This window comes from Salvia hispanica, chromosome 4 (genome assembly GCF_029641045.1).
Source record: "Salvia hispanica isolate PSC_SH4W2 chromosome 4, Shi_PSC_v1, whole genome shotgun sequence".
NCBI lineage: Eukaryota > Viridiplantae > Streptophyta > Magnoliopsida > Lamiales > Lamiaceae > Salvia > Salvia hispanica.
The window spans coordinates 53,545,736-53,685,842 of NC_142695.1; the positions used below are offsets into that span (position 1 = coordinate 53,545,736).

A 140,107-nucleotide genomic window follows, 5' to 3' on the forward strand; every position below is an offset into this window, starting at 1 on the left:
TTATCGCACTCGCTTGACTGCTTCACTTGATTGCATCCGATTTCTTTTATCTCAAGGTCTTGCATTCCGTGGCGATGATGAATCAGAAGAGTCTGAAAATCATGGAAACTTTCTTGAGCTTCTATACTTTCTTGGTGATCACAATGAGTATATAAAGAAGGTTATCTTGAGTAATGCACCGGGAAACCATAAAATGATAGCTCCTAGTATCCAGAAAGATCTTGTTCGTGCTTGTGCTATGGAGACTACTAGTGATATTCTTCGTGAGGTAGGTGATGAATTCTTTGCGATATTGCTTGATGAATCTCGTGATATTTCAGTGAAGGAACAGATGGCAGTTGCTCTTAGATTTGTCAATTCCCAAGGATGCGTTGTTGAAAGATTTCTTGGTATTGTTCACGTAGGAGACACCACAGCTTCCTCATTAAAAGTGGCTTTAGAAGGTTTGTTCTTGAAGCATAATTTGAGTTTGTCTAAAGTACGAGGCAAGGCTATGATGGGGTTAATGGGCTAAAGACACTAATATTGCAAGAGAACTCTTCTGCTTATTATGTTCACTGTTTTGCTCACCAGCTCCAATTAGCTCTCGTTGCCGTGGCTAAGAAAAAACCACAAGTTGCTGCTTTTTTTAATGTAGTGAATAATATCACTACTGTTGTTGGAGCTTCGTGCAAACGCAGAGATCTACTCATGGAGAAACAACTTGAAAAACTTCAAGAAGCACTTGAAAGTGGTGAACTCTTAGTTGGAAAGGGTTCCAATCAAGAGAGAAGTCTTCAAAGAGCAGGTGATACACGATGGGGTTCTCATTATAGGTCATTGACAAATTTGTCGATTATGTTCTCTTCGGTTATTGAGGTTCTCCAAATTATTCAAGAGGATGGTGTTAAAGCTAGTCAGAGAGGTGAAGCATTTTCCATCTTAAGTGTTATGCCTACTTATGAATTTGCATTTATTTTGCACTTGATGATGACTATCTTGGGAATCACTAATCAGTTATCTTTAGCATTGCAAAGGAAAGATCAAGATATTGTGAATGCCATGGATTTAGTTAGGGTGGCAAAACAACATTTACAAGATATGCGGGAAGAAGGATGAGAGTCTCTCTTGTGCGAAATATCTGTATTTTCCATGAAAAATGATATTGATATCATAAATATGGATGACAAATATGTGACTCCAGGACGACCTCAAAGGAAAGGAGAAGTTTTGATAAATTTGAATTACTTCCGGTTTGAGCTTTTCAATAGTGTTATCGATTGGCAAATTCAAGAGCTCAACAATCGCTTCAATGAGGTAAATACACATTTGCTTCTATGTGTGGCTTGTTTAAGCCCAAAGGATTCTTTTGCTGCTCTTGATAAGTCCAAATTGATAGAGCTTGCCCGCTGTTATCCATCGGAGTTCACAGAGTTTGATCTTCGGTCGCTTGATAAACAACTTGAGACTTACATTCGTGATTTAAGTTCACATAAAGAGTTCTCAAGTCTCAAAAGTATCGGAGATCTTTCTCAGAAGTTGGTTTCTACAAGAAAACATATTGTATATCCATTTGTTTATTTGCTCGTGAAGTTGGCGTTGGTATTACCGGTTGCAACGGCATCAGTGGAGAGAATTTTTTCAACTATGAAAATTGTGAAAACTCGCCTTCGCAATAAGATGGGAGACTCTTGGATGAATGATTGTTTGATTACATACATTGAGAAAGACATATTTTGTAAGGTTGATCGTAAAAGAATTTTGATTAGTTTTCAGGTTATGAGACCCCGTCGAGAACAGTTGTAATTCTTAGGTAACCTTAGTTAAGGGTCGATAAAATTTTGTCCTATATATTATAATATATTATATTTTTATTATATTTTTATATTTATTTATTTATATATTAATATTTTTGCCCCTCATACTATAATTTCCTGGATCCGTCCCTGCTTTGGAAGACTTCGCAGAAGAGCTCACTATGAGCACAGATTTGACCTTAGCAGTGGAAGACTCATAAGTCTTAAGCATGTTGTGCAACTCTGGCAGCCCAACCTTCATGTTGTTCATGTTGAAATTCACAATGAAATTCTCAAAACTACTAGGAAGAGACTGCAGAATTAGGTTTGTTGAGACATTTGCGGGGAGCATCGTTCTAATCGATGCTAACCTCTCAATCAAACCAATCATTTTCAGCACATGCTCAGAAACCTTGCCTCCATCATGAAGCTTGCACTTGAAGAGATCGCGAAGTATCTCATACTCCATAGTTTGAGCTTGTGAAGCATACAAACTCTCCAAGTGTTTAAGCATCTCATAGGGAAGCATGTGCTCATGTTGTCTTTGAAGTTCCAAACTCATGGATGACAGCATGATGCACTGAGCATCATTTGCATTTTCAACATATTTCTCATGAGCAGCAAAATCAAACGTAGCAAACTCAAAGGATTCCTTACTGGGAACGACACCAATTGGTTTGTCCAAGACATAATCAATTTTGTCATGCCTTAGCACCAAGCGCAAACAACGGAGCCAATCCGTGAAATTTGACCCAGTCAACTTGTGTGTTTCCATCAAACACTTGTAAGTCAAGTTTGACATTTTATCTGAACAGAAAAATACAATAAAAAGTAAATTAGAAAAGCATACAAAGATCACATTCGTATCACTAACCAAACAAGGGTTTATTGTATTGATTAGCTCCCACTAATTTTTAACATATATTATGTCCCCCAAACATAAAAAAACGAATTTATATCAAATATAAATTTTAGTGGTTCAAGATCAAAGTCCATATTATCGCAGCCCCTACTTTGGCTGATCACTACAATAATATTACAAGGTAGGCCTCCAAGCCAATTGCAACAACTATTTTGCAATTCTTGGTTTATTAATCCAATTAATATGCATCCATAAACTATTTAGGTCGCTTTAGCTTCACTAAACAATTTAAGTAAGTCAACCCCATCACACGATGTCAACCATGCATCTATGAATGAGCCTAGGCCTTGTGGATTTAGAGTAAACGCTTTGGCGTAAAACTCGTGGTCGAAAAGGCTAGGAACATCAAACAATTATGATGGACGATGCATTTATTTCAAAAACAAGACTTATATTTTATGGGAAAGAGTGCGATACTAGTTATGTGAGCATAATATCCAATATTAAATTTTAAACAATTACTGAGCGCCGCCTACCCAGACATAGTATAACACGGACTACAAATACTGGGCGCCCCCTACCCAGACATAGTATACACGGACTACACATACTGGGCGCTGCCTACCCAGACAATAAAATGGTCTCTAACTACTATAGTTAAAATAAATAAGCATAAAAAAAATAGCATGCTTATCACATAGGATATCAAATAATGCCCAATAAATAAAATCAAATTTTATTTTCTAATTAAATGTGGATTTAAAATTATATTAATTCTAAATTAATATAATATTGTTGTTTCCAAATTAACAGCGATTGCAAATTACTATTTGCAAATCAGTAACAAGTTTGTCTGTGTAATTGAAGTTTGTATTATTAATTCCAAATTAACATTAAATCATTAGCCTAGCTTTTAATATTTCTCAATTCTACTGAAAAATAGTAGCCAAGCTGCAATTCTGGAATCTGCTCCTTTTAAGGAAGCCCAACAAATCTACAAAACCCAACAATCCACAACCCCTAACCCAGCCCGAAGACAAGGCCCAAAACCCGTTAGGGTCAGGTTGTGATGCCGCTGTCTGGTTTCTTCCACTGTGCTTCCGGTGACTGAAACACAATTCCAAAGGTTTCCAGTACTGTAAAACTTTAATTTTCGGAAGATAGCAAGTCCTTTTGATTTCAAATATATATGTTGGTTTCATATTTAAAATAGAAAAAGATTCAATATGACCTTTCAAAATATTTTAATGAAAACTGGTCTCAAAACTTGCGAGTTGTTTTCGAATTTTTTTAAAGCATCACAATATGTTCAAAATACTATTGGACGAATTTTAAAACCAAAACTTCATAGTCTAACTTTAGTTTTGCAACAAGATTTTCACAAACCTTTAATTCGATTATTCTAAATTCACGAATTAAACAACAATTTCAAAATATGAAATCTAATTTTATTCCACAGATCAAGTCATAGTTTTAATTTCAAAAATCACTCCACAAATTATTAGACTACAAAAACAATTATGAATCGGGCCCTGGGCTCTGATACCACTGTTGGGAATTCTTGTAATCATCTAATGAGCGCAGCGAAAATTTGCATACAAGAATAACAGATCTAGATTCATAATGATATTGCACGTTGAGCATGTAAAACACAACGGAACTAAATCTTATTTGTTGTGTTGTTTTCTTCTGCGATTGAATCCTGCAAGTTGAATTCACTACTATCGAGGTCCACGTGCAATCCAATCCGATGCAGGAACTATCCCGGTACAATTGCTCCGTACAAGAATGCTAGGAATTCTCTTTACAAAGCTTTACGTATTTTCTCTCTAATGTTACGCTATTTCTCATGTCCCACAATGGAGAATAAATAACCATTATATAAATGAAGAGTCACTAGGGTTTCATGATTGTTGGGCATATGGACTATTATAATTATAGCCCAACTGTAATTACTTAATCCATATTAATCTAATTCTAGCCCATTTCCTTTCAACCTCCAAACTGGTCCATATATCTTTGGCTGTTGGATATTGGGTCAGACGGCTGACTAGTTTCTGCTCTACATTCTGGATTAACCACGTAAATACGCAGTGGTCGGCTTGCTGCCATCTCTCGAAAGCTTGGTCGGTCCTTGCCGGAGGGGTTGGGACTCCCGTGATGTGAGATATCAATCCCCTCCCGCTGATTGCCGCTTTCATGAGAACCCCAAGTAGTGTAATTCTCACCATTTAATTTTTCTCCAATAATTAATGGTGAAGACTCGAAACTGTAAGATTCAGACTTTTGGTTTGGTGGAGAGTCTGTGGGGATCATTGCTTTCTTGCTATGCGCAATACTTGTGCGCATAAATTCGGCAAACATTTGAGCAAATTGTTCTGGTTTCGTTGGTTTTTCATCGTTTTCTGACATGGTTTTCTGGTTTTGACAGGATCTGCCGGGTTTTGGTTAAGAAGTTTGAGATTGGTCCGAGACAGTGATGAGACTACTCTGAGTCTCACCCATGCTCTAACACCATCTTGAATTGTGTATCAGCCATGGCTAGGAAGAATAGAGGAGAACATGAGTGTTTATTGTATATAGCTTGATAACTTCTATTCACATTCTGTCACCTTTTATAGGTGTTACACGGCTATATACAAGGAATGATATCAATGGTATCAATCTACCTTTAATGCTATCAATTACTTCCCCTAATTGTATCAATTTATTTTTGGAGTATCAATGTGATTGACATCCCATATTCCTTGTTTAACACTCTCCCTCAAGTTGAGTGGTGGGATCCCCAAAACTCAACTTGCTTAGTACACTCGTGAAGCTCTTCGAGTTTACCGCTTTGGTGAGAATATCTGCCAATCGATCCTCAGACCGAACAAAGGGTAGTTCCACAGCACCACTCTCGATATTTTCTTTGACGAAGTGCCTATCAACTTCAACATGTTTGGTTCTATCGTGTTGTACTGGATTCTCATATATGCTGATCGCTGCTTTATTGTCACAAAAAAGTTGGCTCATATTTGGGGCAAGTCCAATTTCTCTCATCAATCTTCGTAGCCACAAGATCTCCATTAGCCCACTTTTGATTCCTCTGAATTCTGCTTCAGCACTGGATAATGCGACCACCTTTTGTTTCTTGCTCCTCCAGGTGACTAGATTACCTTCGACAAAGGTAAAATAGTCTGTTGTTAATAGGGGTGAGCATTCGGGTTTCGGTTCGGTTTTTTGCCTAAACCGAACTGAACCCGAAAAACCAAAATTTGGTCAAAACTGAAACTGAACCGAAACCGAACCGAAACTGAAAACCCGAAAAACCGAAAACCAAACTTTAAAAACCGAATAAAACCGAAAAACCAAAATTTTTTGAAATTTCAAAAACCCAAAACCTAAAACCGAAAAACAGAATTAAATTGAAATGAGCATGAATTTGAGTTTGAAACAGGGACCACTGCCCAGTATATTTCACCTGATTATACACACTATCAATTGAAATTCTCTATAACAAAACAGTGTATCAATAGAAACGAAGCATACTCTTTTGTGAATTTTAATGAATTATTTGGTAGTAAGTGTAGCACCAATGCCCAACGCTCTGAATCCACACTTCTATTTGGCATCTACCTTTGGCTTTCACCAATTGATGCTACGGCACAAAGCTATGACGATTTGGAGGTAAGCATGAAATACATAGAGGAGGGAACTGGAGGCGTCGGCGTGGGTGGCTGGAGGGCGTGGGTGGCCGGCTGGAGCTTTGGAGGTGGAGAGATGGAGGCTAGGGTAAGAAGGATTGGACTTTGGAGTTTGGAGGCGGTAGTCAGAACTCAAAGTGTTAGGCGTTCTTTTCTATTAGGGTTTAGAATTAGTTTTAAAATAATAAAATATATATAAACATATATTTATATATATAATATTAAAATATAATTCGGTTATTCGGTTTTATTTTTCATCCGAACCGAACCGAACCGAAAAACCGATTTTTTTGTATTTTCAAAATCGAACCGAACCGAAAAACCGAAAAAACCGAACCAAATTTTAAAATTTCGGTTTGGTTCGGTTCGGATATTTGATTTTTGGATTTTTTGCTCACCCCTAGCTGTTGATTTCCTATTGCACCGGTGGCGGGTTGTTCTTGACTTTTCTCTCTTGCCACCATTCGGGGTAGCCGTGTAGTTCAAAGCATGTCTCTCGCGTGTGCTTTTTCTTTCCAGAGTGGCTGCACACCAGTTTCGACTTGTCTTCCTCCGGTAGTCAGCTCCAGTTTCCACCATTTCCGCCGCTGCCTCGTTGGATAGGATTGCGGTGTGCTGCTTGATTTTGCCACGGTTGGGTCACTGCCGATCCAACCCTGATTCCTTGTGTGACAGAGTCTCTTGTTTGTAAGACGGCTGATCTGGCGTCTTCTCGCCGAAGGATGGCATATGCGGCCTCCACCGAGGGAAGCGGTTCCTGTCTTAGTATCTTCTTTTTTATGCTCTCGTATTTTCCGTTTAGGGCTACGAGTAACTGGAACAATCTCTGTTGTTGTTTCTAGGTGTTGTATATTTCAATATCCTCGACATACTTCATCCGATTTGGTTGTCTCCGATCTATAGAGATCCATAGATCGTTCAAAGTCGTCCATATGTCCTCCAAGGTTTCATCTTTCTGTTTTAATGTTATTGCTCTTGCATACAGGTCGTATACCTGAATCTTGTCGCCTCCGCTTGCGTAGGTGACCTCCAGACTGATCCATATATCTTTGGCTGTTGGATATTGGGTCAGACGACCGACTAGTTTCTGCTCCACATTCTGGATTAACCACGTAAATACGCAGTGGTCGACTTGGTGCCATCTCTCGAAAGCTTGGTCGATCCTTGCCGGAGGGGTTGGGACTCCCGTGATGTGAGATATCAATCCCCTCCCGCTGATTGCAGCTTTCATGAGAACAACCCAAGTAGTGTAATTCTCACCATTTAATTTTTCTCCAATAATTAATGGTGAAGACTCGAAACTGTAAGATTCAGACTTTTGGTTTGGTGGAGAGTCTGTGGGGATCATTGCTTTCTTGCTATGCGCAATACTTGTGCGCATAAATTCGGCAAACATTTGAGCAAATTGTTCTGGTTTCGTTGGTTTTTCATGGTTTTCTGACATGGTTTTCTGGTTTTGACAGGATCTGCCGGGTTTTGGTTAAGAAGTTTGAGATTGGTCCGAGACAGTGATGAGACTACTCTGAGTCTCACCCATGCTCTAACACCATCTTGAATTGTGTATCAGCCATGGCTAGGAAGAATAGAGGAGAACATGAGTGTTTATTGTATATAGCTTGATAACTTCTATTCACATTCTGTCACTTTTTATAGGTGTTACACGGCTACATAGAAGGAATGATATCAATGGTATCAATCTACCTTCAATGCTATCAATTACTTCCCCTAATTGTATCAACTTATTTTTGGAGTATCAATGTGATTGGCATCCCATAATCTTTCCTTGTTTAACAAAAGATGCATCTCACTCACATCCACACTTGATAGTTCAATTCCGATCTACGTTACAAACAATATTTTAATTAATGTAAACATAAACAACAACAAGAAATTATACGTAACTTATATAATTAAGGTGTTTAGGGAGCCAACAGTAGTAACTGAAATTGTATGAGAGATCATTTGGCTTTCTTTCAACGATAAAACGCATTCGAATTATCGATACAAGTTAATCTTAAGTAATCGAATAGACCTAAAGAAAGCCCCTTATGATTTTGAGCCCAAAAAGGTATAGGCCCATTTGGATCGAGCCCAATTGATAGGCCCATTTGGATTTTGAGCCCAAAATGTAAAAACTATTTCGTCTTCTTCTATTTGGGCGGAGAGTTCGAGTTTCGAGCCCAGTAATTACAGCAGAGCTCTCATCGTTTTCAATTTTCATAGCAAAAGGCTATGACGTCTCTTTTGATTGGTGGAGGAATCACTGTGAAGCCCCCAATTCCATTTTCCTCATCAAGTTTAGCTTCCTTCAATTTCGCAATCCCCTCTTTTCCACATATTAAATCGATTACTATTTCACGGAATCTGAAACTGGTAGCTGCTGCTTCTCCCATGGCGAGTCAGCAGAGCTCAGTCGAAGCGCCTACTTCTGTCCCCGATTCTTCCATCAAGCTCCTATTTGTCGAAATGGGCGTCGGTTACGATCAGCACGGGTGCCTCCTCCTCTCTCTCCCTCGCTCGATTTTATGATTATGCCGCGAATTTTCTGATTCTAGTTTTTATGTAAATGAAAAACAGACAGGATATTACATCAGCGGCAATGCGGGCTTGTAGAGATGCCATTTCCTCCAATTCAATTCCTGCTTTCAGAAGAGGTAAATGATGCTAAAGTTATTTTCTTTCTTCCTTTTGTTTTCTGTTGATTTTGAATTGGATTGATCCCCTTTATGACGAGTTCTGAGTTGAACCCTAGATTATTGTTATTTTGTGAACTAATTGATTTTCAATTTCAAATGGGATGTTTGAACTTTTTTGTAGCTTGTTGTAGGCACATGGAATCAAATGGGGTGTTTGAACTCTATAATTTTTTGTAGACATATGGAACTCTATTAGTTGATTTTCAAATGGGATGTTTGAACTCTATTTGTAGCTTGTTTATGGCCTTTGTTCACATAAACTATAAGATTAAACGTGTGTATGATGTATCACTATGAAACTGTCACTATCTTAGCTGTATTTGCTTACTAGCAGATAGGGAGTGCTTTTCTTTTCATTCTTTATGACTGTTTTGGTTGTGCTTGCGCGTGGTGGTTAGGTTCGATACCCGGTGTTTCATTTGCCGAGATGAAACTGCAGATTAAATTGGGAGTCCCTCGACCTCTTCAGCATTTGTTGGATATCAGTAAGGTCAAGTCAGTTTTTCCTTAGTAAGTAACTGCACCTTTTCGACTTATCCACCTGTTTCTGCACGTGTGTTTTGATTGTTTATACTTCAACAGTGGAGCGATAATGAATGTTGAAGTTGCGGATGGTGGACTGATATGCTCAAGTGGTGTGGAAGTTGAGGAAATGGGAGACAAGAATGACAATTGCTACATTGTCAATGCGGCTGTCTATGTTGGCTACTAATTAAGTTGATGTGTACAAGGTTTGTTTCTCCTTTCCTTCAAGCATGCTGATAAACATGTTCAATCGAACCAATTCTAAATCAGTTGCCTCGTGTTGAAGAAAATCATTACCCCGTCTAATTGCAGATGTACTAATCAATCAAGATCAAAGTAATACGGAGTAGTTTTTTTCATTTGCTGCTATGCTAATTCAGTTCTTGCTATATCTTATAGCTCATGTGTAACGGACTATCGAAAAGTGGTGCTGCTGCACAGACAAGTTGGCTGCAAGTCTCAGGCAACATAAGGGGGCTCCATTTTTCGTTCCACCTTGTCTTCATTGTATTTAGATGGACAGCATATACTCTGTTTTTAGTTGTTGCACTGTCTGATTTCAATCAGTTTTCGCTGTAATAAAACGGTTGATGGTTGTTTTGATGGAACATCACATTCAGTTATATGCTACTATGTTGTTTCCACCATATCAACATCAACAGAAATTAAAAACCATTTCCTATTCATGCAATCAGTGAATATTTTTACACTTTGAATATATTGTATTTCCCACTTATTGCTTCAATCAAACTAATGACAAATTCACATTTGGTTGTTTCTCAGTCACCCTAAAGCAGAGGGAAAATGCAACTAATTATAGACAGACAAGCTCACATAACTAGAGCTGCATAGAGCAGCTGGTTCCACGTATCCGGCAACCCAGGGAGGCACCAATGGCTGCAATCGACCCCTGCATGATCGCCACTATAAGCAGACGGATGGGCATCCTTCCTCAGCTGAGACAGAAACGTAATATCCAGCAAATACACGGGCTTCTGCATCCTGCTCAACACTCTGTTAACAACCTCCACCTCCGCTGGCGTCCCCCCTGGATATGTCGACCCCTCCAGAGGCTGCTGCTCGCCGTTACAGTTCTTTGACGCCGCCTTCCAGTCCCTACCTCTGCCAAAACAAAACCGGCCCACTTTTAGCCATAATTTCGACTACCCTGAGACAGATCATGCACTATCTGAGTATTAACTTACTGATAATGAGTGGGAGAGATCCCCTGGAAGAACACTCTCGTCTTGGTGGGATCGACGTTGAGATCAACCCAGCGTCCCCACGTTGTCAACCCTTTGTAAAAGGCCACCAGGCGGTTCATGTCCTTGGACACGGTGGAGCCATCTTGTATGTAGTCCCATCTGCAACCACAACCATACATCACACTTCCGTACGAGCTCATTCACAAAACTTAATCATACATGAGTGTAATCAAATTACATACGCTTGATCATCGCCTTTGTGAGTCCACCAATGCCATGTGTTGAACACAAGCATGTCCATCCCTCTCCACGCATTCCCTTGCTGAATCGAATCCAGCTTCAGCACCCTCCCGATATTCTCCCTCGTTATGTCAACCAGGTACGGTGATCGGTACAACAGTATTGTAACTCCATAATCCTGAAAACATCAATAAAAACAGTTAAACCTGTCAAAATCTACAAGTACAAACACCAACTTGCTCATTCTGCTTTTTTGAATATTCTTCAATGGCGGCCAGTAAAGAACTCAATAAACCAAAAAGGTTGTATTAAATGGTGTTGAGCTTAGGCTGGCAAAGGAGAAATATTTATTGTTACAGAGGTGGAGATTAGGCCATTGTGGCCCCTTTGACAGACCATCCATTTAATTTCTCCTACAAATCTAGTTTATTCAGTTAATGATTTCCTTTTTTATCACCAATTTCTCCAAATCTTGAGCATCAGATTCTCCTAACTTCCTAATGATGACAAAGTTTCCAACTTTATCAGATTATACTCAACCTCACTAAAGAAAGATGCTAATCATGGTCAAACATGAGAAAAAAAACATTAAAAATCTTATCTTGAAAAACAAAAGAACAAAAAATCATTACACTAACTAAAAAAAGATGAGATTTTTAACTGACCAAGAATGTCACAGAAGAAAGGGTGCCTTGTCTAACATAGTTGTATTTGGAATTTGGAGCAGCTGCATAAATCATACAAGCCAAAGACTGCCATTGATTCAAACTCAGTGAATCACCCACAAACATAATCTTCTTCCCACTCCATCTCTTGAGAAAATCCAACCCATCAAACCTGAAAAAAGTTAAAAAATTGGGTTAAAAATGTGTTCTTGAAAAACACAGAAACAAACATGGATGTGTGTGTGAACCTGGGAGGGTTGCAGGAGTCGGGCTGCCAGGAGAATTTGAGGAACTGCTTATCGGGTCGGCCGTATTTGATGCAGTCGAATTCCGGGTCGATGAACGGGCAGCCCGAGGACTGGTAGAGAGGGTAGGAGGGATCCGGGACCCATTTTCCTTGGAAGAGGTTGCAGGAAGTGAGCAATGCTTTGTTTCTGGTTGTTGTGTTTGTGCTTGAGAGCTTTGCTGAAGCAGAAGGGAGTGGCAGTAGCAAAAGTGGCAGCAGCACTAAAAACAAGGCTTCAAGAATGAGGAGGGGTTGTCGGTGATTGAAAGAAGAGAAGGGCATTGTGTGAAAGTGTTTTTGGGAGTGGGGGAAAGAAAACAAAAGATGTGAAGAAAAAGCTGGCTATTTCAAAATCATGTCTTGATAGTTCATAATATATGTAGAGGGAGGGGGGTGGGGTGGGTTCACATGGTGTATTTAGCGTAATGCCGAGGAGGAAATGGAGATTGAAGAGTTGGAAATTGTTGGAAGTATTTGAGTGGGAAAAGGTGGGGTGTGTGGGATCACTGGGATGTGTCTTTTTTTGTACATTTGGTAGCACAGACTGTTAAAGGTTTTTGGAGGCTAATTTGTTGCTTTTTTTCATGAAAAGAAAAATGGGTTTGTTTTGTTTTGTTTTGTATTTTGGTTGGCGCGCATGTCACGGGATTTTCAATAAACATTCTATTTCTCGTTTGTTTTCTTGGAATTCAACTGAGGTGAATATAAATATAGGCACCGATTTCATTCCTGAATAATGCAACTTCTTGTTTTTGGGATGTTTTTCTACTACTTTAGTGAATTTATGCATTTGCTTTTAGTCCACATGTGGTGAGTAATTATGAGGCCTGATGAAGATAGTTACTACTACTACTACTTGAGAGCACTGAGCTATAGGGTATTTTTTTTGAGAAAGTTTCCAATATAGTAAGTTGAGAAAGTAGGATAACAAAGAGAGAAGAGAAGAGTAAAACTTAGCCACGCAGAGACAGTTTTTGAGGTGGGGTTGGAGGCAGCTGCGACGATGGGGCTCACAACACGCACTCGTACTTGTCCCGTGCCCACTCACCCAAGAGCCGCAACTGAGGCACGCACGATGCTTTTTAATTTTAGCATAATTAAATGATTATTGTTGGATCAAATATAACTAAAAACATTGAGATACATAATTTATATGGAAGTATATAAGTAGTCAATTAGATATAATTAAAAAATAAAATTATGACAGTAAAATCTACTACTGAATAGTTACAATAAAGAATGACCTTTGGAAATAATTATATTTAAAAAACTTACTAATATATGACACTATTGTGAAGAAGCCCCCAAATCTAAACTTTGAGAAAGAAGTCACTCCAAAATTGAAGTTTGAGGAGGAAAATTATGCTATTTTTATTCTAATTTTGAAAGAGTGTATTCAATTTGTCATTTTTTAAACAACAAAAAGTTGAAACTATTTCTCCCCTTACCCGTATATTTTGTCCAAACGAAACAACTTTTATGAGAGTGGGACAAGTCTATAATACTCTGTAGACTTGTATTTGACTTTAACCAAAAGATTTTACCCCAATTAAATTAACCTTTCCACTACCTAGTTTATATGCATACCGACATGCAAGTTGTACGTGTACAAGTTTCATTTTTCTCTTGTGTACTATTGATTTTTTTTTAACATGACAAAGTTTTTTTTGTTGAGGCATTAATGTTACCAAGGTAAATATTGTGCAATAGTCATATTATCATTTCATCAAATGAAAACAGTAATACAATAAAAGTGCACATACAAATTTCGTTTTATCGATAAATAGTATACAAACCGGGACTCTTAATCACGGACAAAAAGAATAAGTATTATTTTCATATAGTACGTCACAATGTATGCAGTAGTACTATTATAATTTGATGTATAATTTACTACTTATATTTATTATTTATACTTTCCTTACATAATTGTAGTTCAACAAACACATGATGCACAAATTTAGTTCCTTGAATATCTCTGTGTCAAGTGTCAAGCAATCAAAGATTAGAAAAATAGGGATAACAAACTGGCTGTTAAACAAGTAATGATTGCAAATTGACAATTTCGGTAGCATGGCCCAACTCACCAAGAATTTGCCACCAATCATAGCACACACATTTTAATTTATTTAGATATATTAAACAAATGTGACAAGTTGCAGAGGGAGCTGTAAGCCATTGCATAGTGATTTTGAGAAGAGGAAACAAACTAGATTGTTTAACTAATTGATTTCCCACTTGTAGCTTCAATTCTTTAATGGAATGTGTTCTGTTCCATTCAAACATCATAAGCTGGGCTCCATTTTTTCATAATTATTTTCTTAGTTGACACTTTCTAATTTGCGTGCATCATTGGCAATATCTTGATAATTACTTCGTTATTCTAGATAAAGAAATGGAAAGAAAATCTGAGATTAAGATTCTATAGTTTACCAATCATAAAATAAATCATACCACTAATAACTAATTAGTTCTTAAATAGATGTTTTGGATTCAATCCCCTATGGGTGTGGTGTAATATACATTTCTTATTTTGTATGGTAGTGTAGTGGTTCTATTTGCAGGTAGTAAACTTCTCACTTTGTGTAGTTTCGCATAAGTGTGGTGTGCATTATAGTTGTCTTGCCGTGTAGTATTATTCTCACTCTCCGAATTAGTGTTATGCTTGTAAAAATAAGTGTTGCATAAAGTTTGTATTTTCTAGGATTTTTAGAGATTGGAATGGAAATTTAAAAAGTGACATGTATGCCGCTTGGTGAAGATCAAAGATGTGCTTTTCTTCTTTTTCTGTTCTTGAATGATTTCTTGAGGTGCTTTGCTGCTTGGGTACTTTTGGTGTTGTTTGAGTGGTTTCTTAGGTCTTCGTCTTGATAGGTTTTGTGCAACTTTTAGTTCACGTTTTTCTTGGTTGTTGGCTTAGTCTTTTCGCTAGTCGGTTGTTGTCTTTGTTAGCCCTTTGAACCTCGATTTGTATATTGGCCGTTTGCTCACTTTTTTTTAGTTTGAACTTTTCTAAATGCATAAAAAAAGTTTGTATTTTCATCAGTATTTCTATTGAACTGCCATCGAAATAAGCACACAACTCGCAACAAGCATAGTGCTTTAACTTCAATCAATTAGCTATCATTAATACTGACTAAGTTTTAACTTGGTAAGTTAAAGATAAGCACCACATCCCTTAAACGACACTATACATATATACGCTCAATTAATAAGTGCTCTTAATTATAAGTATATTAGCTAAGAGCATCTCCAGCGGCGGCTGTCCGACCAGCGTGCCGGTCGTCCGCGCGGGACTTTCGCCATTAGGCGCGGGAGCGAAGGAAGCGGACGTCCGCTGCGGACACCGCATGTTCGCGGCTTTCCGGCGACGTCCGCCATTGCGTCGCCGACGCAGACGTCCCGATTTTCTTTTTTTTTTTTAATAAAAAACTCTATATATACGGCTCGTTGCAAGGCATAACATGTACTTTTTTTGAATCGTTTTTTTTGGTTTGGGATGGTTTTTTTTTTTGGTGAACCATGTACTTTTTTTAGTTTAAATATGTAAGCTTTTTATTTTTAAATTCTGTATTCGTATCAAAATTTTAATTCAGTAACGTAAATTGCATATTTGTGAATTTGTGAATTTTTTTTATTGCGGGAAGTCCGTGCGAGAAGTCCTTGGGGATGTCCGCCATTGTGCAGTGGAAAGTCCTTATAACGTGACATGAAGTGTTTTGGGAAGTTCGATGGAAAGTCCAATGGGACATCCACGGCATTACGGATGCTCTAACTATCACTCACTCTTCATAAGTCAATTTATTTGGATCATTATAAGAATGATGTCTTAGCTTGCACTTTGTAACGACATAAAAACAATTGCGCTTGACTTATAAAATAGATGCACTTTAGTAGTTGTTGGTCCAAATCTTATTAGAGGATGAAATTTATTACTACTCCATCCGTTCCATAGTAATAGAGACGTTTCTTTTCAGCACAGAGATTAAGAAAAATTGTGTTAGGTGAGTTAAGTAAATGGAGAATAAAGTGGAAGATGAAAAAGGTAGAGAGATGAAGAGAGAAAAAAGTAAGAGTGAGTAAAGTAGGTGTGAAAAAATGTGTTGACTTTTACTAAAAAATGAAATGACTCTATTACTATGGAACGTACCTAAATGGCAAAATGACTCTATTACTATGGAATGGAGGGAGTACAATTTACATGACCATGAAAGTGCAGAAGATTTATACGTTGAGTGCAATTATTCTACAAATTATATGCAATTCACAATTTTTAACAAAAATAAGGGGTTTTGTAAAAACTCAGCCTAAATAGAAATATACTCAATATTACATTTTTTTTTAATTAAAGCTCAAACCGGAAAATGGCAAGCAAAGGTTTGTGACAAGCGGTCAAAAGCCAAACCACAAAAACTAAAAAAACACAAACCCACGCCAACATTCCAACCAAACAAAAAAGACAATCCAACACCAACAGTTTACAAAGTCTAAGAAGCACGCACAACAACAACAACAACAACAACAAAACACGAGAAAAACCTGGTATCAATTTTCACTTCAAAATCTAATATTGTTTACTCGATCAATCAACAACTCTAAGAGTTAATTGGTAAAATCCTATTTGCTTCCAATATATTTTGTACTTCGTATTACAAAAGTATAGTAAATTGCACTCTTTAGTTTAATAAATAATACTAGTAGTATATATATACTCTTTTTTTTTCGAGAAATAAGTATGGAATTTAATTTTGATTCAAATTAGTAGTGTCAAAAGTCGGATTCCCAACGACATTTGACTTATCGACACACGTTACTATGACTGTTTTAGATACTACAGTATACCAATCTATTTGATTGATCATAATTGTTGTATTTGTGTGCATAATAGTGGTAGCTGCTTAAAATTAAACAATCATACAGTGACTTAAATCCTAATTATTGGGCTTCTACCTCATTAATACTAGTAGTAACTAATTAAGCATCATTTATAATGACGATTTCAGATAACAGGATTCGAAATAAAGATTTTATTTTAAATTTTTTATTTTCCGTTACTTTTAGTATCGAAATCATTAGTAGTCTAATCAATCTCCAATATAATTTTAACTTTTTTTACAAGACAAGGAGTACATTTTTGGAGATCTTTTTTTTTGTCACATGCATCAAAATTACTTGAATTCATTGTAGTACAGTAGTATTCAATTGTGTTGGAAATTTTTCTTGTTGTCCATGATTGTGTAAAAAAAATAAAAAATCAATTAAGAGCATCTCCAATAGCGGCTAGCCCATCGGCTAGCCGATTCGCGTCGCTAGTCCGTCGGCTAGCCGGACCATTGGAACCGGCCAGCGGCATTTCGGCTAGCCGATCGGCGAGCTCTAGCCGATTTGCGGGCGCTAGCCGACCGCTGGCCGATCCCGCTAGCCACCATTGTAGGCTCAATTTCAGGTAGCTGGTTGATTTTTTTTAATGTATTTTTTTATGCATTTGTTGCATTTTTTTAATGTATTTTTTAATGCATTTTTTTTAATTATGTAATTTTTTTTAGGATGTACCTTTTTTAATTTATATAAAATTATTGCATTTTATTGCATTTTTTAATATATTTTTTTAATAAATTAGTGAGGAGTAGAGTGGGGCGGTGGCTCGTGTTTGGAAGCCCGAATTTTTTTTATTATGTACTCCCTCCGTTTCGTTATAGTTGAGTCATTTTACCATTTCGGGAAGTTTCTTTATAGTTGAGTCATTTCCATATTTGGTAACTTTTTTCTCTTTCTTACTTTACTCTCACTTACTTTATTCTCTCTACTTTATTCACTCTTACTTTATTCTCTCTACTCTATTCACTTTATACTTAATTTTCTCTACCTTTTCTTCTCTCTTACTTTTTTATCTATTTATTTAACACACACAACATTCATATCTAAAACTCCGTGCCCAAAAGTTCCGCCTCAACTATAGCGAAACGGAGGGAGTAATTTTTTTAATTTTTAGTTAATGTACTTTTTTTTATTTAAATAAAATTAATGAATTTTTCCTGTATATGTGTCGTAAATTTAATTCCGTATTTTGTGTTTAATTCCGCAAATGTAGTTGTTTTTGAATTATTTTTATTGCGGCTAGCCTATTTGATTAAAATGATGATGTGACAGGTGGATTTTTAGTGTTGATGACGTGGCAGGGAGAGAGAGTGGCTAGCCTGTGGCTGGCCTATGGCTGACCTATTGCCATTGGAGATGCTCGGATAAATATTTCGATCTCACAATTACCAAATATGGAATGGTTGAATATTATTTCTAAATAGATGGGAATGGAGTTTTATTGTTCACCTAATTTTGATTTCACTTCAATGTAGTTCTCTTAGATTAAGAAGATGGAGCAGTTTGCACGCAATGAAACTTTATGCGTGGTGTATTTTCTTTAATGTTTAATTTATCAATCAACTCCGTATATTGCATTGACTTTAAAAATATGTTTACGTGCTCAACAACACATTCTTTTTGAAAAAAAATAATTAAAAATATTGTTCCTAACACGTTTAAATTTTGTAATTATATTATATATGATCGACTTTACATCATGCAAAAGTTGTTTTAACAGTAATTTTCTTATTTTATTGGTAATGTTACTCGAAACTCCATAAGGCAGCTAAATAAATCCTCAACAGTTAAGAAATTAATTTGATTTAATCCATCTAGGCTCTAGCTGTTAATTACAGTTATAACTTATGACAATTAATAAAGTTTAAATAAGCTAAGGTTGTGATTTTGCATCCACGCCGCCTTCTACAATTCAATCCAAACTAATGTGTCTTTAACGATTTCATAAATTATTTTAGTTATTTTAAGACTATGCTATAAAACCATATAACATGTATCATGATGAAACTTCCATGCAAATATACGTACAATTATATAATGTCAAGAGTAGGTATAGGCTTTTCTTTATTCTTTTTAGTTGTCAACGATTTTTATCCATTGGCGGCTACCCACAATACTTTCAATAGAAAAGTAGAACATATTAAATTGAAAATAGGACTTCTTAGATAATAACATATCTATATGGAATGGCTATTCAAAATGATATTGGCTATAGGTAGGTCAAGTTTTGGTCCCAATTTGAATACTAAGACACTCACACTGCATACCATAAAACCTATTACTATTACATGTCATATTATATTTTCTAGCTATCCCTCAAATACTCATAACTCACATGCCACAAATAAAATGCGAGAAAAGAAATCCCAAATCATAAAAACAGTTAAAATAAAAGAAAATGAGGAAAATCAAAATTTTCCAAATGACCGTCACTTCCAGATCGACCGATTCCACACGACTTGGACCGCTCTACAATCTGCACAAGTGGTTCAATCTTCACTCCCGTGCAAATGAGAGTTTGTGCCCGCACCTCAAATCAGACCAAATTCGTCCGGTCCTCACTCGCATGCAATGGAGTGTTTGTGCCCATGCCTCAGATCATGCCAAATGTTGTCAGCGATCGTGAGTGCTTTAACACACACACACCCTCAAAACATTTTATTTTTTTAACTCTTATTTCTTAAAAAGTTAGGAGGAATATCATAATTTTTTTAGGAACATCAAGTTATTGTTTCTAAAATCTTTATATACATGCAATTTTAATTTTTGAAATCGTTCTAAATTATTATTTTTTATATTTCTGTATGTAATTATTATATTATTTAAATAATATGTGTGTATTTATTAATTCTAAATTAGAGTATAACACTTTCTTTTCTGGGTTGAGGTTTGGGGCGAAATAATTATGATTTTTAATACCACTAATTAAATATCATATTAATTATTTGTACTCAACCTATTGAATTTTAGGCTCGAGTCACTCGATCATTACCAACATTAATGACATTTTAAGTGACAAATGAAAGTGGATTAGTTAAACCATCTAAAAAATATAAATTTCATGAATTGACGTATGATACAAGTCAACCTACTCTTTGAGTTGTATGGAAACAAGTAACTTTCTTAATAAAAGTGGTAGTCACATTCAAAATTTTGTTATTGAGTTTGATTGCAACTAGTTGAAAATTATGGTCCAACTTTCTAGTTAAATGAGTTTGATATTTGTGAAAGTGGATGGAACTTGTGATTCCTCAATTACGTGATAACAATTGCTAGGCGGAGGCTGTGACAAGAATATTTCGGAATTATTTGATGATTATTGGTATGTCGTGACAAAGTAGTAATAGTCAACCAATAATGGAAGTGACAAACGAAATTTATTGCCATGCAGAAATAATTTGAGTCAGCACATTGGTCTGTGCTGATTAATTAATCTTTCTACTTTCTAGTGAAATCTATTATTATCGGAATATAATTATTTTAAAAGACTATTGATTAAAGTTTTGGGCTGCTGATGTGCGTGGCCACCTCATTTTTATTCTTTTTTCATAAAGCATTGTTGGATGGGGTAATAATTGCTTCTAAAATTAAAAAATTAAGTGAAGTTTGATTTTTGGTCTTATATTTTAGTTGGTCAGTTTAAGCCATCTGAGAATGATATGACATGATTTGGTGTACTTATAGACATCGACATAATTTATAGCTTTTAAGACTCAAAATCAATTTGAGTTACACTCAAAAGTTTTATTGAATCACAATTGAGTTGATAAAATAATTTCTCTCAATTGTGGAAATTATCAACAATTATGGAACAAGATTTGGAATAATTCTTTTCTTTTCTTGCACTTTATAAACTGTGGAAATTATGATCAATTATGTTCAACAAATTGTTGCCTAGTAAATTATTGAAACATTAAAGTTCCTACAATTATTTTTTTTCTGCGTCCACTATAATGAACTCTTTAAAACACACAAAAAGAAGTTAGATTTGGGCAAACTTTTGGCCCAATTCAATGATAATGCAATCATAGTAATAGGTCCATGATCTTAAAGCAGGCCCAACATTTTTTAAAAGTTAGGCCCAATTAGTTGATGGTGGAGCCCATATAAATGGGCCATGGTGTCAATGTAAGGCCCAACAGACAAAGCCCACGACAAATTTGTAACGTTTGGTTGAATGAAATTGAAGATAAGGCAGCAGAAACAAACCCCTGAATTTGGATAACAGTATCGAAGGGAGTGAGAAATCAAGCTAAAAAAATGGCGTCCTGCTTTTCAGTGGGAACAACTCTGTGTTACAGAGGGAGCACACCTTCAGCTTCACTTTCGCTAGCTTCAAGAACTGCTACTTCTCTTTCACTCAACGCCAGACCTAAGGCGCAGATTTCTTCTGGCCCTCTCCATTCCGCCTTCACGCCATCATCTCTTTCCCTCTCTTCCGCTTCTTCCTTCTCAGGTTTTGTTTTAGGATTGTGGCTTCTCTGTTCAAATTTGGCAATTCTTGATTTATTGGTATTGCAATTGAATTCTGCCATTGTGTATTGTTTCAATTTCAGTTTCTTACTTACTTGATTTTGTTATGTTGTGTGATTGAGATGTGTGAACTTCATAGATGAGACTAGGGTGTGGAGTGGGTTGTTTTTATCACAATTGCACATATGCTGTGTGTTTTAGACGAATGTAAGTAGTGCTTGTCTCTTTTAGTTCAATGTTGCCATGTAACTTGGTCATGGTTATAGTAAATTTGATCTTTTGGATTCACGATTTGAAGAATATAAGCAGGGCTTGTTCCTTTTAGTTCAATGCTGTCATAAACTTGGTTATGGTTATAAATTTATGATAAAATTTGATCTTTTGGGTTCGAGAATTGAAAAATATAAGTAGTGCTTGTCCCTTTTAGTTCAATGCTGTCTTGAAACTTGGTTATGGATGCATTAAAAATTTGATCTTCTGAAAGAATTGAAGAATTTAAAGTAGTCCTTATTCCTTTTAGATGGATGCTGTCTTGAAACTTGGTTATGGTGATAATGAAATCTGATCTTTTGGATTCAAGAATTGAAGAATATAAGTAGTCTTTGTCCATTTAGTTCAATGCAGTCATAAAGCTTGGTCATGATTATAATAAAATTTGATCTTTAGGATTCAAGAATTGAAGAATGTAAGTAGTGCTTGTTCCTTTTAGTTTAGTGCTGTCATAAAACTTGGTTATGGTTATTGGATTCAAGAATTGAAGAATGTACTTAGTGCTTGTCTCTTTTAGTTCACCTGTCATGAAACTGGGTTATGGTTATAATAAAAAATTGATCTTTAGGATTCAAGAATTGGAGCATGTTGATACCCCTTTTCATTAGTTGAAAAATTGTTTGTGTTGTTAATCCTAGGATTGTCATTGGGGCTATGTCTGAGTGCCAGCATTGGCAAGGCAAGTGAGAAGAGGCGCGGGCTAGTTGTGCGCGCATCCAAATACTTGCTGTGCCAAACCAAGAGGAACAGATCACGAAAATCGCTGGCTCGAACGCATGGCTTCCGCAAGCGTATGAGCACCACCAGTGGGAGAGCACTCATCAAGCGCAGACGCGCCAAAGGCCGCTGGAAGCTCTGCACAAAAACAAACCCCAGCAGCGGCAAACGAGCCTGATCTCATCACTAGTTTGTTCCTTTCTCTCAAATCCACCTATAGCTAATTCCACTATTTTGGTGTATCCTCTGAGTTGTTTGTTGTGGGGCTATTTCTAGATTCTATTCTAGTTTACTCTAAATTGTGCCTCAACAAGCCAGCTTGATGATCTTGCAACCTAGCTGGTTTTGGACTTGATATTTGATCATTTCTATTCATTGCCATTCAGTTATTTTAATTGTTCTTGAAAATTTAAAAGCAGTTGGATGAAGCTGTAATTGTTTGTTCAACACTCAAAATTTTGAAGTTCTTATCAATTTGGAATCAAAATAGTCACACAACTAATATCCTTACTTTTTTATATGAACTATTGAGATCATAATTGAAGTGCTTTCAATTTTGAAATGCTAATCAACAAGCTTAATGACAACAAATGGAATTCAAAGTATTGAAGAGCTTACTTATAGATCATTCCTAGATTACAGAATGCATATGGGCTTATGTAGTGGGCCTTAGGGGCCCATGAGACAACGGATATCCATGCCTCAATTACATCTAGATCATCAGATTCACGATTTTGTATCCTACCATCACCATTAAATGATTGATAACAATTAATATAGAAATAAGAAGTAGACATAAAACAATAGCTCTCAATTTACATTTCACGGTTAATTAATAACACCAAAAGTTAGAGCATCCACGGCAGTGTGGACTGGCAATGAGCCCAGCCTAAAACTCCTCCTGTCACACTATCATGGACTAGCAAACCAATATCTTAGCCAAACAACAGTTTAACCAATGCCCTAGTCCAGCAAATTAAATAACAAATACGAAATCAAATTGAAAAAAAAAATGGAAAAAGTTCAAACATAATTCGATAAAATAAAACAAAAAAAAACATACTACAATATAAAAAAAAAAAAAAAACAAACTACTACTCCAATTTTAAAAAAAAAAGAAACTTCCATGGACGACCTCTAGGGCTTTTTTCGTCCGTCCTGTAATTAGCCGCACGCAATGGTAGACTAGCCGGATGCCTAGCTGCTCACCGGCGGCTAGGGCACCGGCTAGTCCACCAGTGTGGATGCTCTTAAACAACTCTTTACTCATCAACTATGACACTTCACTCCATTGGTAGTACCCAATATCTGGGGTTTAATATTTATTTTCTTGTGTTCCATGGAAGAGGAAGGAAACATTCATACAATACATATTAATAATTCTATAATCCATCTAAGCAACTGGATAAGATGCTTTCATGGCAATGCCACAAAGCCCTCCCATGTTCCCACTCTCCCTCTGAATCATCCCATACCCATTCTCACCCCAACTCTCCCCCCACGAATTCTTCACCAACCAATACTTCATTCCGTCGCCACTCTCGCCGTAGCCCACGATCGTCACCGCGTGGTTCAGATTCGTCCCGCAATCTCCCGAGAAAACGCCGCTGCGGTGGAACTTGAACTCCTCCCCGCTGGCGTCGATGCCCACGGTGACGGGCTGGTTCGCCACCGCGTTCATCAGTGCCGCCTCGTCGTTGGCCGGAACACTCTCGTACCCGCTGATCTTGCCGGCGCGGGTGGCCGCCCGCTCGGGGCTGCAGCTGCCGTCCGCCCCCTCGAAGGGGTAGTCCGACTCGGCCGAGAGGCCGCCGTTGCTGGCGATGTACTCGAAAGCCGCGTCAGGGTATCCCCCGAAGCATCCGCTGCTCCGGGTCTCGCAATCAACGAGCTCTTGTTCGGACAGAGAAACAAGTTTGCCGGTGCTTAGCTGGTTTATACCTTCTGTTGCTGCAACGGCCGCGAATGCCCAACAACATCCTGCGATAATATCATATGTGTTGACAATTGAAACTAAGAATAAAATATAATTATCCCACAATCGTGTAAAGAAAGAACTGAAACCACATTTTTTAGGATGAAACTCATTGATTTTTATCTATGATAAAAAATGGCAAATTGAAGAAGTTTGATTAATTTTTAGTATCTCACACAACTTTTAAAATTAGCCGAGAAATTTATGAAATTTAGATTGTCCTCAAATAAACCATAGTTGTCTACATCGATGATGATTTTCAACTAAACAAATTTGTTTTGTTTATAAAAATACAACATCGTTTGAGTTATTGGTGGTTACGTCTAAGTATGATTTGTTCTATATCAGATATAATTTCATCAAAAAAATTTCGCCATGAGATAACTGAAGACATTCAAATTTCATATTTCCAGGCTAGTTTTTAAAATTGCGGGATGAACTAGAATTTGATCAAATTTCATGATTTTGCCATCAATTTGCTCAATTAGAAAAACCATCAGGTTTTTATGTACGTCCTGTAACTTTAAAAATAAACTCGAAAAATCATGAAATTTGGATTTGTTTGCAATTATCCCACAGCGAAAAAATATGGTCATCTACACGTCTGATTTTTCGATTAGGACACAATTTTAAAAATGAATTTTTTTTTAGGTCATTGACTTACCGCAGTGGCCTTGATTCTTAACATCGGTGACGGCGCCCTTGGTTCTCCAGTCGACGCTGGCCGGAGCATCAGCGACGTCAGCGTACATGAACGAAGAAGAAGCGTTCCGGTGAGAATGAGATCCCATCTTGAATCCGGTTCTAGTCGACAGGAACTCCTCATTTGTGAGATCGGCGAATTCGTTGATGGCGAGGGTATAAGAGCGGTTTCCGGCGGCATTGAATGCGTCGATGAAGGCGGCGTTGGCCTTGAATATTTTGAACCTGCGGGCCTTGTCCGCGGCATCTTTGTAGCTGCGGCCGACTTCCGCCATCCACTGCTGGTGACGATCCGCCATCAATGAGGTGCGGGCGGCTGCGCTCTCGGAAGCCCAAACCTGGAGCAGAAAAAATGCAGCAAAGATTAGCTTAGATGAAAGTGTTGGTGCCATGTTGGATATTCAAGTGTTTTTTTTTTATGTGAGGAGTTGAGGTGAAGTGATGAAGGTATTTATAGAGGGATAGGGCATGACTTGGTATTCGGACCTCCAAACATAGGAAAGACGGTGACAAAAAATTAAGATGGAAAATCAAAGGTAAGAGAAGATTCAAGACCCACTGAGATACTTAGGTAGTTAGATTCTGTGAATTGAAAATGATTTCCCATCACAATTGTGATAATTTTTCTTTCTTAAGGGGTTGTTTGTTTCTTGAATTATTAGTATTACTTATTTTGGTTATTGGAGTTCATTAGGTTACGAATATAATCCTGGCCAGAATTAGGGCTGAGTCATTATCTGTAGGTGATTTGCCTTTTTTTCAATTTTCTCAATTTTTCTGTTCAAATTTATTTTGTTGTGTAAATATGGAGTTTTGAGACGAGAATTTTTGGAATTAGTTAGGAAAATATCGGTGTTGAAGGTTGGTGATTGGTGTTGAAATGAAATAAACTGCATGGTTTATAGGTCGTTGTTCGATAAATTGTCTAAGGAGGGAGGAAGTAGAGTTAGCAATACATAGAGAACTTGTTTGGTGGGTAGATAATTTATCTATGTTTGGAATTCTACGACCAAAGATGTCATTTTTGATCATAGAATTCCAAACATAGTGTCATTTTCAGTCATAGAATTCCAAATATAAATGAGTTATCTACCCTACCAAACATGTTCCAAGATTTCTTGTATCCGTCACTAACTTGATCTGGATACCAATAATGCAAGGAAGTGTTAATCTGTCGATGATATTTTTACAAAATACCAAAAACGAATGCATGTAAAAGTAAAATTCCTAGAAAAAAACCAAACCCTAACTTTATTTTTCAGGAAGCATGTGATTCAAACATCAGAATAATTATATGTACAAGGAATAACATAATTTTACAACAATCAAGATCATAATCCCACTTACAAAAGGTAAGATTTTAAATGCACTTTTTCAAGTAAAATGCTCCATTTGTTTCTTGCTAACGTACGATTAGGGTTTAGCTTGCAAAGAGAAAGATATTTATAAACAAGTTAAATGCGTGCATTATAAGTAGGATACTGAAATAAAATTATGGAAAAACCACTCGTATAATCGATGCCGAAATTTTAGCTAGACTTGCAATGACTGGCAATACTGTTGACAGAGTCACAGAAACAAATAAAATATCAATACAATTATGTTGACAGAGTCACAGAAACAAATAAAATATCAATTGTATAGTCATGTGAAATTGAACTGCAATGGGAACTCAAGAATTTTAACTAGGCAAGTTTTGATGGAGAAGTGAAAGTGATGAAACAACTTATACCTGAATGACAAAAATCTTGATAGAAAATCAAAGGCGCAAAACAAGACCTTAGACCCACGGAGACGATATGTGAATTGAAAATGATTTCTCATCATAAATAATTACTAAATTAATAAGGAATTAAAATAGATTGATGAGAGAGAGAGAGAGGTGAAAATGAAAGCATGGTAACCTATGAGAACAAAACAATTTGGTCGAATTGCCAGAGTTAGGGTAAGAGGGAGAAAATGGGGTAAAGAATGATACGAATCTTATTTGCAATAATAGTAAGGAAAAAGAAAGAAAAATATTTACAATATCGAGCACCACAAAAAATACGTCATTTCGTACCAATGAAACAATTGGTAAATCTGAAACTTACTAATCTGGTTGAAACTTAAGGGATATAATGGTATTTTATCATATTTCGTAATTTAAATTACTATAATCAGTATACATATATGTTAGTACATCATTTAAATCTGTACATGCTTATATGACATGTCACTAAAATTTCTACACATAGGTCATTTGAAAATTTTGAATTAGATAATTGTATACTCCCTCCGTCCCTAAAAAATATGTACTTCGGGTTCGGCACGGGTTTTAATATTGCACAATTGGTAAAGTAAGAGAGAGGTAGGGAGAAAAGGTAAATAAAGTATTGTTAGTGGAGAATGAACCCAACTTATTAGAGAGAAAGGAGTTCCAAAATTTGAAAGTGCACATTCTTGTGGGACGAATTAAAAATGAAAGAATGCATATTATTGTGGAACGGAAGGAGTATTTGTTAAACTTTGTGTTTATTGTTTTTTTAGAACATATATGGGATTGACCCAAATTTGACCAAAATTGTTAATGCATTTACAATTTGCCCTAAACTTAACAAGATATAGATAATGATTTTATGATAATCAAAACTTCGCGTTTGTGTTATGACTCTTTTTCAGCAAGCATATAATGCAAACCTCATATTAGTTAGAGTACATGTAATAGGCATAAAATAACTTTACAACAATCAAAGATTATAATCCCCCTTTCTTTCCCGCTTCTTTAACTCTCTCATAGTCACGATCAACCATGTTTTCTATGCTTATAGAATGCGGACGTGACAATAACTTTACAACAATCAAGATTATAATCCCACTTACAAAAAGTAAGATTTTGAAAGCACCATTTTATTGTATTTTTATTAATTAATTCTTTTATAAAAGGCACCATTTGTTGCTAGCTCATGACCTTAGGGTTTAGCTTTTCAAAGAGAGTGAGATATTTCCGTACAAACGCGTGCATACCACTAATATTGACAGAAACCCTTGATATTAACTCATTTTAAAATAAATTGTAGACATTGGAACGGCCAGTTTGATTTATACTATGGAGCTTAATTTTATACACATTTGCTACTTAAACATTTTAACAAAGATCATCTTTATAATCTCCATTTCTTCTTTGTTCCCTTAAAGCTCTATTTCCCTTAATCCGTGATTGTTTGGTAGAATTGATAGTTCAACATTCCAAATTAATTCGAAGTTTCATCAATTTGAAATACTATTAAATAGCTAGTCACACAACTGATATCATCCATATAATTAATAATTTGGATTACTAACGCTGGATTCATAAAATGAAACTCGCGATGAAAAATTAACAACAAAATATAGTAGTATATAAATGTATCACATATAAAATAGCACTATTTTTTTATGTGCGTGACACTTTTATAATAATAATAATAATAATAATAATAATAATAATAATAATAATAATAACTTAAGCAACGGGATAGGATGCCCACTTAGCAATGCCACAAAGTCCTTCAACATTTCCACTCTCCCTTTGAATCCTCACATATCCATCCTCTCCCCATCCCGTTCCCCACGAATTCTTCACCAACCAATACTTAATTCCGTCGCTACTTTCGCCGTAGCCGACGACCGTCACCGCATGCTTCATCTCCGTCCCGCACTCTCCCGTGAAGACGCCGCTGTTGTGGAACCGAAACCCGGCTCCGCCAGCATCAATGACGACAGAGACGGGCTGGTTAGCCACGGCCTTCATCAGCGCCGCCTCGTCGTTGGCCGGGACATTCTCGTACCCGCTGATCTTGCCGGCGCGGGAAGTCGCTCGCTCAGGGCTGCAACTTCCATCGGTTGCTTCGTAGATGTAGTCTGAGTCGGGTGAGAGGCCGTTGTTATCGGCGATGTACTGGAACGCTTTGTCGGGATATCCGCCGCGGCATCCTAGGCTTTGGGTATTGTCGCAATCAATGAGCTCTTGTTCGGACAAAGAAACCAGATCCCTGGTAGTCAGCTGGTTTATGCCTTCTGTTGCTGCAACTGCTGAAAATGCCCAACAACTTCCTGCACATGTCGAATCAAGTATATATGTGTTACTGGCCAAATATGAGAACTCATCCCTTAATGTTTCATGTCAATTGACTATAAACTTCAAAACCAACGTCTTAGTGGCGTATTCAGGATTTTTGATTTAAGAGTGCGTAATCACCGATTATAAAATCATTTTTGGCATATTTGCCTAAAAATTTGTTTTAAAATTAAAAACTTTCTAATCGAACCAATTTTAGTTGTTTTTCAAAAATAACAACTGAAATACACAGCCAAGAACCAAACCTGGGTCTTTCATAATCTAAACTCTTATTCCCATGTGGGTATGCTACTGCTACGTTCTCATTGGTCATGGCATGTCATCTTTCCCATGTTACCACTCTAAGTTGGCTCTCAAACGTACCGTTAAAACTATAAATTTTGTCTCATATCCCGCAACAGTAAAAATAAATACGAAAAATCATTAAATTTGGATTTGTTTGCAATCATCCCACGGGGAAAAAATACGGTCATCTACATGTAATATGTTCTTGAAACTAATTTTTAGCCAAACAGTATTGTTTTCTTTATAAATAGGTGGCATCGGTGAACTCATAGGCGGTTACGTTCACGTCTGATTTTTCGATTAAGACAATTTTGAAAAATGAAGTTTTGTCGCGAAGAAACTCAAACTTAATGCTTAATTTTTTTCGTTTGATTTTTAAAGTTGCGGGATATACTGCAATTTGACTAAATTTCATGTTTTTCCGACAATTTACCCATTTTTAGGTCATATATGGAACTTACTGCAGTGGCCTTGATTCTTAACATCGGTGACGGCGCCCTTGGTTCTCCAGTCGACGCTGGCCGGAGCATCAGCGACGTCAGCGTACATGAACGAAGAAGAAGAGTTTCGGTGAGAATGAGATCCCATGTCGAGTCCAGTTCTAGTCGACAGGAATTCCTCATTTGTGAGATCGGCGAATTCGTTGATGGCGAGGGTATAAGAGCGGTTTCCGGCGGCATTGAATGCGTCGATGAAGGCTGCGTTGGCCTTGAATATTTTGAATCTGCGGGCCATGTTCGTGGCGTCTATGTAGGTGCGGCCGACTTCTGCCATCCACTGCTGGTGACGATCCGCCATTAATGAGGTGCGGGCGGCTGCGCTCTCGGAAGCCCAAACCTGAAGTAGAAAAAATGCAGTGAAGATAATTAGCTTAGCTAAAAGTGTTGGTGCCATGTTAGAAATTTTTAAGTGTTTTTTTTTTATGTGAGGAGTTGAAGAGAAGTGAGGAAGGTATTTCTAGAGGATAGGGCAGGACTTGGTATTCAGACATAAAATATAAGAAAGATAATGACAAAAATTGAGGATAGAAAATCAAAGGCAAGGCAAGATTCAAGACCCACTGAGATACTTAGGTAGTTAGATTCTGCGAATTGAAAATGATTTCCCATCACGATTAAATTAGTATTGATATGGAATTAATATATTGTGAGAGAGAATAAGGGTGTTAAATTGTGATATTTTTTCTTTGTTAAGGGGTTGTTTGTTTCTTGATTTATTAGTATTACTTATTTTGGTCATTGAAGTTCATTAGGTTACGTATATAATCCTGGCCAGAATTAGGGTTGAGTCATTATTTGTAGGTGATTTGCCTTTTTTTTTTTCTAATTTTTTGTTCAAATTTATTTTGTAGTGTAAATATGGAGTTTTGAGAGGAGTTTTTTTTTTTTTTTTTTGGTTTAATTAGTAAGGAAAGTATCGGTGTTGGAGATTGGTGATTTGTGTTGAAATGAAACAAATTGCATGATTTGTAGGTCAGTTGTTCGATTAATTGTATGACTAGGGAGGTAGTAGAGTTAGCAATTACATAGAGTACGTCATATCTTGGTTATATATAGTGAGAAGAAAATGTTGATCCTATAAATTTTGTTTCTTGTGACCTGATCCAGATTCCAATTATGGAGGGAAGTGGTTATTCCTTTGATTATTATTTTTACAAAATACCGAAAACGAATGCAGGTAAAAGTAAAATTCCGCTGATTCTATAGCAAATGCCGCAATAAAATCACTAGAAAAAGCCAAATCCTAACTTTATTTTTCAGCAAGCATATGATTCAAACATCATACTATATTAATTACGTGTACTTAAAACAATCAAGATCATAATCCCACTTACAAAAGGCAAGATCTTAAATGCCTTTTCACTTAAAATGCACCATTTGTTACTTGCTAGCTCTTGACGTACGATTAGGGTTTACCTTGCAAAGATAAGATATTTATAAACAAATGCGTGCATTATCAGTAGGATATTGAAATAAAATGTTGGAGAAAAACCACTCATATAATCGATGTAGAAAATTTAGCTAGACTTGCGATGACCGGCAATACTATTGACAGAGTCACAAAAACAAATAAAATATCATTGTGTACTCATTATAAAATAAACTGCAATGGGAACTCAAGAATTTTAACTAGGCAAGTTTTGATGGAGAAGTGAAAGTGATGAAACAACTTATACCTGAATGACAAAAATCTTGATTGAAAATCAAAGGTGCAAAACAAGACCCTACACCAGCGGAGACGTTATGTGAATTGAAAATGATTTCTCATCATAATTATATATTAACATGGAATTAAAATAGAGTGATGAGAGAGAAAAGCAGCATGGTTAACCTATGAGAACAAAACAATTTGGGCAAATTGCCAAAGAGTTATAGTACCAATTAGGGAAAGAGAGAGAAAATGGGGAGAAGAAGGATACCAAAGAAAGAAAATTATGTACAACATCGAGGCACCAGAGGTTTTGCACTGAATCAATAATTGGAAAAAACTGAAATTTCATAATCTAATATTCCGTTTGAAACTTAATTTAAGCGATACTCCTATAATAGAATTAATTTAATAATATTTCGTGATTGAAAATTTTAATGGCGAGAGGCAATACGCACATAGGCCATTGGAAAATTTAGAATTGGATAATTGTACATTTTGTAAACTTTGTGATATATAGTTGTTTTTTAGAAAGTATATGGGACTGCTCCGAATTCGACTTAAATTTTTAATTCATTTGATAATTTGCTCTAATTTAACATGAGATATATAAGTATTTTATGATAATCAAAATATACGCATTTACTCTTTTTTTCATCAAGCCTAAAATAACTTTACAACAAATCAAGATTACAATCCCACTTACAAAAAGTAAGATTTTGAAAGCATCATTTTATTTTATTTTTGTTAATTCTTTCATAAAAGGCACCATTTGGTGGTAGCTCTTGGCCTTGGGGTATAGATTTCAAAGAGAGTGATATTTTTGTACAAACGCGTGCATACTATGGACAGAAACCCTTGATTTATCATTACTAACTCATTTAAAAATAAATTGTAATTGGACCAGCCAGTTTTATTTATATACAATCGAGCTTAATTTTATTCACATTTGCTAAACATTTTAACAAAGTTTTCATCTTTATAATCCGTTTCTTCTTGTCCTTTAAAGCTCTATATTCTGAAGTGAATTTTCTTACCCCCTTTGAAACCCTATCAATTACAGTTACTTCAATTTTCGGTTACATGCTATTTTCCTGCTCCGTGATTGTTTGGTAGAATTGGTTGTTCAACATTCCAAACTTATTTGAAGTTTCATCAATTTGAAATACTATTAAATAGCTTGTCACACATGAACTATATCCATATAGTAGTACTTTCATATGATTTGGATTGATTTGGATTACCGACTCTGGATTCATAAAACGAAACTCGTAGTGAAAAATTAATAGTACAGTACTAATTAACAAAACACTCTCTCCGTCTCAAGGTAGTTAGTTCGTTTCTTTTTGCACTCTTTTCTGCATTATTCTCTCTCTTACATTACTCTCTCTCCATTTTAACTATGTACTATTTCATTTTTGTAAAACTGAGTGCAAAAATAAAAACAACTCAACTACCTTAGACGGAGTAATACTGTATATAAATATTTTTATAAATGTGTCACATATAAAATAACACTATCTTTTGATGTGCGCGACATTTTTATAATAATAATAATAATAATAATAATTTAAGCAACGGGATAGGATGCCCACTTAGCAATGCCACAAAGTCCTTCAACATTTCCACTCTCCCTTTGAATCCTCACATATCCATCCTCTCCCCATCCCGGTCCCCACGAATTCTTCACCAACCAATACTTAATTCCGTCGCTACTTTCGCCGTAGCCGACGACCGTCACCGCATGGTTCATCTCCGTCCCGCACTCTCCCATGAAGACGCCGCTGTTGTAGAACTGGAACCCGGCTCCGCCAGCATCAATGACGACAGAGACGGGCTGGTTAGCCACGGCCTTCATCAGCGCCGCCTCGTCGTTGGCCGGGACATTCTCGTACCCGCTGATCTTGCCGGCGCGGGAAGTCGCTCGCTCAGGGCTGCAACTGCCATCGGTTGCTTCGTAGATGTAGTCTGAGTCGGGTGAGAGGCCGTCGTTATCAGCGATGTACTGGAACGCTTTGTCGGGATATCCGCCGTGGCATCCTTGGCTTTGGGTATTGTCGCAATCAATGAGCTCTTGTTCGGACAAAGAAACCAGATCCCCGGTGGTCAGCTGGTTTATGCCTTCTGTTGCTGCAACTGCCGAAAATGCCCAACAACTTCCTGCAATATCCCATGTGTCTCTAAATGTGAATGACTAAATACGAGAACTCATCCCATAAAATTCTACGTCAATCACTTATAAAACTTAAAAGCAAACATCATAGTGGTATATTCAGGATTTTCGATTTAAGAGTGCGTAATTACAGATATAAAAGTCATATTCTGGCTTATTTGCACAAAATTTGTTTTAAAACAAAAAACTTATGAATCGAACAATTTTAGTTGTCTTTAATAATATAAACTCTTGTTACCACGTAGGTATGCCACTGCAACGTTCTTGTTGGCCATGGCATGCCATCTTTCCCATGTTACAATTTTGTCGGTCACTATTCTAAGTTGGCTCTCAAACATACTCTTTGGTCACGAGTGACTCCTTTTCTAGGTCACCATTTCATAGGCCACTACTTTGAGCCGTTGGGACCTTTCAATGAAAACACCAATATGTTACGGACTCAATGTCCCACATCGATCGTGATAGCAACTGGTGTAGGATTTATAGACTAAATGAGAAAGATTGCTCATTTGATTTATAAACCTTACATATATTGTCTAACACAACCGACATGGAATACTGAAATCCGTAACAAAATGGTATATATATATTGAACATCATCGCTAAATTGAATCATAAAAATTGTGTTTTTGACTTACCACATTGGCCTTGATTCTTAACTTGAGTGACGGCACCCCTTGCTCTCCAGTCGACGCTGTCCGGAATATCATCGTCGTCCGCTTCTGCGTACATGAACGCAGACGAGGTGCGGAGAGATTCCATCCCCACCATGGCTCCAGTTCTAGTCGACATGAACTCCTCATGAGTGAGATCAGCGAACTCGTTGATGACGAGCGTGTGGGAGCAGTTCTCACCGGCGTTGAAGGTGTCGATGAAGGCGGCATTGGCCTTGAATATCTTGAACCTGTGGGCCTTCTCCTCGGCATCTTTGTAGCTGCGCCCGAATCCCGTCATCCACTGCTGGTGCCTCTTCGCCATTGATGAGGTGCGGCGTGCGCTCGCAAATGCACAAATCTGAAGCACAAAAAATGCACTCAAAACAAGCTTAGTTACAAGTGTTGGTGGTGCCATGTTGATATTTGAAATGTGTTTTGATGTGAGAATTTGGAGAGAAGTGATGGAGCTATTTATACAACTCACATTGTGCTTCCGACACACGATACGACTGATTGTTCAGCACTCAGTTAAAGGAAAAATAATGATAGAATTCAGGAAAGAAAATCAAGGAGAGATTAAGGGAGAATAACGACGAAGAAGAATGAAGGAGACTTAGTTGTGGAAAATAACACAGAAATCACGATGAGCAAAGAATTACTACTATCTTCACAATTAACGTGGGAGTGGAAGACTCATTCTTCTAATTAAAAAAATGATGTGCGAATGAAACTTGTAGTAAGTGTTACACTGAGATAGTGGAAGACTCACTCTTCTAATTCACGAAATTGTTTGCAAACGAAACTATTAATGTTATTGGGGATAAATGATTGATTTTGTACCATCGTTTAAGGCGTTTATTAACTATTAGTGCTATTGGGGATAGATGATTGATTTTGTACCATCGTTTAAGGCGTTTATTAACTATTAGTGCTATTGGGGATAAATGATTGATTTTGTCTCATCGTTTAGGACATTTACCTGAAAATGTTCCACTGTTCAGGTTTTAACTTTTAGTATTCATCGTTTCATTTATTAGAATAAAATGACTCGTGGAAAAGTTCTGGTGAGCAATCAAAGTATAATTTTAAACAATAAGCATGTAATTTTACGAAATCAAAGTGTAATTTTGAAAAATTAATGTTTAGGTAATCAGTGTATAATTTTGATTGTCACATCGATTCCAATCGTCCGAAATTCACTCCAAATTATGAGACAAAATCGACCATTTATCCGCTACAATATGATATTGGAAGTCTCTAGTCAACAAATTGTTTGCAAATGGAACTATTTTATTTGTGTTATAGGCAAGTTTTCTTATTGACATTAAAATTTATGATAGAACCTCCTGAACTATATTAGCCTTATTAATTGCTCCTATCACCGATTGATTTTAAAATAAAATCTACAAAGGCTGATGGTTTGATATAATATTGGCGATGTTAATCCTACTTATATCTCACATTAGCTGATGGTTTGATACAGGGACGGAACCAGAAATACAAATTAGCCGGTGCTGAAATTTAATAAAATAATTATTAATATTTAATATTATATATATTATAGTTATTTAATTTGATTTATTATTCTAATAGATTTGTAAATAATATGCAATCAAATTTAGAAAACAATGATGCCCCTATTTTGTTTGAAATATGAAAACAAGCAACCATAAATGTTGAGAAATCAAAATTTAAGTTGAATGAGGAATTAGATCGAAATACATATAAAAAGAGGTATTAGAATAAAAACTAATTTATTTGTTGTAATTTAGTTATTTGGTTTTTAATTTGATGTAATGTATTTCAAATAGTAAGTTATTCGAATAACTGTTTTTAATTTTGATGTTAGTATAATTTAGGTGAATCCAATTAAATATAATAAGGCATTAATTAAATAAAGCCATTTAATTATTTTCGTAAAATAAAGTAATTAATCTCAAAACCAATTTAGTTCATTAACTTTTCAATCATTGAATATCGGGGTCATTTGACTAAATTAATCAAAATTCAAAACCCATTTAAAAGGCCCAATTGATCAAAACCTAAAAACGTGTGCCGCATCTTCTTCTTCCTCCCTCTGGTAAAAGCTACTCCCATCGGGCTGGGATCCTCTGCTGTGCTATTAGCACAGCAGCCCCGGCAATCTCTAACACTATATTAAAATAATACATAAATATTCAATTTATTTTATATTTGATTATTTTATTCTATATATCTAACAGCATGGTCTGCTGTGCTATTTAGCACAGCAGAGGATTCCCCTCCACTCCGCATCTGCATATTTTTCTTTCTTCTACGCTGATGCAGTTGTGGAGGTCTTTCTCTAATCTCATAATACAAATACAAAATTAAATCTTTCATAAATATAAATGGATCCGGCGCCGGCCAAGCCCCCGCTGGAGCGGTGGCTTGGCCAACGCTGTCTCCGTCCTTGGTTTGATATAATATGGGAGACGTTCATTCTACTTATAATCTCACATTTCTACAACGTTTTAATCTCAACTCTTGAGCGAATTATTTAACTTCTTTTAAATTACTATTCACTATGCTATTTATTCTTAAAAATAATTCTGTTAGTTGTTTCCTCCTGTTGTCTTCCGTCGAAGCAAGTGGAAACATTTTACTAAACGCATGGAATAAAGATCATTGAAGGATTACTAATTAATCAACCATCTAACAGGCTGCTTACAAATTTAAATTACATGACGAATAATCAGAAAAACGATCAGGAATTGGTACGCTTTGTTACTTTAGGTAAGTTGGTTTTTTATTTAAAAAAGAGTCTGAATAAGTGGTTTGCTTTGTTGCTTTAGCCAAGTTGATTTAAGAAACCAGGAACACAATTAGGGATCAAACTAGCTGCACTGATTTTCAGCTATTTCATTGCAATAATTTTTATACTCGTATGTAAAAGATATACGAATAGAAAATGGCCAAATAAACATTTATTCTTGTTTGTATAATTTACTATTACAATGCATCATCCCTGTTAAATAGCACAGCATGAAAATAACAGGAACTACTACTCCCACTTTCAAGATTATATTTTTGACAATGTATCCACTAGTTAAATATACAAAACTTGCTACACACAACCCACTTTTGTCAAGATGGGCATATTTTTCACCGATTAAATGGGTCACAAGATAAATATCCCAAAAGATGACAACATATAACAAAAGGACAAGTTCAAAAATCAACCAAGAACTTCTCTCACAAGTCTTTATTCATATGCATAACACCAAACAAATTATTTCTAACAGAACCAATGAATATATCTACATAAAAGCTTAATTCCTCCATCGCAAAACAAATGTTTCAAAGCCATAAGGAAAAGGATGACAAATGGAAATTAAAATAGACAAAAGCTTCCGATAAAATCCATATAACAGATATGCCCCACACAATTTCAGTTATTAAATTTCTGAAGACCGATATCTATCATGCAGGAAAGAGGTCAGAAAGGTTTGCATCACAAATCCTCTTTGTTAGTTTCAATCCCAATTACACAGTATCAACCCAAATGAAAAATTCATAAATACCACAAGGAACAATGTAAATGAAAAGGCAGATCCCAGCATAAAGATTAAGCTAACTAGCCAACATAAGCACATCAAAGGCTGGTTTTCCATTCAATAAGAACCACCTAAATCCATAATTGACAGGTGGAAAAAGGACTATGGGAAAACTAGGTAACATATGTAGTAAGTAGGAGAAACCTACATATTAAAAGACTTTACTTATTATCAGGTAGCAAAATGATCAATTTCTATTGGAAATGAATTTGAGAACAAGAAAACATTTGAGGAATGCATACTATCCTTGCCACAAAGCCAAAACAGATCTTTAGAGAACCCATTTATTTATTCCATAAAAGAAAATTCAAGGAAATCAAACCAAAGGAAGTAAGTATTCACTTATACTCCTAAGTGCAGGATGGACTAAGTGCAGTTACACTATACCATGAGGTCCATGACCTTACAAAAAGATGCCAACCTCACCCTGAAATCTACGGCACAAAGGTAGGAAAGGGCATCCACAGAAGCCACAGCATAAGCACTTAAAACATTCAAGCAGAGAACATAGACAAGTAAGCAACATCCGTAAAAATGACTGGTAAAAAGATATTACAATGAACTAGAAACAAAAACACAGCAGAGATAAAACTAAAGCTCAGCACTAAAGAGCAAACCCATGTTTAGAACACTTCAGAGCCACTTATCACATAATACAGCAAGTCTCAAGTAACAACTTTGAGCTCATTCTAGCACAATTATAGCTCATAAATCCACAAGTAGGTTGAGCATCCAAAGATCTACAGCAGTCCATTTATCAACCAAAGATTTCACAGTCGGGAATCACATAATCACCACAACCATTTAAAACATTTGCGCCCAAGAATCTGTCAAATACCTGAACATGTAAATGCAAAACCGAATCCATCAATCCAATTCAAACTCAAAAAACAAGTCAACAGAAAGATTATACTATGATACAAGTGATGCACCCTTAAACTCGGCTAATCAAGCACGTCAATATGAATTACAATCACAGCCCCTAAATCTTTATAATTAGGAAAGATTGCATGAAATCTGCTTAATGTTTACAGTCAAAGGCCATGGCGCATAAAAAAAAACAGAAGCACCACCAGGAAGCATGACCCCCTAGTCTGTGACCACACAACTAACAACAAGTAGGAGCATTCTTTTACTAACCAAGATGTATGTGGTACCATATTTCACTCAGACAACAATCAAACAAGGTGATCTATGTCAAGAGTCAAATTGAGACATCTAATTAAATGTAACCCAATTAGATACCTACGACCAGAGTCAACTCAGTTACGAAACTACCTTTATCTACCTATTAGACATTAAATCAGAATCAAACATTTGGCTACCACAAATATATGAAGTAATCATGCACTTAAGTACGTAACACAACAACAGATTTGAATAAGTCACATATAATCAATACCTCAATATGGTGGCATGCCCTGGTAGGCCGGAAGTCTAGACCCTGGACCAGCAGGGTGGTTTGGCTGCGGAGGATACGCCGACTGAAGCCCATAGCTCCCACTATCAGGATAACCCCCAGATCCCTGCATTCCCAAGCTACTAGGAGGCATTCTGTATCCCCCAGCACTACCCATGCCTCCACCATACTCCCCGGCTCCAGCCCCACCTACTCCATCATACCCCGATGCACCACCTCCATATCCACCACCATAACCTTGACCTCCGGGTCCTCCAGGCCCACCCATTGCAGTGTTGTAGCCTACATTCTGATGCACCATTCCACCCTGCTGCGGTGGCTGAGGCATGTTAGGCCCTGGGCCGTATCCCATATAACCTCCCATACCATAATTCCGTGGCGGCATACCCATAGGCCCAGAATTCGGCATACCAGGAGCCATTCCGCCTGGTGGTCCAGCATTTGGCTTCGGTTTCTTGTTATCTGTAGCCAACTTACACACAAGCTGATGACCATCGATAGTTTTCATGGGGTCTACCAATGAGGCCTTCGCACCCTCCTCTGTCTTATACACGAAAAAGGCAAAACCCTTGGCCTTTCCAGTCTGCTTATCAAATCCTAATGGCCCTTCCTCAATCTCCCCGTACATCGAAAAGTGAGCCAACAATCTCTCGGAGGAAATCTCAAACGGAATATTACCAACATAAATCTTCCTCAACGCTACATCACTCGAATGAGAATTACCTGAATTTCCAGCAGCGGCAAGCTGAGTCACCGTCATCCGCCCGTCAATCTTCTTATTGGCCTCCTTCAATGCTAATATCGCAGCATCGATGTGCTTAAACGTCACAAACCCGTAACCCTTCGATTTCCCGGTATTCTTATCGGTAATTACGATGGAATTCGCCTCATCCAGTTCCCCATAAGTGGAAAACACCTGACGCAATTTCTCCGTGGTGGTCTCCCAACCGAGGCCGCGGACGAAGAGTTTGCGCTGGACGGGATCGGCGTCGGCGACGGCGCGCACGGCCTCCAAGACGTCGGGGTGGCGGAGCACGGCGGCGCGAATAATCGGAAGGAGCTGCTCCTTGGTGAAGGGCTCGAGGATCTTCTCTGCGTCTTCGGGAGCAAGGATGCCCATCGAAGACGGCGGCACGGCGGCCATTGGGTTCCCGAGATCGGCGGTTAAGGGATACGATCTTCCGTTCTCATCGGCCTTGCGTTTCTTGGTGAGATCCATGGCTGAGAAAGTAAGAATTGAGATTGTGGTGGAAACCCTAATTGCGGTTGCTTGTGACTGTGAATGTGATAACTGATAAGAGGAAACCCTACTGGGGAAAGGGGCGATATATAATGAGGCTTTTGCGAAACGCTGCGTTTAATATATTCCTTTTGGGCCTTCTCCAGAAATATGTTAATTATCCTTCACTGAAATGGCCCACAATTATTAGATAAGCAATATTATTAAGGATTTTTATTAGATTTTTTTCTAATTTTTTCTTGTTGACTTTTTTTTATAAGAAAATAAACATAAATTTGTAGAGTTTACGGCATAAAGTCCCTAACGTTTCCGTTTGTGTCACTGCAGGCCCTAGGGGAAAAAAATACTTCCACGCAACTTTAACCTTAAACATAATCACATATCGTATATTTGTAGCTATTTTTCGGACCAAAATGCCCAAATGCCCTGAAGGGCATTTTTGGCAATCCCTAAATTCACTGACATATGAATTATGTCACATTTATGTCAGCAACTTCTTATATGATATCTTAATAAATTTTGGTACTTCATACGTGATTAAAGTTTTGTCAATATTTCTACATAAAAAAAAAAATTCTTACATTCTTCTATTTCTAGTTAGTGATAACAATATACTATCATGTAGGAAATTCATTGAGAAACAACAAAAAATATGGAAAAATGAAGTTATTTATGAAATAAAATCTGAATCAATAATACATAGAACAAAAAATAGTATTTCATATTTAATCAAATGATACAATAATTATTTTCTTGAAAACAATGACATTTAAAATATTATTTCAATATATATCATCGAACTAATTTGTTAATCTAACCCTAACTTTAAGACAATTTTATATTTATTGATATTTTATTAAGAATTTTAATTTAGTTCCAACTGAAATTTTTAACGATCATATGAATATATAGGGTTTATTAATAATAATATCTGAAATTAAGACAATGTAAATTTATAAATTAATATTGCAAAATTGGATACTTTCATAACAAATAAAATCGATCAATAAATCAAGGTAAAAAATAAATAAAAATTAGGGGGAATAGAAAACATTAAAAAAATATCAGAAAATGAGTCTTATAAAGGAAGAAAGGGTCTCATTTTATTATTTTCATATTAATTAATGCGGTTAATGATAAATATGTATATTATAAAAAAAATTAGAAAGTGTAAATAATGATAAAATTTTAATTATGTATGAAGTACCAGAACTTATTAGAAAATTACATAAGAAGTTTCTGACAAAAATGTCCCAAAAATCACATGTCAACAATATAATGGAATGACAAAAATGCCCTTTTAGGGCTTAAGGGTATTTTAGTCAGAAAAACAAGATATGTGATTATGTTTAAGGTTAGGGTCGTCTGGCAATATTTTTTTTTGTTAAGGGTCTGCAGTGACACAAACGGAAACGTTAGAGATTTTTATGTAGTGCACTCAAATTTTTAAGTTAGTGCCACGATGGATTCGAACTTATGACCTTTGGTCCTGACATTAATCATTCTATCGTTATACCAATACACGCGCACTATATTTTTTTTTTGCATTTACCATTTAGATTTATTAGAGGCACAGTTTTAACTGGATTGGTAATTAGCTATCGGCTCTGAATTGTCGATTATAGATTGGAACCAGAACCAAACGCAAAAGGTTCATTATTAATCGATTTATCAGGTTACCTAGTCCGATTATGATTGAGAATATCGTTAAACTGAAACTAGTGATGAACTGTTGGTTTGAAACTGTTGGAATCACCGATTTCCGGTGTATAGGCACGACAATCAAGCGCATGCATAGCCCGGAAAAAACGATTGTGTTATGCCAAAACAATGTTTTGTCATCAGAAAATCATCTATTTATGACGAAATTACTACTATTGAACATCAAATTTTCATGAACATTTAAAATTTGAAAGATAAGTAAATATACCGAAATTGGTTCAATTTTAATGGTTGTATCACCAATTATCCCTTTGTAGTATAGTACATGAATAAAGACGTAACATGTCTAAACAATATGTTGCCACAACACAAGAATGATAAAAAAAATGGAACTAACATAATTGAGTTTGAGGTTCATTTCAATTTTCACATGTGATGTGATGATCACAATTTGGGAATCGGATGCCACACTTTGTAACGGAATCGGAATGTGCATTGTTTTTGACATCACACAAATGCACAATACTTGTCTGTAATATGTTCTTCTTTTCATTGCAATCAAAAGGAAATATGATCACAAACCATCACCAAAAAATCACTATTATTAAAAAAATCATCCATGATTTACAATCAGAATCACAAACATGAACCAAGTAGTACTCATTCTTTCCTTTTGTATGTACCAAAAAAAAAAACTTATTGACTTTCCTAGTATGGCAAGCTCTTAGAACTTGTGCTAACCACCAACGCCTTGACCCCGGCCGCATCCCCGGGCGCTCCACTGTTGGCGCGACGCGTGATCCTCTCCATGTTCTTACACAAACTCTGCCTCACAATCCTCCTCATCATCCTCTTCCCCTCCTCCGCTTCCTTCTCACTCAGGGGCGATCCTGATCCCAGGATCGCCCCGCCCCCTACCTGCAGGGGCCCCGAGTGGGGACCCACCCTCACCCTCCGCTCGTCCTTGAACCACTGCAGCAGCTTCATCGCCCTCCTCTGCGCCAGCGGGCTCCCCAGCAGCGCCACTCCCAGAAGCACCTGCACGATCCCGGCCTCGGCCATCTTCCGCCTCTGCAGGGAGCTCTGGTGGGCCAGGACCATCAGAATGTAGGCAGAGAGCTCCTGGCATTTCGGGCTCTCCTCCCACGTCATGACCTCGATTAGGCCCTCGGGCACGGTGGGGTCCACCTCGAGCGCCTTCCTCCCAGCTGAGGTCACTGCCAGGTTGCCTAACGTGGCCAGGCTTCTCTCGGAGGTCTCCCTCGACGAGGCCAGCTTCGTTAGGGTGGGGACCACCCCGGTCGAGATCAGGGCTGGCGCGTTGTCGAGGAGGGAAGAGAGGTTGTGCAATGTGCTCAAGCAGAGGTGTTTAGTGGCTATGCTTGGATTTGATTCGAGAATGCTGACTACAATTGGAATGATTCTTGATGTGTTAAAGGGGAATTGACTGTTGGCTAGGTGTGATATGGCGAGGAGAAGCTCTGCTGATTCTTGCTTATCTGTTTCATTTAACAAACTCATATTCTTGTGCAGTCTTGATAAAATTCCTGCCTCCACCATTACAGCCTTGTTACTGAAACAAGAAGCATAATATCAGCAACCAAAAGAGACCACACCCACTCCCACTTGAAGAATTAATGGTTTAAAAAGCAATAATTCATTAAAATATGCTTCCTTCCATATTCTATTTGGATGTACATCAACGTGCCAATATGATAAAACGTTAAAAAAGTGATGTTAGCTCAGCATACTATCCTTATCTTCAACATATAGCTCTAAATTATACTCACTCCATCCACTACCAATAGTCTTATACTGACATCGTTAATTTTAGTACGCAAATAATAGCCCCTCACGAGAAAATTTTATTACGAAAGATAGACTATTTTTTATGAACGGACTAAAATATAAAAATAGTACTAATTGTGAGGTCCATCATATCCTTCAATTTCCAAGTTGTATTATCTAAGAAAACAAGAATATCAAGTACTAAAGTTCGAGACACCTAATTTTGAGATTAATAAATGCCGGCAAAGGAAAGACTTCGCCGGCGAGCAAGAAATACCGGCGAGAGCGGTGGCGCCGCCCACCCCACCCACCCACAAGTCAATAATAATGGCCACTAGGCCTCCATTATGGTTCCATTTTCCATTTGTGTGCAACAATTTTTTCCAACTCATTATATTAACTAAGAATAAGTATAGCTTTGGTCCCTCCCACAATTAAACATATTCAATTATCCCAACTAAATTCGTCTACTCCAATTGATGAAACAGTTCCTCCCTCTGTTTTCTTCATCCAAAAAAAAAAAAGAAATAAAAAAAATCATCATCTTTGATTAAGGAACCTTAATCAGTTAATCATGATCATGCATTTCGATGATTAAATATGAAATCACACAAATTAAATAAAAAAACTTACGTGAAAGAGGCATTGGCGAGTTGAATGAGAACTTGCACAGCCAATCTCCGACGCGCCGCCGCCTCGGACCCGACCATGGCGACCAGCGGCGGAATAACCCCGAGCTCCGCCATGGTCCGAATCCGCTTCGCATCCTCCTCCGCCAGCTTCTTCATCTCTCCCGCCGCCGCTTCCTTCTCCTCGCATCCCCCAAAATGAAGCAACTTCACCGATTTCTTCAACGCGGCCATCCAATCACGATCGTCACTCTTGGATCCTTGACACGTCAGCATAACTGTATCTATAGTCTCAACCGCCGCCGCCGCCGGTTTGCACTCTTTCTTGGATGGAAATCTTTGAGTGAAGAAGCAGTTGGTTAAAGAATCGGACATATTTCAAGAACTTGGAGGAGTTCGAATTTGTATTTGCCTAATCAATTAATTTAATACTACTATATATTAAATAATTATTTATTTCTGAATTGGATTAGGAGAGAAAGTGGGAGAATCAAATAGATGCAGAAGGAGGCTTTGCGAGAAAATACAAAAGAAGAGGATAGATAGCACATGCAGCTAAAGCGATCCGTCTATTTCGTCAAAATATTTATTTTTTGTTCTGATAAAATTGCACCAATTTATACATGGGATTATTAAATAGAGAGTGAATAAAGTTTTTGGAGTTCCCACAAATGCCCATGTGATATCCTGCATTTTACTTGGCTGGCGATTTGGGACACTGACACTAGTGAAATGTGACATAATCATAGTCAAATTAGAGTAAGCAAAATGATAATTATAGTAGTAATTAATGTTGCATAGGTATTACCTAACAGATCCGGTTGGGATTATAATTTTGATCCATGCAATCCTCTCAAAATTATCAAATATTTTTTTATATGAATAGAAAAATACATACTGCTTAAGGTGAAATGAAATAATCTGTGATCTGTGGTTAATTTGTAGAAAATATATTGTATCGAATTGTGTTTATTCACATTAGTTCTGTACCCTTTTATATGAATCAGGAAAAGATATTTACACGATCACAATCTTTGCTAATAATGTAAGAGATCCCTTAGTCAAAGTTTCCTAGATGATTATTCTCCCTAATTACATATGATTTCTTCCCATACTAACACTCTGTGATAATTTGTGGTTACATTGATACGCTAGGGATTTTATTGTGTTAATTAAGATTTAAGATTTAGTTTGTATATATCTTAGAACATGAAGTGGTAATTCTGAACCAACATTAATTGCTTGTGGCGATGAGTATATATTCCACCTGTTGTCCAGTTGTCATCACACATGTAGGCTGACATGGAAATTTTTTTAATAAGATCTTATAAATATAAGATCCTATATATTTGTTTATCATCTGAATTTTCAAATGCATGTGTGTATATGTATTTGGAATAAAGATATTAGATGAAAGAGGCTTGAGATTGCAAAATCCATAAACATAAATTGCTAAAAATTCCAGTAGTGTATCTCATACGTGGAATGCAGTCGTGCTCATAGCAGCTCAAATAAGACGTGCAACATATCTTTTGTGTCTCTACATATACTCAAAAAATAACGAAATTAGACATTTAATAAGACATTTTATAGTTTTCTTGTCACCAAAACACAAATTCAACCCACTTATAAAAATTTAAGACTAGTACTTAAAAATAATTAGTTTATTAAAGTTTCATTGTATTTATTTTGGAGAAAACAAGATAATAAACTAGTTAGTTTATAAATAAATAAATTAATAATAATTAAAGAATATAATTATGATATCAAATTACTAATATGTCATTAATTAGCCCCAAATTGCCTCCATATATCTTGCTGCAATTGCACGTAGTATTGCCTTTTTTGAATAGCGCATATACTATTATTATCATGTTACCTAGTTATTTGCTTATAATTTGGACTCTGACCAAAATCTAGATATATATTGTACAGGCCACTTTCCAGTTTCCACGTCAGAAGTTACACCAATAATCCTTATTTAATTTTATTCTAAAATATATTCTGCAATATTCAATTATTAGTATATCTAAGGTAGAGCCATAGAGTTTATCACTTTTCTATTTCTATTGCTTTTGAGATCATTTTGCATTTCGATTGTAGGTCTCCTAAGTTCATCAATGCAATCACTAATCAGAACAATCCGAGTGAGTCCCTTTTACGTTAGCAATTAAAATGGTATCTCATCTTTAAATGAAAAAAAGATTATTTAAAATAGGGTGGATTAATTAAAATTGGGAAAAAAACGGCACTTAAAAATAGAAGTTTCATACCCAATCTGAAAAGACAAAAGATGATAATATGATGGGGGCGGGGCCGTGGCCGTGGCCGTGACAACGTTACCACCCACGTGTAGTAGCAATGTCGCATTAATGAAGAGTTAATTATGTCAATTGCTAGTGGTTGATGAGTTTATTATGTTAATGTTTTATAATGATCATGATAATGATAAAGATAATTGTATTATTTGTATATAGAGTTGTAGTATATGTTTTTGACCACTCTTATATCATTAATCGAGATTGCAGTAATCGAAGGTGAATTTTAGACGGTCTTGACTGTGACACGTGGTGTGGTGATACTGCATTAATTAGAAAGGGCATTTATGGAATTTGCATTGTGTTGGAGTATGATTCATTGTTGTGCAACCAAATCGGCTAGTCCTGTCTGATTTTTGAAACACGGACTAATTTTAAACCGTCATGTTTGAAACTGAAGTTGGAAATGACATTTGCATTGGCATTTGGCCCCAACAATCTATCGATTTACATATACACATGTAGAATATGCATGGTGCTCCACTTCTATTTTCCACACGTGCCAATTCTCCCACAACACTTGGCTCTCCCTTAATTTGAATCCAAGTATCCAACCCTACACAAATCTATATATAGCACCACGTCAATTGACCAACCACATCGTCGCACTAGATTTTAGATTTTCAAACACACGTGTCAATTCATCTCATCACCATCAAGAATATACTACAACAATATATCAAGTGAGAGTTTTATAAACTAATTAAATAAATGCAATTGCCTACAAGATATCACATAACGCAACACCATATAATATGGCAACGTGTCTTATCCAATAAAATGTGGATTTAAATTTGTATGGATTCTTACGTGCCTTGATAAAACACATGGAGAGGTAGTGATAAATAAGTAGTGTTGGACTTTTGATTAGTGTTCCACTGAGAATATGCAGATGTGAAGAAATAGGGATTAGGAATTCCACTACAAATTAACACTAATTTGCATTATCCAAGTTGCAAGTAGTGGAAACGAGAGTGAATGTAGCAGCGTATTTTGATTCGAGCAAAAGGAATAGCGACGAGTTGAGGTGACTTGAAGAATCTTCAAAGTCCTCGTTTCGTTGCCCTTTCTGAAAGAAATATGCGTATTCGAAAACCTGAGTGGAGACGACCCAAATACGAGGTCAATGGCAAATGAAGGTGGGGTCGGGGATCGACTTACTCACGAGAGTTAGAAAATTCAATTAAATCCGATTTTTGTCTAGCATCTCTCGTAAATGGATGTCTCTCGCACTAACCATTGTCAACAATGACATTTTTCACATATAAAGCATAATTTCTCATCAACAATATAAAAAATTTAAAATATTATCAAAAGAGGAAAATAATTGCACCAGCCGGGAATCGAACCCGGGTCTGTACCGTGGCAGGGTACTATTCTACCACTAGACCACTGGTGCTTTGATGTTCTAGTTGAGTGAATATTTTTATTTTAAAGATTTTTGTCACAAATGTTGACATCATTTTATTTATAAATCAATGCCACTATATGATAATATTATCTCATTTTTCTTGTTGGATCAGCCAACTGTTAAACGCAATCCTATTATTTTAAAAACCAATAATATACCACTATATTATCTATATGACTATATCATATAGTGAAACATGTTATAATGTCTATCATATACTTTATGAATTATGATGACTCAAATAGAAAAAGTAAAATATTAACTCAAGATATCATCGTATCTCAAGATAGTCCGCATGCGGCTATATATATTAGCATGCTTTCAGCATAATCCATTTTTTCACTTATATTAAAAGGATAATATACAAAGGACCAAACATATAATCTTACTTGACCACAAGAATATAGCCCTACCCCTACAGCAGTAATGTCAATCGCCTTAATCATTCTTGAGGAAGCAAAAGGATAGAGGATCAACATTGTTCGTGTGAATCTATTAAATTATGTGTTTGCAATCCTCTTGGCTCAATGATCTCAACGCTGTATGGATGAATATTTTTCAACGTGTTTTAAGAATCCCACATCGGTCTATAGAAAAAGAAGAAGGGAAAATGATACTATAAACTAATAGGGACTTACAACTTAAGCCTCATACCTTTCTCGGCCTTTTGGCTAAGATCAAGTGTAGTATCTGTTCTTATCAGTTTAATAGGGCCATTGGCTCACATGATATTAAATTTATTTTTTGAGGGGGAAGACCCATAAAGATAGCTTGCTATCTGGGTTTTCTGTGTGTTGCCTTTGTGTTGCACTATTGCATTGGCCTGGCACACCCCACCAAATTTAGTCTAATATTTCTTTTTAGTTATTGTTTTGAGAATATAACATAGTGATAAACCGGTATCCTAATTGATATTTTATAATTACTATAGAATTTTTATACTTTGAAAACACACCCATCAATTATTTTAATAAATTAATTTAATATTACTTCCTCCGTCCTATAAATTTTGTCATACTTTGCTTTGGACACGTGTTTTAAGAAATGTAATAAAAAATAAGTTGAAAAAGTTAATGGAATATGAGTCAGTGGAATATGAGCTCCACTAATAAAAACAGTAAAAAGTGAAATGCGATAAATTTTGTGAGATGAATGGAAACGGAAAAACGTGACAAATTTTCTGGGACAGAGAGAGTATGATTTTAGTGAAAAAAATGACTAAAATGTGTAAAAGCAATCAACAAAAGAAATGGATTTACAATGCGGAAAGTGTTAGAACTTAGAAACACATTATGACCATCAATATGCAATAAGTATGTAGCACGTAACATTTTTTTTATATTTTTATTATTTTTTAATATGAATATTGGAGTTATGCTAAAGTTATAGAGACTAGATCCCTAAATACGAGTTTATGGTATCCCAAATGAACATAATACATTCTTTTAGAGGTTGAAATCTTAATGTTTTCAACTTGTTTTGTGCATCCCACATCGCTTTTAATAGAAAGAGAAGAGGGAAATGATACTATAGCCCAAAGAAAAAATGTTTCAGCCCACTACTCTGAGATGAGGCAGATTTACGTATAATACTCCATTATGCAAGATTTTGATTTAATACTACGAGATTAGAATTAAATTATTAAAATAAAATTGAAACTATGCGTGGGTGTCTGTATGGATTTACAGACCTGTAGTAGCAATGAATGTACACTATTGTAAATGAATTTGATCAAAATCTGAGAGAATCAGTTACAATATTATAATTGGTTGTTGCAATTTGATATTGATATTTTGATCTCAATTATCTAAAATCAAAACAAAATTTAATTGAGAATTTTTAAAATTTTATAATTTATCATTTAAATTTTGAACATTTGATCTCTAACATAAAAAAGTAAATTGAGAACGTACTTTGTCATTCAGTACTTTTTTTATAAATATAAATATATTTTCTTAAAAAATACTATTGAATACTAAGAGAAGTTATAAAAATTGAAAGTAAATAGACATAATTGTTATACGGAGTATTTATTTTTTGTGTTGAAAAAAAGTAAATATACCTCTTCGATATTGAATAAGTACATTCTCAAATATTCTTACCATTGAATAATGAATATTTATGGAAAAAAATAAATATGGTAATTATATTCTACTCGATTTAGAGAAAATTTAAGTAAATAAATTAGCAGACGCAGCAGAAACGGCGCCGAGCTCCTAATTTTGCTGTGCAGTCGGTAAACCCTTCTTCATCATCTCCTTCTTCTTCTTAATTTTACTATGCCACGCCTGAAATCTTATCAATGATGTTTCAATTTCACCTACTAATTCTCAGAAACCCTAAATTCGCAATTTCTTTAGTTGCTTCTCTGTTAATTTAGATGGTTGGTGCTAGGTTTTCTGGAATCCTACCTTTTTTTCATATAATTTGTTTACACTCTCTCGTTTTGAAATATGTACATAGATTTCTGGATTTTCATGCCTACTTCATTCATGCTTTACCGCTTTAATTTCTTCCAAAAGCTTGGATTTTTTTAAATAATTTCGCTCCTGAAAGCGATTTTTATGCTGTGTATAAAAAAATAAAATATGTTGCTTTCATGTTTGTGGTAGTTTGGATATTTTGTGTATAAATTAAAAAAAAAAATGTTGCTATAATGTTTGTGGTAGTTTGGAGATGGAGGCAGTTGCAATGGAAGCAGATCTTAATAACAGTGCTGTAGCTTCTGATCCGAAGCCCCTGGTTACGTATCGCTGCAAGAAATGCCGTAGACTTGTTGCTTCAGAGGATCACATTGTTTGCCACGAGCGGGGAGGAGGGCAGAAGAGCTTCAAATGGAAAAAGCGAAGTGCTGATACCGATGTGCAGGTTCTTGAATGCTCCTCTATCTTTGTGGAGCCCATGAAATGGATGGAAGCATGTTAGTACAGCCTTAACATTCACTGGAGATTGCCATAACTGTGTTTGAGTCAGAGAAATCCTTATTTAGCTTGGTTTCAATTTTGCAGTGGAAGAGGGCTGTGTGGGAGACAAGCTCCAATGCATTGGTTGCAAAGCGCGATTGGGTTCCTTCAATTGGGCAGGCATGCAGTGCAACTGTGGGGCGTGGATTAATCCTGCGTTTCAGCTGCACAAGAGTCGTTTAGATGAGTGCCATTACTAAGTTTCTACATCTATCTCTTGAATTTTGAGAATGAGACATTAGGCTATCTGTGAATGCATCAATTAACTTTAGCTGCTTCGAATGTTAGAATGTTTCTTATTAGTTGGCATTGCTTTGGGTGTGTTGTTTAGCATGAGGATGTAGTTTATCCTCTCCCGAAGTTTTGTTGAAACTTTATCGATGTTTATATATATACAGTATACACACATATGCAGTGCTTTATGGAGTGGTGCTTTTTTAGTAGTCTAAGCTTCGTTCTAATTTCATTTTCTTGAGTTCATCATCATCGTCGTAAGATCTTAAGGGTTGATCTGGTGTTTTGTGAATGCTCTTTAAGCTTGGTGATATTTGAAACAGAGCTCTTTATTTGGTATATTAACACTGGAAATTTGAAGTGGCTGAAGTATTCAAATGAAGATGAGAAACAAAGGGCCATCAAGAATCAGTGATGGCTAAACAAAGATGGATCCATCACTGGCCCGGAGCAAATGCCTCGACCGGGAAAGTCTTGGTGATTCCGGCAAGGCTCTTGAAGTGAATCTTTCCGGTGGGCGGATCATCAACGGTTATCTGACCGACAGGAGGCCATAGAATCAGCTCCTTGGCCTTAACTCCCTTGAGCTTCTTGATTCGCTTCTTCTCCACGTACCCCGTTATGTCCTTGTCATAGCTCACGAGCTTGCTTATCATCTTGAAGTTGTGCTCCACCTTTGCCTTCTGCTGGATCCACATGTACCCGCTGCTCCTCACGAACCCTACTTCGACCACATCAGCCAGTGGCAGAAGGCCACCTGGCAGCTCGAACTCTTCGAGTAGGGATGTGGCGAGTTTTAGCCCTTCTTCATGGCCTTGCTTCACTAGTGCTCCTTCCTTTTCTGCCATTCCTGAAAAAGGGTTTTTGTTTATTTATTTTAGTAGTTGTGGGGTTTTGAAGTAGTTGCTTGATCAGAATTTATACATAAGGTAAAACCAAAAGATACAAAATTGCAATGGAGAAACCAACATGATTAGCTTTGGTAATATCACTTAACGTAATCTATTAGTATATATATACTTCACAGTTTGCAAAACAATGCAGCTTGGCATTTTCTTCAACTGCAATCTTTCTTGATTATGGCTTCTGCAGCATAAGTGAGACTATAGGTTTTAGTCCTATGCATTTGGATCAATCATTACAGTTGCAATAAAAAATGGTGTTAAGTAGTAAAATTAATTATAATTCTTTTGCAATGGATATGTTCATACCATACTTTTGCTTATGGGTATTTGGCCCATAATTGTTGGATTTCTTTTTAAGGGTGAGTTTGGTTATGTCAAGATTATTATTAATATTTGGCCCTATGCATTCTTCACATTCTACTTATTAATCTTTCCCTTTCGGTGGTATAGCATTTGCACGGTTGGATAATAACCTCCCGATAAGAGAGAGAGGCCGTGGCTCCGTGGCAGGCATTGAGCGAGGCGGTAGTGGTGGTGGGCGCGCTAAGATGTCTGTTTTCGATTTTTAACAGAACTTTTATCATGATTATTATTACGGTTTAATTTGGCTAAAGTGCTGATCTCGATTCAACTTAAACCGAGAGAGTACAGTAAGTAATTCAAATCTTAAATATCTAACTATTGTGGGAAGCTTTGAGCTGCATAAACTTGTGGTGTTCAGAATATTCCAAGTTGGCACAACAACTTGCCTTGAAAATAAATCCATAAGTTATAAAATAAATTCAGTATATGAAGTAGTATGTATTAATGTATAGTATTAGTGCATGTTTAAGTAGTCAGCTACGTGACTGCAAAGCAATTTGGAATGGTGAGTGTCATTTTCATGTAAATTACATTGCACCAATGCCTAATACTATCCTGACTTTGTTTAGTGTAAAGTAAACTTCACCTTATTCTCATTTTATTAGTATTGCGTCAGCGGGTTTCATCATAATATTAAATAAAAGGGACTATGTATATTGAGGTCTTTCTTTAAGTATTACCCACTATTGTGGTGATGTTTAGAAGCAAACGTATCTTTGCTATACCTCCATAAAATATTAGGCATTCCTTGACAAATCCGGTAAGATTTTTAATAGTGGAATTAAAATATTTAAAAGAACAAAAAGAAGAATAAAGAAATCTCTCACAAAGAAATCTTTAACTAAACAATTAATCGCAAATCTCTTGGTAATAAACCTTGAGATAATTACGTTCCGTCATAATTATGCCGATCCACACCAATGTTTTTCCTTTTTCTTTCTTTTTTTTTTTTTTTTTCATTTTGGATCATACACAAAAATTAGTATTTTTGTTACCTTCTATTATTGATAAGTTCTTCTTGAATCTCATTCTCTAGAAATAATGCACGTAAGTAATACTTTTCTCTATTTCATTGATTTAAATTAAAATTTTCATGGATTTTGATTAGTTCATTATCTCTCATTATATCTTACAATTTCAACTCAAATTTCATTATTTGGCCATCGACCAAATTATATCTCTAACTATTGCCTAAATATATCCTTTTGTTAATAAGAGATAGAGATCATAGAGTAGAGTGGTTTATTTGACTAAAGGATTAGCATGCCAACCTAAACCACATATTTTATTCTTCTAATTATTTTTTAATACGAAAGACTCTGTCAAAATGACATTTATACGAATACAATATCAGAAAAAAAATGCAATAAACAACCAAAAAAATACTAGTTTCAGTGTAATTTCACGCTTCGGTCCTCCTTTCAAGAAGCATACTTTATAATAGTAGGAAGAGGAAAAACATTATGATAATTAATACGTAGAAAATCATATTCAAGTAACAAAGTTACTTGCGCTCTCTAATTACGTCAAATACATACATACATGAAAGTTGTTGCTATATATAAATGGCATACGATCTTGACAATTTATCATACTAGCAAAATTGTAGGAACAAAGATCCTAATATCCTTTGAAGTCTCGACATGTCGGTTAGTTTTCCCTCTCCGATGTATATATATACACGCATATATGTATTATACGTATGCATATACGATGAAGCTTTCAACTGTCTAGACTTCAGATTTAAGTCGTAGAGAGGGGAAAAAAAGATGAGTTGGTGTTGATTAGTCTGTGCTCGCATGCTAGCTTTAGCTTCCGGTCTCCGTAAAAGTATTCACAGATAATGCTCACATAAGCTATATAACATGAATATCGTGTTTGCAGATTGTGGAGATGAGAGTGCACATGGATTGTCCTGGATGTGAAAGAAAAATAACTAAAGCCCTCTCAAAATTAGATGGTACAAACCCTCTACTTTCAATTCCTTTTATTATGATTCGTCCATATTACTATTAAATTCAGACTAAGAAGAAAGTACTTAATTAGGTGTGGACAGCATAGACGTAGATATGAACATGCAAAAGGTGACTGTGACGGGGTGGGCGAGCCAGAAAAAGGTTCTGAAAACCGTACGAAAGACTGGCCGGACAGCAGAGCTATGGCCGTTTCCATACAACCCGGCCTACTACAGCCACTACTCAGGGGGGAGTCAGGCCAGCTATGCCTATTCCTCCGGCTACAGCACCCCAGCGACTTATTTCACAGCTGAGTCCACAACCTCCACCTACAACTACCGTAAACATGGCTACAATGGCCACGACCACGGCTACTACCAGCAGCCACCTGGGTCGGATATCATTGACAATCGCACCACCGACATTTTTAGCGACGAAAACGCCACTGGTTGCTCTGTAATGTAATAAATGAAAGATAAAGAAAGCAACACTTTTGAATGCAGTTTCTGCAGATACCAAAATCAACACATCATGTGGAACCAAACTTTCTCCCCTTTGATTAGTGGATGAAAAATATAACCATCATCTATAAATTAAAAGATAATTATCCTGAGAATGATGATACAAATTATGTGGAAACTAAAATTTTCCATCATGTTGTCAGCGTACAACGACTAATTAACACCTATACATGGCGAAGAGTCTTGTTGTTTTATGGTGTCAGCAACATGCGCCACCACTCCGGCTCCAGCATTATGAAACCTTTCGTTTTTCACCTGTTTATTACAACCAAGGTATAAATTGAAGGACTGTCGCTTCTATAAGCCGTGTGGTGGTGTGTGAGGAGTTTAAAGATTATTTTACCTGAATATTGTAGTGTGCAAAGAACGGCCATAGTACTGAGTGAAAGCTAACATCAACTTTCGTCCATCCCAATCGTTGTAATCCACGTATCATTTCATCTGAATATTGTAGTGTGCAAAGAACGGCCAGAGTACTGAGTGAAACAGTTTTACGTCTCAATACTCTAGGCATCTTAATTCATAATTAGGATTGTACCTTCCATTATCTCGTGATATTCTACGGTGTTCTGCGTGCTCGGATCATTTTGAGCAGCCTCCTTCGCTTCAGCGGCCTCCGAAGGGAAATTCGCACTCTCAGACAAAACTGGGGGGCAATACTCTACGTTCACAATGTGTTCGTAGCCATCCAATGACCCATCTGTAGGCTGCCAGTGTCAAAATTAGATATATGACTAATCAATATAATTCTACGCAACTAGGAAATGTCAAATTACTTTAACAAGTTCTTCTTCTCTTCTAATGGAGGACGTCCGCCAACCTACCATATCTGGACATCGTTAAGAATCCAACTAATGCAATAGAAGAAAAAAAAAAAAAAAAACATTTTTATAGTAATTGAAATCAGGATACGGTCATAAGATACATTTGCATAAAGGACCCGACACCGGAAAGTACCGAGTGCAGACCTGCAATGCAACTCAGAAAAATAAGCCTAAAATTCTGACAAGAAAGCATGACAACAAGTTAAGATTCCTCACAAAAATTTTCCTTCGTCGCAGTCTGAGGCCATTCGTAATAAGAGAGGTGGTTTATTGGCCTCTCCATCAGTGAGAAAGAGCTGACTGCCAGTTTGCCCAGTAAAAATAGGTGCAATCGGCGGAGCAATTTTCTCCAAAAAAGGCACACCCAAAAGAAATGGAAGCTGAAATATTGAAGAAAATTCATTGTTTAGAGGTCGGATCAATTATAAGCTAATAGTATATTCTATAGCATGAGATTGGTTCTAAAGAATAAGCCATTTGATCCAAATAAAAAAAACAATATTAATAATTTCATGTTAACCTTGCTATCAGCAAAATATACCTGTTTTTTCCCTCTTACTCCAAGATGCGGTGTTGCCAGGGTAATAAAATTAATTGCTTCCAGACCAGCAATCAAGCCACCATTTTGAGGAGATGAAGGTTCGGAGTTTGTGTACGTATTATCAGGAGAATCAGAAAAAACATTAGGGGTGTACAAGACAGCAATTGCATATCTTGCAATTAATCCACCAAGTGAATGGGCTAAAAATGAAATCTTTGTTAGGCTATCCGCCTTTTTCACGACCTCCGTGACCTGTTCCAGAAAAGAAAAGAGAAAGGGGTAAAGGAGAGAAACACTTCAACTGCCAATTCAGGCCCTACTCTTCATAATGAGCAGTAGAAGGACTTCTGGTTCTGGCATATGAAAAAATGTTGGTTCACAACCCTAAGCACACTAGTATTAAAGGGATGTGTACAAGCCCATAACCGAAAGAACTTACTTCGTCAGCCAGTCGTCTACCAGCACCATCAATGCCTGTGAAAGTCTTGGCGTACATATTACAAGAACTCGCTGCAATAGAAGGAAGTAAACATCTTAAATGAGAACTTGTCAGTTCAAATTCATCAAACATTGGCATGCTTTTGCATATAAAATCTCTAGTCATCCTCTAAGAAAAGCCCATCTATATCTGTAACCCCATAATTCATGAAAAGTAAGCACTCTTAACAGTTTAATCCTCATGTCAATATTGTACACCATGATACTATACACACCGTAAAATTGGACTGAAGCTCATGTTAAACCTTATATGTAAAACAATTAGAAAAGAAAACATACCATATATCAAGAATTTTTTCCCTAATCGCCTCTTCAACTCTGCTTCACAATACGTCCAATCACTTGGGCTGAAATACTTAGAAACTTCAGCAAAACTCAACTCTTGACACATCATGTGCAACTTAATGCAGTATCAGATTCAATATCTACTTTAAATTCTCGAGATAGCAAAATCATTGTTACTTAGTCCATGTACAATAATCAGCATACCTCCCCATGATGCCATGAACAAGAACGAGAAGATGATCGGGTTTGTCCTCCAAATTTATCATTGCCGTTGGAGATGAAAGATCTCCTTGAGTAGTACTCATCGCTTGAGCCTTAAGGCCGTGATGCTTCCAGATAACTTTTAAGCCTGCAAGATGTTGATCAATATAGTGAAAATGAAGCAGATATGCTATCAATGAATGTACCTTGCTCCTTATACCATACAAGTGTATTCAATAATTGAATTACTATTATAGTAGGCTAGCACACAAAGTTTCAGCAAAGAAGCATGGTTTATTCACAAACTAGATCCACAGGAACAATCATTACATAAACTAAGCACCAACCAAGTAATCAATGTTGAAATTATTAAGAGGTAGGGATAGCTTATCCATTCAGATAAATAATGGAGTGACTTAATCATTGGCCGGTTATTGAAATAGAATTTAAAATTTCAGTTTGTAAAGGCATAAAACTTATAAATTGCAAAATTTTCACAAAATTCGTGATCTAGATTCCACAAAGATGCTCACATTTCACAATCAAATTAAAAGAGAAACAGGAACTAGGTTTTTACAGTAAAAAACGAATACGCCAATCACGAAACTCCAGAAATTCCACAATTCCATTGCCTGTAAATCACAAAATAGTGAAAATCCTGACAGCAAATTTCGTCCACAGATTACACATTTCAGGGAGAGAGAGAGAAGAGAGGCTACCGGAGAAAGTAATGAAATTCCAATAACGCCCCGGGGGATGAGACGAGAAAGCAGAGTAAGAAGAATTAGGTGAAGGTGAGCAGGAGCTGGAAGAAGACGACGGCGGTGGTGGATTGTGGCGGGTAACCGAAATCGTCGAAAACCGGCGGCAGCTGATTCGGGGAGAGAAAGAGTGAAACAGAGGTGGAGAAACCGCCATCTGTATTATTTATATTCGTGAAAAATAAATTAATAAAATCAGCATATTATAGCCGATAATACGGCCACGTCAGCGACGCGTCATATGCACGCTCCGCCGTACTCCGCCGCATTCAATCGTGACTCGAACCTAAAAAACATGGATTTTTCACTACGGTGCAACCAAAATGTCGATGGAAATTGAATAATTTGTTCGGGAAGTAAGAAAACAAAAAACGAATTGATTGATATTTGTTGGGTACAAAAGATCCAAGAGAGAGAGGAGAGTACACTTGTGCCGGTCCCCGATTGATGTTAGGACTGCCTAATCAGATGCTTCCATAGATGATTCGAGGCGAACAACTAATTTTATTTTTCAGTTCAAAATGAATGAACTTATATAGTAATCCCTCTACTCCCTCGTAGACGAGGATAACTTTCCGGCATGAAATTTAAGAATGGTGTGTTTATTGCGTAAGTGATGGATAAAAGAGTAAGAAAGAATAATAGAGTAGAAATGAATAAAATAAAGTACTACTCCATCCGTTTTTTCATAGTTGAGGCGAAATTTTTCGGCACGGAGTTTTAAAAATGAATGTAGTGTGTGTTAAATAAATAGATAAAAAAGTAAGAGAATAAAGTAAGAAAGAGAGAAAAGTTACCATATATGGAAATGACTCAACTATGAAGAAACTTCATAAAATTGAAAAATGACTCAATTATGAAGAAACAGATGGAGCTTTGCAAAATGGTTAAAAGCTTTCCAAACGAGTACTAAGAAAGAGAGAAAAGTAAGAGTGAGAAAAATGATTAATTATTACTATTAATATATACTTCATGTAGAAATAATGTGGAATTTTTCAAAATAAAAAAATGAGTCTAACTATTATAAGTTAATCAGTTTTCATATCAATTGTCCTTCTATTAATAATCCATATTTTTATTATTTGTATATTTCGTAGTTCATGGATGCACGAAAATGTTTTATCCATATTAATTTGAAATAACATAATCCAAGAATCCAACATATTATATCTTTATAGATCGAGTAGTGTGTATAGTGTATGCCGTGTTTGTATAATTGTTCATAGATTTTATTTCATTCCTATATTATTTGTAGTTATCATCCATATGAATGAAATCAATCATGTAATAATAATTTCATTCTCTTTATATTATTTGTGCGTACCAAGTACAAGAATAAATTGAAATTGTCATAATATTCCAATCTCTATTCCATACCCATTTCCATTACTTCTCTCCTTATTTCATTTTAGCATACCATGAATTGCGACAATCAATAATATAGATATGATTGAGTGTCGTGCAGACTTGTATGATTAACAATTAACTACTTCCAGTATCATTCTAGTTTTCCACTACAAAAAGACAATTATTATAATATTCCATGTAAGCTTTCGTTACATTCATGAAGATCACCTCCATTGTTACTCCATTGTTAGGCCTGTCAAAATGGATATTGGATATTGAATACCCAATATCTAAATCCGAAAAAGTCGAATGATTAGATAACCGAAACCTGATTTTTCGAATATCGGATCGGGATCGGATAGTGAGAATTTTGAATTATTGGGTATCGGGTATATCGGAATTATACGATTTATTTTCTAAAATTAATAAATTATATTTTTATTATAATTAAATATAATTTAATTTCTTAACTATAATTTATTTAATACTTAATAGTTAGCCTATAAGATATGCAATTTAATTTTTTAATTACATTTTAATTTCATTGACTTGTGATATTTATAATTTTGAATTTTTTGATGATATCTATACAATATATAAAAGGGGAGTTTTGGGGGTATTTAGGGAAACTATACAATATATAAAAAAGGAGTTTTGGGGGTATTTAGGGAAATAAGGAGAGTTTTGGGGGTATTTAAGAAAATGTCCTTTTAAAATAGACATTATTATTTAAATATAAATATGAATTATTTAGTTTCATAATGAGTGAATAAGAGTTGGTTATTTAGTTTTAGTTAGTGGATTAGTGGTATAGTTAGTGGCATAAATTAACACTTCATTGTTACAAGTATAAAATGGAATCATCTTAGTATTAATTGTCTTATTCAATTAATAAACACAGAATGACTATATCAAAATTTCAAGATTCACGTCATAATATGTTTATACTTCTAACTGATGAAGGAGATACAAGAGAAATAGATGAATTCTTAATATCATTTGTAAGTGATTTTAAGAATGTTGTATTTGTATAGTGTACTTAACGATACTCCCGAGAGCTTGTTGGAGATTGGAGACGAGGCCGGAAGGGAGGAAGTTGTTCTTTAGTGCAGGAGTTGTCATTTTCAGAGTGAAAAGAGAAAAAGGAAGTGGAATCTGACTGGAATTATTACGATGGTGATGATGAAGATGAATAATTATCCATTGTATTTAATTCTTTATTGTGATAGATTTTTATATTCCTATTCCATGATTTATTGTTTAAACATTATATTATGTGATTTGTTTCAAATTTATTATGCTTTTGATTTGTATAAATTTTTATTATGCTTTTGATTTGTATAAATTTTTTATTCTTATATAACTAAAATTGTTACTCATATTGTTCATTGTAAATATTGATTTTAATTTGTTTAATTAATTTAAAATTGAAAATTAATATTTTAAAAAAATATATTAATTTGTAACACAGGATAAGTTGTGGTACTCGAAGGATTCTTTGTTATTCATGATTTACTTTGTACATGTAATGTTCGTTGTATTATGGAATACACATTAATTATTTACAATTTTTATATAATGATATTATTCCTAATTTTGTTTAATTGATTTCGATTAAAGATAATTTAATCTGTGCATCGCACATGTGTAATATTATTGTTAGATCTTGATTCTTATGAATGATTGAATTGTGATATTTATACAGAATGAATGTTTGAATTTATGAATTTTGATGGTTATTGACTTATTGTGGATGGATGAAAGATGTTAATATGTATAACTTATGAATTTTGTATTTTTCAAAGTTTGTAGTTATTTTATTTGAAATTCGAACTACTACAAGAATTTTGTATTCCTAAAAGTTTATAGTTATTTTCTCTTAAATTCGAGCTACTATAAGAATTTTGTATTTCTAAAAGTTTATAGTTATTTTTACTTGAATATTAGTACTTCAACTTTGTAATAAATTTGAATTAAATAATATTAAATAAATTCTAAAAGTTTGTAGTTAATTTAAAAAAAAAATCAAAATCACAAGTGGGACTGGATACCCGATTTTTTGGGAGTGGGTACCCGAGTCGGGTATCCGGGTACCCGAAATCAAATTCGGGTCGGGTATCGGATATTGGATTTTGGAAATTTCGGATCGGGTATCCGCGGGTACCCAATTTGACAGGCCTAGGTTAGGCCATGTTCGTCAATTTACACATTTTTTACTTAAAAGATAAAATATCAGTAAAATACCCAATTATTTTCGCACTATGATTATATCTTAAACATTTTTTTTATAAATCATGAACTATATGTATTGTAACATAAACCAAATGCGTAGTGAAATACCCAATTGAAATGAAACAAGAGGAACTAGCAACCTATTTATGTACAACATGATATGCGGCAAACCTTGTTAATTTTTTCATAATATTGGTAAAAAATTATTTAAAGATTTTGATGGAAATTTAAATAGGAATAATAATGACCATAAGATCAAAAAAGTGTTTGGAAACATTGAGGAAAAACTATCTGGATATTTTGACGGAAATTTGAACTAGCTAAAAATGGTCATTAGATCAAAATCACTTTTTAAAGATCTTGACCATTGTAATGGATCGAGTAAAATTAATGTTCATAATCCCATAATCCAATGCATATGTGAAAAAAACGGAAGACTTCTTAGTAATTACCAACCATGCATTGTGTATGTTAGTAGTTTCCTTCCTAACTACCAATTTTTGCTGCATTAATTTCTATAAGCTCATTTTAATATAGTTCATATTCCCAACCACTCATATCTACTACTCCCTCCGTCCACGAATAGGAGTCCCGTTTTTCCATTTTGGTCCGTCCGCGAATAAGAGTCACGGTTCATAATTACCATAAATGGTAAAGAGACCCCGCATTCCACCAACCCATTCCACTCACATGTCATTTAAAACTAACATATACAAGTGGGACCCCTATTCCACTAACTTTCTTCCGCTCATTTTTCTTAAAACCCGCACCGATAAGAAATGGGACTCCTATTCGTGGACGGAGGGAGTACAATGAAATCATAAGCATTGATACTAGAATTTTCCTAAAAAAAGAGGAATTTTGTAAAGCATTAGTAATTTAGTATGATTATTCATGAATCAAAGTTGATTTGCAACCAATAAACTTCACTGGACAAGTATAAAATTTGAGAAGCTAATACAATAGACCTGATTTCACACTGCTCAGTTTGAAATAAGCCAAAAAAAAAAAGAGAGAGAAAAGAATTGGTTTGTAAATTATGATACGCAGCCATGTTACTTAGTAGCAAGTCAGAAGACCAATTCATCAGCATATATACTTAAACTTGCTTGTTAGTCCACGCGTTTTACTCGTATATATATTCAACGGTACACAAATATATTATTGATAAATCATAGTCTCCCTCTTAAATTACAAGTCTCAATTTTTTTAATTTTTAGATATGAATTTAATGAGACTTAATTATATACACATTTCAAACAATATACCTCTTGTTTCACTGCAAAGTAAACTAAGGATACGTCTATTGAGTATTGAGCATTTGAGTACGCTTCAAATTTTTTAAGTTATGAAATTTTGTCAATTTGTTCCATAATCACAAAGTTATCATTTGTCTCAATTATTCTACTCATGTACGCAAAATATTTTCATTTAATGATGATTAAAGTGATGTGTTTTACTATTTAGTGATAAAATGTAAACTAATATATTGTACAAACTCTAAACTTTTTAACACAATATCAACGCAATGTCAACATAGGGTAGAATTTCAAAATTTTGATGTCAATACAGTATCAATACAATTTTAACACAGCATCAACCGTTGACACTGTATTGATATCTTTTGTTGCTATGGTTTTATCATCAATCTGTTGACATTTTCTAACGGTCTAGATCATAGTTTGGAGTCTGTACAATATTTAGAGTTTGCATTTGATGACATTCCTACTAAAATAAGATTTTTCTCTTTTATATTTATTTAATTTTGTTTAATTAGATTATTGACATTTGTCCTTATACGTTCAACAAGAAACATGGAAACATTTTTTATTTTTCTATTCCCTCTTTCCTTCCATTTTATTCTTATTTTTACAATAAAATAAATCCTTGAACTACAAGACAAGAGGCAAAATATATTAGCTACTTTGACTATTACGATCGCATCTCCTCCTCTTCGCCGCCTCAAAGAAGCGTCCCTCCTCCTCTGCCGCCGGCTTGTTTTTTCGCAGCCCCGCACGGACGGGGACGTTGCGGAGAGCCCCGCCGGCGGTCCAGTACCTCTGGCAGCCCCGACAGAAGTGTCGGGGCTGATTAACATTGTAGTTGTTGAAATAACAAAACTTGGTCTCCGTGCTTTTGCACCTCGGGCACGGGATGATCTTATTCTTCTCAGCCGTCCGATCTTCCTCTTTCGTTGAATCTGATCCGTCATCGTTTGGCTCTGATCCTTCTCTAATGATTGGAATCGTGGCGCCGAATAGCTTGATCCCTGATAGTATGTCTCTTTCTTGGATCTCTGCCATACCTATCCCAAAGAGATAGAAAGAAAAAAGATTAAATTCGATAATGAACTAAGTGGTAATGAGAGAAATTGAACTATATAATAAGGGGTATTGACTTGTGATCAACTAAATCGCACTATCATTTATATATAGGACTCTCCGTCCCCGATTAAGAGTCACACTTTTTCATTTCGGTCTGTCTCCAATTAAGAGTCACACTTCATTTTTACCATAAATAGTAAGTAGGTCTCAAATTCCACTAACTCAATTAACTCATATTTTATTATAAAACTAATATAAAAAAATAGATCTCACATTTCACTAACTTTTTCAACCAACTTTTCATTACATTTCTTAAAACCCGTGCCCGGTCAAACTGTGACTCGTAATGGGAGACGGGGGGAGTAATATTAGTACTGAATTAGGTTGAATAACTCGTCAGTCATATATTGTCATTTTAGTACGTGTGACCATAAAATTCTCATTTTCACTGTTTTGTTGTTGTTTAACAATTTGGTTAAAGATGAATGAGTCATATTTTTTGAATTTTTCATTTTCATATTTAAAAGAGGTCATTTTCAATTAAATTATAAATTTATATTGACTTTTGCTCAGTTCAATAATTTTTAAAACAAAAATATAAAATCATAACTGCTCAAATTTTTGCAATTATTCTATAATAGTCAAAGTCGAAACTATTGTGACAAAAATCAAATAGTAACAACAAAACAAACATTGTTTTGTAAAAACCGTAATTTTGTTTTGGATGTTAATTAAAATAATGGCAATTATTTGAAAACCATATGATCTTGTTATCTTATCATATTAAAATTTTCACATCAGTTTCAATTTTTGACTATCACATAAAAAATTTACTTTTATATTATAGTTTCAGAAATAGTAAAATTGATTAGAAGTTAATAAAAACTTATTTTTCAAATGACAATTATCTATATTATAAATGAAAATACTTATCACATTTATTATAAAATTAATAATGTATAAATAAGATAATTTCATAATTTTTATATTCATTTCATTAAAGTAATCAATAGATTCACCAATTCGACAGAGTGGATAAGTGAAAAAGGTAGTGCTCGACGTTTGTCCATGTCATCATCTTGTTTGGTTTGAAAACCAGAGAGGTGGGCCCCCAAGCCAGGTGTGTTGCAAATTAAAGATTAATAAATAGCTCAGAGTTTCTTTTCATTAGTTTGATTAATTAACAAAAGAAATTCACTTGCACTTTTTTCTCCCCCACTTTATTTCTCCTTTTAAAAATATGCTCACTCCATCATTAAAAAATAGACTAATTTTATTATTTTGGATCGTCCCCAAAATTAGACCAACTCTAAATATAAAAAGTTTTAATCAATTCCGCACAACTAAATAATGTAGACCTCACAATCCACTAACACTATTTCCACTATTTTTTCATTTTTTTTCTTATTTTTACCAATTGCACATTAAAACCCGTATCATTTACAAATTTATTGAATTGATAAATTTATTCAAAAGTTTAACTTTAGATTTTGGTCCAAAACCAATTAAAATAAAAATAGAACAGAGTAGATAAAATAAATAAGAAAGGAGAATATATCCTCTAGATTTTAATCAGACGCTTGTTATGTTATTGCTTTTGTTTGCTATTGGTGGTTTTCAAATCTATCTAGATTATACATTTGATTATGTTTTGTTGTGTTTGTTCGTTATTTGTCTTAATTTTTGCAATTCATATCTCTGAATTATGTATGAATCTGAAATTCTGAATCATATCAGTCTGTTGCTATTAATTTTCATCTGGATGGAATAAAGTAGGATTTGATTATGGGATTACTTTGATAAAGATCTCTTTATTTCCTGTTAATTAAAAGGGGCTAACCACATTTCCAAAATCCTTTTAAATATCCACTGTGACTGTCCATTTGAAAAGAGACACTTTTTCTTTCGGAATGCCTTATACAGAAATAAATAGGAGTATCTTTAAAGGGGAATCCAAATTCCGAGTACATGTAACTGATAAACTGATTAAAACGAATTTATAATAATTGTGATACCCTTTGTGATGGAATAGAATAACAATTCATGGATTGAGTGGAAAAATGATAGTAGTAATTCCTAAAGAGTCACATCATCCTACTTCCAAACACTTAAATGGGATGATTGTATTAGAGTCCAAATAACTTTGTTGCTTGCTTATGTATGTTATAGAAATCACAATAGCTATAAAATATAGTACTACAAGAGAAATAAATGTATAAAAAAGGAAATCATTATTATTCTGTGGCTAATCACTTCTTTTGAACTCTAAGGGGTTGTTTGATACTATCTTTTACTACTGATTCACACTGATCTTTGGTCAAACACATATGTTTGATACCAAAAAATGTGTTTTTCACGGCCCGTGTATTTACACGCTTCCCAAAAAAGCCCAAGACTTTTATCATGAATATCCCAATTATATTATCAGCATTCAGGGCAGGTATTTAAATCAGCATCAATTACCGTATCAAGATTATATGAATAATTGACTTCATTGCCCTCAATTTCATTCTTCCCAAGCTGATTAGCCCTATCATAATTTCTCTTTCTTCCTCAAACGCACAGCTTGTGCGCAGTGAATGAAAACAGGTTAGTATCTCGTTCAATTTTTTTCTATCCTCGTTCAACAATCTCGCCGATGTTGTTTTTAGGGCTGAACTAATTGTAGATTTCACTTGAAATTTTCAAGAAAAAATTTATCTTTCCCTGCATAGCAACTTTTCGATTATGCTTGCTGGAATCCTTGACACATACGATGAGTTAACCATATCTTCCCCTCTGCCATGTGTCTATTGCAGTCATTTGATTTGATTTGTGTTGATGAATTTTTCCGTAAATTAATATGTGGTTTATTTTTTAATTTTTTAAAATCTGTTCATCATCGTAGAGTGTTTATTTGGTGATTTAATAGAGATAGGATTATAATCTTTTGGGATCTATTTGATTTAATTGAAATAGTTAAAACCACTATGCACGTTTATAATTTGAGTTATTTGGAAAATGATGCAGATTGTATCCAGATTGGTTTAATTGATTTAGTTTTAGAATTTTGAGTTTTTCGATTGGTTGAATTGAACTAGTTTGCCAATTTTTTGGGGTTTTGTTGGTTTTAATTGAACTAGATTCAAACCCTGGTTATGCATGTGTTGGGTTAATTGAAGAATAGTGTATTGTGGTTTCTGCAATTGCAGTTTATTAACAATTGTTTTTTTAGTGTTGTGTTGGTTTATGGTTTAACTGACGTAGATATCTATTGGTGGAAAATGCATGTGATTACTCACTTAGGTTCTATTCTATCAATGCAGAAAAAATTTGAATATTAGATTCTGATATAGCCATATTGATGGAGCATGCCGATGGACTGTCAAGTGAAGCTCTTGCTGTGATAATCTTTGATATTATTCGTCTACATCAATTGCGCATTACGTGTTGCCTTCATGCATATGGTATGTTGGATATTGAGGAGCAAACTGATAACCGAAGAAGAAATCGTCGTCAATTTTCACGCTTGCAAAGGATTCCTACGCAAGTTCGCAGACTCACAAGATTGGTTGAAATATCCGACCAAGCTTGCATTGATAACCTTCGAATGGATAGGAATTGTTTTGGTCGACTATGTGTCCTATTACACGAGCAAGGTGGATTGGTTGATGGTAGGTTCGTAAAGGTTGAAGAACAGGTTGCAATTTTCTTGTGTGTTCTTGCTCACCACAAAAAAAATCAGAGTGGTAAAATTTGAATTCTGGCGATTTGGCCAAACAGTTTCCCACTATGTTCATGTCGTCCTCAAGATCTTCCAAGAAGCAGACTTGAGCGGCAAAGCAAATGAAGAGAAAACCCAATCTATATTTTAGGTCAAGATGAGGGCAAATAAGGTAGAAGCAAATTAAATTGGGGTAAATATGTAAACTAACAAGTGAGTAGTACAATGTCTTGTCATAGACGGTGCTCTATCAAACATATGTGAATGAAATCAGGAAAAGATTGTATCTTGGTCAAAGTCTGGAGAAGCTTGAGTATAATCATAAATATTTTCTTGAGAATATATACATGGTAAAAGTATCAAACACCCCCAAAAGAAAAAAAAAGGGAAAAAGGGACCAGAGCTCACTCTCTTAAATTAAGGTGGGCTTAAATTAAGGAAGAATCAAGATTTGATAGAAGTAGAGGAAAGCTAACCTAGAGTTAGAGGTGGAGTACAAGCACGAGAAGACAATTGCTAAACTAGGATTCCGTGTTTTATAGCACTAATTACTAATCTTCTACGTACAACCAATAAACATTTAATATTTGGTATATACTTTTTGAATAATTTATTTCAAAAAAATTTACCATATTGATAGTTAGGGTGTTGAATCATGTATCACTCATCATCACTTCCAACAGCCTGAAGAGAAATAGAATAAATTTCTGAATATTAGGGAAAAGACAAGGTGATATTACTATATAGCTTAGATATATATATAGAGAGAGAGACCTTGCGAATGGCATTTGCCTTGTCAAGAATCGTCATTCCTTGGACATTAGTAGAGGTCCCTGATGGCTCAGTTGGTCTCAGACTCATTAACTGAAACCGCAACATATAAGGAGAGGCAAAGGTTGTTATAGTTTCATGTAAAATTGTGATGCAAAAATCTATGAGCCGCTCACTTTTGTTCTAATTTGGTTGAGGAAATTGTTTTCATCTATGTTCTTGTTCCCTTTAGCTTCTCCTTCGGCATCTGACTTCTCAGAATAGATCGGCTGCATGTTAAAAAAAGACAAGACTTAGCTTCAGCCTGACTTACAAACAAGGAGTTTAAAATTAAAATGCTAGACCTTGCTTTTCTGCTCATTTGCAGTCTTCAAATCTTGGTCATGATTCAAGGGGGCAGGCTTATGCTGAGAACTTGAAGACGCTGTATGCATAAGATCAAACGCGTTGTTGGAGATCTGAGGCATCGTGTCATGACTCTTTTCTGAAGCCCACCATTGAACAGGAGGTAGAGGAGGAAGATCAGGAGCTGTTGCAAATTCTGGCTCATATCGGAATGACTGGTTCTGGATTCTGGACTCGAACTGCTCAGGACTTGATTCAGAGCCATCTGATAAAGAAGGTGATGCTGCTCGGAATGTCTCATCGTCTGAGTCTGAAGCAACATTCAGCCCAGTGCTGGAAACCTCTGGAAGTAACTGAAATGAAGGCAATACATCTATGCTGCCATGATCAATAATGCCTCGCATGAACTTCGGTTTCTTTTTCGAAGTCACAAAGCCACCAATTGGTTGGACTGATATTTTCATGTGAGAGAGTGGAGGAGATGAACAAGGATCTTCTTCATTTCGCCCATGAAGCATTGCACAGTTCTCTTGAGAATTTCCTACACCAGATCCAATGCTTTTCGCCTTGATGGGATTCAAGTAATCACCAGTCATTTGAGCTGACAGTCCTCTTGATTTTTCTTCTTTGGTTTTCATGGAGTAACTTGAACATATATCATCTTTACTGCAGCCTAACTCATTTCTCTTGTCTGAATCTGACTGTTCATGCACATCTGATCTTAATGAAGAATAATCTGTTGGTTGGCAAGGAGAAGTATTGCGACCTGCATTAGAGGGCGACTGCATGCTGCAACGTTATACGTTTCGAGCTTAGCACCTCAATCATCATAAAAGTGCAATGAATACTTTAAAAAGTAATCCTATTCAATTATTCATAATCCTCCCCCATGTTTCCATCAAGATTTCCCATGGCTTTCTACTTTTGATTTCCCATTTCAATTTTCAGTTTCAAGCACCAAATGTAAAATACCTGGCAATGAGATTCGCAAAGGATGCATCTTGTGATACTTCTCCATTCCTCGGGCATGGACTTTGTTTCTGCTCAAGTTTCAGCGCAGCTTAGTCGAATCCCAAATGAGCACTAAAGGAAATTTAAAACTTAACAGAAAGATGATAGAACCTAAAAACTTAGGAATAGACAACCAAGTGCTTGTGAATTTGAGCTACTTGGTTATATTTTTTGGCAACCAACACAAGGGTAAATGCAGCAGGTAAAGATATACAGCAGAGCCATGGTGTTCTGTAATTCTACATAGCTTGTATTACCTTACTCTTTTCTGACTTGTTAAACTTTTCAACTTTCCCAGTACTTGCATAACCAGATGCCTTTGATGCAAAGTTGTAGATAGTTGGATCTGAATACCTTTTCAAGCATGATCCAGGACCACCAGGGTCAAACCTAAGGCAATGATAAACTTTATTGTATAACCGATATGTGGATTCCGCTACTGTATTTAAGAGAATACGTACCTGTCAAGCAAGTGAAATTGTGGAGGGCTACGGCAATTTTCATAGTAATCCAAGATAAACTGAGGCATGTCACTATATACAAATAGATTTCGTTCACATCGAGCTTGAGTTTGCCTATTGAGACCTGTAATGGTTTATTCAATTATAAACTAACTAAACTGATGGAAAAGAAGTAGTGCAAAAATAGTTCATGATAAAAGTAGCCATACCAGCAGTATAAGCTAGGTGTAAGTGGCTCTGTTGTGACAATACATCTTTCTCAACTGGAACAACTTCTGCTTCAATCCGGAGCACACGAGCCATCAACTCTCGGCTTCTAGAACATGTCACCACCACTTCTTCCTGCAAGCCGTGAAAAACTTCTGCTGCAAAACTACCACATACAGAGTTTAAAATTGCGTTTGTCTATAAGCCTTGATGATGAATATGTAACAAACTGAGCACTTATATCTCTGTTTCCCATCTCTGGCAAGCGGCCAGAACATGTAAATTTGGTAAAAGATTCACCGTTTCTGGATATGTAACAAACTGATAAATGTAAAAGCAGGTAATGTGAGAGAACTTCCAATTGCTTCATCTCTCACCTATATCCAACTAAGTTAATGTGGAGTAATTTAGAAGCAGAAATTGAACGGCAAAGTTTTAATGTGCAGAGCGTGATATGAACGTTACTACTACACCTAATTCCTTTTTCTCGTGGATCAAATTCAGAAAACTAGAGGAATTCTCACGATAGAAAATTCATTTCCGAGCTAATATTGTAAAAGAAGCAACAAATTTTTCAATCAGCATAAACTAGTGGACAAAATTACAAATCACTGGCTGATATAATACAACTTGTACCACAATTTGAAAAAGGTGAAGACTCAAACAATTGAACACACTTACTCAGCGAGATCACCGAGCTGGCGTAAGAGCCCGACGAGGCCAGCAACGGCGACTCCTTGGAGAATCTCTTTAGGCTCATCGTTGTTCGCCTCAATGTACGTCTCTGGAGTTCCCAATCTGTATTCATTCCTCACATCCACTCGCGCCAACGGCATCGTTTCGCACACAAACAGAATAGCAGCAGAGAAATTGAAAATTCTCCCTCTCTGATTGTGGAACTATATCTAATGAAGGAGTGCGCAAGGAATTGTGGTGGATAAATGAAGGACGTATGAACCGATCGCACAGAGAGAGATTCGAGTGAAAGAGAGAGGTAAGTAGGTGGGGGACTGCACCAGCTCAACTGCAGAGAGAGCGAATATCTGGTGTGTGTGTGTGTGTGTGTGGGCGCGCATATACATACAGATGATATATAAGCAGCGCGCTATATTGGCGGGCGGACGTGAAGAGCGTGGGCATGGTCATGCTGTGATGCCGAAATTACGGAAATAGCCTTGGGCTTTGAACGATATGCCAGGTCGCCTATTGTAAATGACTAAACTGCCCTTCCGAGCTGCATTGCTTAATCTAGGGCGGGAAAGATACATCAATATATCAAAAATTGGGTACATTTCCTATATCATAAAACTATGGTATACAGCCTTAGTATTGAAAATTACTCATACAGACATTTCAGTATATCAAAAAATTCAAATAAATTACAATATGATTATTTACTCATATCAACATTTAGTCAAATAGGAGTTTATGAATTATGAGGGATACGCAATGGGGCGGGATGATGCGTCGTTCATCGTCCGCGCCCTTGACATCGTCCGCGGATGATGCGCGTCCTCCGCGGCATCGTTCGCCACTATGGCGTCGCGAACGATGCAACGCGTTTTTTAATTTTTCAAACATATAAATACACCTCATTTTCACTTTCATTTTTCACTCCTTTCACTCTCCATCACACTCCATTTTCCACATTTCAAACAAAATGGATCCCAATAGTCCAATGTTTGGTGGTGGTGCACACTGGCCGGATACAGAACCCGGTAAATACCGGTCCTTCGACGCCAACACCCAGTACGATTAAGTTAATGTAGGTTTTGTCTTTAATTATGGTGTTTTTTTTTTTATTTTGCTTGATATATTTGCAAACATATAAATAAATACAAAATATAAGTAAAAACTACAGAGCGGGGCTTAGGGCGTCGTATAGTTCGCCCCATTGCAGGTGGATAGAGCGGATGATAAAATCCTGATGTGACAGTGCATAGGGCGGGCCTTTATCACATCCTTCGCCCTATTGTGGATGCCCTGATATGCCGTTTTCGGTAAAGTATTATGTAATGATCCACTCTTAGTTGAATTTGTCGCTACATTTTAGTAACTTAGGATCTGGCACTAATTTAGGAAGATTATTTTGTTGAATAAATCGTAAAAAATATTTTTTATTCTTATTAAAAGTACATTTATTATATATATTTTTTAAATTGATACTAAAACTCATCATCGGCCAATAACATCTACACACCTCCTTTCCCGCCACCGCATCAAACACAAACGTTGACATGATCAAATAAGTGATGAAATAAATGGCTTGTACTAGTAAATATTAGGAATGTACAATTATCATTGTATGTACATTTATGACACCTATACGTAAGCACGTGATGGTCCAAAACAATTTCTAGTACTCTTATTTACTGCCAAATATAGGAGTATTAATTTACCTCATGTTTCTATTGCAAATACAAAAAGTACAAAAATCACTAAATAGGCTGGTATTATCAATCAACAACATTATTATATGAATATAGCTGTTCTGAAGACCATTCATGGGCCCTCGAGCAGAGTTACAAGCAACACCTATGTGCTATCACATTCCTTTTCTTCAAAAGAATAATAAGTATAAAAGAAATAATGAGACAAATACCAAAAAAAAATGAACTGGCTATCCTTAATCATAAAATGGCATGATATATAGACACAAATAGAGCCAAGACTTTCTCTTGTGGCTCTGGTTTTCTTTGCAGAAAAATCAATCATATATTTTAGACCCATTTTTCACCTCATCTGATGAATTTATGCAAAAATCTTTTATTTCAACTGTGTGGCTTGAAAACAAGATTCTTTTTATTTCTATGGACTATAGTTGTTCAAGAAGGTGTGTGGCCCATTCACTTAATGGACCAACTATTTGTATAGCCCAAGCAAAAATAAATTTATTTTTGTACTCCATTTAGAATAGCCAAAAAGAGTTAAAATTAAAGCACAAGCACCAATCCTAGGAAAACACTTTTGCCATGACGTCATCCTTGTATGATTCAAAGATATTTTGGCAACCTTGATGCAAAATTAATGTGGGCTCTCACATGGGGTTGGAGCGTATTTATATGGCCCAGTTTATAGATATATTTTGTCATAGGATTTGGGCTACTTCAGACAATATTTTCAGATCCGATTATGTTTTTTAAGTCAAGGGTACATTGATAACATTTCTCATTATGTAGTCCTCAACATCAAATTCGGACATACTCATTATATGAATACTGAAAAAGCATTACAATTCAAAAGTATATGAAACAAGAATCACTTGTAGGCAAAACAATGCGTTCTGGAGGCGAGTTTAAAAGATAACAAAACAATTATTTCACACACATAAAATATGGGAATAGTGTATGACTTCTAGGTCCCAATTATAATTAATGGCAAATCTAGAAAATGGAACTGTGGTATTGGACATGGTGAAAAAGATCATCGCTTGTATCAGAAGTTATAAGCGCTGCAACTGTCATAACAGGCCGAAGTACACCGCAACACCGAAGACTTGGGGGTGGAACTAGCATGGCCGCGGGAGGTCGACGTCATCTCTAAAACCGTGTTTTGATTTCATGTTGTGGCTCAAAGCACAGTACCAGAGTAATAGAGTTTCCAATCTTCATAGGCCTATGAGCCTGGTCAGCCAACTGACCGCAACTTGAATTTTCATTGACTATATTATGCACTTATAATTTGTACCATCAACAAAACTAAAACGCATGAACAATCTGAATTATAGAATCAAATGAAAAATGACATTTTTTTAGGATAGTTTATTTGAAGTCAAATATCTCATTCAAAGTGAATTTTTTCCTAAAATTAACACAATTCTATTTATATTATTATATTTTTTTACTTAGTCTATAACCATTTAATATTAATATCGCATAATAGAACAAGGAATGAGTATTTTTTTAATGCAATAGAAAACATTTTTATGGTCTTCCTAAATAAATTTGTGAATAATTGAATGGAAGCACAATGAATATAGTGGGGCCCTAGGTCGATGCGTAAGACAAGTGGAGACGAGGGTGGGGCCAGCCAGTCACGTGGAATGACAAGTCTTTTTAAAATGTCCCAATTAAAGCATTTCATATAAAGGGAGATTATATTATCTATCAATCTTTTAATTTTCTAAACGTCAAATATTATTCCTCCTCCTTTCTACTGACACAGACATGTCATGAAAATTCTCTTTTATTTGCTTCTTCTAATCTTCAATTTTTGTAATTTAATAGTTTATCATAATTAAATATGATCATTAAAATTGGAGGACGTTCATACCATTGTTCACTATCCTAAGAACCGTGTGTATGGTCAAGTAGAAATCTTGTTTTAAATTAAGAATTTTTTATTTTATGTAACTTAGCTTGGATATTACTGCGAAAGTGATCTTATTTTAAATGGTTTATCGCTATTACTAGTATTCCGTATTATTTAAGCTATTTGGCATGTTAAAATTCTCACACAAAATTCTCATTTTTCAGTTTTATGGAATAATTAATGAAAATAGGTTCTTTGAGAATAAATTACTGAAAATATAAAAGTGAAGTAAAAAGAAGCAAAGTTAGTTATACTATCAAAGTACTCAAAATATTAAAATAACAGTAAACTAGAAATTAAGACCGGTCTATACTTACTTAATTAGGAAATTAAACACGGATTTAGTGGCTCAATTAACAAAAATGTTAAATTCAAAAACATCATCATTCATCAACCAAATAATACATCAACAAACAAAATGCCAAAACAAAAAAAGAAAAAAACCGTACGGCAAAGGCATTTCTTTTAAATTATATTTGTGTGGTCATTAAGATAGCAGCCTAACTTTAGGGGAAATGCAAATATTTTATTTGGAAAAATAGAAAATAAAGAACTGTTAAATTTAATGAAAGCGACTTTGCAACAAATTAGATTTTTATGTAAGGTGCAATTAATTTTATAAACAGAAACTTGCGTAAAACTCCAATATCTATAATTTTTTGGGAGTTGTTATCTTTATTTGCTTATTTGATTCACTTATTCAAGTTGATCCTCTAACGATCTATGAGTAGTAATTGAAATTTCTTAGAGTAATATGCTTTATATCAAAATGTGGCTTGTTGATAGCTAGAAAAGGTTGATATAATATAGATAACTACTGCATTTTAATTATTTTATAACGCATTTTATTTTTGTAGTTTTTACTGTATTCTAATTTTCTAATTCGTTGTAATTATTCTATAATGCATATCTTTAATTTGCCATAATAAATCTAAAAACTTCTATTTCAAGTAGTAATATTAGAAACTAATCTACTTTTTATATACAATAATTTTTTTTTAATGAAAATAAAGATAGAGATTTTGATTTAAAACCCATATTCAAGAAAAGAAAAATGATCAATTATAATTATTTTGGATTCATGACTGATCACTCTATGAGAAAGACCATAAGAGATCAATTAATGTAAGTGATATCTTTGGTGGTCCTACTAAATCTTGTTAATAATCAAAGGAACACTTCGTATGTCCCCATTTCTCGTTTTATTAAGCCTGACCTAAAATAGGGACACATTTTTTTTATTATTCTGAGATATTTCATGAATATATCTATATTTTAGTTGAATTTATTTATTTATATAAAAGCAAACAAGGCCCATTTTATATATATTAGTTTATATAAAAAATAAGAAAGTGCGATAATTTCTATATTCATATAAAAATACTACCCAATATATAATTAAATAAAAAACTAAATAATAAACAAAATAGTAAAAGAAAAATCCCAATCTATACGTTCCTCCAAGAAATATAAATAAGTAAAGGAGTACTTTTAAGATAAATAATACTATAGGGTTAAGACACCTTGAGCAATTAAAAGAACTTAAATAATTAATTATGACTTTATTTTACATATATAACGTTCTGTAAAAATGTCAAAAAGATATGAGCAGAATATTTGACTTTATATATACGACTTATAAGCAAAATAATGGCGTTTCCAATAACATAAATTTAGTTCCTGATCAGATTACTACTGTTGACCTTTTACTTTATATTCTTCAGTCGGGATCTGTATTTTAAATTTATAGTAGATTAATTTCAAACCATATAAATAAATTTTTTGATTAAAAATGTTTTAAAATGACAATCATGATCAGAAGCCAACCTTAATTAACGTATCTCCAATTAATGACCTAATGCAATTTAATTGGTAGATTTTTTCAATTAAAAATTGGGAGGGACCAACCTTGACGCCTCTAAGAATATTTATACATTTTGAATTAATTATACAGTACAATGTACAACTAAGTAAGATACCCATATTAAAATAAAATATGATATATTTAAGTAGTACTGTGTGATAATGTAACTAATCATTTCGTACGAAAACAATATACTACTCCATATATAAACATACATGTTACCAATTTCATCATATTTTCCCTCTAAAAGAACATCACATTATCACTTTATTAAGGATAACTCGTTTATTAACCCTGAAATGGTATAGTACCATTATTATGTCAAAATTAAATAATAGCGTAGAAGAATATTTATATATATAATCAGGCTATAGAGTGCATGTATTATTTAATTTTTCAAAGTACAATCCTTGACATTGATATTAATGTTTGTGGATTAATTTAGTAGACAATAAATTTGGCAACACGTACATTATCCAATTTGACAATTGCATTTATATCGCCGCGCTTAGACAAAATAAATCTCCCATTAATTAGATGAATAGAAGAACTATAGAGAATAGAGTTACCTAACATAAACAATATCAATTGAATATGGATTTCTACAATTACAGTTATTATTTATCTTCAATATATTTATTAGAAAATTATAATTTCGCTCATCAAACAAGAATTTAATTTGGTCTGCCATCCATGGACCAAGGAATTAATTTTTATTTTTACTTGCAATTTAAAGAGAAACAAGCTATAGTTTCTCAGCTACTACTAGATGAGCCTAAATATAGTATTTTCTCTTGCAATAGTATATGTCATATCAGTGTCCACTATAGTTGGCCGTGCCAAGCTACAAAACGTGACCATGCCATAAAATCATGGCCGGGCCACCAACGCCCATGTTTTACACTATAGTGGACATGCCCAAGCCACCAAATAATTTATTTTTTTCATTTTGTGTATATTTTAATTAAAAATGAGTATATTTATAGAATTTGTGTAGGAATGAGGTAAAAAAATGTGTATACTTATAGAATTAAAAAAAAAAAAGAAATTGAAAATAGGGAGAGCCGCGGCTCGTGACCGCTGCAATAGGAGAGCCACGGCTGGGCCACGCGAGTGGCGCTCTCGTGGCCACTATAGGGAGCCACGGCCGGGCCACGGGAGAGCCACGAGCCACGGCTCTCCTATAGTGGACGCTCTAAGACGTACGCATCTCTCATACATTTCCCACACTTTAATTCAACAAAATAGTATAGTACTAACAAATAACCCCACAAGCTTATTACTCCCACAGATATGAGCAGTCATTTTGAGTGCAATAGCCATAAGACAATTTATATTCCACATGAGTCAATCAAGCTAAAACAACTAATACTACATGTTTTTATCTATAATCCCAAAACTATCAAATTAAATAATTTCGGCCAAAATTAAATTGACAAATCTTGTTCGACCTCAGAAGAAGTTGGATCGGAAGGTAAGATATTTGTTTGCTATCTAATTCCGATGTGATACATTTCTCCTTTTCCCTTGGGTTTCTATATTTGTTTGATGCTTCTCTCTCTATTCAATTTGGATATACAATACTCCCTCCGTCCCATTTTAGAAGTCCCAATTGAGTTCGACATGGATTTTAAGAAATGTAAAGGAAAGTTGGTGAAAAAAAAATTATGGAATGTAAGGCCTAATACCATTTATGGAATATTACAATCAGGACTTCTAAAGTGGACATCCAAAAATAATAAACTGGGACTCTTAAAGTGGGACTGAGGGAGTACTATGTTAGAGCCTAGGAGGCTATAAGCTGATTTTTGTTGTTTTTGCTGTGTTTTGGATTTTGTCTTAGGATTGTTGCTTTGTAGATTTTTACTTATCATTACGGTTGTTTGAGACCTTTTTATCATTAGAAAAACTACTCTTGTTAAATACTATACTTTAACTCATGTAATTATTTTATACTTTATATTCTCTAATATATGAATAAATATGAAATTACAAAAATATCAAAATTGATGGGACACATGGACTGAGTGACACCACATTAATTAACCAAAAAAGAAATTGTGAAAAGGCAAAGTTATCGGACATGAGAATCTCACCTCTAGATTTTCTTACATGCTATTCAAATTTGGATGTTTCATTTCTTAATCAGATTTTATAATAAACTAAAGATAATAATATTTCTTTAATTCATTTAAAATAAACTTGTTCATTTTCCCAAACTGATCAATTAAAGTATATCAAACGCAATTTTTGGTTTTCATACATGATACATGCATGAAAATCCTTTTGTAACATTAACAAAGAATAGAAATATGGGAGCACATGTTGCAAAGTTAATCATATTATTCTCACATAAAATGATCTCACACGGATAAAGAAATCCCTGCAACTATATATGGGAAGATGCATGAATTGAAATGGAAACATTTATTAATGGTTGGACCCATAACTTTGGGAATTCTAGCTCCAATTTTGATCCTATGTGATTCTTGATTTATCATCTTTAGGCAACTCTCAGCCTTTCTCTTGAATCTGATTCATCCCTGTGTTTTTTGTCTGGGAATATTAACATCATAAAGAATTTACCTCAGACAAATATTAAGTGTTAATTAATCTAATGGATACTTACGGCTAAAATTATAAACTTTGTTAATTCTGATTTATTTCATAATTTTCAAATTTTGAATTACATTTCATATGCTTTTGATTTATTCCACACAAAAGTTTCTGCTAAATCGAAGTTGAGGTCGCATCTACGTGGTTTAATTAATAAATGTTTCTAACCTTTTGGGGATATTGAAGTCAAAACTACAAACTTTGCTTGAATTTTAGTTTAAAACATAAACTTTGTTAATTCTTATTTATTAATTTTAAAACCGAATATTTTTCCATGTAGATTTTTCCATCCACTACATCAGTTTTGATTTTGCTTAAGATTGGTCGTCATAAGAAAAATCAAAAGTTCGTGGATTGTCATTTACTACTTCCGTCACTAAAAGTTTAACACAGTTTACCATTTCGGTCCGTTCCTAAAAGTTTGGCATACTTCACTTTTTATCATTTTTGGTAGTGGACCTCATATTCCACTAACTCATTCTTACTCACATTTTATTAGAGCATCCGCAGCGGTGCTCAAAACTCCGTCCGTCCGTCCGTGCCAGCGGCACGGCGCTGCTCTTAGCTAAGAGCACGTCTGTGCCGCTGAGCACCCTTACGTGGCGTGTTCTGATTCGCCAACCGCATAGCCGTTGGCATATTCATTTTTTTTAAATACGAAATTTAATTAAAAAAATGTTTTTAAAATAAAAAAAATATTTTCCCTCTTCCCAAAAAATTATATCCGTTTTCTACCCACTTTTAATTTATTTTTCAAATTTTTTTCCCCAAAATTCACATTTTCATCTATAAATACCCCCACTTCAACACAAAAAAAAATCACATTCTCATATATTCTATCATCTACATTCTCTCATCTTTTTTCTTATATTCTCTCATCGAAATTCCCACCACACTACACAATGTCCGGCTCCGGCGATCACCCCTCCGGCAATCGTGGTTGGAAATTTTTAATTTTAAATTTGTAGAATTTTAATTTTTAATTTTTAATTTGTAGGACTAGTCTTCAACGCGTGTAATTTTTAATTTGTAGGATTTTAATTATGCATTTTTTATTTTCTAGGATTTTAATTATGTATTTTTATTTTTTAAGATTTTAATTATGTAATTTTTATTTTTTAGGATTTTAATTATGTAATTTTTATTTTTTAATTTATTTTTATAATGTAGAAATGTTTTTAGTAATTGAAATATTTAAATTGAATAATAGAATGGTGGGACCCTTGAGCTTGTCCTTAGCTAAGAGCACGGATGTGAGTGTTGTGCTCTTAGCTAAGGACAAGGAATAAAAGTGGGTTCGGGCCCACTTCCGTGCTCTTAGCTAAGAGCACGGATGAAGATGCTCTTATAAAGCTAATACTTTAAAAATAGGACTCACATCCCATCAACTTTTTTAACTCACTTTTCATTATAATTCTTAAAATTCGTGTCGGATCAAAGTGTGTCAATATTTGAGGGACGGAGGTAATAAGTTTTAGTTACTACCACAAAAGAAAACAAAATTTCCTAAAATTTCACAATCTTAGAAGTAACTATCTTTTAATTAACACACCCCATATTTATAGATAACTTTAGAATATTTTAAAGTAGACATTTGAATTGAAAGATTTAGAATCTGAATCTTTACTACTTCAAACATTGAAACATGATCTTAAATAAAAAAACGAGGTACTAATTGGTGTTAAACAGATATTTTATTAACCTGAATACGCTTTGTGGTAATTCTAATTCGTGCATCCCTCTAAACTTGAAAAATATGAACTCGTTTATTGATTTTTCTCGTTGGTTTATGTTAATGCAGTTTATGATGTAATTAACGACTAATTTGGAATGTTCATACAGTTTATGCTGTTTTTTAAAATATTTATAAGTCCCTTAAAAAAACATACAAGTTGCTCATTAATTTTTGACTTACTGAAAAGTATTTTGTAAAACAAACTCTATCAATATAAATAAGCTATTTAATTTACCATTTTCTGTTTTTAATATAAAAAAAGCTCAAGCACAAAAAAGTTGATCAGAGACCCGCAACAAAAATCAAAATATCTTAACATAAAAGAACAAGAGAACAAATCCAAGTCTAAATAATGTTAATTCAACGAGCAAATTAGAAAGATATCACGTCAAATGGTAGTGATGAACTCTTATATTATATAAACTCCAAATTTTTAAATATAGTGTCAACACAACTTCAGCACAATGTCAACATAGTATAAAATTTCAATATTTTGATGTCAACACAATGTTAATACAATGTCAACATGGTGTCAACCATTGACACTGTGTTGATATTTTCTGTTGCTATTATTTTCTAATCTGTTGACATTTTTGAACAGTCATGATCATAGTTTGGAGTTTGTACAATATTTAGAGTTTGCATTTGATCACATCCCTCACATCAAATCTATTTCTATAGGCGAACAATAACTCCAAAGCAGCAAAAAATAATACTTTCATGGATGCACAGAGTACTTTCTCCGTCCACAAAAATTAGTTCATTTGTTGACAGCACCAGTTTTAATGAGAAATTGATAAAATAAAAGAGAATGATAAAAAAAGTGGGTAAAGTATGAGAGTATGACAAAGAATGGGTAAAGTAAGAAAGATGAAAGAAAAAATGGGTAAAGTATAAGAGAGAAACTTTTCATATTTAAAAGTTAGACTATATTTTGTGGACATTCCGAAATGACAAATGAGTCTATTTTTCATGGACGCATGGAATACTACCAAGGGTGCAACAAAGAATATATTCTTAGTCTGATAATACTCAAATCTTCTTTCAATGAGGTAATTGCGAGTGAAAAAATAGGGCACAATTTTCTAATCCATAAAATACAAAATTAATCTTTTCTTTTCTAAATCTCAATTGCTGAGTGAAATTGACATATCAAATTATCAATTCACAGTACATTAATAACCACTCTTATTAAAAATATATACATTTCCACTAAACCTATTTTTGGGAACATAAGGATTACTCCCTCCGTCCCAATAAATATGAAACATTTATTTTTCGGCACAGAGTTTTATATAGTATTGTTTTGTGACTTAAAGAAGAGAGAGCAAAGTAAGAGAGAGTGAAAAGTAGAGATAAAATTATTTCTATTTTAGGGTGTCTCCGGCGGCGCCCCTCCCACTCGCCCCTCCCATGCCACGTCAGCACTAGCCCCTCCCATTCCACTGCCACATCACTAGCCCTTCCCACTGCACTAGCCCTTCCCACTCGCCCCTCCCACTAGCCCTTCCCACAATTAAATTAATTCACAATTAAAATTTAAATTCACGGAAATAAAATTCGACACGAATACGAACGGGAAATACGAAAATTACATTAAAAAACAAAATTACATACTCCCTCCGTCCCGGCTAAGATGACACATTGCTTAGCCGGCACAGGATTTTAGGAGTTATTGGTTTAAGTGTTTAATTGGAGAGAGAAGGTGGGTGTAAGTATTAAAGTAGAGAGATAAAGAAAGATGGATATTTTAATAGGAGTGTGAAAAAGTGGTTGAGTGTATTAATTGGAGAGAGAAAGTTACCAAAAAAGGAAATGTGTCATCTTAGTTGGGACAAACTAAAAAGGAAAACGTGTCATCTTAAGCGGGACGGAGGGAGTAATAAAAAAAAATTACATAATTTTAAAAAAAACATAGTTTAAAAAAAAAAATTTAAAATGTCGGACGTCCGACCAGGACGGGCGACCTTCGCCACTGTGGCGCCCGTCCCACTCGCCCGTCGACGGGAGGGGCGAGGCCATCGCAGGGGCACTCGGGACGGGCGTGGGCGCCCTTTCCGCCCACTGTGGCGCCCATCCGGTCGGACGTCGCCGATGGGCGAGTGGGAAGGGCGCCGTTGGAGACACCCTTAAGAAACGTTTCATTTTTAATGGGACAACTAAAAATGGAAAACATTTCATTTCTAGTGGGACAGATGGAGTATTATTTTCAATACATGCAATGCCAATATATTTCATATATATATCTCTTTCATTTTCTATCTCTTGCTTAAGAGATTTTATTTAAACAATTTCATAACTTATTAACTCTTTAAATATTTGTAATCTATCTCAGAGAATTATAACCATATAGTCTTCTAGTTTCAAGGCCTAAGCCTTTTCCGTTGTAAATATTTTATCCAAGAATAATGATGATAGTTTCTTACCAATTCTGGACCCGTTTCCTTCATTCATATATTATCTCAAAATCTATCTTTCTTCTTTTCTAGATACTCACACTTTTTTTTCCTTTTTTTTTGAAAAGTTCTAGATAGTCTTATCTAAAAAATGGTACTACTACTATTTTTGTTTGAAGATAATTTTCATCTTTTCTTAATTGATACTCCTTGATTAACTTAATTTAGATTGTATGAAAACAATGCAAAAAACACTTTATGCATAGCCTTTTAATTTAAATTTGTTCGGCCCAAATATGATACCAGTATGGTCCCGTCAAATAGGATGGAGTAAAGAAATATTGCCGACTCATTTCTTTTAGATACACACAATTTCCTTATTTTTTGTAATGTTATGCACATTCCTCTAATTTCTTTTTTTTAACAATTTTTTTTAGTTAGTTCTCAATGATTTATATTTATTTACGCTGAGAGCTTAAACGATAAAAAAAATTACTTTAATTAACTTCATATTAACTTTTGATGGAGTTTTTTGCATTAATTGTCTAATAACTAAATTTTATAAAATAATTGATTATACAAAAAAAAGCAAGTACAGTACACTATTAGGTCATACTCCGTCCAGGAGTATCATGAGTTTGGCGCAAGTTTTAAGAAATACTATTATAAAGAAAATTGGGTAGAAAAAAGTAGTGAAATGTGAATCTCATTTTTATACACTCAAAGTTTTATGATAGACTATGAGTTGAAATGGTTAATGGAATGTGGAGCATACTTACCATTTATAGTAAAAGTAAATACAGACTCTTGTGGCACACGGACCAAAATTGGAGAAACAGGTCCTAATCACGGACTGAGGGTGTAGTTTCTATCTTCCAGGTCCTTAGCTAAGCTAATTTTCTAACAGTAAATAGATAAAACTCAATCTCCCTTTCTAACTCTTGCTAGTATAAAAAACTCTTGAAAATTATGATTTGACCAACTCTTTACAAGAAAATTCTTGAAATTGGATTGTTTATATTTTATTGTATTTCTAGCTTTATTGTTTCTCAATTTAACACATTATATAACATTGCATAAAATTTCATGTCGAAAATGTTTTACTCCCTCCGTCCATGAATAAGAGTCCCGTTTTTTCATTTTTGTCCGTCCACGAATAAGAGTCCTGGTTCATAATTACCATAAATGGTAAAGAGACCTCACATTCCACTAACTCATTCCACTCACATATCATTTAAAACTAATATATACAAGTGAGACCATTATTCTACTAACTTTCTTCCATCCACTTCTCTTAACATTTCTTAAAATCCGCGCCATTTAGAAATGAGACTCTTGATCGTGGACGGAGGGAGAGAGGAAGAGAGTAATAAATTTGTTACAGCCTCTCTGTATCTTTGAACTGTAAGAGCATTTGCCAGCTTATATATGCTGGTTGATTCGAGAAAATACTTCATCTTCTTGAAAACATTTCTAAAATTGCACAATTTTAGAAATTAGGTACCGAGCTAAATTACCACCCAAAACTTACCGTTTCAAGTTTGGTAACTATTTACATTGTACGAAACATATATATTAATGGTGGCTTTATTAGAGACAGCTAAAGGTGAAAAAGATAAGTCATCATGTCATCAAATACACCTCTAAATTAAGACAACTACGTACGTACACAAATAAAAATTGATGATGGGTGTGATTCCTTTGACCATGTCAGTGTGTCACGCATATACATAAATATAAATGTACAATTTTGTTTAGCTCAAAATTAACAAACAAGTAGTACCATAACTTTGCTCTTTCTTACGGATTAAATCAAAAACAGCTAATTCAAGTAGAAATATATTTTTTTTGCTCCCTTAACTATTTATATTTTTTTTCAGGTCCTTCGAAGTTTCATTTTATTGGTTCTAATTACTTAACATTTACATTTGTAGAAAATAGACATTTTTAATATGGATGAAAAAAAATTAAATACTTGACTAGCTAAACAAATTTAAATTTCACCCTTAATTGTTTTTTTTTTTCTGGATACTTCAAATTGCGCCTTTATCTAATCAACCAGTAAATGGAAGAGTTAATCAGCAGTGGCACCAGTAAATATAATAATGATTTTGATTAATGATGGCGGCTTGAATAATTTGTCCAACTATTTAATATTTTATATTGTAGGTGGATTAGAAAATATTTTATTTCAAGATCGTATCTGATTTGAGTTTTCGTGAAAGGTTGACTTGGATATTGTTTCAAATAGTCTAGGCAATGCTCACGCAAATGGATTTGATGATTGTGCAATCTCCAAATTTTGATTAGCTGTAACTTCAATTTCCCACTCAACCGGCACCGTAATTATTTTTTCTCTTCTCCTAACCCTAAATTATCATATTCGAATTATTTATTAAATAGTGCAATTGATGATCCATAATAAATTACTACTATATGGAAGTCATATTCAAGTCAATATACCATTAAGACTTTGAGATATTTTCACAACAATAGTTGGATTAGGGGTGACAAATCGTTCGTGTTGGATCATTATCGGGTCAACCTGTTAATGACACGATCCAATATGAGCAAACGCGAGCACGACCCGTTAAGAAAATTCCAAACCCGAACTCGAACCCAAACACGAACACGACCCGCTACCCTCAAATTAAACCTGAACACGGCACGAAACCAACACGAAGCCATTAATGATACGAACCACTTTGGGTTAACATGACACGAGAACAATACGTACATGGCACGACACTATAACAACACGACCTGATAACACGGTAAGAATCTGATTACAACTGCTATTGATTAACAAAAGTTACAAAACCATGAATCTGATCTTTAACAAGAGTCTAATTAAAAACCTAAAATCTGATTATACAATGTGATCTGATGAACAATAACATAAATAGATTCATAGCAAAGAAATCCAAAAATAATTTATTTTTAAAATACTAAAAATTAATAATATTATAATATTACTTCCTCCGTCCCATAGAAATAGACCAAAAGTCTTTTTTCGTCTGTCGCATAAAAATAGTTCATATCCATTTATGAAAACCTTTTACTCCTTTTTACTTTATCATTTATGGGTCCCACAATTAACTACACAATTTCAACTACTTTTTTTCATATTCTCTTACTTTACCAATTACACATTAAAACTCGTGTCAACCCCAAATGGCCTATTTCTATAGGTCGGATGGAGTATTTTTTAACAGGTAACCCGAACACGACACGAATTTTTCGTCTCCTTAACGTGTCGACCTGATAAGGATATGAACTCAATAAGCTTTGACCCAAACCTATTAATTTCGTGCGGATTCGTGTCGGGTTATTGCATCGTACCAAAAATTGTCAACCCTAAGTAGGACACTAAAGTCTGCAACGATCGACTCCTCAAAGGGCTAACATCGTCATTTATCATAGTCATGTTGATCATGTCTAGCTTATTTCCTAGATCACCACTCTGAGTTAGCTCCCAAACATTGTCGTCGGTCAGGTCTAGCCCTTTTCCCATACTACCATTTGAGTCCTTAACAAGATACCATGTACCAATAGTAATTTTGTTCGATCCAATTAATATTCCATCCGTTTGTGATTAGGAGTCTTGGTTTGCCATTTAGGTTTATGAGCAATTAGGAGTTTCGATTCACTTTTACTAAAAATGATAAGTATGTATACTTACATTGTATCGATCAACTAAATTGGGACTTCTAATCGATGACGTAGGGTGTAAAATTTTTAGTCAATAGATATAACTCATGAAGGTGAGAGCCTATAAGTTATAATCAATGATTACGGAGAAAAAGCCAAAGAATACTCGCCATATAGTACTCACGAATTAATCACTCCACAAGAAAAACTCAAGAATTAACTAAGCCATACTATTTATTATTAAATGTTATTCACGTGCACAACCCAATTTGTACCCATCCTTTTCAAAATTCGAACGCAAATTTCCTCTCAACATACATACATATACTATTGAAAATTAGGGGGCCGTGACACTCCATTCACGGGGAGAAAGGAATCATAAATTCATCAATCGATGTACAACAAAAAACCACAATAATACACCTAAAACGATGCTTTCACACCAATAATTAAATCTAAGATTAAAAATTAAAAAAGTAATCTCAGTGCATTTAAAAAGAGACGTTGAAAATTAATTCATGAGAGAGAAGAAAAAAATAAAATTAAAGCAAGAACAAAAGCACTCTCATCAGGCCCCACCCCATGTCCCCTCCATAGACTCAAAAACTTTGATCATAAATCAAATTAAAATCTTTTCTTCACCATTCCAATCTTTTCCAATTACCAAAAATAGCCATGAATAACAATAATTCTCTCTCCGCCGATAATAATCAGGCGGCTAGCGGCTCAGGGGCGGCTGCTTCTGTTAACAATCAGCCGCCCCTGAGCCGTTACGAGTCTCAGAAGAGACGGGACTGGAACACGTTCGGACAGTATCTGAAGAATCAGCGGCCGCCGGTGTCGGTGGCGCAGTGCAATTGCAACCACGTGCTTGAATTCATGAGGTATTTGGACCAATTCGGGAAGACCAAGGTCCACTTGCACGGGTGCGCGTTTTTCGGGCAGCCCGACCCGCCCGCCCCGTGCACGTGCCCGCTGAGGCAGGCGTGGGGGAGCCTCGACGCCCTCGTGGGGCGGCTCAGGGCCGCCTACGAGGAGCACGGAGGGTCCCCCGAGACGAACCCGTTTGGCAACGGGGCGATTCGGGTTTATCTCCGGGAGGTGAAGGACTGCCAGTCGAAGGCGAGAGGGATTCCGTACAAGAAGAAGAAGAAGCGGAAATTCAATCAAACGACGTCGTCGCAGCAAGAGGATCAGCTGCTTGTCAAGAACCCCAAGCTGCCTGCTTGAAAAACATTAATTGGTAAGTTTTTATGTTTTTTTGTGAGCTTCGGAATACTAGGAAAGGGACAGGTGATGTGTCTGAAAAAGCTTTGAGATTAAACTTTGCTGAATTAATTGATTTGGGGAATAGAGAGAAGAGAGAGAGAGAGAGAGAGGGGGGAGGACCACACGATCTCAACCGCAATAGTATATTTAAGAGAATACTGTACATTTTCAGAAATCCAGAAACCCTAGAATCATAATTTGGGAAACCCTAATTCTAATTGAAATGGGAAGATTCAGGATTGGTAGTGTTGAGTTGAGCAGAAGCTTTATTATTTTCTAAATATTAAAAAAATGTTACATGTATCTACTGATCTAATTTGGTTTGTTTGTTTCTCTCTCAAATCATGGGGGATTAAAAAATTAGCTATGATATAGTGTGGTTAATAAACAATTTTAATTTGGGCCTTTGGGATCTGGGACATGAATGACATTTCATCGTATCACCATGTCTGATTTTGCATGATTTGGGGAATATCTAAAATAAACAAATTTGTATTTGAATACCATATGTATGTATAAATCATTCAACTATATAGTACATAGGTATATATGGTTGAATAGTGGTTAGTAGTTACAAATCATTTGAATCCAAAATTGTCTCCTTCTATTCATTTCTGTATGAGATTTACTATTTATGATTGGGCTTGTGTGTCTATATGTATATATGAATAATCACTTTTTCGTAGATTCCATATGCTATAGGTTTCCAAATATGGATTTATAGTAGTTGTAATGAAGAAGATGAAGTATCATTATCTGTTTTTGAAATTAAAGTCCTATCAAATTTGAAGACATTTCAAAATATTGAAAAAAAAGGTACGGTGTGATAAGATATATACTCAAATAGATGCAATGCACCATGCTAATGTAGGTCCCTAATTGATTAATGCGATTCCTTCGATCTGTATTATTCTGCTTCGAATAGTCTTCCCTCTTTGCAAAATTCAAATCAGAAAAAAAAGTTCAAATTTTCCATATATAAATGATGGTGTTGAACTATATATACAATTCTAATGTTCGTTTTGTTTTGACAAAAATTAAACACTACATGTAGGTAAGTTTTCCTCCAAATTTTTTTTTTTGAAAAGTGACTATAATTATTTTTCATTTTTTCCATATATAGAGATGTTCTTGTCGGTTGAGAAAAGATTGATTCGATTTGCATCCATTAAAGTCAAAGACTCATTGATTTAATTATTTTTAATCACTGATTATATTTAGTCGGTAAAACTAAATTTCAACTGTAAAAACTTTTTTTAAAATTTTGTAAATAAATCTTATGGATGTTGCTGAAGTGTTGGCAATGTATTTACATATATGTATTATAAACCACTTTAAATTAAATAGTACTAATATACAGTTGTGTTCACCAATCTGATTAAATTTTCTGGTCGGCTCTATATATAGTGAGGTCAAAGATGTCTATAGAATGCTTTGGGAAAGTTATTTCACGAGATTTTCACAGATTAAAAATCTGTTTCTACTTCCATACGATACCAATTATTGTGAAAGATTTGATTTGTTTTGTCGGTAGCATTTGTCAATTTAGGAACGCTTTCTCTAATAATCAGAAAATAGCATCAGATTGCCGACATGAGGATTCTTCTATTCTATATTTTGTTTCAATTTTCATATTTATAGTATTTTGTTTGATTATCATTAGAGTAATATGAGGAGAGACTATCTTAGTATATATATTAGGCCATAATTCGGTAATTAATATCCTTTTAGGCAAAAGAATTAATTATGTATTAATCATTGAAAACATGAAGTAAAGATTTAATTGGAGTGTCTCACCAATCATTGAACACAAGTAAGTGTTTGATATTGCTGAATTCTTACAATGAAAAAGTGGTTGAATATTGATTGTGGCTTCTCATGAGATGATAAGTATATTAAGATAGGGAGTCAAAAGTGAAAGTTTTGTGTGTGTTTCTATGATCATGGAGTAGTAGGATGACTCCTTTAATTGTCGCTCCATAGTGCATAAAATGTGTGGGTTACTTCAAGTTCATGATTCAGTAGTGATTCATTGTGTGTATTAGTAATTTTTCTGTTAATTTTTTTGTCGCATTTTGCTTATAGTTTTCATAAAGAAGTTCATGTTTTAGAGTCACCAATGCTGGAGCTCACAGTAGTTGGTTGATCCATGATAGATTAGGAGTTTCTTATATTCGTTAGTTGGTTTGTCTTCGGCTTTAGCAGCTTTCTTTAACAAAAAAAGGGAGTTGTAGCTTAATACAAAACCATGTGAAATGGAAAGAGGTTGACCCCCTCCTTGCATTCCACACTTTCATGTGGAATCGATGCAAGATACGTATCAATCCATCTTCCTTTTGAATCAAAGGTTCACGTATGGCACACACCGTGGCCAACCCAAAGCCGCATGACCACCGTCCTTTTGTTGCCCTTTCCCTTGGGTCTTATATGTCATTCCAAATCAATGTGGGATATGTATCAATAATGCCCTTTTGGTAGCCCTAATTTAACCCAAAACCATATTCCCTATAATATGTCATTCAATATTTTTCATATGGAACCGATATGAAAAAGGATATATATCATAAGATGTGGTAGACATCTATGCAAAATTGAATAAAAATTATTATAATGATCTTTTAATGGAGAAAATGCAGCTCAAAGGTGAAAGATTGCTTGAATAGGGTGCATGGTGACTTGGGATAGTGCAATGTAGGCTAAAAGGATTGTGAAGGTTTTTTAATCAATCCTTAAAAATGCAGTTAATCAATTTTATTATTGGCATTAGGTTATAATCCAACTCTTTTGAGCATATGTATGTGTATGTATTATCTCTTTTGACCTACTTGAATTGAGCCAAGTTCTTTTAAACAAAAAGTAGTGCTTTGAAAGGTTTTTTTAGCCTTGTAATTTTATGTATATTGACACCATGTTTAGTCCCTTAACTTTATCTCGATTAGCAGAGTTTTTTTAAAAACTTTCATAAGTTCGGCGCTTTTAGTCCCATTTAATCTAGTTAAATTGGTCGATGTCATCGATAAAAAAGATACAACATTAAATGAAATTACATAAAAACTTAGAAATTGATTTAAAAAAATTAGGAATTTCCCGAAAAGTCATAAGAATCGTGACATGTTACAAAAACTCAAATCTCTAATTAAGATTCTAGTGACTCGTATTTGGGGGAAAAAGGTTTAGGTAACAGATGTTTTTGATAGTTTTAGGGCTATCATGGATAAATCTATATTGTGAATTTGAAATTCATTAGAATGTAGTATGAAACTCTTAGTTTTTTCCTAAATCAATATGCTATAGGAAATGTGTTTACTTATATTATAGGATGCATATTGTTGTCAATAAATCAACATAGTATCAATCAACAATTCACATGTAGAGACTGCTAAATCTCTCATAAATTTATACTTGCGCATGTAAACATGTCCCTTGCATATTTTACTATATATATTGTTTTATTTTTATGTTATACGAAAGGCTCAAATAAAAAAGATAATGAGCTAGCCGCGAGGATGAATCCATAAATGTATGGTTCGATCCCAAAGACATGGGGCGTTGGGTTCGGTTGGCAAAGATTTCAAGATTTATTCTGATTATCTCAACTCGTTGCTCTCGTGGGTTGGCCCTAAGCAAACTCTTTAATGGACTACCGCAAGAGTCCATCTAATTGATAGTGTATATTAGTTCCAGATTTGCATTTGCCGAAATCTATCACTTTGTTGCTCACTAAAGTTGCCAATAATTGCAAACTACGGTGGTTCGATCTTGAAGATACCGAAGAAACGAAGTTAAATCTAAGGTGCGATGAGTGTTGCTTAGTATCATTGGAAGCAAACCCGAAGTATGACAATGCCTTAATCTTATAGACATTGTTCTGATAAATTAGCTTAGTCGCCTTTGCTTTTAAATACCCTATTCATTGTCGATTGTCGCAACATATGACATATTTAAATTCTCAAAAACTGTCGACTTGAGCAGTTTAAGGCTATGGGTTTTTTTTTGTTTGCCTTTCGTGAATTTTTTGTTTTTTCTTGGTTTTTGTGTTTGTCGAATCTCTATCTAGTTGTTTGGTTTGTTTGTGTTGTTTGTTGCGTGCTATTTGGATATGATGCATGATGCGAGATCGATACATCTCCTAAAGAAGATAGACGGGCTTGACATTGTAGTGCATGTGTGTTGTCGTTTGTTAGTTGATTCTGTTCTTTGTTAGCTTTTGTGTTGTTTTTTTTAGTATACCTTGTTGATATGTTGGTTTGCAGTGGATATTGTTTTTGATGGACTTTGCTTGCCATCTCCCGGCTTTGATCATTTTTCATTCACAAAAATATTTGTCACATGATTGTTGGTTTTAGAATTAAAACGATTAGCATAAAATGAAACTAAAAAACGTGCTATGCATGAGTGAGAAGAATGATCAACTTGATCTGATTCAATCTATCTAGTGGAACAAGAGCAAAATTTTCTAATCAATATGCAAGTGTTTTATTGCTTGTACAATATTAATCTAAATTTTCTATTACTGTTTTTTACTCTAATTTGCAGGTCTAAATTCACATAGCAAGAAGTTGTAGTGGATGGAGAGAAGAAGTAAATTGTTACTCGTCACCACATGAGAAAGCTTGGGTATGAATAACAGACATTTTAAGTGATGTAAAACTGCTACATCAAGAGCATTTCCTATATTATTGTAGATGTAGTTTAATATAGTAAATATACATATAATATAGTTTAATATAGTAATTTTATATATATATATGTTGTTGTAGTTTGGTGTTATTGTAGTACTCTAGCTAGAGGGCTTACATTTAGATACCATTCGAATTATTTGTGGTTTCAATTTTCAAGCTCAAAAAAAGTTGATCGATATATTTAGTACAATTGAGGGCCGGGTTCGTGTTTTGTTCTTGGAAAACTATTGTACATATGTAATTATATGCATATGGTCATATATTCTATAAGGTAAATGCAAATTTTTCGTACTTGAAAGATGCAGGTGGGTACTTTACTTAAGAATAATACTCTCATGAATTTCCTTTTTCAACATGAGTTTTAAGACGGGAGAACTATGAGTTGAGAAAGATATAGAAATATGAATATCATCATGTGGTGCAATTTCGAGCATAGGAATGCTGGATGGATATCTAGGGGTGGTAAATCGTGCGTGTTGTGTCATTATCGTGTCGGCACAATAACAACAAACACGAACACGACTCGTTAAGAAAACTCCAAATACGAACACGACCCGCTACCCTCAGACACAAACACGACATGAATCACTTCGGGTCAACACGACACGATAACAACACATATATGACACGACACAATAACGACACTATATTAATATTATTTCTTAACGTGTAGCACGAACACGACACTATACTAATAGTAAGTGCTTCATTAGACTAAACCTAATTTAAATTTTAAAATAAATAAAATAATAATAATAATATAATATATTGATATTATTTCTTAACGAGTAACACGAACACGACACAAAATTTTTGTATCGTTATCGTGTCGACACGATAAGTGCACGAACCCAATAAACTTTGACACATACCCATTAATTTCGTGCGAATTCGTTAAATTTATTGGAGCAAATCATTTAGTTACGATAGCCCATTAATATATACAAGAAGGCAGTGACACATTAGCAAGGAAAATATGACATTTCCTAAAGTTATAATATCACAGTCCACTGAGTACATAACATATTTTTAATAGAATCCCTAGAATGTACTCCCTCCGTTCCATAGTAATGAAAGCGTTTTTTTTTTCGGTACGGAGATTAAAAAAAATTGTGTGAGTTAAGTAAAGAGAGAATAAAGTGGAAAATGAAAAATGTAGAGAGATGAAGAGAGGAAAAAAAAGTAAGAGAGAGTAAAGTAGGTGTGGAAAAGTGTGTTTGACTTTTACTAAAAAATGAAACGACTCTATTACTATGGAACGTACAAAAATGGCAAAATAACTATATTACTATTGAACGGAGGAAGTAGTAAAATATCTAGATTTTTCTGGAGAAAAATCTAGATATAAAATATTAAAAAGAACCTAGTAGAGAATTCTAGAATATGAAATAAATGCCTATAAATATGGCATACCATTTTCCAAAAGTTGAGAAGTTCAACAAGTTTGAAATAGACAGTTTCTTTAGTTTCCCCACATCACATTACCTCTTCTAAATTATTTCCCATATATTCCACACATTCTCCTCTCTAATATTTCCTCCAAACTGAATTACTCCTCTAACATATATCTTATATTCCAACCATTTCTATGTCCTCCAACATATATCTTATATTCCAACAATTTCGTAGGTCCAACTCTATGCTTTGCACTCAGGCAACGGAAGTCTAATTCCAATCTCTCAACTGGTCTCGACCCCACAAATTCGAGCCATTTTGTGATTGAGCTCTGTGCTGACTAGAAACAAATTACTGTTTCAAGAAGGGGGCTTGATGCGATTCGAGAGCTGAATTGACTGCTTTGATGTGCTTGCATGCTTGCATGTCTTCGCATCCCCATGAGTTGTGCTCAATTTCAGTGGATTTCATGATTTTGTGGCCAATACTATTGTAGATTAGGAGTGTGCTTCCATAAATCCGACCATTGGGGTGAAAGAAAGAACACTAGACAGATTAAAGAAAAGCGTGAAGAAAAACGCGTGAAAGAAAGAACAAACGTAGGAAGAGTCGTGCCAAAAAAAATTGTCAACCCTGATCATTAATTACCTTGATCTGTCTTGGTTACTTCAATCTTTTGAAGTGGTGTGTTTCTCTTCCCTTAGTCCTCTTGCTCGCTCTTTGGCTAAATAGGGTTTGTTGGCCGGTCTTGTTGATTTTTTTCAGATTCTTGTTTTGTTATTGTTGTCTTATGGGCTTTCACTCACCACCTAATAGTTTGAGATTTGTGATTATATAAAAGTATAGACATCATTATATATAGAATATATTAATTTTATAATAAAATATAAATAAAATAAATTATACTTAGCCTTTATAGCACAGATGAAATAAGATTCCGCATAACTGCTTTATAGTGTTATGGAAAAAAAACACTTTTGTATAACAGGTGGATTATTATATATGGTGCAATTTCGTGCTTATGTTTCTTATGTAACTAGACCAAATACAACCACAATTAACATGTCTTAATTGATAAAAATATGTCCTCTGATTTATAGGATGGGAGATTGAGTCATCTTGACAATTTAGTGGATCCGAATACCAATTTGTACTCCCTTCATTCTATAATAGTGGTTATTTTTGTCATTTTTGGTATATTCTATAATAACTGAGTCATTTCCCTTTTTAATAAAAGTCGAACATATTTCTTCTCGCTTAATCTACTCTCTCTTATTTTACTGTATCTTTATTCTCTCTTACTTTATTATATTTTTATCTCTCTATCTTTTTCATTTACTATTTTATTCTTCATTTACTTAACCCACTTAACACAACTTTTTTTAATTTCCATAACAGAAAGAAATGTCTCCACTACTATGGAATTGAGTATCAACTTAATATTAACATTTGTAAAAAATATCAACCAAATGCAGTTCATTTAGATCAACACTCTCACAATTGATAAAATAACCTATAAAGTGTACAGATCCGGCGGATTTAATCACGAGATTCAAATTAGTGAATTACAAATCATAACCCAATATTTTTATTTCGAAGTACAAATTTGATCACAATTCACGGGGCAAGTCTCTTTCTCCATTATTTTAAAGAAAAAAACAAGATTCCAAATTGAACTAATGTTTAAAAATAATAAAAGAAACATCATTTTCGAAAATGTACTCTCCAAACAAAATATGACATGTTAGGATCTATGCTTCCAAATTAAATCTCATCACGTGAACTCAGTTGAGCCTTTATTATTCTCCATGCACATTTTTAGGTGAAATAACTCATTCCACCACTACTGCCCCACCAGAAATAAGGGGCTCAGTTCTTATCGTACAAGATTATTATCGTGTCAATCTATCAGAGACTCAATTTAGGACATAACTCAAACTCGGTTTGTTAAGGAAATTATCATCCGAACACAAACCAGGCCGTTTACCTTCAAATCTGAACCCAATACGAACCCGTTAAAGATATGATATAATATAATATGGATCAAGGACGGGTCCAGGAATGTAAATGGAAGGGGGGAAAATTATATATACAGATAATTTGAGAATTTAAGAAGGGGCAAATATAAAGAAATTTTACAAATTTTGCAAAATTATTAAATAAAATAGTATATATCAATATATTTGAGGAGGGGCATTTGCCCCACCTAGTAATACACTACATCCGTCCCTGATATGGATAGACACGACGCGATTATAACCCGACAACGACCCAGAACTTGATTTACATAACTAAAATGTGATTTACACAATTAAAATACTATATTACACAATTACCTTATTTTCAAATTTGATTTACACAATAAAAAACTAAAGCTATAAAATATATTCCCTCCGTTCCATAGTAATAGAGTCATTTTGTCATTTTGGTACGTTCCACAGTAATAGAGTCATTTCTCATTTTAGTAAAAGTCAACACATTTTTCCACACCCGTTTTACTCTCTCTTACTTTATTCTCTCTTCATCTGTCTACCTTTTTCATTTTTCACTTTACTCTCTCTTTACTTAACTCACCTAACACAATTTTTCTTAATCTCCGTGCCGAAAAGAAACGTCTCCATTACTATGGAACGGAGGGAGTATAATTTTTAAATAATTAAAACCATCTTATTTCTTTCTGGCACGAGGTTTAAGAAATGTGAGTGGAAAAAAGTTAGTGGTATATGAGTCTTACTTGTATATACTTTTACTTTTAAATGAAATATGAGTGGAATAAGTCAGTGGAATGTAGACCTATTATCATTTATAGTTAAAACGAACCGAGACTCCTATTCACAGTAGGACCGAAATAGAAAAATGGGACTCCTATTCCTAGACGGATGGAGTAATATTATTTCAAATAGGTTATCTGAACCTAGCCTAACCTGAATCCAAACTGAATTATCAGGTTCCTAACGGGTCAACCCCAATAAGGACTCAAACCCAATAAAATTTGACTTAAACCTATTAATAATGTGTGTGTTCATGTCGAATTATCATGTCGTGTACAAAACTGTATGTTAGAAATGAGTCACACACCCCTTTAAAATGCCTTGTTTATAGATGAGTTAAGATTATCAATTTATCTGTGGGATAAGAAGAGGTTTCAATACGCCACGCAATGTACGGGTTGGAAAGATCTTCGGACTTCCACACTTACAAAAAAGAAACTCATCACCGACTTGAGCCCGCTCTAATAACATGTTAAAAATAGGCTAATCATCCACCCAAAAGTACTCGAAGAGGGAAGGGCAATCCGCTCATTTATTAAGGAGTTAGGATCACCAATTCGTTGATGTGAGATAAAAAGAGGTTTAAATACTGTCAACCCTACCGGTGATTATTCTAACCATTAATTATAATTTGGAATAGATAAAATTTTCCTACACGCTTTTAGTTCATCATAAATCGTTCTGCAAATTTGTATAGTTACGTTTATGTAGAGGCCCAAAGGTAGATAACTCTAACAGCAGAAACTGAAGTAAACTACGAATGATTATATGAAAACACATTCAAACACTAACAAGTTGCTATATGAACTGACAATAACAAAAATTAATGATCCTAAACAGGCAGATAAAAGTAGATTTTGATCAAAGGAAGCCTAACATTGACATGAATCACTCTTCTACATAAAAATTAGCTAGTCAATATCTTTCCCGGCCAAAGAATCTTCTTCACCTATCAACAAGAAGAAATACCATATTGTTCCGCTGCTCAATGCTCGACCGCACCAAGGATTTGCACAGTCCCAGTCCACACCACTAGCTATACATATCTGCATAATTGCCAGGAAATCACAACTCAGAAAACAAATCAAGAAGATAAGCATGCGAAATGCAGATAGATAGGGATACAAACAATTTAATAATTTCCCCAGAGAAACTGTTCCAAATTATGCAACAGCCAATTGTAGATAGATGGTGATACAAACAATTTAGGGGCAGGGTAGATAACTCGATTATCTTTGAGTTAGATGACCAAAAATGACCTAAAATGTGTGCTCTTATCATGTTTTGTTTATTTATCTTCTCTACCAAATGCTTTTCCCAGAGAAACTGTTCCAAAATATGCAATTGCCAAAATCAAAATGTGAAACTGTTCCAAAATATGCAATTGCCAAAATCAAAATGTGAAACTGTTCCAAAATATACATCCACTTTTGACATATAACCACTCAAGTCAAACAAGCAAGGGGGAAAAGATTAAAACAAGTTGTACTGAGAGGTAAATGAACAGCTCAATTCCAGAGCCAAAAGGATTCATAATCCAACTGGGGCCATTTCAGTTGAAGTACTGAACCTATATTAGCCCATCCAGTATGAAAAGGCACAGATATAAAAGATAGGGCAAAGATGGAAGGGTAAAAAGCCCTGCTCAAATAATAGATTTAATTGGTCTTGTATAGATCTAAATATTTAATCTTTCAGAAGCATTCATTCAAAATAAAGCAACAGTGGCATTGTGACAATATAGGATTAAGCAAAACTAACTTGATATTAGCATAGGTAGGCAATCAGTTCAGTATTACTTTTATTTCAGTGTATTAGAATCATCATTGTCTATTACGATGCATGCAACTAAATGTTACCAACCAAGAGAGTTTGTCAGCCATCAAAGCCAAACCCAGGCTTCATAGTTCATCCTAAGGAACATTGTAAGATGCAAGCAAACTTAAGACCTATATCTAGGATTTATAGTCCATCAACCACACAAAAAGAAGCTGATTATTCACTCATGCATTCATAATTATTAGGCCAACACTTCTTTAAGTATAGTACTCCTATTTAAGAACATACTTGGGATGGGAGTTTCCAACATGGTGACATGATCACTTTCCTCTTCCCTCAATAATCCTAATATCAAGGACAACAAGATGCACCAAGGGCTAATATAACAGAATGTGCAGACCAATTCTCATCTATAACGGAAACAAATAAAATGTGGGAACGAGCTAGAATCACACACACACGTATACATATATAAAAGTCAATATGCAATGACAAACAATAACCAGCTACTATATGAGAAACACATGTAGGGAACCAACCAGAATCACCAAGGTAATAGAAGCCTCAACCTGAACAGTATTGCAGAGTTATTCTTAGTCAAACTAGTTAGCAGTACATCGTGCCAAACTATGCAAACTCTTTATGCAATTTCATTTATATAACCAACCAAATAAAAAAAAAGAACAGGCAAACATATAACTAAATGTCAGAAATTGATAGAAAAACGATTATATCACAATATAGTAGCAGTTATACCATCAGAAGATCCAGGTCGTTTAGTTCGCTTGACCTTCTCTAACTGGACCTGTGTATCCATAAACAATTGCATCCTTTGAACCTCCAAATCTTTAGCAAACTGCATCCTTTGCTTCTCCAACTCCACCATCTGCCTCAGCTTATTACCCTCTACCTTCTCAAAAATTTCCCCAAAATTCTCTATAGCCTTTGCCAGTCTCCTCATCCCTTCTTGCCCTACCTGTTCGTCGTCTTCAGCCTCATCCTCGCTCCCCTCCACTTCATCACCCTCCAACTCATCATCATCATCATCAGCCTCATCGTCAGGTGCAGCCGCTGCAGCAGCCATCGCCGAGTAATTTCTCCTGAAGAACGACTTATCCACGACCGGCGACGTCATTGGACGCTTCTGCGGCAGACTAAACGGCGTCACCACGGCAGGATTCATCGGTTTGCGATAGGATAACGGCACAGCCAGCGGCGGAGCAGGCAGAGACAGCTGCGGCGCAGATTGAGGCGACGTAATCACCTTGCTCTGCTGGTGCTTGTTGAAATTAGACCCGATCAAGTGCTCGAGAGTGGAGAAAAACGGCCAGGACGAGGCTAGGGCACCGTTGGATTCAGCGATCCTCGTCCTCTCCGTCTTGTACTTCTTCTTCAGAGTATCGATCCGGTTCTTACACTGCACGTCGGTGCGGTGCGTCTTCTTCGTGTGGCCGTGGAGCGCGTTCACCGCATCGGCCACCTCCTGCCAATCCTTCTGGCGGAGGTTGCCGCGGTTGAGCTCGAGGTAGCGCTGTCCCCAGGTATCGACGAGCGTGGCCGTCGCCTCCTCCGTCCAGCAGTCCTCGCGGAAAGGACCCTGCCGCGGCGGCGCCGGCGCGTGCGGAGTCGAAGATTCCGTCAAATCGCCCATGGATCGGCAACCCTAGCGAATTGAATTCAAGGAGGGGAAGGGATCGGGAAAGGAAATTGGGGGGAAAGGAGAGGCGGCGGGAGGCGATTGTGGGTGGAGAGATGATATGTATGGGGGAAAAAGGGGATAGGGCTGACTGGGAGAGGGGGTGTTGGTAATCGGCGGGGGGAGCGCGTGAGAACGACGGTCACGCGAATTCGGCCGAATTGTCATTGGTAACTGCGTCACGCTACGTCTGTGGGTTAGGTTTTTAGCGATGATTGATTGTTTGGTGCGGACAATTAGGGACTTTTTTGGGCTTAAAAATGTGGTCGCACGGTGCGGATGGGCCGATGATGATGACTTGAGCGTGGGATTTGGGAAAGAAATGTCCGGTCATGGAATTGCCGTGTCTATGAAATGGCGATTTTGCCCTTTCTTGTTGCCCGGATCTAACCCTATCCTTTTAGCCGCCGACGATTAGGGTTTATTATTGATTTCAATGCTTATTTAAGTGCTGACTTTATATTAACAATAATATTTCATTCAATTGTTATGTTTTAATGATAGTTACCATTTATCCAAATCGTAGTAATTCATTTCATTCCCTGTGCACAAGACGTATAAATTAACTTTGGAACTTTTTTTAAATAATAGAGTACATTTCAATTTTTAATTTATACTTTAATAATCAGCTCTTATCTTATGGAGTAAATGTGCTGATAAATTATATTAAAAATTAATTATACGCGTCAATTTGGTTGTAGAATATACCCTTGAAAGTTGAAAATAGTAGTGCAATAAGACAAAAATTGAACAACGTAAATGATACTCATCGGACATTTGAGCATCAATATCTATTGACTTCGAAACAATTACATTTAGTGATGGTCGATCATATTAAGTTTATAAGTTGTTAATAGTCTTATAGTCATACAAATTATAAATGAGATGAGGATAATTTGGTTAGTGTAAGATCCAAATGAGATCATACTCATAAATCAGTTATCGTGTTTCAAGCTCCAAACATGATTACACTATTTAACTCATTTTTAAACCTTGCACAATAAAAAGGTTTTACATATACTCCATTTATATATGGAAGTCAGGGTTATGAGATCCCAAAAGGAAAGAAGCATACTTGAATTTCACATAGACAATATTTGAAGTAAGATACATCAACAAAATTCAACAAAATTCCATTTCATGTATACAATAACTTCAAATAGATGAATCTAGGCGCCTCGTCTCATTCGTTTGATTCTCTCCAAGGCACCTAGATGGCCATCGTTCTCTTTGTTTTCCGTATCAGTTGCTTCTTTACCCTTCTCGTCTGCTTCGTCTCTCTTCCGCACCAATCCTCCAAACACTGCATCTGGAATTTCTTTCTGTGCGATCTCAACCTTCTCCTCATCTTCGGGATCACTATCTTCTGGAAGCTCGATATCCTCTGTATTTGCTGTAGTCTCTCCATTTTGCTGCAAACCAGCACTCACGAATCCTAATCGTCTACCACCATCTTTAGCACTGGTTTCATTGGTAGTGGGCAGTAATTGCCTCTCAAGTGCAGCCATTTCGTCCTCAGCAACGCCTGCCTTCTTGAGAACATCCTTAGCTTCGTCAAGGGTCTGCATCTGGTCCTTTTGCATCAGATACTCCGGTAGGATAAAGTGCGTCTGCAAATAGACAATGGTTAAGGGAAAACATTTCCAGAAGAAGAAAAAAACAGAGCAGCATGCAACCTGTAACATTGGTATTTTACCTGGCTATAGCTAGCATCAACACTTCTCATGATTCTGCGCATCTCCCGATATGTATCCTCGTTTCCATGCTGTACTTCAAATTCATGCCACTTTTTCCAGAAGTCAGGATCAGATTTTGGATTAGCAAACTGTGATGCATGCTTGTATAATGCACGAGCACGATCGATTTCACCAAGATTCTTCTCGAGTTCAGCATATCTCAAACACATGACCTTTACATCCTTGTCTGGCAGTCGTGATTCAATAGCTTGCTCATAAATCTCCCTAGTTTTTGGTAATCCGAATATGTCAGCTGCCCTGGCAATATATATCTCATACATGCCCAACTTCTCATTAGGTGGGACAGCTTTTGTAGCCTGATCATACACCCGCATTGCTCTTTTGGCCAGACCATAGTCTTCCTCCAATTTGGCGTATTGAAGATACAGGGGTTTCACTGATTCTGCAGGAGCCTAATCAAGGGAAAATTTATTTAATCAATCAGCATCAGTGAAGGTATAAAAAAAAAACTATGCACAAGCTTGTGCATTCACACACAAGGATGCTGATCGAGGATTAACACAGGCTATTTGAACAAAAGCATGCAAAGCTTTACATAACCCAAGGCCGGCCATAATACACAAATCAGTAACAGGGCATAACAAAAACAACACTATGATGACCAACATCTATAGAATGAAGTAAGAGGAGTTTCCCAGTGACTCAAGACGAAAACACTACAAAAACTTCTATGCTTCATCACAGAGAATGTCCGCAAAATCCCTCAGTTACAATTAGTTTCAATTAAAGAAAGAAACAGATTATTTTCTAAACCATTATGCTAAGATGTTTAGCAAGAAGCTTATTTAAGAGTTATAAAATGTTTATGCTAAGCTCTAAAGAACTATAAGATGTTTTTAGAGCTTAATATTTTAAGCAATCACAGTGTTATACATTACAATGACTAAGTTTTCTAACATAAGATTTTTCTTTTTTTCCCTTTACTTTTTGGCCCAAAAAGTGGGGATAACCTCAAATTTGTGAAAGAGCTCATAAGCTTCAGCCACTGCATTCTCAAAGCAGATATGAACTGGTCAATGAAGACTGACGAAACTTGTCAGCAAAGCAAGTTATAAGGCCACCAACAAATCGTGTAGCAAATCATGGCACTGCCTGAAAACTGTTTTGCAGTTTATAGCACAGATAATCAAAAGAATTGCAAAACAGCAGGATAAATCGTCTACATGTCTCCAATCTATAGCACATGAGGAATCAACATACCTCTTCAACTGCCTTCTCAAATATCTCCCTAGCTCGTTCCAGCTTTGATTTTCCATATCTCTTAACGAATTTGGAAAGATATGTGACCCATATATCTTTCACATGCGGGTACTTAAATATTTTTACACCTCTCTCATAAACTTTAAATGAGTCTTCAAAGTACTTGTGTTCCTGGAAAATGACACGAGAGTTATTTCTCAATCTAGCGAATTGGAGAAAGGAGTGAGAGAACTACTACTACCAGAGGATTAGGATTAGCACTTACTTCTAGAAGCATTGCATAATTTATGATAATCTGGGGAGTAGCAATTCTTAGATCCAATATTTTCTCATAAACTACACGAGTTGACTCCAAGGTACCCAAGCTTTCCTCCAAATCCACATAAAATGTCCAAAGTTTAAGGGATTTATGAACCTTCATTTGCACTGGTTCATTTCCATCAGCAGCAACTATAAAAGGGTAAGCAGAATAAGCATTCAAATTCAATTCCAATTATATCAATTGATTATAGAGAAAGTGTAAGAATTACAGCTTAGATTTGCCTAAAAAAGCACGGCCTGGTGCAAAGAAAAATAATTAAAATTGATGGAGTATTTTTTAACTCTTACATTCATAATCCATAAAATCATTTTGAATAAATTATGAATATGTGAAAGTCAAGATAAGCAAATGGAGAAAGATAAAACAAACTAGCAGACTTTAATTGAACTTGCAGTGCTTCTGTTAATAAACTAGCTAATTTGCTAGCAAAGTAACTTGAGAAATTTATCCACCTTTTACTAAAATTGGTCTTCAGTACACTTGCAGGAAGGAAGTTATGTATTTCAACTTTCAAGCTTTTGCGGGCAGGGTAGAATATTATAAATTCTGATTCGTGCAACACTCACTAGAAAACAAGATATAAAGACTAGCCAGGAACACATGCTCATAATTGTGAAGAGTAATCTAGAGAAACAAAATGGTCACAAAAGGTTCTTGGTAGGGGAGTCATTAAAATAAACATGCTACTCTTGCTCTATGAATTTCTTCGAATCTAGAAGTGATAGATTTAACCAACTGGCAATGACGATAGCAAAAGATGCACTTGAAATTACAAGTGTCCCTCCAGCTTACATTTATACCAAATAATATAGCTACATCATTATCATGGACCATGATCAATTTTGTCTATAAAACTGTGACTTCCATGTCACTTGACCCACTTCAGCACTAGACTCACCAAAACAGCACAGCACAGAAGTTTACTCGGAAGTCATAAAGATTTTCTAAAACATAGTACTGTATAACTTAATTTCAACTTCATGAGTATAAAAGATCCTCACACATGAATAAAGGAAGAAGGTATCTGTGTGTGTTGGGAGGAACTAAAAATCGTACCTCTCCTCTTGACCTCGACAGATGGTTCAGCAGTAGCACGCCTCATCAGTTCCAGTGCACCCTTTAAATTTTTGTGTCTGAGCTCCATCTCAGCCCATTCACACCAAATGCTTGCTAGATGATCGACAGCCTTGTAATTAACCTGCACAGCCTTATCAAAAATCACCCGGGCATTTGAAACATCTCCATGAGTCTCATACAACTTAGCAAATGCAACCCACAGAGTATGGGGTTTCCCAACAGCCTTCATGGGATCCACGGTCCTCACAGCTTCTGTGTAAGTCAAAATTTGTTTTGTGGGATTCCCTTCAAAAAGCTTAACTCTCCGATGCCACTGCTCCACATTGTGAGGATTCTGCCTCAAAAGCACACTGTTAGCTAACTCCGGCCTCCTGTCCATCAGATGCTCATATCTCGCCAACCGCAAATCCACATCCTTGTCATCCTTCAACCAAAAACAGCTGATCTTCTTCCTCAACTTCTCAATATCCAACCTATCATCCTCCTCATCATCCTCCTCTATGGCATCCTCATTCCCATCTTCTTCATCACTGTCATCCATATTGTCCATCTTAATTGACAACACACTGTCCTCAAATTGTGAATATGCATCAAAAATAACACTGAAATCCCTCACTGTGACTACAGTCGTCATACCTTCCTCAAAGATATCTCTGGCCTTCTCAAGAAGCTGTCTCCTAATATAATAATCAGCCAATGAAGTCCACAGTCTCCCCACTTCATCCGTAAACTTCCTAATCCCCCCTCTAATTATCGCATCCACATTCAATCCCGATATCTCAGTGGCATGCTGAGTCAACAAATCACACAATTCCAACCATAGCCTATGTTTTGTCTTCCCCTTTATAGAGTAAAACTGGTCGTCATTTAAAACCCCAGCCAACCTCTCCGCAGCCTCCTGCCACAACTGCGAATTGACCAAGAACTCAATAAAATCCTCAATATGACTTGGATCATACTTCAGGTACCTCTTGTACACCCTCAGCGACGTATCTATCGGCACGCCCCTCTGCGACACGAACACCAGATAACACTCCCAGATTCGGTCGTGCTGAGTAACCGGCAGCGCGCACAATGCACGGTCGAACGTGCGCCGCGTCCGAGTAATCAGCTTCTGATGCGTCAGAGACTGCAAAAACATAGTCCAAATGCGGGGCATCTTGTGCATCGTGGCGAGGGCTCGCTCGAAAGTGTTGTTCAGCGTCTGATACTGCGAGTGAGTAATCGGTAGATTCCTCACGATCTCGAGGCGCTCGCGGAGATAGGCGTGCCACAGCTTGTAGCTTCCGGGCAAGGCCTTGAGAGCTCGCTCGTAGATAATGGCGCGCTTCTTGAACGGCGCGTCGCTCTTCGCGATTAGGTATCGCCACCACAATTTGAGATTGTTAGGGTTTCGAAGTACCTCTTCTTCGTAGAGGTAGTCCTCTTCGGTGGGATAGAGATCCTGAGCAATCGACATGCTTGAGCAAGTTTGGGGCTGGAATAGCGAGAGTGGAGGAGCGTAGGAATTGGCCGCCGCCGCGAAATTGAGCAGGGAGCTTCTAAACTCGGCGAGGCGGAGAAGAGGGAGGATGCGCCGGTAGACTGGTGTTTCTAGGGTTTGGGCGATTGGGATTTTGCCCCTTTTGAAAGGTGTATTTTAATTGTAGGAGTGAGATTTAATAATAACTCACGCTTTAACAAGGGCTCTGCAGAGGAGAGAAATCACAGCACCGTGCTGTGCCTTGAAACGGCGCCGCTTTTGCCCTTTATAAGATTAGAAAAATGGCCGGCTAAACTTTAATGAGTAACTGAAATGGGCTTGTGTGTTAAATGACGTGTTAAATAAAATGACCACACTTGGGCTTGGGTCACCAAATTAATCAAATGGGTATGTGGTGGGTTTATTTTGATCGTTTTTGAACTTGTCAAATCTCTTTCTCTAAAAAAAGTAAAAATGATAGTAGTAGTTTTAAAAAATAAAGTACGTAAATTTAGTCAATAGTATATCGATCATTATAGATTATAATCATCTCTAATTTGATGTCACATTCTCAATTTCCCCTCGCATTTTTTACCACTCCCAATTCAAAAAACCGTTATTGCTAACGTGCGTACCTAATTTTATCATCATTGTTTGAATCAGACTAAAAAACACAATTAAAACATTTCCAAATTGCTTAATTGAAAAAATAGTGTAGTTAAATATATTATCTTCCACAATTAGTGCAGTGTTGAGAATGTCGGAAGCAAGGAAGCAAAAGCAATGGCGGCAAAGCTATTAGTACTAAATTCCAGGCTTGAGCCCACCGTTGGGAGCAGCGATAAGCTTACGACTCCAGATTGTGGCCACTGCAAATGCAGAGGCGAAGTGGGTGCAGCTTTCAAGTGTGATCGCTGCGGATTGGAAGGCCGGCCTCACATACGACGCTGCCATTCAACTCAACTGATCCTACTGCAACCTCTCTATATAATACAGAATATATATATATATAGGGTAGTGATAAAATGCAAACCCATATATTGTACAAACTCCAAACTTTTTCAACACAATATCAACATAATGTCAACACAGTATAAAATTTCAAGATTCTGATATCAACACAATATCAATACAATTTCAATACAATTTCAACACAACATCAACCGTTGACATTGTGTTGACATTTTTTGTTGCTATTATTTCATGATCTGTTGATATTTTCTAACGGTCCAGATCATAGTTTGGAGTTTGTACAATATTTAGAGTTTGCATTTGATCACGTCCCTATATATATATATTGATATTGTAACTACTACTTGGTGTTTACCTCTACTCTGCAATCTGTATGTGTGAATATATATTTATATGTGCGTCGTATTTGAATAAGAAGACTATTTCTCTGTGCAAATTAAATAGAAAACACTCAAAAAGATATGCAGCCTTTAATACCACTTGCTGAGTTAGCTTTGTGCAATTTTTTATGTTTACAGAAGCTCAAAATTCAAGTTGATTAAATGGCAGTAGCATACAAGCAAATGCAACATCATAAAATAATATATAAAATAAAATAGTGTTACTAAGACCGTGTTACTAAGACCGTATTTGATAATTTTGTTTAATGTTGCAGGGATCAGATTAGTCTAAATTCACTAATTATCGAGACCTCTTTGTTCTTGTACAAGAAAGCTCACCAAACTCTCACCCACGCGGCTGATTTTACACAAGTAATACAAACTGAGATTACAAAGAATCTAGTTCTAACTATTACAAGGTCTTGAAGCTATCAACTTAGCCTCACTCGTAATCGCTTCAACCTGCACACTCAATACACAAGTTAGTAACACTAGGAAAGATCCTCTCGGATCTAAACACAAGAAACCAACTGATAACAGAGAACAAGAACAAAAGATCAAAGTATCTTGGCTCAGAACCCGCCACAACAACACGGATCTATTCTTCCAGAACAAGACCCAAGGGAGCATCAATGGATTGGATAGAGTTAACCCTCAGACCACCAATACCTCCACCAGAGAAACCCCTCGCACCAGATCAAGTTCCTCCGAACAAATCTCCACACACGGCCTTCGAGTTTTCACAAACCCTAGTTCCACCCCAGTAACAAGCAATCGAAGAAATTGCCTCACACCAGCACTCACAACAGATCTACCACTCAAAGAACCATCGAAGATCACCAAGAGATGGCCGGAAGTTCATCCGAGAAGAAGAAGAGAGAAAAGAGAGACGCTCTGAGTCACAGTAGTAGAGAGAGATGAGAGAACAGTGAGTGAAACGGCGCATAGCCATCTCTCACTTAACACCAACAACCCTGCATCCAACGGCTGCAAAGCTAGATCCAAGAGGGAGGGCACGTGGCAGCATCTGATGATAGAAGGTAAGTTATTGGGCTCAACCCAATTAAAAAACATCTGGGCTTAACAAATAACACAACCCAAATAAGAGTCCACTCTAAAATTTCCAACAAATGTAATTTGAATGAGTCGATCATAAAGTCATTTTTAAGTTTCAAACTGTTCTATCTCAGATTATAGAAAGAGTGTGAAACAAGTACAATAGTAATAATTTTAGATAACTATTTATTGAGTTTTTGAAAATTAATATGATAACAATTACATTACTTTCCTTGCCTATTCCATTCATCCACTCGTCTCTCTCCCTCTCTTACCGCCAACTTACTCTCATCATCTTATTTTTTAATTAATTTTCTCTCACAGTATCTTTATAAATTATTATGCAAAATCTCCTATTTAATTATAATATTCTCTCTCGTTCGTCATTAGGAGTTTCATTTTAATTAATTTTTAAAAATTGCTATACAAAATCTCCTATTACTAGTATAAATAACCTAAAAGTATATTTTTAATATTTTTTTTTAAGTCTAATCTTGATCAATATAATACTCCCTCTATTCTTCATTAGGAGTCTCATTTGAGTTCAACACAGATTTTATGAAATATGAAGGAAAGTGGGTGATAAAAGATAGTCGATTTACATATTAGTTTTATTTATATGGATGGAATAAATTGGCAGAAGATGAGGTACCATTATTATTAGTAAAAGTTATTCACAAATCACAACTTCTAATGGTATCAGACATAAAGCTTATTTAACTTACATCTAAGAATGAAATCTAATGAACAATTTTACTTGGAAAGTTTACACTATGTAATAATGGTTTGTTTCGATTTTCAAAATCTATTTATCGTTGGCTTTATGATAAATAATGATGCTTTTATTCGATATATAGATATATATGGGTGGACCATGTTATAGTAGGTACTAATCAAAATGCAAATGGTCGAAGTTGGCTAATGGCTACCTCAAAAAGTTTTGCTATAATTAAAATTAAAGGAAATAAAAAACACTGACTATTTAAGGAGAATCATAGTATAACACTTTTTTTGTTGAATTAATGCAATTCACTTTTATTATACTTAGTACTTTTAAAATAAAAAAGTGAACCTTTTTTATTGAGAAAGTAATATACTTCAACTAAGATATGTTTCATGGACTATATACACTTAATATCTTTAAAATGCAATGCTCATTAAGGGAATAATACTTACACTCAAAGTACAGAATAATATTTTTTAACTTAAAAGGTAATACTGCTTTAATTTAAATGTAATAATACTTTTTTCGTGAAAGATAATACTTCTCATTAAAAATGTAATACTTTCTAGGGAACTATAATAATTTTAACTATTCTAGCTACTTTTATAAAGCATTACTTAGCGACTATAAAATATTACTCCAACTAATCCTCGTGTTTTATATTTTCCGAATGAGGCCGGTTTATATTTTTTCCAGAGAAGACACTAGTTTTGAAAAACTCATTTCATTATATTTGTGTTAAATTAATTGTCTAAGCTAGCTCACAAATGTAAATCACATAATTGTAATAGCAAATTAATATTGATGCCTGTCTACAAAGGACTTTCATTTACAATACAACATAATTTCACATTATATATATAGTATGATTCAACATTAAAGTAGGCCAATCCTCCAAAATTTATTTGGCCTTAATTAACTATTCCAACCAACATCACATCCTTCGAAAATTTAACTTTTTTCATTCTTTATTCTCTTTTATTTATATACAATTATACATACGACCACTACATATATTTTGCAAGAAAACATGGAAAAAGGGTTTGATCTTCTCTTTTTCACTTATACACTAATATAATCACTAATTAGTAGTTGTAATTACCATCACAAACTAAAGTAATCATATATTCATATCAATTCATCCCAATTTTTATGCACCAACTCCACTATCAACTTCAAATTTCTAATTTTATATACTTCGTGATTATATATATTGTTGTTTAATTGCTAATTTATTTATTTATGGCACTACTCCACGTGTGCCGGAGACACTGCCACGTCAGACCGGACAGATATTCAAACTCCAAAAAATTCAATTATTTAAATTATCTTTACTTAAACTCTGATTTTCTGAATGCTGATAAAAACATAGGAAAACGCAGCAAAAAAAAAAGAGAAAACTATATATAAAAACAAGAAATTATGGTATTCATTTGAGAAACCCTATTAAATAATCTAAAAAAAGGAAACAAAATAGAAAAATATTATTAAAAAAAAAAAAGGAAAAATCACTCGCCATGAATCACGCGTCCGATGCCGCCTCGGAAATGCTATCTAAATGCGGCCTCCAAACGCGCCCTCGCCCTCGCCGCCGATCTCTCTGCGACGACACCTTCTCCGATAAAATCTCGCTCAAATACCGATCGGAAACCAGCAATTCGGCAACGGAATTGCTATTTTCGGCGCTTTTCGAAGCGATTTTGCCACTTCTAGAACCTTCGCCCTTCTTCCTCTTCGGCTGCGGCTGCGGCGGCAGCGGCATCAGGAAGTAAATCTTACCTCGCCGGAGCTCCGCGTCGGGCGGAACGACGGTTATTTTGGGGCACATGCCGTCCGCCGCCGTCGACGGCTTCTTCAGCACGTGCTTGGGGTGGAGCTTCATGATCTCCGCCGCCGTCACGGCGCCGCCGCTGATCTCCTCCACGCGGCCGTTCGTGTGCACGATTCGGATCACGTCGAGCGCGCCGCACGGCAGAATGCACGAAATGCAGCACCTGATTGTGTTTTTCATGGCTGCCTTTTTTTTTCAGAGAGAGAAAGTGAGAAATTAAGGAAGACGAAGACGAAGAGAAGTTTCTTTTTATTTCTTCACTTCTTATATTTGAAGAGAAATAAATACGATGATGCGCAGCTTAGTTGCTTACGTTCATGAAGAGAAATAAATACGATGATGCGCAGCTTAGTTGCCTACGTTCATGAATAAATGGAGAATTATTATTGATCATTTAAATTGAAAGGAAAAAAGAAGAAATAAAAGTGAGAAGTATGGTGGTGGGTTTCAATCACTTCAATTGAGTTGTTGTTGTTTTTATCCTGCATGTTTCTATTATATGCTTTTGGACCTTTCTTTTCAATTTCCACTTATTTATGTTGGCAAATAATATTTCATTTTTATTGATTTTATAATCATGACACATATATACACATATGTATTTGGTGACAATATGAAAAACAATTGCCATGATTTAATGAGTGTTGTACTTTGCCTTTTGGATCCATCATTCATTCTCCCCTTTGCCATCCCCCCTCACCCTATCACTAAGTTCAATAATTTGGGTTGGGTGTGAGGAGTTGGATCCATGCTTGTGGAGACACATGTTTGTCCATGATTGGGTTTCGCCAAGTCATTTCACCCGATAGGTCGTGGGTTCTGGTTAACATGCGAGATCGAAACACGACACTTTTCTATTTATAGTTTATTTCACTAATTTAGTATAGTACTTAGTGTTTAGTTGGAGGTAGGGTAGAATTAGGGTGGACAATCTCTCTATGATGTTTATTAGATTGAGGATGAAAATTTTAGGATATGAAATCAAGATATTGTGAGGATTTGTACAATTGGGGTGTATTGGATGTACAATTGTACATATTCTTTTGAGAGGATTTGTGATCTTCCAATATCCACAAGGTAGGAAAAGGTCATGTGGATTGTGGTTTTCATTGGAAAGTGAGGGATATGATAGATAGACTTTTAAAACTTTATTTAGTTTTGGGAAGTGCTAATTATATTTGACTTGTGGGATATTTACTTGTCTTATTAACCCAATTTGGTGAAGTTTGTCATAACATTAATCCAATCCAAGATCCATTTTTAATCTTTGGTAGAACACTTCTACCATTTATATTTTCACTAGCTATATAAGAAATCCCTAACCAAATAAACAAGCCTAACAATTTCAAGAAATTAAACCCTCATTAATTATTTTAAATATTGATTTTGATTTACTACACCCCCTCCAAGAATAATATTCTAGACAAATGTTAAACCATGATCCAAGTTGGGCATCTAATTCTTCTTACCTAGCAAAAATACCAACTTTTTCTTAAAATTATAGCGAAGCTCTATCCATTAGTCTTTTCAACTTAACCTCATATAAAGAAATCCAAAAGCAAGATGATGACTCGTAAAAATGGTTCTTTTTTATTAATGACAGACTATCCAAAGAATTTAGTTAGATATAACTGATTTGATGTATATCACCCCGTGGGCCAAGGACAAAAAGAAAAGGTCACTAGCAAATTAGATAGAAACGAAATAGTTTATGATTTGATTAATATCCTAAATAATAAAATAATTTGTGGGTGTATTATATATATGGTCTAATGGAGTTGGAGGACCCATATCATTTAATGGTAGAAATGTACATGTTAGTGGGAAGCATGTGAAGGATGGATGAGAGGGGTCCATTTTGGAGAGTGTCATGCTCTCTATCTAAATCTTAATCTTCCTTAAAATCATTTAAATGATGTTTACAAGTAGAGAGAAAATAAAATATGAGATAAAAAAATATATCTAAATGACAAAAGAATAAAATAAATAAAAGAAAATAGAATATTGTTTTTTGAAAAAAAAAAATACTCAACTATAATGTGAGGGAAAGTATTACTCAATCTACTAGCTTGTGGATGATTAGGTTTAAGAAAACCAACACTAATTAGTTATGGTATCATTAGAATTTTTTGAGGTCATGTCATGGGGTGTCTGAATCTTAACTTTATATCTTAAATTTTATTAATTTTTTCAAGAAAAACTATCCGATCACGTTCATAAGTTTCTGTTTGGCTCTGTTGGCCGACTCCACCAACTCTTTTGACATATTCTCTAGAAATAAGTGAATAAATCCAAATCAATATTAGCCAGGCATCTGTAGTACATAGTTGTGAATTAATCCATTTATTAAAATAGAAATAAAATAAGTAGAGATGTAGGACCCTTCAATATCTATTAAAATAATGTAACTGAATACTTATAAAATGGAGCAAGTGGAATTAGAAATTGAGTCGCAGAGAGGGACATTGAGCAAAGGGGCTTGCTTTCCTGAATTTTTTCCTTTAAAAACTGCACTATGCCTTTCTTGCAAACTTGGATAATTGGATTCTCAATCTTAACAAATTACATTGAAATCTCTGCACTGGGATAGTGCCTATGAAATACAAATATTGTGACCGGAATGACAATAACAAAGTAAAAACTTATACATTGAGATATTCAAATACTATTAAATTGAAACAACTTATAAACTGATATTTTTTCCTTATTCAAATATTCACAATGATTTGAATTTATAATCCATTTGTAAAAGAATATCTTAGCAACTGACTCTGCATCATCTCATCAATAGATTGAGTTTTATCACATAGTGTATTTATAGTGTAGCTTGAGATTCATCTCTAGTCTATTGACCTTATAAATGCGATGAGGTACCACTGACCTATTGTGCCGTGGTATATTTATAGTGTAGCTTATCTTTCTTGTACAACCTTCCATCCACAAAATAATGATCCATTTTACTATCCGGGACGTCCACAATTTGAAGCTCCATTGACCATTTGACCGTTTTCCATTTTACTATGTAGTCGAGTGTGGTACTCGACTACATAAAAAAACACTCACATTATATTGTAACATTAAAATGTAAAAGCAAAATTCATATTTCACTAATTTTTCATTTAATATTTTTTTAAAAATCAAACAATTTATTAAAATAAGTTTTGAGGGAGTATAATTTTGAGACGTTATCAAAAAAGAAATACCCAATATTGGCCTAGGTAGACCTGCCCAAGGTTTACCGAACCGGCGGTTAAAACCGAAACCGAAACCGTAACCGCCGGTTATGGTTCCCAACCGAAACCGTGAGAATTTACCCGAATTGAAACCGTCGATTTTTTAACCGTGGTTCAATTCAGGTTCAAAAATTGTCGAACCGAAACCGTGCCGGAACCGTGAAAAACCGCCGGTTCGGAACCGAAACCTGCGGTTTTCACACGGAACCGTAACCGCGAAACACCCTCGCGGTTCAGTTCCGGTTCAACAATTTCTAAAACCGAAACCGGCAATTCTGAACTGTAACCGCCGGTTCCTGAACCGTAGGCACCTCTAGGCCGCCTAGGGCCATATGGTAAGGCATTGTCCACATTTTTGGTACTATAATCACAGGCTGCTCAATTTTTTCAGCCCAAGCCCAAATAGATTAAATATGTTGTCTGAGCCCAAATAAGCCCAAACCCAAGAAAAGTGTCAGCTAAGATGGCTCTCTAACTGGAGGAAACTGCAGAGATATTAACTGCAGAAGCTGGAGTTAGTGTTGTCGAATAATTGGGCGTTAGTCACACCACTCGAGATAATCCAATCCAGCACCGGTAAAACCCCAATCTCCGCCGCGGAGAAATGCCAGTTTTCAAGACGCCGTTCAACGGCTACTCCGTCAAATTCAGCCCGTTCTACGAGAACCAGGTCGCCGTCGCCACCGCGCAGAATTTCGGCATACTCGGCAACGGCCGTGTCCACGTCCTCCAGCTCGGCCCCACAATCACCGAGCGCGCCGCCTTCGACACAGCCGACGGAGTCTACGACGTCTGCTGGTCGGAATCGCACGACTCGCTTATCGTCGCCGCCGTCGCCGATGGATCGCTGAAGATCTACGACCTCTCGCTGCCGGCGGCGGCCAATCCGATCCGATCGCTCCACGAGCACGCTCGCGAGTGCCACGGCGTCGATTTCAACACCGTCAGGAAGGATTCATTTCTGAGCGCGTCGTGGGATGATACCGTGAAATTGTGGACCGTGGATCGGCCGGCGAGCGTGAGGACTTTCAAGGAGCACGCTTATTGCGTGTACGCCGCCGCGTGGAACCCTCGGCACGCCGATGTATTCGCTTCCGCTTCCGGTGATTGCACCGCTCGCATTTGGGATGTGCGAGAACCAGGTTAGCTCAATTTCACCAGAAATTATGCAATTTAGGTTTTAGATGAAGTATCAACCTGTCCAATTTCAATATTGATTGCGAATTTGAGCTGGTCTTTGTGGTTTAGGTTTTCATTTGTTGAACAAATTCAACTAAAATTGCTTAATCGCCTATTTTACCAAAAATTATGAAATTTAGGTTTCAGATGAAGTATCAACCTGCCTAATTTCAGTATTGATTCGAATTGAGCTGGAATTCGTGGATTAGGTTTTCAGTTGTTGAACAAATTCAAATAAAATTGCTCAATCCCCCCTAATTTTACTGATCTCCGAATTTTTTTCCCAGGCTCTACAATGATTCTTCCTGCTCACGAATTTGAAATCCTGGCGTGTGATTGGAATAAATACGATGACTGCATCATTGCAACTGCGTCGGTGGATAAATCGATTAAAGTTTGGGATGTGAGGAACTATAGAGTGCCTCTAGCTGTGCTAAACGGGCATGGTTACGCAGTGAGGAAGGTGAAGTTCTCTCCCCACAGGGCGAGCATGATAGCGTCTTGTTCGTATGACATGAGCGTGTGCCTATGGGATTATATGGTCGAGGATGCACTCATTGGGAGGTACGATCACCACACAGAGTTTGCAGTTGGTGTTGATATGAGCGTGCTTGTTGAGGGGCTCTTGGCGAGCACTGGCTGGGACGAGCTTGTATACGTTTGGCAACATGGAACGGACCCTAGGGCGCCATAATACAGGGTGTGCTTTTCTTGTTCTTCCTTCCATCTCTCGGTGTATAAAGAAACAGATTGCAGGGTCTCCTCTTCATTGTTGTACTTGTTCTTAGCCTTTTACGTTTACACATCATACGATGAAATGCAGTGTGATGGTTGAGAACAGAACGATAAATTCGATTCTTGAATAATGTAGCGGACCCAACATGCTCATATGTATGGAATTCCAGTCATACTTGAAGGAAATATGTTACCTTTCACAGTTTTTTGTTGAACGTGTAGTTCTTGTCATGTCTCTACTGCTTTATATAAAGAGTGAACTGCATAAAAGGTCCCTGATTTTTCGACTTGTTGCACCGTTGACCCCTAACAAAAAAAATCCCACTGCAGGGGTCTAACAAAAACTAAATTCACAAACCAGGTATTTTCGGACAATAACACCCCTAAGCCCTTGAAGGGCATTTTCGCCCATTTGTTGCACCGCCTCTGCATGTTCACTGCAACATGCAGTGATGCTGACAGACAGCCCCCAATGATGTGATGGAAATGTCAAATCTCTCATCTCTCTCACTTATACTTGTGCGACGTTTGGCTTCTCACACGCAGAATAGTGTGAAATTTTTTGTTTTACCTGAAATGAAATTTTTTTGTGATGAATAGATTGAGGGAAATATTAGAGAGGAAATAAATTAAATCACTTATTTTCACTTCCCTCCAATTCACTTTCACTTTTAGTCCCTCCATTCCCTCCATTCTCTCTCTCACAGACGCCATTCATCAATGCCGCCTAAACGAAAACGAACTGCTACCGGTGGAGCGTCCTCGTCCTCGTCGCGGCGGAAAAAGCCTCCGGCACCGCCGCCCTCGTCGTCGCGGCGGAAAAAGCATCCGTGCCCGCCGGCGTCTTCGTCTCCGTCTCCGTCTTCGTCTCCGCCACCGTCTCCTAGACGCGGTCGTCCGGATGTATTCGACGTCGACCCAGAAACCTGGGACATCCGCAATCCTGCGTTGGATATCTTTTACCCAGAAGAAGAATACAGTAAGTTCAATTTTATATTTCACAAATCGGTCACGTACCCAATTTTGTGATTTAATTTAGGGTTTCGAAAATTGTTAGTTTTGGGAATTTGTTTTGATTACCTTGTGTTCTTCGGTGATTAGGGTTTAGGGCCTAATGTGACATTTGTTGGATTAATTTTGGTAATTTTTTCTATTTTTCTAAGGGGACCATCCTGGGAGGTTTTCCGTTGCATTTCATCACGGTGGTTCACTCTTCGAAATCAATGGACAGAAGAAGTATGTTGGGGGTCACTTGACATTGTTTGACTATTGTAATATTAACCAATTCGAGCTATTGGATCTCTCCAGTATGGTGTTAAGGTTGAAGTATGATAGGAAAACCGTCTGCGAGTTCTATTACGTTCATCCAAGGTATACTGGTGATTGTATGGGCGTTGACATACACGGTGAGCTGATGCCCATGACTGACGACCCACATTTGGCCGCTTTTCTCGAGGTTGCGGCTACTAGCACAAGGCTAGTTCCCATTTACGTCGTCGAGATGACGGCGGCGGCAGCCTTATTGAAGAAGCGAAGGGAAGAAGCGGAGGAATTTCTAAAGTTTGTCAAAGATAGGAAAAAATCCAAAGTTGTGCTTGAGGAGATTGACGAGCCTGAAACAATTATTGTGCCCAAACCTAAACCAACAAAGAAGAGAGAACTGGCGGCTGAGTTGAAGAAAACAGTGTCACCATTGTTGATGCTTGAGTGGTACCCTAGGGATGTTGAGTTTGAAGAGTTTTTGACCAAAAGTTTAGAAGACAAACGTCGGGAATGGAAGAGAGAAGAGGAGGCAGCCCGTAAAAATTTGGAGGAAGCTTTTGCATCATGTAGGAGTGCAGAAGGAGCACAACCCGAAGCTGTTGTGGTTGCTGTTGATGAGCCTGATGCAGTAGTAGGAGACGTAAATGCATGCCTGCAAGAGGTAGGTTGATGTGTTGTTTGTGATTTCTAAGTTGCATTGCAATAAATATTGTAGGATGTCACTGTTTTTGGTATGCTTTTGTGATTTATGATGTTTTGTTATTGTAGGATGTCACATTTTCAAGTAAGTCAACTGGGCAGTCATTATCTCCACTGCGGCCATCTGAATCACATACTCAATTTGAGGCTGAAGCCGACAAAGATGGGCCAGTGGTCCCTGAAGAAGTGGATGAAGGTGGGCCAGTTGTCCCTGAAGAAGTGGATGAAGCTGGGCCAGTTGTCCTTGAATACATAGCAGAGGTTACTACTCAACTATATTTGTGATTTCTGTCTTTTGTTGGGTTTGCATCTGTGAATAATCTTTTTTGTCCATTGTAGGTTGTAGTTCCAATGGCCCCAGTTGAAGAAGAGCCAAGAACAGTTGAAGACGATGTATACCAACCCAGCATGGACTTTGTTGCAACCCCAGCGGTTTGTCAACCGCATCTGGAAGTTCCCACCGTGGAGAACATACCGGATGCTGATGTCAGGCTTCAATGGTGATGTGCAAGATGGACCAACTGTAGGAGTATCTGAAATGCCGGATGTACCACATGCTGCACCGGAAGTACATGATGAGCCGGAACTAGAAGCACCAGAGGAGGTTTACATGCCATCGTTCGATTATGTTCCAGACGGCTGCCATCTGCACAACGAGGGACCTCCGAGTGATGATGAAGATGAGGAGATGGACCATTTTATCTCGTTGGCACACATGTGCCGAGATGAGCAGCTGTTTACGTCGTACTATGAATCCATATTCCAACAACAACATCCGGGACAGGAGCAACAGAATGTCAACCAGTGTGAGGAAGCTGAAGACGAGTCTGGGGAAGGTGAACACCAGACGGGGGAAGGTGAAGACCAGGCGGGGGTAGGGGAGAAACGGCGGAGGAAATTTTCGCCTTATGTGGAAAAAAAGAAGGCGACAGAGAACCCACTATGCGAGGATGAGATTGTGGATGAGCTGCAAGATCTTGATGACCTTGAAGACCTTGAAGATTTGGAGGGTTTGAAGAAGAAAGGCATCAAGTATACCCCGTTCAAGCTCAAACCCTAATGAGATCTCGAATTGGAAGCCTGGTCATGTTTTTAAGCATAGAGATTTTTTTTTGATGTCTTGAGACAGTACGGAATCATGACTAGACGGCGGGTGCACGTGAAAAGAAATGACGGCGACAAACTACGTGCCGTTTGTAAAGGGCAAGGGTGTGAGTGGTATGTATACTTGAGGAAGCTCGAGACAAACAACGTAGCAGATTATGTACTGATGAATATGCAACGGGATCACGCGCACACATGCTCCCAAGTGTTGGATCAGAAGTGGCTCACTGCAAAGTGGCTAGGTGAGCGGTACATTGAGAAGATCAAAGCCAACCCTCACATTCCACTTGCGGCTATACGGCAGTGTGGGATGAAGATTTTGGCCTGAAGATCGGAAGGATGAAGGCATATCCGGCCAGAGAGCATGCACTGGATGTCATATTCGGCTCTGCGGCAACCCAGTACAAGAACCTGTTCTACTACAAAGCCGAATTGGAACGGACACACCCTGATTCCAGTGTACACATCCATTATGAGAACACGAGGGATGTTGGCGCCGTGGGCCCGCGATTCCTGAGGTTCTACTGTTGCCTTGGATCATTGAAGAAGGGGTGGACGCGGTTATGTCGGCCAATAATCTTCTTGGACGCGTGTTTCTTGCGAGGAATGTACAGAGGGCAGCTAATGACAGCAATGAGAATTGATCCCAACAATGGATGGTGGCCGATTGCATGGGCTGTGACCGAAGCGGAGAGCTATGTCCAGTGGAAGTGGTTTCTGGATTATTTGGCCGACGACCTCGAATTGCATGCAAATGGCCCACGATTTGTCTTTATGTCTGACCAACAAAAGGTATTTACCTCTTTTGTGATTTCGCATTTACATATTACACTGGGGATGTAACACCCTCTGAACCCGACATGAAAGATGCGGTTCATGAAAAATTCTTAAGAATACCACTTCCCTGTTCTTACGTTATTAATTAAGACCATTTGGAAAAGCGAAGAAGTCGGGAAGTAGAGCTGCTAAAATAACATATATGACCAGCATTTAATTTCTAAATTCAAGCATCAGTTAAAGCCAACAAAATAGTTACACTCCAAAAGCCTAAGTATATGCCACTAAAGTTTAAATTCAAAAGTATATACAAACAGCACTGAAGGAACGGAGGCAGGTGTGCTATCGTGCCGAATTCCCCCAATCTACTTTTCCCTTGTTGAATCTACAAGAATCCAAGCAATAGAAGAGTAAGTTATTTGTTAAGTTAGTGGAATTGCAACAATATAAATAATAGAGTGCAATATTAGACACACTCCATTAATTAAACCAAATGTGCACGCTGCGGCTAATGCACACAAACTGTTCGAATATTAAAGCTTTAGTACAAAAGGGCCTTGAATCGAGACTCTCAAAATTCAAATACTTTATATTTCATAACAGAAGTTCCATAATAGGAACTAACCATCTATAACGAGTACAAGATGGAGACTACTGGAACCTTTGGGATAGATTCAGAATGGAAGTTATGCCATCCATAGAACAGTACAGAATGGAGGCTAATCATTCCATAGGATAGGCTTGGCGTCCTACGAACTATCTAGGTGTCATGCCACAGAATCCCAAGGCTATAACATTTCATCAAACAATACACAACAACAAGGAGGTACAATGTAGAATATTATGAATTCTCAATCCATCAGTGAAATAAACCCATCAAATCCGAAGGTATAATTATAATTTTCAAAACTCATATTCCCACTGTGGAAATTTTCATTTCCATAACTATAATGGGGTAATGCACAAACTAATTTAAACATATTTAGTCTTCCACAATTCACCAATATTTATGAAATAAGCAAGAGTTCATAAAATGAAACAAGGATAAACATTGTCTACAATAACAGGTAAAAATACTCCACTCAAAGGCAATTAAATGAAACAACACAAAATCGAAAAGTAAGAGAGTTAAGGTCCCTTCTATGACTAATTTTGTGTCTACGACTGAATTAAGTAAGAAAAGTTGAGCTCCTACCTTATTATGACAACTTAACCTTGGTGTTGCCTTCAAGCTCTAGGTTTTTACTTCCATGGAGGAAAAAGGTGAGGGGACTAGGAGGGGGTATTCTAATCAAGGAGTCTTAGATTTAAGAGTGTATGGCGGTGGTTGAATTGGTAGTCCGTTCACAGCAGAAGGTTGATACAGAGAGAGAGCTTCTATTCTACTTCAAGAGCTAAATTTTCAATGTGTGTGTTTTTGTGTGTGTTTCTCGATTCCTCTCTTAAGAGAGAAGAATTGGGCTCTTCTTTTTTTTATTTTAATTATCCCCAACTAGGCCCAATTAGTGATTTTCCCCTTATTTATCATCTCTAATATTTAAACAATCTAGTTTAAACACATAAAAATACTTATTGATAATCTAGGCATAACTCAAAGATCATTTAGAACTAATAATTTCTTGACCCAGCTTCTGGGGGCGTTACACTCACCCCCACAAAAGAAAAAAATTTCGTCCTCGAAATTTACCTTCATCAAACAAAATTACCTAGGTTAAAAAGATGAGGGTATTGACTCCGCATAGTCTCTTCAGGTTCCCATGTAGATTCCTCAATATTATGATTTCTCCAGAGAACTTTGACCAATGGAATATTTTTCCTTCGCAAAATTTTAGCATCTCGTGCTAAAATTTCTATAGGCTCTTCTTCAAAGGTCAAATTTGGCTGCAACTCAATAGTTTCACATGATAAAATGTGTGAGGGATCTGACCGATAGCGTCGTAACATAGATACGTGGAACACGTTATCAATTTTCTTCAGCTCCTCTGGAAGTTGCAAACGGTATGCTACTGGTCCCAATTTCTCAATGATTTCGTATGGACCTATGAATCTTGGGCTAAGTTTCCCCTTACGGCCAAAACGAAAGACTTTCTTCCACGGAGAGACCTTAAGGAATGCCTTGTCACCTACCTCAAATTTAATATCTTTGCGTTTTAAATCTGCGTAGGATTTCTGACGATCATGGGCTGCTTTTAGTTTCTCTCGGATAAGTTTAACTTTGTTCTCGGTCTCTTGAATTAAGTCAGGGCCAATAATTTTTTTCTCACCAAGTTCCGCCCAACATATAGGGGTTCGACACCAGCGTCCATACAATGCCTCAAAAGGTGCCATTTCAATGCTTGATTGGTAACTGTTATTGTATGCAAACTCTACCAGAGGTAAATTCTTCTCCCACGAACCTTCGAAGTCTATGATGCAACATCGTAGCATGTCTTCAAGCACTTGAATGATTCTTTCTGATTGACCATCAGTTTGAGGATGAAAGGCACTGCTAAGTTTTAATTTAGTGCCTAAAGCTTCTTGGAAGCTATTCCAAAATCTTGAAGTGAACCTCGGATCTCTGTCAGAAATTATGGATTCAGGCACTCCATGCAGTCTCACTATTTCAGCTATATAGAGTTCTGCTAACTTATTCAGATAGGAATCTGTTCTCACTGGTAAGAAATGGGCAGATTTAGTAAATCGATCTACCACAACCCATATAGCATTATTCTTTCTCGGTGTTAGAGGTAGCCCGACCACAAAATCCATAGTAACTTTCTCCCACTTCCACTGTGGAATTTGAATAGATTGGAGAAGGCCAGAAGGAACTTGATGCTCGGGTTTCACTTGCTGACACACAAGGCATTTTCACTTGCTGACACACAAGGCTTACTGGGGTTGCTCCCAAAGAAAAATGGGTGAAGGCTTTTTTCTCCCCACATACTTGTTGTGATGTGCTACTCAACAACATTTGTAAGACTTTTAATTCGAAGATTGCATTGGGCGAGAAAAAGCTATTATCAGTATGTTGTAGGACATCCGAACGAGTCAAATGGAAAGGCTTCAGATCAGAGGCCAGTGGATCAAAAGCTACAATCACGCAGTCCCTCCTGTTATCAAGGAGATTGTTGACAAGTGGTACGCGAGGGCCTCTTCATGGCGAGCTACATGGAATGGAGATACTTCGTACCAAGTATCAGGGCCGTCTGGGCAATATGTTGTGAACATGCGCGATTTTACATGCTCTTGCAGACTATGGCAGCTAACAAGGATTCCATGTACTCATGCCATCGCAACAATCAACAAGAACAGCGAGGATGTCATGCGATACGTCTCCCGCTATTATCTGAAGTCCACAATGACGATGCTATACGAGAATGTCCTTTACCCAATTAATGGGGTTGACAACTGGCCCAAGAGTTGTGATGGTGCATTGGAACTGGCTCCTCCTAGGACAAAGCGACAACGTGGACGACCGAAGAAATTCAGGCGTGAGGAGCCCCAGATTCGTCTTCATGCGGACGGAGGTGAGTCACTGCGACGAACCTTCATCATGAGATGTCGCCGCTGCGGCCAAGAAGGGCATAACAGGAGGACTTGCACCAATGATCCACGGACAGATGCTCGTGCTGAAGTTGGGGAGAGTTCGCATCAAACTGGGTCGCGTACGACGGATACGAGGGGGAGTAACTTGCTCGAAGCGGATCGCCGAAGCCAAGAGGTAGTATTCATTACATATCAGGCTCTCGCATAATTATACACATACGAAGTGCTTTATATCATATTTCTTTTTTTTCTTGCAGCCTAATGTTGCCGATCCGGGACCTAGCACTAGGGCCGCCAGAACAAGGGCCAGGTCTCAGCCTCAGCGTTGTGGCCGCCGCGGTGATCAAGATTGAAGCAACACTGGATCAGTTGCAAATGGCAAAACAACCCTATAACCTTGATGGTGTTTGGTGGTTTTTGATATGGTATTTTTGTTAAACAATGATGGTGTATTTTGGTGGCAAGGATGAACTTATATATTTTGGTAGCATAGCAGTGATGAACTGATGCTTAAAACTGACAGTTATTAACGAATTTGAATGGGATGCTAATGTTCATGAGTAATTTTCATCTTTGTTGGTACTGATTGAGGGTTTGGGAGTGTTGCTTCAAATTTGAATGGTTAACCTCAGTCGTGATTTCTGAAAAACATGCAAACTTCATCCGTGATTTTTGATACTGTGTGTCCTCATATGTGATTGTTATCCTATTACCTGCTCTGTTCAGTGATTACAAATGTTTTTGTGCAGTTCAGTGTAATTATACAGTAAATGTTTTTGTGCAGTTCAGTGTATTATATTTGGTGTTCATCATATGCAAAATTTTACAAATCAACAGGATAAAATAATTAGATAACAGAAGACAGTAGCTTTGTTACAAAAGTAGGTTAACAAAAGTAGAAGGATAATTAGATACCATACATTTGTTACAAAAGTAGAAGATAATTACATACCATAAATTTGTTACAAAAGTAGAAATATTACAATGCATAACAACACGATTGTGAATTTAAACCTTCGGGATGTTTTCATTGTATTAGCGATTTTCAGTGTCAATGCTCCACACTCGTCAGTTTTCATTGCCAATTGTAACTTCAACGCTTCGCACTCCTCACTTTTTTTGTGCAATTTCTCTTCAAGAACACCTTCAATTAACGATTTCGCTCTAAGCTGAGACTCGAATTGGTCTCGTTCAAGTTTCACTCTTTGAAAGTAACTGTCTTGGCTTGGGGACAAACCCGCATCAACCCATCGAAAAAACTTGCAGTCATCTTCCTGCACAACAGAAAACTTTGTGATTAAACTTTCTGCCAACAAAATTCCTTTGAAATATTGAATACAATACAAGATGTTAACCTTCCATATACGGCAGCGATAGTAACGTCTACCCGGGTTAGCAGCCGTCCTAGATATCACAAGCTCCGCCTCAAGATCGTGATTACAGTTCACAATTTCAGGACGAGGCCAATTCCAATTGAAGCTTGACCCGTAAGATTGAGAAGAAGAAGAGGACATTGCAATTGGGCCTGAATTCAATTCAACATAACATAATTCAAACCAGCTGTAAACTTAATTCAAAAGCAAAAAAACAACAACACATGAAATCCCCAAATAATAAGCTTAAATCCAGTCGCCCAACTTGCCAAAATTATTACCACAATTGCAAAATTAAAATGAATCATATGCTAAAAAAAACAATCACGGTTCACTTTTTGCCTATCGATTTGCCTAATCGGGAAGTATTGGACTGTCAAATTAAATCCCCTAAAATTTGCAATGTAGATAACCCAGAAATCTGAAAACCCTAAACCCCTAATTTGCCATGCTAATCGATTTGGAAGCAGTTCACTCTAAAAAAATTAAACAGAACCACACTAACTCGAGTATGGGATGGCGATTCGTGGGGTTCACAACACGACGACGGAGGAAAAAAAAAAAGGTAGACGAAGAAGGACGAAGAAGGAAGGAAGAAGAAAGGGGATGGAGAGAGATAATTTTATACATCACAAAATCACTTCGAATTTGAATTCAGTCGCGTCGCCTGAGTCATCTCTTACACACGCCACCTAGTAGTCACTTCGTAGGGGTGCAGAGTGGCAGGTTTCATGGATAATCGGACGAAAGTGCCCTTCCAGCCATTTGGGCAATTTCGTCCGAAAAATGGCAAAATATGCAAGGTTTGTGAATTTAGTTTTTGTTAGACCCCTGAAGTGGGATTTTTTTTTGTTAGGGGTCAACGGTGCAACAAGTCGAAAAGTCAGGGACCTTTTATGTAGTTCACTCTTATATAAAAAGAAGCAACTGTAAGTTCAGCAAGTTTCTCAAAAAGTGTTGTTATGCAAACATTTTGCTTAGTTTCATTCCATACAATTGTATCAGATCATAGTCTACATTCTGTCAAGAAAATTGACATTCCAGTGACGATTAGCACTACAAAAGAATGCTAATTTACCCCACATTTTCCAATTATCGGCCCATATTTGTAATTCTCACTATCAGCAATGCCCATCCATACCTTGTATGTGCAATTGTTGCACAGGAAAGGCGCAGTAATGTATCAATCGAAATAAATGAATAGAGGGTTGTATATATTAGCACAATAAGAGCTCGCATTCTTGTAGGCGCGAGAGGATCTCGTGACAGTTTGGTCGTTCATCTGGTTCAGCCCAGCAATCTGAAGAAGATGTAGAAGATAATAAAATTTGCAACTCTCTCTCAAAGGAACACAGCTTTAAGTAATATACCTGCTATGAGCTTGCCCAGAGGGCCTTCTGGGATTTCAAGCGTCTGCCTGTCGTTGCCGACGGCATAAACTACCTGCTCGTCAGAACAACAACAAATGTGCATTATGTGTGACCCTCTTTGGCTTGCTATAAATGAATGGAGTTTTGTTTGTGTGATAGTTGCTGTATGGTGAGATTTTTACCTGTACAGATGGTATGCCTTCCCATGGTCTTTTGAGTGTGCAGAGCTCCCACATTATGACGCCCAGGCTGAAGATGTCGCATTTCTCTGTGAAGGGCTCGTTGCGAATAAGTTCTGGTGCCATCCATTCTGGCGTTCCAGCTGAGGAAGAGTCTTTCATCGGCGTGGTGATCAGTTTCCGCGAAAGTCCAAAATCGCATATCTTCACCACCCAATGCTTGTTCACGAGGCAGTTCGCACTTTTCAGATCACGGTGTACCACGTTCATTCGATGGATGCTTGATAATCCCCTGCACAGCCCAGGAAAGAATGGACCAAAATTAGTGGCAAAAGGAAGAAGAATCAACCAAGTGAAACATATGATAAACTGAAAAACTTAAGTATTTGTCATTGCTCGTGAACCAAATGATACCAGATAAATAAAACTCATCATCCAATTCGTATCTTATTTGACATTATAGATACCACCTAACATTAGAATCGACAAAACATACAACATAATGGAAAAGCCCGAACAGAATGTGCACAGAATCAAGCCTTTGTGGTCTTATTTTTGCTCTGATGAAGATGCTATATTCCAATAAGCCAAATGTTGTAAGCACGAGGTAAGAAAATGAAACAAAGATGCTATATTCAGCAAGACACCTGCATATATCAACAAGCATTTTGAGTCTCCTTTGCCAGCTCAGCTTCTTTTTCAGCGCACTTGCATGGATTAAGTAATACAGTGAACTCATTTCCATAAATTCAGTAACTAGGGACAGGCGCGGAGGTGTTGTGCACGCACCAAGGAATAATATAACTGCATTAAGAAGGTAATATGCTTTTTCTAACAAACATTTGACAGCAGAGGAAGAAACTGTGATTTAAGCAGGGAGATTACCATTTGGGTGGCGAATCCGGCTGCAGGATAGAAAAGGAATCATTAGGAAACTGAATAAGCCATATTCCCATCAAATTAAAATCATTTTCATTACACACTCTAACATCAGAGGTACAGCAAATATTTACCTCAAGATAGATATCTCATTGCAGAAGTCTTCAATATTCTCAGCAGTCGGATCTTGCTCAAGAAATACTTTAATAGCAACCTCTAACCCATTCCACGTGCCACGAAAAACTTCACCAAAGAATCCTAATACACAAGGAAGAAGATAAAATAGTCTTGAATTGCAAGTGATCATACTATACAAGAACATACTTACCAATTCCTACACGAGCTCCGATAGTTATCTCAGAAAAATCAATATTCCATTCTTCAAAGGGTAGCAGTGGCTGGTTCAGGAACTTTGACGATTCAAGCACTTTACTGAATGTTGACATCATATCAGGATTCGCAAAATTTTCTGGTGTGTCACTCATAAGAGAAGCTTTCCTGGAAAACCTCTGAGGAGAAGAAGGCATAGAGACTGCCTTGTGAGAGTGTAATTGTTTCAGATTCAGGGGAAGTTTACATGCCAAAGGCTTTTGACCATATAACCCATCATGTGCGTCCGGATTGAACCTTGACACCTGGAAAGGAATGATGACCATAATACAAAAAATCCATAGAGATTGAAGATGAATAGCAGGCATGTATACATATTCATGCATAAAGCGACAAGTCTATTAAAGGCAAAACTGACCATAGGTAAGAAACTAAGGCATGAAAATGGAAAGCACGAGGAGTAAGTATTCTACCATCATTTTGTAAGATCATAGTTTTTAATATTTTTGCAATAAAACAAAATTTTGAAATCTGGGTAGCCTATATTTCACTAGATCCTTAAAATACTTAAAAACATCACCCGTGCTGAATTTAGTTGAACGGGAAAGGTTTTCCGGAAAGGGGAAAAGATTGCCACCCATAAGATATATATTCCACTGTCGACTCAAGTTCAGCACTGACTACAAGACAATAATTTTCAAACTAAAATTAAAGAAAACTTAGTCACTGCAGATAAATATGTTTCTAACTCTTTTATCACCGACTAATTACTGTGTGAAGTACACTCATTGTAAGGAATAACAGAATAGAAGGTGCCTACACTTCCTCGAGGTTCTGAGCAGTCTTCTTGTTCACTCGCGGAACAGCTATAAGAAGAAGATACTTGTTCCTCTGGATGACGATTTCTCTTGAGAGTTTCACTCATTTCTCGAACAGCCCTGAATTCAAACTTTGGTGAGCATGTGCAGAATTGCATTTTTAACAAAACAACAGTTAAACTACAAAATGCAAGTAAAGAAATATTTTTTCAACCTGAGCTGAAGAGGTTTCTAAAATAGAAAGCAAACAGCCTTGCTATATATAGAGTTCACTTGAATGATTAAAACAATTAGCGCTTCTTTCAAGAAGAACACACAAGTAGAAATACTAATAAATGCATAAAACCAGGCATAAATTTTCAATTTACATTTTTCATAAACATACTCTCAGCCAGGCACCCCAGAAAGTTCACATCACTTCTGCAATGATCTTAATTTTGCCACGATTCATGCAATGGATTATTTTCCACCCAATCATATTAATATGATAATATCAACCTTCATAAAACACATGGAAAAGTTTTTTCCGGACGCCAAATGAAATGTAAGAGTAATTTAACCCATCATTTCATATTGGTGCTGGTCAGTTATCACAGTCATTCCATCCTCAATGAAAAGAAGGTTTGACCCCTTCACATAGCACAATTGTCATACAATTTCTATCCCTATACAAAAGATTTTAAGATACAACAACAAAATCAACAATTCAATGTAAGCACATCTAGGATGAAACAAGCAGAAAGAGAGAACCACCTCACTATATCATCACCAATCTCAGGAACCATGCTAATACATCGCCGTCTTCTTCTGCGAGATTCTATTGGAGATGCACCAACAGACCTTGAATTTGATCGTAAACTACATGAGAAAAGGCATTGCAACACGTAGCTCTAAAGAAAACATAAGAAGGGGGATTGGTAGAAATGCATGTTAAAAAGCAATCTGAGAAATGATGGAGTCTTTAACTGCACAGTCTGCACTGAGCTACAAATGAATATGTGATTATAATGTCAAAGTAAAGTTTAGGACATGAGTGTATTTTGGTACACTTCAGATAATTGTAAACTGACTATTATATTAAAAATGCTGAAGACCACAGACCTTGATGCATTGATATCATTGTCATACACTCGGAATGAATGTCTGCGATCTCCACGCAAAGATCGCCCATGTCCACGGAAGAGAGGATGCTCGGGACTGAAACATTGCAGAATTTCATACATGAAGAAATAGTCACTATAAGTTACATCAACAGATGAACTAAATTCAAAAAAATTAACGAAAGAACTTTCTTGAATATACAGAGATGCATAATAATTTTCAACGAAGAAAGGAAAATTATTGCCTGAATGAAATTTATTGCCAATCTAGCTTATGCAAATAGAAAGATGAGGTGGCACATCATAGGGATTTTTTAGGATACAAAATAAGATGAGTGGAAATGAATATATTCCTCATTATTTGAAACATCAGCCCCTTGGATGAGTTTAAAAAAATGTGATACTAACATAATGGTCAAGAGATGCAGAGGAATATGACATAAACAAGTTGATCTAGAGAATTTACAAAAGAAAATTAACTTGACGTCTAGCATTACACTAATCCCAAACAAACTTTCAAGAAGTCAAAGTTCTCTATTTGATTTCATGCATGCTAACATCTAAGTATTTAGACAACAAAATTGAACTAGAGATGCTTTCTAATATGAAAAATAGTCTTGAAAAAGTATCTGACTGAAGTTTATTTGCAATTTAACACTGTTGTGAATAAAGTAGATAACATGTGGCCGTTCAGAAGTGTTAAAGATATAGGTTAATGTTTTGTCAACTCTAACTGCTCATAGGGTTTTGACTAACTTCACTTTTATCAATATCATTAAGTTCATATCCTCTAAAGCATGCCAGAAGTAGAAGAAAAAACATTAAGTAAGCGGTGCCAGAGGGACACAACTCCTGACACAAGATACACACCCCCAATAAGAAACTGAAGATTGCACTTAGGTATAGCACTTCACTCAATATTTGACACCTCCTATATTTAGAAAATTGATAAAAAGGTGTATTTTCAGTTTAGAAAAGTTACAAGACCTTGAACTTGTGGTCCTTTGTTCCGCTATGGCTTTCTTTCGACTCTGCCAAAATGAATTTGCTACATTTGGATCACTGTGAGATAATCTGGATAAGAACAGGTATTTAGCAACCTCAACCAAACAAATCACAAGAACATATGAATACAATTTAGTTGGACAATGACACATGGAAAAGTTTTATCTGTGAGGAGATGCAAATAAAAAGGATTAGATTATCAGATCTGAGATTTGGATTGCTAAACATATTCCAACAAAGGGGCGGTACCACATATATAAGCTGAAAGCACTGTATTACAGCAGTAGCAGCGCGTAATTCTAAAATATTAAGGCTCAGTAGAAACAGAATTTATAAACTGCCAGGTGACAACAACACAAACTGGATCCAGGATATGCATTCTTACCCTTCCACTTCTGTTTGATCTGAAAATCCGCGCACTGGGCTATTTGGTTCAATAGGTGAATCATATGAATCATACTCGGCAGAATCACTTTCACCAGCAGAGAGATGAGAGAGAAGGACTGCCTTTGCTGAGCACGGCACCAACTTCCCAGGGTTACGTGCAAGATCGACCAAAAACTCAACAGAATTTAAAACAACTATGGCAGACATGTCCCTATACGCATCTGATCGCTGTATTACACCTTCTCTATGTAAACCCTGGAAGAAGACACAGACAAATTCAGGAGTGCGTTATGTAGAACAATTTCGGCTATGGCAAATATAACGCTTGTTGTGTGTCTCAAAAGAGGATGGCACCTTACCATCATAAGCATACATTCAAGGCCAACAGTGTCAGCAAGAACTTTGAACAAGATAGCTTTGGAATGGCAAGAACCATACTTTACATGGCCGAGCATATGGATACCTTGATTGTCTAATGCATGAGAGACTTCTTCAAGTGCGCCTCTCACATGACCGGGTTCCAATTTGGGTCTTTTGAAGAAATCGCAGACCTTTAGAGGTGTTAATGACAAATTAAAAAAACATAATTCTATGAAGCCAGCTCAAATGAAAAAAATACAGTACAAATGAACTCAAAGAATTGCACACCAATCCAGCTAGCTTCTTGATTGTGGCGGCAGGATTTGGATTGAGTCCCCTCACCAATTTGATGGCTAGCTGCTTTAACATAGAAAGTTTCTTATCTTTACGTGCATCAACAAGAATAACATTGGGCCTGAGGCCATCAGCATCCAAGGCCTGGAGCTCATCTATAGAGGGAATGGAATAAAAAAGCTCAGTGAATCTTCTTTCCTACAAAATAGGAGGAGTCATAAGTAACCGAATTCACCACCAAGAAAGTTGATTTGTGATACACCTTACCATTTTATTAAGGTATATGTCTGATTGAAAGAGTAAGTAAATCACGCCGTTAGCATAGTTTCAGACAGTATGAAATAGAAGTTTTTTCTTTATTAATAAAAACAAAAGGCCCTTCATGTCATAAAATGAAAAAGAAGAATAGTAGAGTACAATATAGAAGTTCCAAAATGTGAGCTAAGTTGGCTAACACAAAATTCCTTGAGTTGGTAAGTGGAGTAGCAATAATACTCTATATAATGCTATGGCTGTGAGAAATTGTTAGAACCTAGAGCCTTCACTACAATATTTCTCTACAGCAATGCTATTATTTCTAGAGATAACTAAATGCTTATGACTGAAAGTTGCAGGAGTTAAATGGGGATAATCCTTCACTGTTATGCAGATTTTAAAGATAGATATTATACTCCTCAAATATCAATAGCAATATACATTTGCTGAGTTGCTGCTTTCAGTCATACAAAGAGACAAGAAATATTTCTGGGAGAATTTGCATAAATCACCAACATGGAAGCTGGATATAAATTTTTGGCTCGTGTGTGATGATCTGATACTAAAAATTCAGAGTCAGAAAACAATTTGTTAGGGATGCAGCAGCATTGGTAACCAGGATATTCAAGAGAATCCCTGGAGTCTATGCAAGAAGTCGTCTTCCTAATTACTGGTAACAACATTGCATTAATATTTAAAAAAATAACAGAACGGAAAAGAGAATTAGATTGCAAATTTAGTACGTATATGAGAAATAATCTTAGGTGTGGTTACAAATGAATTTGAGTCAAGATCTAAATATCTGTGATACTAATCAACCATAGGAGTATAAACATTACCTTATCTATCTGCTTTCTTATACTTTGAACTTCACCAAATAAAGTAGAATATTACATAACTCAGCAATCAGCATACCAAGTATCTACAGCACACCATAAAATTAATAATCACTTACTGGATAGACAAAGTAGAAACCATCTGGGATTGGTTCTGCTAGTTTTCCAGTGTCCCACAAAGTCTGTGATGCTAAATGAAATGCTGGACTCCCACAGTCAAGCTGACCTTTTGATTTGGAACTTGAGGTTTCATCTGGAGAAGCCAGGGAAATTTTCCGCAATTTATCAATAAGACCTGACTGCCACCATTGGGCATTATGAACTGGTCCTTCCGCCAGCCTCGTATCGTCCGTTGTCTCCTCCATGTATTCTTCAACTCAAAATACAATGTCATGTTTGGTAACATGTAACGTGCATAAGAGTCATAGCAAACACAAACTCTGCTACAGAAAATGTTCATAAACAGTTTGTTTATGATCTGACTGTAGAACAAATAATCTGCAACTTGAAAAGGAGGGGAAAATATGAGAAAGCTTAGAAGTCTTCACAGCGGTTATATTAATGTGTTCTGTAACAGAATGCACCAATTAGCATTTTGTAACCGAGTAAACAAACTTCCATATCCTCCCAAAAAATGGAACAAAATGAACACCATATATAAAAGAAACATTTTCAGGATCACCTATTCATTTTCCACGAGAATGTTTTGAAATAAAACTACATTGCGAAAATGTTGTCCACAAAAATGTCAATAAATATGAAAAAAATCCTGACAAGTTTTGTAGTTGATGCATGACACTTTCTTTATCTTCTGTGGCATCAGAGTGAATTATAACGGAGAAGCACATTCGTCGTCCAGCATGGAAGACTCACTGTAAACTAACTTTCGTAGCTTAGGCAACAAGCTTTCTATCTTTGTTTTTGTAGTACACTGCTTGCACTTTATTGCTAGTTTTCAGCACTCGATTAATTAGTAAAACTAGGCTTTGCTTGTACAGATTTTGTAAAATTCACTATACAAGAGAACAGAAACTTGCTCCAACTTATCCTACATTAGTAGCCAACAGGATGCACTGTGAACTAATAACATAACACACTCTTCCTAAACCAGAAACCCCTGTGATAAATCAAATGTGCACTCTACTTAGCTAAAATGACAATCTACTTCTCCAACAAAGCCATCAAACAGCAGCCGTCTCTCCACGACTCCAATACACAAGCATGAATGCGCACACACACACACAAGACAACAAGAAAAATATAAGAAACAATAATCAAGGATCAGATTCACCTGATTATTGATCAATTAAGTCAATATAGGAGGGAAAAACCTCATTCTCGTGACAGAGTCAATAATCAACAGAAACAAAACCAATGCACACCCCTGACTAAAAGTAAAGAAGACGATAGCAGTAACCACCACAAAATTCAGCTTAAACTACAGAAAATTGAAGAATCCAGCTTAAACACTTGTTTTACTCCTCTGTCCGATTCATTTCTAATTAATAATTGAAACAAAACTTCCTCATCCCTTCATTATGTACAAAGGAACAAATAACCAATCAAGCAGCAGTCTATTAACGAATCCACGTCAATAAAAGTTGAAAACGGAAGAATTTAACGAGAATTTGAAGATAAACAATGACGACGGAGAGTTACCAGAAGATCTGCAGCCATAAATCTGAGAATGATAACCGGAAACATGGCAATCTGAATCTGGGAAGAAGAGGCTTTAAACTCTACTTCTACGTTCGCGTCATTATTAAAAGTGAAAATCAATCGAGTTTCATTATTTTGTCGCTACTCAATTTATGTATATTTATATCAATAAACGGCAACGACTCCTAGCGTTGTTAATTTTTTATTTTTTTTGTTATTTTAAATTGATTTTGATTAACTAATTATGTTGTAGTAGTACTTAATTTCTTTATTCATAATATACTTTACAATAATCATTTTTTTCAACCTTTATTAAAATTTGTATCACAATTTCATTTAATTATTTAATTGTAAATGAGAGTTCAAAGTTCAAAGTTTCAAACCAACTTCGAAAGGTGAGCTCTAGTTAGATAAGAAATTTATGCATGCACTAAATTAGAGTGAAAGACTTTTTTGACTTCCATAATTAGAGCTAATAAAATACTAAACACTTTGAAATAGAGGAATATTTCCATAATTATTGAAAGTGAAAAGTTATTTGAGATAATAACTATTGGCACTTTTTTGACTTTATCTATGAAAATGAAACATAGATTTAGCCTGTATAGTCCAAGACAAATATCTCGAAATTTTCAATAAGATCATGCATGCTCACTCTGTAGTCAATATCCCTATTTCCAACAAGGTCACAAGCCTCACTATACTTATTAAATGGACCATTGATGATCTTTTTTTAGACCAAGGTAATTTACGAAATTAAGGATCAAATTAATTAATTTTGATCATTAAAAATGCAAATATATTGTTATACTATATAATTCGCCGACCTATTTTTTCTCTGGAATAGGGGGCTCCTTAATTGTAGGGCATGGCTTGTTTCTCAACAACCATACCTATAGTAATGAAATTATGATGATCATTCAAGAGCAAGGCCCAGTATTGGAATTAAAATAAATAAATATAATATTTTACTACTCAATAATATATTCCACTATGTTTCTTTAGTCCAAATCAGCAAGTAAATGAATAAGAAATCGACCCTGGTCTTGAGATAGTAGTTACTATCAAACAACATTAACATATGAGAATTTGAAGTTTCGATAGAAGTAAATGGATTATGTTATAGAAAATTTTAAAATACCAGAGTACATTTATAATTAATGACGCAACTATTGATTTCGGTTTATTATTGAGGCCCATAAATGAGCCCAATTGGTGTGTTCTTAACTTTTATGGGCCGATTAAAATGTAAATTTCTCATATAATTAGAGAAATACAAGGTGGAGTATATTTTTCCCCAAATTTCCATACCAAAAAAGAAGGCAATTGTCCAATGGAAACAATATAATTCTAACCATAATTACCTTAATGGTACTTATTTTAATCAAATGGAGTAATGTTATTTTGAATATTATAAAAATATAATTTTGCAAGCGGATGAAAATAATTGAGAAAATAAAATTACATTTTATAACTTAATTATTTTATTTTCAAAAATTGGGATTGACCAAAAATTTACCAAATTTTATGATTTAATTAAATGAATATTATTCAAGTCATATTTTATTTGGCATGGTGACCAATTACATAAAGAAATTGTCGTGGGAAAAGAATTAATGGGGATGATATGAGTCTGTATGATACACTTGTAATTTAATATTTCACAAAACTCCAGAACTTAGGTATTTCCGACTATAAACTAATTTAGGTGACTATTCAATACCATTCAAATCCAATTTTTTACTCTAATTTAATATTTCAAGAAAAGCAACATCAGTGATTAGCAAAATCCTGGGATTGATGAAGTGCCATGTGACATATTTGTTTCATAGGTATATATTTGAATCAAAACAAAATATTTTAATATCAGACGATTGTCTTTTTCTTCTAAAACATAATGGAAAAATCTATTCCCATACCATAACATGCATCGAGCCGAAAGTGTGTACCCTACCATATTTTCTCAACAAGAAAATTAATACATTGATTGAATTGATTTAGTCAACAATTAATGGCAGACAATGTATAAGTTATTTTTAAGATTGAGAAAAGATATTATAGTAAGTCAGCAATATAAGAGAAAAAAATTGCATCTTTAATATGGAAAATGAAAAATAAAAATACTGCTTGACTTGACTATAATTAGAGATCAATGTCAAATGATATCCTAGTTCAGATTGAAGAAATTGGACGTAAATCACGTAATTGACGCCATAAACGGACGGCAAATCATCAGGGGCATTTATTTTGGTTCAAGGCATAGTCACAAAATATTAGTGGACCTTAAAGTAATTGATAACATCAGAATTAATGACTAGTCATCATTATTTGTATAGAATTATATAGTAAAAAAATATTATATACTACTACAATTTACTAGTAATAAGTAAGATATTTACCATGAACTTTGAATATATTTATAAAAAAAAACTAGATTTTCGTAAAAAGTAAAGACTACATGGATGACAAAGAAAAAAGGGAAGATCAAAGACGTGTTTTTAAGTCATAAAAGTTAAAACGATATCATTCGTAAAGGCTAGCTAGATGACATGGACACTTCAGTTGTCAACATAGGATTCAAATTCAGCGAAATTGAGTTTTGTGAGAGATAAATTATGTGTTAAAAGTTACTCACTTCGTCCCCTAAATTTTGACATGATTTGACCCGGCACGGGTTTTAAGAAATGTAATGGAGAGTGAGTTAAAAAAGTTGGTGGGATGTGGGTCCTACTTTTAAAGTATTAGTTTTATAATAAAATGTGAGTATGAATGAATTAGTGGAATATGAGGTCCACTTTATGGTAGAAAATGAAGTATGTCAAAATTTGGGGAACGGACTGTAATAGTAAACTGTGTCAAAATTTGGAGGACGGAGGGAGTATGTGTTAATGTATTTTTTCACTAAAATTTGTAGTAAAGATGTAAAATGACTTATAGGTGATGCATTTTTTGACTATATATTAGCCCTATTTGTGTATTCCATTTTACTTTACTATTGTGAAATATAAGTATAATTATACATTTAAAATTATATTAAAATATTTTCATAAATTAACTATATTGATTTCGAGGCAGGCTGCAAATCGTAATCCCATCTCCTTATCGTTTTATACCTTTCCTCCATAAATCTACTTATTTGATTAGATTAGTAAATTCTACCCTACGACCTATATATTTATTGGAAGTAAACATGTTTTAGGCAAAAATGAGTAGAAATATAGTTGCAGCAGGTGGCCGCAAAAATTAAAGCTATTCTTCCTAACCTTCACGGCAAATATTAAAATAAGCATTTTGCCATTTTCATAATTTCCAAAAATAATGAGATTTTTTCATTTTAATTGAATTTTCAGTTTATTATATAACCAGCCTCATGTTGATTAAGAAAGAATTAGTGTTTAATATTTACTTCAGAACAACACACTTATATATCTCCAAAATTCAATTAACATAAAAATAAATATTCAAATCGCAATTTGTTTTTGGATATTTAATGAAAAGGAAAAAAGCTAAAGAAAAATAACACAACAATAAAAATATTAACGTATAAAGAAAATGCATAATCATAATTAATGTTACATTATTTTATTATGTAAGTCCAATTTCAAAAGAAAAACACTTTAATTTTTTTTTCAGATAAACGATTCCATTGCGTTATTGAATTGAAGATTTATACCTCGTGATGATTCGTTCTATAAAATTTAACGAAAAAAAGAAACAAGTTATTATTAGAGAATAACACAAAAGGCAAACAAAAAGTAGAAATTAAAAAAATAAATAGTACTACTAATTAATTTTTTTTGAAAAAGTATATAGTACTGTAATAAATTATATAAGATCTAATTTTATGTTAGTATTAAATATTGATAATCGAAGTCAAATGATTTTTTTTCTAATAATAGTGTTCAAAAATCGAAAATTATGTCTTAAGCATAAATTAGTCTTGATTATAGAACCGAGTCAGGATCCAATTCTAAAATACTAAGAGATAACAAAAAAGGCAAAGAAAATATAGAAATTAAGAAATAAATAATTAAAAATTATTGAAAAGTATAAAGTACGACTCCTACTATATTAAACTATATAATATCTAATTTATGATAATTAATTATTCATAAACGAAATCAAATGATTTTTTTCCTAATCAAAAAATCCAAAATTATGTCTTAAGAATCAATTAGTCTTGATTATATCACTAAAAATAGAACCGATTCCAAAAACTAATCGGATCCAGTTCTAAGACAAGAGATATAATTTATGTAAATCGATATTTTTTCTATAAATAAATAAATCCGATTGCTTTTTGTGTGGTGTGAAAATATAAAAACCGGCGAAGACCGAAACAAAAATAAAAACGGGCGCGCGAAATAAATGCGGTTAGGTTTTTTTCATAACTGTCGCTGTCATCCAACGGTATGTCCGTGACATACGTCGACGACAAATCTCCAGTGATAATACTGGAGAAAATCAAGAATTGCGATTGGCCCTCTTCTTTTTTGAGAGAGATAATCAGCCCCACCACGTCATACAATCCACATACATTTCAGTCAATCAGTAATCAGCGCTACTCTTGTCTGCTAAATACTCATTAACCTTAAAAAGCAAACACTCACACTCTCTCTCTCTGTCTCTCTCTTCCTTTTTCTCCTTTTCCTTTGCCACCATTCGCGGGAAGGAACTCCAAATCCAAGAAATCAGCGGGATTCTTCTTTCTTCCCCAGGTACTCGATGAAATGCCGGAACCATTTTTATTTTGTATTTTCATGGATTGATATGGAAAAGTTTTCTTGTTTTTTCTTGGTCTAATGTGAAGTTCTTGGAGTGTTGTCTTGTGGGTTTTAGTAAATTTCCATTCTTGGCTGATGATTTTAATGATTTCTTTGATTTCTTTAGGGGTGTGGAGAAGTTCTTGAAACTACTAGCATTTCTTGATTTGCTTTTGGTTTTTGTGAGAATGTACATTTTTGTTTTGATTCTGCTCAGTTTGTGTTTT

The 140,107-nt window shown here is 35.8% G+C and overlaps 19 protein-coding genes, 1 long non-coding RNA gene, 2 other non-coding genes and 4 pseudogenes across 30 annotated transcripts in view; 9 read left to right on the forward strand and 17 right to left on the reverse strand.

Annotated features, from left to right (window-relative positions):
- Positions 1-6,738: 6,738 nt before the first annotated feature.
- LOC148929431 (uncharacterized) lies at positions 6,739-7,767 on the reverse strand (annotated as a pseudogene).
- A 727-nt stretch (positions 7,768-8,494) lies between these two features.
- LOC125195824 (50S ribosomal protein L34) lies at positions 8,495-10,167 on the forward strand. Of its 2 annotated transcripts, none has more exons than XM_089057176.1 (5): positions 8,495-8,815; positions 8,901-8,977; positions 9,418-9,529; positions 9,602-9,750; positions 9,857-10,167. In XM_089057176.1, exons 1-4 carry the CDS (start codon positions 8,556-8,558, stop codon positions 9,729-9,731), a joined length of 579 nt encoding a protein of 192 aa, XP_088913302.1. In that variant the 5' UTR covers positions 8,495-8,555; the 3' UTR covers positions 9,732-9,750; positions 9,857-10,167. The 2 variants fall into 2 exon arrangements, with proteins under 2 accessions (XP_088913302.1, XP_047950032.1); XM_048094075.2 differs by having other exon boundaries at positions 8,496-8,815; positions 9,944-10,167.
- Positions 10,168-10,199: 32 nt separating this feature from the next.
- On the reverse strand, positions 10,200-12,326 carry LOC125195823 (protein trichome birefringence-like 38). The gene is made up of 5 exons (XM_048094074.2): positions 11,903-12,326; positions 11,655-11,826; positions 10,992-11,167; positions 10,750-10,908; positions 10,200-10,666 (listed from the first exon to the last, which is right to left on the reverse strand). The coding sequence occupies exons 1-5, from the start codon at positions 12,220-12,222 to the stop codon at positions 10,375-10,377; spliced, it is 1,119 nt and encodes a 372-aa protein (XP_047950031.1). The 5' UTR covers positions 12,223-12,326; the 3' UTR covers positions 10,200-10,374.
- Positions 12,327-21,019: 8,693 nt separating this feature from the next.
- LOC125192815 (Ribosomal protein L34) lies at positions 21,020-22,667 on the forward strand. Its single transcript, XM_048090472.1, has 2 exons — positions 21,020-21,274; positions 22,200-22,667. Exons 1-2 carry the CDS (start codon positions 21,079-21,081, stop codon positions 22,454-22,456), a joined length of 453 nt encoding a protein of 150 aa, XP_047946429.1. The 5' UTR covers positions 21,020-21,078; the 3' UTR covers positions 22,457-22,667.
- A 902-nt stretch (positions 22,668-23,569) lies between these two features.
- Positions 23,570-25,380, reverse strand: LOC125196553 (senescence-specific cysteine protease SAG39-like). Its single transcript, XM_048095115.2, has 2 exons — positions 24,918-25,380; positions 23,570-24,258 (listed from the first exon to the last, which is right to left on the reverse strand). Exons 1-2 carry the CDS (start codon positions 25,345-25,347, stop codon positions 23,672-23,674), a joined length of 1,017 nt encoding a protein of 338 aa, XP_047951072.1. The 5' UTR covers positions 25,348-25,380; the 3' UTR covers positions 23,570-23,671.
- Positions 25,381-28,313: 2,933 nt separating this feature from the next.
- On the reverse strand, positions 28,314-30,297 carry LOC125196637 (senescence-specific cysteine protease SAG39-like). The gene is made up of 2 exons (XM_048095233.2): positions 29,801-30,297; positions 28,314-29,029 (listed from the first exon to the last, which is right to left on the reverse strand). The coding sequence occupies exons 1-2, from the start codon at positions 30,231-30,233 to the stop codon at positions 28,440-28,442; spliced, it is 1,023 nt and encodes a 340-aa protein (XP_047951190.2). The 5' UTR covers positions 30,234-30,297; the 3' UTR covers positions 28,314-28,439.
- A 2,661-nt stretch (positions 30,298-32,958) lies between these two features.
- On the reverse strand, positions 32,959-34,738 carry LOC125196996 (senescence-specific cysteine protease SAG39-like). The gene is made up of 2 exons (XM_048095686.2): positions 34,299-34,738; positions 32,959-33,647 (listed from the first exon to the last, which is right to left on the reverse strand). Exons 1-2 carry the CDS (start codon positions 34,729-34,731, stop codon positions 33,058-33,060), a joined length of 1,023 nt encoding a protein of 340 aa, XP_047951643.2. The 5' UTR covers positions 34,732-34,738; the 3' UTR covers positions 32,959-33,057.
- Positions 34,739-38,399: 3,661 nt separating this feature from the next.
- LOC125192904 (UBP1-associated protein 2C pseudogene) lies at positions 38,400-40,615 on the reverse strand (annotated as a pseudogene). The gene is made up of 2 exons (XR_016128733.1): positions 39,294-40,615; positions 38,400-38,729 (listed from the first exon to the last, which is right to left on the reverse strand). The product of XR_016128733.1 is annotated as a UBP1-associated protein 2C pseudogene (transcript).
- Positions 40,616-42,797: 2,182 nt separating this feature from the next.
- Positions 42,798-45,208, reverse strand: LOC125193081 (uncharacterized). Its single transcript, XM_048090806.2, has 2 exons — positions 44,635-45,208; positions 42,798-43,786 (listed from the first exon to the last, which is right to left on the reverse strand). Exons 1-2 carry the CDS (start codon positions 45,003-45,005, stop codon positions 42,922-42,924), a joined length of 1,236 nt encoding a protein of 411 aa, XP_047946763.2. The 5' UTR covers positions 45,006-45,208; the 3' UTR covers positions 42,798-42,921.
- A 3,068-nt stretch (positions 45,209-48,276) lies between these two features.
- TRNAG-GCC (transfer RNA glycine (anticodon GCC)) lies at positions 48,277-48,347 on the reverse strand. The gene has a single exon. It is a non-coding gene; the product is annotated as a tRNA-Gly (tRNA).
- A 662-nt stretch (positions 48,348-49,009) lies between these two features.
- On the forward strand, positions 49,010-49,196 carry LOC125197695 (U2 spliceosomal RNA). The gene has a single exon (XR_007172223.2). It is a non-coding gene; the product is annotated as a U2 spliceosomal RNA (small nuclear RNA).
- A 1,264-nt stretch (positions 49,197-50,460) lies between these two features.
- Positions 50,461-51,765, forward strand: LOC125193265 (dual specificity protein phosphatase-like protein). The gene is made up of 3 exons (XM_048091036.2): positions 50,461-50,595; positions 51,029-51,279; positions 51,368-51,765. The coding sequence occupies exons 2-3, from the start codon at positions 51,036-51,038 to the stop codon at positions 51,520-51,522; spliced, it is 399 nt and encodes a 132-aa protein (XP_047946993.2). The 5' UTR covers positions 50,461-50,595; positions 51,029-51,035; the 3' UTR covers positions 51,523-51,765.
- Positions 51,766-51,928: 163 nt separating this feature from the next.
- On the reverse strand, positions 51,929-52,404 carry LOC125195394 (uncharacterized). Its single transcript, XM_048093546.2, has one exon. The coding sequence runs from the start codon at positions 52,402-52,404 to the stop codon at positions 51,994-51,996; it is 411 nt and encodes a 136-aa protein (XP_047949503.1). The 3' UTR covers positions 51,929-51,993.
- Positions 52,405-54,376: 1,972 nt separating this feature from the next.
- On the forward strand, positions 54,377-55,288 carry LOC125197256 (heavy metal-associated isoprenylated plant protein 28-like). Its single transcript, XM_048095978.2, has 3 exons — positions 54,377-54,473; positions 54,709-54,784; positions 54,871-55,288. Exons 1-3 carry the CDS (start codon positions 54,468-54,470, stop codon positions 55,242-55,244), a joined length of 456 nt encoding a protein of 151 aa, XP_047951935.1. The 5' UTR covers positions 54,377-54,467; the 3' UTR covers positions 55,245-55,288.
- A 25-nt stretch (positions 55,289-55,313) lies between these two features.
- Positions 55,314-58,500, reverse strand: LOC125195395 (putative lipase YDL109C). The gene is made up of 12 exons (XM_089069564.1): positions 58,369-58,500; positions 58,227-58,281; positions 57,653-57,797; positions 57,443-57,510; positions 57,105-57,175; positions 56,666-56,917; positions 56,341-56,504; positions 56,213-56,268; positions 56,077-56,129; positions 55,839-56,007; positions 55,644-55,741; positions 55,314-55,555 (listed from the first exon to the last, which is right to left on the reverse strand). The coding sequence occupies exons 2-12, from the start codon at positions 58,276-58,278 to the stop codon at positions 55,454-55,456; spliced, it is 1,230 nt and encodes a 409-aa protein (XP_088925690.1). The 5' UTR covers positions 58,279-58,281; positions 58,369-58,500; the 3' UTR covers positions 55,314-55,453.
- A 5,405-nt stretch (positions 58,501-63,905) lies between these two features.
- LOC125195396 (cyclic dof factor 4 pseudogene) lies at positions 63,906-64,292 on the reverse strand (annotated as a pseudogene).
- A 4,005-nt stretch (positions 64,293-68,297) lies between these two features.
- Positions 68,298-71,866, reverse strand: LOC125196920 (uncharacterized). Of its 2 annotated transcripts, none has more exons than XM_048095584.2 (9): positions 71,493-71,866; positions 70,814-70,977; positions 70,605-70,728; positions 70,401-70,533; positions 70,105-70,172; positions 69,132-69,921; positions 68,964-69,056; positions 68,791-68,880; positions 68,298-68,700 (listed from the first exon to the last, which is right to left on the reverse strand). In XM_048095584.2, exons 1-9 carry the CDS (start codon positions 71,645-71,647, stop codon positions 68,677-68,679), a joined length of 1,641 nt encoding a protein of 546 aa, XP_047951541.1. In that variant the 5' UTR covers positions 71,648-71,866; the 3' UTR covers positions 68,298-68,676. The 2 variants fall into 2 exon arrangements, with proteins under 2 accessions (XP_047951541.1, XP_047951542.2); XM_048095585.2 differs by having other exon boundaries at positions 70,814-70,969; positions 71,493-71,630.
- A 16,104-nt stretch (positions 71,867-87,970) lies between these two features.
- On the forward strand, positions 87,971-93,525 carry LOC125192654 (protein LIGHT-DEPENDENT SHORT HYPOCOTYLS 10 pseudogene; annotated as a pseudogene). Its single transcript, XR_016129021.1, has 2 exons — positions 87,971-88,627; positions 93,190-93,525. The product of XR_016129021.1 is annotated as a protein LIGHT-DEPENDENT SHORT HYPOCOTYLS 10 pseudogene (transcript).
- Positions 93,526-98,246: 4,721 nt separating this feature from the next.
- On the reverse strand, positions 98,247-101,194 carry LOC125196319 (trihelix transcription factor ENAP1). Its single transcript, XM_048094787.2, has 2 exons — positions 100,037-101,194; positions 98,247-98,547 (listed from the first exon to the last, which is right to left on the reverse strand). The coding sequence occupies exons 1-2, from the start codon at positions 100,929-100,931 to the stop codon at positions 98,534-98,536; spliced, it is 909 nt and encodes a 302-aa protein (XP_047950744.2). The 5' UTR covers positions 100,932-101,194; the 3' UTR covers positions 98,247-98,533.
- Positions 101,195-102,037: 843 nt separating this feature from the next.
- On the reverse strand, positions 102,038-107,016 carry LOC125194124 (Tetratricopeptide repeat (TPR)-like superfamily protein). Its single transcript, XM_048092174.2, has 5 exons — positions 105,312-107,016; positions 104,199-104,383; positions 103,934-104,104; positions 102,673-103,125; positions 102,038-102,586 (listed from the first exon to the last, which is right to left on the reverse strand). The coding sequence occupies exons 1-5, from the start codon at positions 106,789-106,791 to the stop codon at positions 102,146-102,148; spliced, it is 2,730 nt and encodes a 909-aa protein (XP_047948131.2). The 5' UTR covers positions 106,792-107,016; the 3' UTR covers positions 102,038-102,145.
- Positions 107,017-111,310: 4,294 nt separating this feature from the next.
- On the reverse strand, positions 111,311-112,152 carry LOC125197085 (uncharacterized). Its single transcript, XM_048095785.2, has one exon. The coding sequence runs from the start codon at positions 111,935-111,937 to the stop codon at positions 111,449-111,451; it is 489 nt and encodes a 162-aa protein (XP_047951742.1). The 5' UTR covers positions 111,938-112,152; the 3' UTR covers positions 111,311-111,448.
- Positions 112,153-115,507: 3,355 nt separating this feature from the next.
- PEX7 (peroxin 7) lies at positions 115,508-117,119 on the forward strand. Its single transcript, XM_048114668.2, has 2 exons — positions 115,508-116,132; positions 116,457-117,119. Exons 1-2 carry the CDS (start codon positions 115,595-115,597, stop codon positions 116,861-116,863), a joined length of 945 nt encoding a protein of 314 aa, XP_047970625.1. The 5' UTR covers positions 115,508-115,594; the 3' UTR covers positions 116,864-117,119.
- A 134-nt stretch (positions 117,120-117,253) lies between these two features.
- Positions 117,254-124,625, forward strand: LOC148929432 (uncharacterized). The gene is made up of 4 exons (XM_089056845.1): positions 117,254-117,883; positions 118,068-118,264; positions 124,223-124,447; positions 124,530-124,625. Exons 1-4 carry the CDS (start codon positions 117,625-117,627, stop codon positions 124,623-124,625), a joined length of 777 nt encoding a protein of 258 aa, XP_088912971.1. The 5' UTR covers positions 117,254-117,624.
- On the reverse strand, positions 120,928-122,140 carry LOC148929433 (uncharacterized). Its single transcript, XR_016137777.1, has 2 exons — positions 121,943-122,140; positions 120,928-121,132 (listed from the first exon to the last, which is right to left on the reverse strand). It is a non-coding gene; the product is annotated as an uncharacterized LOC148929433 (long non-coding RNA).
- Positions 124,626-126,579: 1,954 nt separating the features above from the next.
- LOC125193932 (putative serine/threonine-protein kinase SIS8) lies at positions 126,580-135,232 on the reverse strand. 4 transcript variants are annotated; one of them, XM_048091882.2, is made up of 16 exons: positions 135,118-135,232; positions 133,578-133,956; positions 132,362-132,565; positions 132,073-132,264; positions 131,712-131,968; positions 131,309-131,395; positions 130,323-130,418; positions 129,975-130,061; positions 129,224-129,341; positions 128,402-128,708; positions 128,208-128,331; positions 128,080-128,099; positions 127,842-127,998; positions 127,198-127,486; positions 127,016-127,088; positions 126,580-126,945 (listed from the first exon to the last, which is right to left on the reverse strand). In XM_048091882.2, exons 2-16 carry the CDS (start codon positions 133,821-133,823, stop codon positions 126,863-126,865), a joined length of 2,340 nt encoding a protein of 779 aa, XP_047947839.2. In that variant the 5' UTR covers positions 133,824-133,956; positions 135,118-135,232; the 3' UTR covers positions 126,580-126,862. The 4 variants fall into 4 exon arrangements, with proteins under 4 accessions (XP_047947839.2, XP_088913804.1, XP_088913805.1 ...); XM_089057678.1 differs by having other exon boundaries at positions 132,338-132,565; XM_089057679.1 differs by having other exon boundaries at positions 132,338-132,565; positions 133,578-133,962; positions 135,118-135,230.
- A 4,420-nt stretch (positions 135,233-139,652) lies between these two features.
- Positions 139,653-140,107, forward strand: part of LOC125193935 (uncharacterized) — a 3,339-nt gene continuing 2,884 nt past the window's right edge. Inside the window, exon 1 of one of the 2 annotated variants that reach the window (XM_048091889.2) lies at positions 139,653-139,835. The gene's annotated coding sequence lies outside the window, so the exon portion shown is untranslated. The remainder of the gene's footprint in view (positions 139,836-140,107) is intronic. The other variant, XM_048091888.2, reaches the window with a different exon arrangement.

Coding starts and splice junctions, on each gene's coding strand:
- LOC125192815 (XM_048090472.1), top strand. CDS start 21,079: ATGGCGTCCTGCTTTTCAGTGGGAACAACTCTGTGTTACAGAGGGAGC. Junction 21,275..22,199: donor TTCCGCTTCTTCCTTCTCAG/GTTTTGTTTTAG, acceptor TGTTAATCCTAG/GATTGTCATTGGGGCTATGT.
- LOC125195394 (XM_048093546.2), bottom strand. CDS start 52,404: ATGGCAGAAAAGGAAGGAGCACTAGTGAAGCAAGGCCATGAAGAAGGG.
- LOC125197085 (XM_048095785.2), bottom strand. CDS start 111,937: ATGAAAAACACAATCAGGTGCTGCATTTCGTGCATTCTGCCGTGCGGC.
- LOC125196637 (XM_048095233.2), bottom strand. CDS start 30,233: ATGGCACCAACACTTTTAGCTAAGCTAATTATCTTCACTGCATTTTTT. Junction 29,030..29,800: donor TAAGAATCAAGGCCACTGCA/GTAAGTTCCATA, acceptor CGACATGTGCAG/GAAGTTGTTGGGCATTTTCA.
- LOC125195823 (XM_048094074.2), bottom strand. CDS start 12,222: ATGCCCTTCTCTTCTTTCAATCACCGACAACCCCTCCTCATTCTTGAA. Junction 11,827..11,902: donor GACTCCTGCAACCCTCCCAG/GTTCACACACAC, acceptor AACTTTTTTCAG/GTTTGATGGGTTGGATTTTC. Junction 11,168..11,654: donor TTTCTTCTGTGACATTCTTG/GTCAGTTAAAAA, acceptor TGATGTTTTCAG/GATTATGGAGTTACAATACT.
- LOC125193081 (XM_048090806.2), bottom strand. CDS start 45,005: ATGTCCGATTCTTTAACCAACTGCTTCTTCACTCAAAGATTTCCATCC. Junction 43,787..44,634: donor CTCGCCAATGCCTCTTTCAC/GTAAGTTTTTTT, acceptor TTCTTGTTTCAG/TAACAAGGCTGTAATGGTGG.
- LOC125193265 (XM_048091036.2), top strand. CDS start 51,036: ATGGAGGCAGTTGCAATGGAAGCAGATCTTAATAACAGTGCTGTAGCT. Junction 51,280..51,367: donor CATGAAATGGATGGAAGCAT/GTTAGTACAGCC, acceptor TCAATTTTGCAG/TGGAAGAGGGCTGTGTGGGA.
- LOC148929432 (XM_089056845.1), top strand. CDS start 117,625: ATGCCGCCTAAACGAAAACGAACTGCTACCGGTGGAGCGTCCTCGTCC. Junction 118,265..124,222: donor CCGTCTGCGAGTTCTATTAC/GTTCATCCAAGG, acceptor TTCAGGCGTGAG/GAGCCCCAGATTCGTCTTCA. Junction 124,448..124,529: donor CGGATCGCCGAAGCCAAGAG/GTAGTATTCATT, acceptor TTTTTCTTGCAG/CCTAATGTTGCCGATCCGGG.
- LOC125194124 (XM_048092174.2), bottom strand. CDS start 106,791: ATGTCGATTGCTCAGGATCTCTATCCCACCGAAGAGGACTACCTCTAC. Junction 104,384..105,311: donor TGTCGAGGTCAAGAGGAGAG/GTACGATTTTTA, acceptor ACCCTTTTATAG/TTGCTGCTGATGGAAATGAA. Junction 102,587..102,672: donor TTGATGCTAGCTATAGCCAG/GTAAAATACCAA, acceptor GTCTATTTGCAG/ACGCACTTTATCCTACCGGA.
- PEX7 (XM_048114668.2), top strand. CDS start 115,595: ATGCCAGTTTTCAAGACGCCGTTCAACGGCTACTCCGTCAAATTCAGC. Junction 116,133..116,456: donor TTGGGATGTGCGAGAACCAG/GTTAGCTCAATT, acceptor TTTTTTTCCCAG/GCTCTACAATGATTCTTCCT.
- LOC125196920 (XM_048095584.2), bottom strand. CDS start 71,647: ATGCCGTTGGCGCGAGTGGATGTGAGGAATGAATACAGATTGGGAACT. Junction 70,534..70,604: donor CAATTTCACTTGCTTGACAG/GTACGTATTCTC, acceptor TCATTGCCTTAG/GTTTGACCCTGGTGGTCCTG. Junction 70,173..70,400: donor ACAAGTCAGAAAAGAGTAAG/GTAATACAAGCT, acceptor AAACTTGAGCAG/AAACAAAGTCCATGCCCGAG.
- LOC125197256 (XM_048095978.2), top strand. Junction 54,785..54,870: donor AGCCCTCTCAAAATTAGATG/GTACAAACCCTC, acceptor GTACTTAATTAG/GTGTGGACAGCATAGACGTA.
- LOC125196319 (XM_048094787.2), bottom strand. CDS start 100,931: ATGGGCGATTTGACGGAATCTTCGACTCCGCACGCGCCGGCGCCGCCG.
- LOC125195395 (XM_089069564.1), bottom strand. CDS start 58,278: ATGGAATTGTGGAATTTCTGGAGTTTCGTGATTGGCGTATTCGTTTTT. Junction 57,176..57,442: donor GAAAAAATTCTTGATATATG/GTATGTTTTCTT, acceptor CTTCTATTGCAG/CGAGTTCTTGTAATATGTAC. Junction 55,742..55,838: donor ATATCACGAGATAATGGAAG/GTACAATCCTAA, acceptor TACAATATTCAG/ATGAAATGATACGTGGATTA.
- LOC125195824 (XM_089057176.1), top strand. CDS start 8,556: ATGACGTCTCTTTTGATTGGTGGAGGAATCACTGTGAAGCCCCCAATT. Junction 8,978..9,417: donor AATTCCTGCTTTCAGAAGAG/GTAAATGATGCT, acceptor CGTGGTGGTTAG/GTTCGATACCCGGTGTTTCA. Junction 9,530..9,601: donor GTCAAGTCAGTTTTTCCTTA/GTAAGTAACTGC, acceptor ATACTTCAACAG/TGGAGCGATAATGAATGTTG.
- LOC125196553 (XM_048095115.2), bottom strand. CDS start 25,347: ATGGCACCAACACTTTCATCTAAGCTAATCTTTGCTGCATTTTTTCTG. Junction 24,259..24,917: donor TAAGAATCAAGGCCACTGCG/GTAAGTCAATGA, acceptor ATATTATCGCAG/GATGTTGTTGGGCATTCGCG.
- LOC125193932 (XM_089057678.1), bottom strand. CDS start 133,823: ATGGAGGAGACAACGGACGATACGAGGCTGGCGGAAGGACCAGTTCAT. Junction 131,396..131,711: donor GATCAAACAGAAGTGGAAGG/GTAAGAATGCAT, acceptor GTTCTTATCCAG/ATTATCTCACAGTGATCCAA. Junction 126,946..127,015: donor TCTGGGCAAGCTCATAGCAG/GTATATTACTTA, acceptor CATCTTCTTCAG/ATTGCTGGGCTGAACCAGAT.
- LOC125196996 (XM_048095686.2), bottom strand. CDS start 34,731: ATGGCACCACCAACACTTGTAACTAAGCTTGTTTTGAGTGCATTTTTT. Junction 33,648..34,298: donor TAAGAATCAAGGCCAATGTG/GTAAGTCAAAAA, acceptor GGGATATTGCAG/GAAGTTGTTGGGCATTTTCG.